At 49.6% G+C, this 121896-nt stretch overlaps 1 protein-coding gene across 4 annotated transcripts; it reads left to right on the top strand.

Moving 5' to 3' along the window:
• The first annotated feature begins 1682 nt into the window (after positions 1-1682).
• On the top strand, positions 1683-104986 carry EPHB2 (EPH receptor B2). Of its 4 annotated transcripts, none has more exons than XM_052691639.1 (16): positions 1683-1863; positions 33459-33523; positions 37173-37857; positions 66708-66863; positions 67751-68086; positions 82969-83093; positions 87100-87262; positions 87893-88001; positions 88348-88412; positions 91078-91200; positions 91495-91742; positions 92617-92832; positions 93891-94040; positions 95648-95841; positions 96117-96272; positions 99376-104986. In XM_052691639.1, exons 1-16 carry the CDS (start codon positions 1779-1781, stop codon positions 99482-99484), a joined length of 2985 nt encoding a protein of 994 aa, XP_052547599.1. In that variant the 5' UTR covers positions 1683-1778; the 3' UTR covers positions 99485-104986. The 4 variants fall into 4 exon arrangements, with proteins under 4 accessions (XP_052547599.1, XP_052547597.1, XP_052547598.1 ...); XM_052691637.1 differs by having other exon boundaries at positions 88348-88460; XM_052691638.1 differs by having other exon boundaries at positions 88345-88412.
• Positions 104987-121896: the final 16910 nt, after the last annotated feature.

Below are 121896 nucleotides of genomic sequence, written 5' to 3'. Positions count from 1 at the left end.
CGATTGAAGTGGTGGCTGCCCCATTTCTGTAACCCCAGTGCTGCTGCTTTTCCCAGGCATGACTTTGTCTCTGCAGCAGCATTTCAGCGTCCCACGGGTGCAGCAATCAGGGTAGAACCAACTGACCTTGCTCCTAAGTTCTCCTCAGTTCCAAGTGATACCCGATGGCAGCAAGGAGGGCGTCAGCTCCTGTGGTCTGTGACCGTCCTTTATGGAGGCATTAAAATAGGTTTGGGGTGGGATGAAAGATCATCATGGGACGTCTGACAACACCATGGGATGGTATTGGATGGCTTTCACTTGTCCAGTCTGGGCTGCTGAGCCCCTGTGGAATGCAGGACAGGGGCTGAGGGCTGGTGGGACACTGATCCATCCAAAGCCCTTCCTAGGGACAGAGCGAGGACACGAGGTGGGAGCAGCGCTCACAGTTCACGAGTGCCTCTGAATAGCATCTTCAGGGACAAACCCATCTCCAAAGGAGAATGTACGAACTTCAGAATTACTGCTGCAGTCAAACAATAAATCTGTGCGGTCTACTCACCAGCAGAAACAGCTTTGGGGATGCTCTGGAGCTGTAGGAGCTCGCAGAGGGGATCGGAGCCTACGGTTGGCCACACTGAGTTAGGAAAGTCGTCTGGTTTTGGCCAGCGTTGTCCGGGAGCCTTGACCTTCCCCCAAACACAAAATGAGTTTACTTGCATGGGGTTGGGGCACTCCAAATGTCCAAGCTGCTGGTGCAGCAGGGTGATGAGGAAGAGCACGGTGAGACAAGCCCGTGCCTTCCATACCTCTTGGTGGGTAGGCTGGGATCCCGGGCTCTACCCGGGGATGGGGAACTACAGGTTAATGGGTGTTATGATGGAGAGAAGGAGCGGGGTCTTAGAGTGGAGAATTCCACTTGACCCCATCCTGTCCGAAGGGGACTTGCAAGTAATTCCTGTAAGTTGGAAATGAAGGGATTCCTGCTCTCAGCTCACCAGGGTCGGTAAGCCCAGAGGGTCCGTGGTTCAGAGCCGAGCTGAGCCTCCTACCATCAACTCTTGTCTCTCTGCGGGCATCGGCCGGACCTCTTTGTGCCCCCCAAGGGATGCTCCACACCAGCCGCGTTTTCTGGGCCCGTGGACGCTTTGGGGCGAGGATCGGGCCGGCACAGCCCCGGCTAGAGGTGATGCCGAGCACGGGGACGCCCCAAGCTCGGGACGGCGCTGAGCTCGGAGGAGCCCAACCGCAGCGGGGCGGAGGCCGACGGGTCCGTGCCGCCCCCGACAGAGCAGCGGGGCGGTGGGAAGGGCGGAGGCGGGGGCATCCCTCCGGCCCTCCGGGAGCTCCCCCTTCTTTTCTCCACCCCCCCTCCGGCTTTCGCGGCGCTCACTCAACCCCGAGAGGAAGATTTGGGCTGAAATCACGGCTTTCTCTGGATGATCGACAGCTCCGGGAGAAACCATCGTTCGGCGCAGGGGGAGCCGCCTCCCTCCTCGCCCCCCTCCGCCGGCCCCGCACCTCCATCGCTCCCCACCGCCCCCCGCGCCGCCGCCGCTCCCCGCTCCTCCGCCCTCCGCCCGCCGCCCCCTCCGGCAGCGCGGCGCCCCCGGGGCGGGGAGGGCGGCGCGGGGCGCTCCCCCGCGCGGCGGCGGCGGTGGCTCGGCCCGGTCGGGGCGGCGGGGCCGGCGGTGCGCTCCGTGCCCGCGGCCGTGCCCGCGCCGGCGGCGGCCCCAGCCCCAGCGAGGGGGCTCGGCTCTGCGCTCGGGCGCCTCCATGGAGCTCCGCCGCCGTTTCTGATGCCCGGCCCGGAGCGCACCATGGGGCCGTTGTGGTTCTGCTGTTTGCCCCTCGCCCTCTTGCCTCTTCTCGCCGCCGTGGAAGGTAAGGAAGGGGCCTTTCCGGGGCAGAACCCCTCTTTATTATGATGATCGTTATTATTTTAGTAATTTTTTTTTTCCTCCCTCTTTCTTCTCTTTCTCTCGTTTATTATTATTTATTTAATTAATCGAGGGGTGGCCCTCGGCCCTCCCCCTCCCTCCACGCCGCACCCCTTCCTGGGGGTGTGGGGTGTGGGGGGGGTGGGGAGGGAGGAAAGAAGGAGGGAAGGCGAAGTTTTGGGGAAGTGCTGCCCCAGGTGGAGCTTTTCCCCCCAACCCCGGCCCTTCCCTTCCCTCCACCATCCCCGTACCGAGATGGGCATCTCCCACCTCGCCTCCCGTAGGGAACCACCGAGCCCCTCTCCAGGGGATGCTGGGGAGAGGCTTTGGGGTCTCCCTGAGCGAGGCCAAATGCCTCCTCCAACCTCTTCCCCGTAGGGTTCCCCCAGGGCTGAGACAAAGCAGAGGCAGCGGCAGGTGGGTGCGTGGCTGAGGGATGGGTGTGCGGCCGAGGGCTGGATTCCCATTAAGGGCTGGCTGCGTGGCTGGGAGCCCCGTGCCAGATTCCCATTTTGGGGTCCCAACGCGTCGCATCCCGGCCACGCCTGCAGTGCTGTGGAGGTTGGGGGGCTCCACGGGGCTGAGCTTTGCTGCTGCGTTGGGTGTGGAGGTGGTGGGAGACGTCCGGACCGTGTTTGTCTGGAGCAGTGGATGAGGCACCATTTATTAAGTTGGAGTTTTGGGAGATGACTCATGGGTTGGCCGGCTATACATCGTGATATTTACAATATGGGAGCTTGGCATAAATAGGACTATTTACGTTGCAGCGGAGAGCGCTAGCCAGCTATGCTATTCAAATGAGCATGGTATGGTTTTAATTAGGGGTTGGGGGGGGATGGGGGGTGATGAGTGTGTTCGTGGGAGCACATGTCCAAGTGGGACGTGTGGCCTAAGCTCCCCGCAGCAGCCACGTTCACAGCTGTGTTCATGCTCAGAGCCCTCAGCCACACTGGGGATGGGGCGACCCATCTTGGGATGGGGGCTGGAAGCCCCCTGTAGGGATGTAGGACCCCATCAGGAGGTGTTGGGTGGTGTGGGGCCGTGCTTTGCTTGGAAACAAGAGGAACGGATTGACCTTCCCATCACCGTGGCTGCAGGGCTGGGTGTGCAGATGCTCGTTCTGAGGGATGGGGAAGGGACGGCTGTGGATGGGGGAGGTCAGCGAGGTGTGGATGTGAGATGTGTTCCCAGCGGTGGGGATGCTGTGGGGTGAGAGCTGAAGGTCTGGTGGCCGTCCCCATCCGGGGTCTGAGTTCCTCACAGGAGGTTCGTTATGCTGCGTCCTTCTCTGGTGTTACGCGCGTCTTGGGGCTGTGCGAGCCGTGCCCCGGCCTTCCTCTCCTCCTGCAGAGCCGACGCGGCAGGGGAGCGTGGGCTGAGCTCTCTGGGTGCCCCTCTGCTCCATCCTTCCCTTTGGGAGCTGCCATTTCGGGCGCAGCGTCCATCTGCTTCTCCCGATGCGCCCCGTCGGTGCGGGCAGTGACTCCAACAGTGGGTGATGACCGAGGGCATGGCGGCTGCAGCCACCTCCTGCGCTGGCAGTGTCGCTGTCGCTGTCTCTGGCACATTCCCCCCCATGTCCATGGCCAACGTGGGGAGAGTAGAGCTCATCCAGCTCCGATCTGGTGATTTGCCCAGGGAACGTTCCTCCTGAGCCCTGTTTTCAGCTCTGCTCCAGAGCTTTGCCGTAATGCTGGTAATTTCACTTGTCTCCTCTGTGCCTCAGTTTGCCTAATTACAAGGCGTAAAATAATACAAGCGTCCCTCCCAAGGGAGCTGCGAGGTTTTGTTAATGAACATGACAAAGTGCTTTGGGATCCGTGGTTGAAAGCACAGTGAGAAGGCAGCCTTAGTCAGTGCGCGTGTGTGCACGGTGTTTATTTATCTACATGCTTTATATTTCTTTGTGCACTATAGATTCTCGTGCATTTAGCAAACCTTAATTAGAAACAAAGCCGATAGGGAAGGAAATATAAACAGGAGTGTGCATGGAAATTGGAAGTTGATTACTCTATGGCCGGCTGAATGCGTGTCCTGGGCTCGGGAGGAGCGGCTGTTGGGGTAAAAACGTCTCTGCTGAAAGGAAATGTGAAAAGAACGTGAGACATAAATCAATATGGAAAACAGGGAGGTGGATGACAACGTACATAAAGCAGAGGGTAAGAGTTGCATGCAGTTGTTCAGGCTGTTGCAAGGTATCTATCTATCTGTGGCTGGGAAAGTTCAGGCTTATGGAAGGGAAGTTTTTGTGCGTGTGTGTGTGTGTTTTTTTTTTTCTTTAAGAAAGAAATTCAAGAACAAAGGAGTGCTGGAAGGGTCTGGATCCCACACCACACCATTGGTAACAGTGCTGCTATCGCTGACGGCCCTCTTTGTGCTGCTGCTTGCATGTGCTGCTTGCGTGGCACAGCGTGTCTGGAGCAGGGATGCTTCCAAGGTATCTGGGGGGGGGAAGATGAGGATGGGAGCTGCGCATTTTAAAATCAACGCCAGGAGAAAAAAATGAAGGCACTCTTCACCCCCTCTTTGGAGTTAACTTTTCGTAAACCTTGCAGTGCTGGCAAGTTTCCCGAGGGCTGGAGGAAAGCCAGCTCCGTGCCAAAAAATGTGGAAGGAGAAATGAGATGGCCCTCCTATCTGTGAGAGCACGGGGCTGTGGGCTCCAAAGCATGGGGTGTGGGGCGGGCAGGGGTCCTGTCGCTGCTGCAAGCTGGAGGCAGGAGCTGCTTGTTCGTGCATAGTTATCAAGGAGTGTAATGTATATAAGACACATGATGCACTTACTGAGCTGCGTGCATGTGCTTGAGATGGGGTATGCTGTGTTCTGTTTGTGTGCTACAGCATATTGTAGTGTTCAAGCGCAGTCTCCCCTCTCGTGCCCATGTGGCCATGGAGTGACCCATGGCAGGGCTCTTCCACCACCTCCTCCAGCCCCAGAGGCCGAGGAGCAGTGCCAATTAGCTCAGCCCTTGATTTATCCGGTGCTGAGACCAGGCAGGAAACAAATATTGTAAAACTGCACTGAGGTGTGGAGTGGAGACCTTGATTTTGGATCTGCGATACCTCTCTGTGTGCTCTGCCTTCCCCCAGGGCTCCGTTCCCTGGGTTAATTTTTGACGAGGTGAATGCTGCATCGCTGGGGCAGTTGGGAGTAGACTGATACACTGGTGCCCAGTTCAGATATCCACATATCCACATATCCACATAGTTGAGGTTGCAGAGACTCTGCTTCTCCCAGTTGCTCCCAGTCCCTGCTGTAATTCCAGATAGGTTCATCCAAGCCCAAGGAGGGGTACTAGAGGGGGATGCCTTGGGGACAGGGCTATAAGAAGCCAGCCATGAGGCCATGACTTGGAGTGGCACAGCTCCAGTGCCACTCGTGTCCTGAGAGCGCTCCAGAGAAGGACTTGGGGTGATGCAGGTACAGCAGTGCCCTGGGGATGTTACTGAGGGGCTTTCTGCCACGGCTGGGAGCAGGGGTCTGCTGTGCTGAAGGATCTGCCTGCACTCGTTGTTTGTGTACACATACCTGCAGCAGATGTAAAGGAGGGTGGACACCGGTGTAACTGCAAAACCTGCTGGAGAAGCTGGGTAAATACTGAGTCCTCTGCTTTCTGCTTTTGTGTGAGCACAGCCGCAGCGGTGATAAATGAGTTTGAGTCCACTGCTCCTGCCCTGACATGCACCCACAGCCCAGCCACGCCACGCTGGGCTGAGAGGTGGGTGCTTGTGTGTGAGCCGGGCTGGGAGCAGGCACAAAGCTCCTGTCTTGGGGAAAATCAGATCTTACTGAAAAGACTCGGTGAGCTCTCATCTTGCTGGAACGCAAGGGTGAAACGCGGCTGCCCATTCCCTGCTGTGTGCAACAGGGAGATCCTCGAAGGCAAAAGTTCAGCAGTGAGATAAGGGGGGAAAGATGGGGCCTCCTGTGATAACAGGCTGACGTGTGCAGGACCTGGCACTCGCAGCAGGGATGTGGCTCTTCTGGGCTTGCAGAGATGCATCAATACCAGGATTTTATATTGCTGTCGTGGGTTTGTGCAGGATGGGAGGTGATTTGTGCCAGGGCGCAGACTCTGGAGCTGAACAGCGTGGAGGTGAGGGAGGACACAAGCAACGCACCGTGCTGTCAGCCCCTCTCTGAATTTCAGTGCTCGTGGATGAGGGAGCGGCGTTTGATCTCTGTTCCCCCTCTGACCTGAGTCGTGGCACTGATTGCCAAATGTTAAGGGAGATTAAACAGGCTGTGAGGGCAGAAAACGCTGCTATAATTGCAGATGGTACTTGCCTCCATCGAAACCGAATAAATGTCACAAAGGGGCGTTATTCAGAAATTACAGTTTTAGTGACTGTGAATAATTGCAGCTCTTCAGAGAGCCCACGAGAGGAGGATCTCTTGATGTAGTCCCGGACCGGCTCCATGGGAGCAGCTGTGCTGCAGCTCAGTGCCGTCTCCAGGTGGGAAGGAGGAAGGGCTGGTGAGCTCCAGAAGTTCATGAAGCTTTATTAATTAGGTCTGATAAATTAAGTTCTTTTCACTTCAAGCCTTACCTTATTCAGGGGCGGACGTCGCGTCCACGAAATCACAGCAGACTGGAGGATAACACTGAAGGCAAAAGGATGTTCTTCAGAATGTGGAAGTGATGTCTAAAAGAGGAAAATAGGAAAACCTATAAACTGTGAAGGGGTGGATGTGAGCCCATATATGGCAGAGTAAGAGGAGTTTTAAGAATAACTTGTGGGAAAGCAAACAAACAAACCCTAAACCAACAGAAAAACAGAGTTGGGAAATCAGAGGGGGCGAAGTTAAAAATAGTCAGAAAAGAGCACTTGGGGACAGCTTAATTTTTCCCCTTCAAAACAGCAGAGTCTTGGGATGGGGGGTTTGCAGAGGGGCTGCCCCAATGCCCCGATGAAGTGTCGACAGAGGAGGTCACATTTTATAGAGTAAATGGGGAAAATGGATATTGGCCGGAGCAGACAGGGTATGCATGCTGTAAGGAGAGCTCCCTGGGTGATCTTGGTAGCTCCAGACTAGTAATTTCAGAGCAAGGGTGCTCTTATGGATTAAAATCTGCTTAAAGAAGTGGAAACAAAGAGTCATTTTTCCCAATAGATGGGGGTCAGCGTGAGGCTTGTGCTTTGCAATGTATTTATAAGCATGCGAGAGAAGGGTGGGAATTGTGTGGCAAGAAAGTTTGCAGATTATACAGAATTATTCAGGGGGGGTGGAACGGGGTGTTCTTTAAGGTCCCTTCCAACCCAAAGCGTTGTGTCGTAAAAACAACAGTTGTCTTTAAAATATTGTAAAAGGATCTCATGACACTGGATAACCGGGCTATAAAGTGGCAGATTATACGTAGTGAGCGATGAATGAAAAGGGATTCACATGGAAAAAATTACCCTAAACCCATGCATGCACAGTGGCAGTCTTTAAATTACTTATTAGCATTTTACGAAAGAGATCTTAAAGTCATTGTGGATGGCTCTTTGAAAGCATGGGCTCAGAAGAGGGAAGGGCTGGGAAAGGACAGAGGTGGCTGTACAGCGGAGGTGGATGGACCTGGGATGGGGTGTGTAGGAGGTGGGGATGGGGTGGTGTGTTTTATTTTGCCTCTGGGCGTTGTGTTCTGAAGCGGCACTGAGAGACGGTGGAGGAGGGCACCGATGAGGGCAAAGCACCCTGCTGAAGGCAAAGCGTGGGATTGTAGAATGGCTTGAGCTGCATGGGACCCAAAAAGCCATCCGGGCCAACCTCCCTGTGATGAACAGGGACCCCACAGCTCCATCAGTGCTCAGAGGGGGCTGTGTTCAGCCTGAGCTGGGCTGTCTGCAGGGATGGGGCATCACCGTGGCTCTGGGTGTGGAGGAATTCACGTTGCTCTGTTTTGCTCACTGCCGCAGCCGTGGACCCTCGTCGTCTCTGTGCGCGGGATCTGAGCCTTACTCAGGGCTGGTGCTGCTGCTTGGGTCTCACCCTTCTTGTTGGGGAACCTCCCAGGGATCTCAGGGCGTTTCTGTGTGGAACTCTCTCCTTGTTAATGAACGTGGTGGAGCGCTGTGGGCTTCTCTAAGAGGGTCTCCCAGCTGAGCCAAACCTTGAGGTCTTGAGCATTGAGGTCTGGATGTTTTTCACACCCCTTGTGCTGCCTGCCCAGCCCGGGGCACAGTGCAGCCTTGCTTTTTTCAGCAGCCTGGGCAAGGCCAAGATCTGTCTGGCAAACACCTCTTAAGCATTTTCGTCCGCCCCGCTCCGTGTGCCAGTTGTGGGCCTGTTGTGGGGTTCAGGCCTGCTTTAGGTGAGCTGAGGGAGCAGCGAGGCCGTGGCAGGGCCTGCTGCTCGAGGAGCCAGGCTGCAGCGAAGCCTCCGCCATCTGCAGGGCCGCTCCTGGGGTCGGCGCCTTCCCAATCCCTGCGGACCCCAACCCCAAGGGCAGGGGGTAGCGAGGGGCGGCCGGGTGTGCGAACGGCCCCGAGGTGTCCAGCAGGGACTGGGAGGTGATTCTCCCCCTCTACTCTGCTCTTGTGAGGCCCCATCTGGAATACTGCGTCCAAGTGTGGAGCCCGCAGTACAAAAAAGACAGGGAGCTGTTGGAGAGGGTCCAGAGGAGGGCCGCTGGGATGATCAGGGGGCTGGAGCAGCTCCCCTATGAAGACAGGCTGATGGAGCTGGGCTTGTTCAGCCTGGAGAAAAGAAGGCTGCAGGGTGACCTCATTGCAGCCTTTCAGTACCTAAAGGGAGCCTACAGAAGGGAGGGGAATCAACTCTTTGAAAGGGTTGATACGTGTAGGAAGAGGGGAAATGGTTTCAAGTTGAGGGAGGGGAGATTTAGGTTGGACATCAGGGGGAAGTTCTTTACCCAGAGAGTGGTGAGGTGCTGGAACAGCTGCCCAGAGAGGCTGTGATGCCCCGTCCTTGGAGGTGTTCAAGGCCAGGTTGGATGGGGCCCTGGGCAGCCTGGTTTAGCATTAAATGTGGAGGTTGGTGGCTCTGCATGTGGCAGGGGGTTGGAGATTCGTGATCCTTGAGGTCCCTTCCAACCCTGGCCATTCTGTGATTCTGTGGAGGGGATGGCATCAGCAGCGCGGGCTCTGAGGGCCAGACAAAGGGAACAATGGGCTCGGCGGCCCCCGTTTCTGGGCTGCCTTGAGGCTGGCTGCCGAGAGCCCGTGGGGTGGGAGAGGAGGGGGTGGCTGTGGGGTGGGCAGCGAAGGGCTTGGCTTTGCTCTGCTCCCAGATGAGCTCTGAGGGTCTCACGGTGCTCTGGTGTGTGCAGTGAGACAGGGGAGGGGAGAGTTGTCTGGACACACTGTGAGTCTGAACAATTTCGGCAGGAGGAGGGAGGCATCTCCATCCTCTGCAGCACTGATGCTTGAGGGTCATAGAAAATGTCTGTGGCTGGGAAGCATCGTGTGCATCATTGTATGGTCTTGAAGGTTCTTGTCGTACAATCATAGAATGGTTTGAGTTGGAGCTCCCCAGCAACGCTCCATCAGTGCTCAGAGCCGTCCAGCTTTATGTGCCCACAGATGGGGCACCACCACCTCTCTGGGCAACCTGTGCAGTTCCTCACCAACCTCACTGTAAAAAAACTTCTTCCTTATATCCAATCTAAATCTCTAAATCTTGGAGGTCCTTTCAAACCTTGTGATTCTATGATTCCATGGTTCTCCCCTCTTTTAGTTGGAAACCACTTCCCTGCGTCCTGTCACAGCAGAACCTGCTGAAGAGTCTGTCCCCTTCTTTCTTACAGCCCCTTTAGATTCTGACAGGCCACTCTCAGCTTCCCCCAGAGCCTTCTCCACTCCTGTCAGAATCATTTCTTCTTGGATCCACTGTTTTCTGCTCCCTTCAGTCATGGGACAGTGGCTGGTGCTCCTAGGAAGGAGATGGCAGCGTCCTTCGTTGGGGCAGCCAACGACAAGTTACTTGTGTTTGTGCCCAGCGTTTGATTTCTGTGGTGGGCTGTATGGGATGGGAGTGATGTGAATCCCCAGTCTGATCGAGGAGGACAGCATGGTCCCAAATGTCTGCAACAGAGGGGTGACTGCAGAATGAGGCATAAAGAAAGAGCAGCTCAGGAGAGGTTTGTGCAGCGGTGTGAGCCTGCAGGCTGTGCACACCACATGCTTGGGTGTGAGATAGGCTGGAACACGTGAGGGGTCACATCTTGCTGTGTCGAGGTTATAGTCGCGTTTTATGATTTGCTTTGCTTGTAATCCTGTTTCCAGGCTCCACAACTGTAACTCGGAAACCTTTACCGCGAGCCTCACTTAATAAATCTTTGCCTTGTTTTACTTTTTAAGCCTGCCCTGGTATCAGGGGACAAAGCAAGCAGGAGAAATGCGTGAACTGGGGGCAGCGTGGATGGAATAAAACAAGGTGTAGGAGGCGGCTGGGTGCACTGCCTGCAGGGAGAGAAGTGCTGGCCAGGCTGCAGAGAGTTAATTGTGGTATGCCAGCTTTGGGGAAAGCATTTCCTGCAGCATGTCTCTCCTGCAGGATCCTGCACCCCACGAGCTGCGTGCTCGCCTCTGCGGAGTGCAGGTGGCGGGTTTTGTGCCTGTTTGCAGCCTCTGTATGCATGCCCCAGCTTGCAAGCTGCATGCATGCACACTGAGACAGCACCTGCGTTCTGAGTGCAGGCAGACACACGACTTGCTGAGCTCCAGGAGGAAATGCAAGATGGTGATTTGTGCCTGCTTGAGGGGGAGCAAAGAGTAGCTGGTGCTCAAGGCACAGGGATGGCTGGCATGGACTTCTCTCCTGGGGACAAAGCCTCACTCCTCTTACCTAGCTTGCAGTGTGCAGGTAACCCCAGTGTAACTGGGATCTTCTGGGCTTCTCCTGTCCTCAGCACATGTTAGCACTGCTGTAGAGGCTTGTAAAGGATAAACACAGAAGTGTGCTTGATGCCGTGTGGAAATCCCCTGACAGCAGACACATAGCAGAACAGCAGGAGCACTGGCATGGGTTGCAAGAGCAGGCGGTGCCAGCTGCTCCGGAGGGGAAGGGGTGCATGTAGGACTGCTGCTGTACCTTTAGAGATGCTCCAAGTCCTGTGGCCGTGTCCTCGGACAGATGCAGAGCAGTCGGGAGCAGGGTAGGCACAGGGAAGGTGCTAATTAGGATGTTGGCAGTGTTAGTAGGGGTTGGTGTCTGGCTAGTGGGAGGTGTTGCACAGGCAGCGCAGGGGCTGCTCTGTGTCACTCTCAGCATAAATCTCTGAGCAGCTAGCAGGTCTGTGGGTGGGACAAAGGCTGGGGCAGCTGGCTGATGTGGCACAGGTGGCCAGGTCTGCTTTGAGCATCACCTCATGGTGGGGAGATGCCAGTTTCAGGTCACTGTGCTGCACTGATGTGCGCTGTCTTCTCTTCCTGGCTCTTCACCTTCCTTCCACCAGGGCTGTAGTAGAAACGGAGAGCAGAGAAATTGCCAGTGATGCTTTTTTATTTTTTCCCCTGATGTCAAACTCTATGCCTTCAGATTGAATAGCTGCCATGAGATTTTGCTGTGACTGACACCTGTTCTGGCTGGAGAGCGACAGCTTTTGATAAACACAGATCCTCTGGAAGCACTGAGCTTGCTGGCAGCTGCTCCCATTTGTCGTCTGGGTCTCCGTGCTTGGGGCTGGCTGGTGTGGCCCAGTGGGTTTGGGGCTGCAGGAGGTTTGGGAGTAGCACAGTGGAGAAATAAGCAATGCCAAAGAGGGACCAGCAGAGCCTGTGCCTCCCAGGTGGGGTCTCATACCAGAGGAAGCAAAGCGGGTCACCCCCAAGCAGAAGTCTTGCCTTGTAATTTGTGTGGCCTAAGTATGACCTGGGCTCCCTTTTGTGGGTGCTGAGCCCTTGGAAAGCTGACCTGGCATTTTCCCATGTGTTTGGGAGGTCCTTGGTGTGTGGGCTATCCAGGGAAAAATTAAAAAGGGGAGTTACTTGGCGGTTGGGGTGTCCTGCTGAGGTCAGCCCTGGGTGTGCCGTCCATTGGCCTTGAATTGCTTGGCGGCCAGAGGTGCTGAGAAGGGCTGGCCCCTTCTGTGGGTCTCCTGGCAGGGATCATCGGGGCTCTGGAGGAGCACAGTCCCCTCCTTTGGGCTCTCAATGTCTGGGTGGTGCTTTGCCTCTTGGCTGCATATGGGCTTGGGCGTGTGGAGCGTGGGCAGCCCCAGATGTTAAAGGGCTCTTCAGCTTTCCCCTCCTGTCTCTCCCCATCAGAGGGCATCCCTGCTTCCTCAGCCTTCCTCTGACAGCACCCAGCTCCTCCCCAGCTCCGCAGCCGGCAGGTTGTCCCTTGTCATCTCTTATCGTCATCCAGTGGGCTGAACACACTGCATGGATTTCATCAGAGCTCCCATCTCCCTGCACAGGGTATGTCGGGGAGTCCAGGCTCAGTGCGTTGCTGGAGGGATAAACCACACAGATGCTAATGATGGCATTGGAAAGCACTCGTGAGCCTCCTCCCGTGAGCTGCAGGAATGTACTGCAGGCTTGTGCTGGACCAAAATTAAACTGCTGGCAAAGTCCCATCCCACATAAAGGGACCGGCTGCGTACTGAGGGACATGGCCCTTTTCTGAGGATGGTCGAGGCAGGGGTTCAGAGGTTGTGAAGTCTTCCATTGGATTATGACTGTGCAGAAAAAGGGTTTGAAATCAGTGTGCTCCAGAGTTTGGACTGTGAAAGGCCACCACAGAATCACAGGGTTGACAAAGACACTCAAGATCATCTAGTCCAACCATCCTCCCATCACTGTTACTACCACAAGCTACTAAACCTTATCTTGTAGCACCATGCATGGCCATAGGTCAGCAGGAGCCTTGGGAGCCCACCTGGAGCAGGTGTGTGCTGGCCCTGAGGGATGACCTTAGCTGGGTAGCATGAGGGCAACCAAACTGACGGGTGAGTCAACAAAGCAAGAATAAAATAAAGTCTTTGTTCTGTAACGGTTGTATAACAATAAAACGAAACAGGCACTGTGTTGGAACTGCCTGAAGATGCTGGCTTGGTGCCTGCTGGTTCTTACATGTTCTGCTCTCTGAAATCCCACCCACCAGCCCGCTGAAATGGTCCTTACTCATCTGGTGTTCTTAACCCTGCTCCCCAAGCCCCCGTGAAAACGTGGAAGGCTGTGCATGTGATGGCAGACGGGTGTGAGCTTAGGGGTTCTTTTCCCCATTTTACTCAAAATGAAGCCGTCCATTTTGCTTTTGGATTTGGTTGGTATGTCAGGATGGAGGCTGTGTGCTGCTTCTAGGGCTGCTGCTGGGAGAGAAGGATGTGGAGCCCCGTGACGCCCGAGTGCGTATTTTTGCAGGAGCCATGGCATCTCCTGTATCCAGCTTCTGGTACCCAGAATGAGTCCTGGGGGAGATCATCCTTTGTACAGTCCTGGATTGTGGCTTGAGATCAGCACAGAGGCTGCCACGCTGCTTTTATTTTGGTCTCTTGAGACAGCAGAAGCTGTCGGAGGTGCGAGCAGTGATGCTTGCAGCGGGAGCAGCCGTGTCACCGATACGGCAGCAGGGCCCAGCGGTCTTTAATGCTTGGAATAGTTTTCTCCCTTGCATTTGCAGGGCTCCGACAGGGATGAGACTTGCTGGTCTCCATGGTTTTATGTGCCATGGGACTGTGCCAACAGTTTAATCACAGCTGAACCCTCATAGAGCAGCATAAAAAATGTTGTAGTTGGGATTAGGTTACCCATCCTTCCTATAAAAGACTCTATAAACAGTCCATCAAGCCCAAGAATTCCTCTGTTGGCTGTGAGGTCCTTTGCTCTTAATGGGTCTGGCATTTGCTTTGACTAAGTCTTTTGGCGGGGGGGAGGAGGCAGCGTGTTAGAGGAGCCCCCAAAGAATGGCTTTTCTGCTTGCATTAGTGGGGGAACCCAACTGGGCTGACTTGGCAGAGGCGGTGTTGGATGTCAGTAGAGCTGGCTGGGGCTGCAGGGGGTAAGAGGCAGTGGTGACAAGCCCAGAAGGCACTGACAGCAGCAGCTGCTCCCTCCCCATTGCTAGGGGATTTTTCAGGATGGATTTGCCATTTGCTGGGGCACTGGGGAGTGCTGCCTACCCGTGGGGTGGGCAAGGGCCTGCGAATGTCCCTTTCCCATCTTCCAGCACACCTCCAACCTTTTTTTTTTTTTTTTTTCCTCTGCCATAGTTTTTCTGGGTAATTCTTTACCCAGAGAGTGGTGAGGGGCTGGAACAGCTGCCCAGAGAGGCTGTGGATGCCCCGTCCATCCCTGGAGGTGTTCAAGGCCAGGTTGGATGGGGCCCTGGGCAGCCTGGTTTGGCATTAAATGTGGAGGTTGCTGGCCCTGCATGTGGCAGGGGGTTGGAGCTTCATGATCCTTGAGGTCCCTTCCAACCCTGGCCATTCTGTGATTCTGTAGTTTGAGCAAGTGCCCCAAAACTTTTGAAAACCCTAAAGCACAGTGTGGGCTCTGAGCAGTGTCTTTGTAGCAATTCCAGCGTCACCCTTGCGGATGATGCCTGCCGTTAAGAGCCCCCATTCAGTAGCACTTGGTGAAATGCACGTGGTGGAATGAACAGGTTGGATGTTAGGAATTCAGGTTGGATGTTAGGAGGGAGTTCATCTCAGAAAGAGAGGTCGGGCACTGGAACAGGCTGCCCTCCTTGGCAGTGGGGTCGCTATCCCTTGGAGGTGTTTAAGGAAAGGGTGGATGTGATTTAGTGGGTAATATTGGCTGTAGGTGGATGGTTGGACTGAATGATCTTAGAGGTCTTTTCCAGTCTGAGTGGTTTTTACAGTGGTCACGTTCCTGCTCCTGGAGCGATGGAAGGGAAGGAAGGGTGGCTGTTTCTTCAGTAATGCCCTTACAGCTGTTTCTCAGCTCTGTGTCCACTTTTCCAGGTGATTGTGCAGGGGGAACTCCTGTTCTGCTGTGCTGGAGCTGGGCAGGAGGTGAGGGATGTGGGAGCTCACCCTGGCTCCCTGTCCCTTTGTCACTTGGGCCACCTGGAGTTTTCCCTGGCTGGTTCTTACTTCTGCTGACCCCCAGCAGCAGTGCCTGTAGGAGTGTTTGCATGACAAGCCGAGCTTTTGGGGCATTTCCCAACATGCTTTATATTATCTATATACTCATGCCCCTGCCCCAGCTTGCCTTAGAGAATGATTTGATCAATTGCAATACTGGCACAAAAATGATAGTGGTAATGTAAGCTGCTGGGAAGACCCCCTCAGACAGAACCCTGCAGAGGGCAATTCAGTCCACCTGTCTAGAATGGCTTTTTTAGATCTTCCTGCTTGTCTTCTGAGGCTCTTCTCTCTCTGTCATTACTATCTGTAGAAAATTAACAACTCCATTAGAGCAGAAGCATTATTTTTCCATATGGCTCACATCAGGGGAGGTGAATCCCACATCCTTTACCTGAGGATGCTCTGCAAGGCTGGGACAGCAGTAGATATTTCAACATCAGTTTCCTTCATCCCTCTCCAGCTGTAAGGTGAAAACGAACCCGGGGCCAGATCCTGCCGAACCCTCTGAGGTTGGTGGAGCTTCAAACAGCTGTATGAATCCTGCCAGTTAATCAGCTCTTAATCCCTTCAGCGTGTTTTTGGGATGGGAGGAGTGCTGCTCTGCGTCCCTGTGCCCCTGTCACGCCTCCTGGTTCAGCTCTCTGAAAGCCTCTTGCTTCTACACGGTTGCCCTCACCAATCAGACTTGTAATCTCAGTGAAGAATGAAATCAGATTTGTTTGACAAGATGCGTTTCCTGTAGAAGTATGTTGACTGGTGCTAATTATACTCCTGTTCTTTAATTCTTTATGATTTGAATTACAGCAGCGTTTTCATTATTTTCCCAGAAGTGATTTCAGCCTGAGCGAGACCTGGAGTGCTCACGATTTCACTGCTTTGTGATCACAGTGCAACTACTAAACGTGGTGATAAAACCAAAGAATCTCAAGGCTGGAAAGGACCTCTGAGGTCATCCAGTCCAGCGTCCACCTCCCACCAGTATTGCCCACTAAACAGAGGCCCTTAGTGCCACATCTAAATGTTTCTTGAACACCTCCCGTGACTCAGCCCCCTCTCTGCACAGCCCATTTCAGTGCCCAACCACTCTTTTGGAGAGGAAATTTTTCCTGATATCCAACCTGATCCTTCTTTTGGACAGAGATGCCCTTATTGTCTTAAGGGCTCACCAGCTTTCCTTAACCCTTCTCCTGTTCATCGTTTCATGGAATGGTTTAGGTCGGAGGGGACCTTAAAGATCATCAAGGAGACACTGGAAGCACGGGACTGGAAATAACTGGGTAGATTTGCTCCACTGCCCACTTTCTCATGCCAGCACTGGAGGAGGTCCGTGGAGCTTTCTTGTGTTTTTTTTCCAATTAGAAGTTAATGACTAATCCCAGAATCTGATTTCTCTACCTATTGTGGAGATGTCTTACAGGAATTTCATGTGGCCATGGTTCCTTGGGCTTGCTTATGAAAGCGTCGCATCTGAAATGTCCAGAAATGAAAATAAATGATTGCTGTTGGCTTCTGATAGCCTTGTCTGTGTAGAAATGAGCTCAGTTGTGGTCTTGATGCATTCATTCAGGTTGTGGCCGAAGGCTTATTTATTTTCTGGGGGCTTCCAAATGGTGTTTGTGATTTTTAGAAGAATCAAGCAATCCTTAGGTTGCTCTGTATGAGCTGAGGAATCCTTCTACTAACAGGAGGCATCAGCCCTGTCGTCCTGACAGGCGATGGAGGTCGCATCCTACCTTCCTAATAAATACACAGACATGGACATTGTTTACAGACTGTTACAAAGGACTGCAGCAAAAGAAGCTCTGATTGTATGCAGAGCCAAAAAGTAGATGTTTCTCTTGCTTCTTGGTTGACTTTGCTTGGAATTTTTCTAAGATCTGGGAAATTATTGCAATTGGAGCATTGGAGGAAGGCATTTCAGGTTTGGCCTGTCCTCCCTTTGGCCAATGCAGACTGTGATCACCAGTGCTGGGCCGGTTACTTGCTTCCAGTCCAGTGATTCAGCCCTCTTTTCACATCATTATGAGGTATGAAATTGTAGACCTCGGGGTCTTTAATGTACTTTGTGCATTAAAATTATGTAACGAGCCTGTCCTCACCGATTGCAGGGCATGGCACAGTGTAATGATGACAGATATTGACAGGTAGCAGAGGCACCAGCGTTTCAAAGCGGTGTGGGAAGCAGAAATCTGGTGGTGGGAGCCGAGTTGTTGGCTCTGTGTCCATCACATACATTTGTTGGTTTCTCACCAGGGAGAATCTCTGGTGGTTTGGGACTGTGAGAGTACAGTTCACTTGATATATTGCAGCTGGTTAAGGAAAAAGAGTCATTTTAGCATCTGCTGAAATCATGCCCCGTCCTTGTATGTGTCCAGTGCCATGGATGGGGCCCTGGGTAGACTGATCTGGTGCTGGGCAACCAGCCCACAGCACAGTGCTGGAACTCAGTGATCTTTCAGGTCCCTTCCAACCTAACCCTCTCTATGATTCTGTATCCACCAGCATGCTGTTAGGACAGGAGACAGGAGCCTTATCCATGCCTTGCTGTCTTTGCACATCTGCTTAATCTTGGCTCCATAACACAATGAAGAGAAAGCAATGCATTTTCTTGTTGTTGGTGGTGGTTTTTTTCCCACCAGCTAAGTTGTAATACTAAACAGATGGGCACTGTGGGGTAGGCAGAAGGGGTTGTGCTGTCAGTGGGATGGGGTTCCTGCTTCCGTGGATGGTTAATGTGGAGGTAGGTCGTAATGACATGGGAGAGCCTTTCCCAGATGGTATTTCCAACCAAGCTTTCTGCGGACAAAATTCAGAACCGTGTGTTGAAGCTCAGCTTGCCAAAAGAGGAGGACAGAATCAGGGTGGCAAACTGGGATTTGGATGAGAGAGTGGCTTGTGTTGTTGTGTAGGTGCCATTGTGCTGGGGAAGTGATTGGAAGCAGTGCTTGCTCAACTAGAAGGCCAAAGTTTTTCATCTCCATCAGTAAAGCGCGACATCTCCATCTTTGATTGGAGCAGGAAATGGTTTCCGTATCTGCTGTCCCTGTCCCTGAGTCTGAGCAGTGATGGGTGGCCGTAGATTTGTCCGGTCAAATCCTAGAAACCTCTAGTGCTGGAGATCCCCCACCTCCCTGGTGTTCCACCTATCTGAGGAAGCAACATCATTAACAATCCTTTAATAACCAACCTGAGCCTCTCAAGCACAGACTGCCCAGGGAAGTGGTGCAGTTCCTGAGCGTGGAGGTGTTCAAGAACTGTGGAGATGTGGCACTGAGGGTTTCTTGGGCACTATTGGTGGTAGGTGGATGGTTGGACTGCATGATCTTAGAGGTCTTCCCAACCTTTGATATTCTATGATTCCGAGTCACGATTTATGTTTTGAGGAGGTCTCCAGTGGGTCAAGATGCCGATGCTGGAATCATCCTACCTGTGCGACCTGCTATAGGGAACCTGCTTTGGCAGGGGGTTGGACTCGATGATCTCTGGAGGTCCCTTCCAACCCCTACCATTCTGTGATTCTGTGATCCGTTGTTCTTGCTTTATGGGATGAAGTAGTCACTGTTCTGACTTTTATGGGACCGTGTGCCTTCTGCGCAGCAGGGCGCTGATGAAAACTGTGTATTCCTCTTATTTCCTTCCAACCTTACCTTTAGGAAGTCGCATATTTCTAAGAACGGTCAGATTCAGGTTTTAAACCACCTCATTGTATTTTCTTCTCTTACTCTGCCCCAAATGTTGGTGGTATGGAAAAAACATTGACCAGTGGCAGCAATTCCATTTGGCCGTGGATCCTCATGGCCTCAGAGACCCTATCCTCGATGCCTGGGGATTGAATGAAGTATCTGGGAGGAGGTGGGAGAGGAGCTAACCCATGAGTTGATTTGAGTAAGGCACGGCGCAGCGCTCCTGCTGTGCATGACACCCAGGATACCTTGCAGAAGTAACGCTGAGCAATGTAAGTGTGTCTTAGTTGCAGCAGGTGGATCTGGACCTGAAGCAATGCTCCCTCCATCCCTTCTCCCAGCCGTGCGCCGATCCCTCGCCATGCTGCAGCAGGGCTTTTTAATAGCCGTTACTCTGTGAAATCGGAAGGATTGCCGGCTGTGAAATACAAATGATATGTACTAAATGCTGTGTAATGGATTCCACTTGAATCATTTTGTGACTGTGTGTTTCTAATAAAAGGCTTTGGGAGCGAGGCGGGCTCTGGCTGGCAGCGGGGCTGAGCAGCGGAGCGGCTGGGTGCCGTGGGCATTGGGGCCAGCTCCGAAATGCTGGGAACAAATGCCAAGGAATAAACACAACACAGCAGTGCCCTTTGCTGAGGGCTCTTGGTGCTCTGTTTTGCCAGGGTAACGTGCGGCCTGGGGGAAAAGGACAGCAGCAGGACTGGCTTTTCATTATCATGGGACATGGAACTGTGTATGGGAACATGCGTTGTCTCCTTTTGCCTAGGCTGGCAGGAATCATCACAGAATGGCTTTAGGATGGGAGGGACCTTAAAGCCCACCCAACCCCAGTGCCATGCTGTGGGCTGGTTGCTGCTCCCTGGATTGCCCAGGGCTCCATCCATGGCCTTGGGCACCTCCAGGAGTGGGGAACCCCCCTGGTTCCCACTGCTCTGGGCAGCAGTGCCCTCTGGTTACAGAGTTCTCTTCCTAACATTCAACCCAGATTTCCCCTCTTTCAGTTTACAGCCATTCCCCCTTGTCCTCTCAATGGATAGGAGATGATGAGAAGAGATTGTGCAGAGTCCTTTAGTGCGTAAGAAGGTATGTGAGTAGCACTTGGTGCTTTCAAACTGAGGGATGGATCTGTCACCCTAAGAGTTTTTACCAAGGTAAATGGGGTTCTCCATTTGTATATAATTCAGCAGCATGCAGGGAGGTTCCTATGGTGGTCCAGGAATGAGATCCCCAGCAGCAAGTTTGGCCAAATCCCACTGTGTGTCTGGGAGCAAACGTCAGCTTTGAGGCAGGGAATGCTACCTGGGAAGTCTTGGGCTTCTGTGGTGCTTTCCCCTGGTTTGAAAGAGTCGATTAGATCATAAAATCCTAGGATCACTGAGATCATCTGGTCCAACCTTTGACCCCTAAGATGTTGCTTATGAAAGCAGGGCAAATCAGTGTTTGATTTTTGGGAGGGAAAGGGAACCTAACCCTGGATGTGGGGTTTGCTTCTGGTGTCTGCATCCAGAGGAGAGTCAAAATGAAGACACCATGGCTCAGTGTATGGAAAACCTGCCTGTTGTTCCTGCAGATGAAGGAGTGTCTTCTGCCTTGTCTGCTGGTTCTGGCCTGGAGGAAAGGTTGTTAATAGTGAAAGTCTGCTTAATTTAGCAGGGCAGGACTCTGTGGCTTGGAAGCTGGACTAATTCAGGCTAGTAGAGGAGCATGTTTTTAATAACGTGTCTAATTAACTGTGCAGCAGCTCACCCAGGATGCAGTCGATACGCTATTGCTGGTAATCTGTAGATCAAAGGTGACTGATTTCTCGTAAACCCATTTTGACCCCCACGGCTCTTCCCTCTGGCTGATGCCGTCCTGTCTCCAGCATCCATGGGCACGTGCTGGGCCGCGGGGCTGGGCAGGCAGTCTCCTTTCTGGCTGTGAAACGTGCGAGCCTGCAGCAGCAAAAGCCCATTCCTTTTGTTAGAGCACTCCTGGAAGAGCTGGATGCCTGTGCCGGGGCGGCGCAGGGCTCCAGCCTGCCACAAAACAGAGCCGGGGAGGGCTTTCCATCCCGGGAAACTTAAAAGCAATATTGGATGCTTCCTTCTGAAAAGCTCATCTTTAAATAAACCCGGGGAAGCCCTTCGGCCCACGCTGGGCAGCATCGGACCAGATGTTCGCGCTTCACCCGACTGACCTTTGGATCGATGGAGCCGTGAGCCGCTCTTTGTTCGCCCGCCGCCGCGCCGGGACACCCGCTGCCATGTGGAAGGACAACAGGCCCAGTCCAGACAGCCAGCAGCCCTGTGGCTCTTCAGGGGCTCCTCGGCCCCCAGAGGCTGATTTGGATGTCAGTCCTTGCTGGGGTGCAGCACCATCCGTGTAGTGAGTGCTGACGGGCTCTGCGTGTTGGAACATCACCAGGTGCTCTGCTGCATCCCAGGTGCTGCGTGTTCGGTGGTGGCTGAGCTGTTCGGTGCTCTCTTCTGTCATCTGTTCTTCTGTGATGCAAAATATGGCTGTTCTCAAGGCCTTTGCTGAGCCAGGAGCACCGGGCAGTCCCCTAAGCAAGGCAGGGATGTCTCAGCGTGGAGCAATTTTAGGACTTTCTCACATGAGTGACCCCGCTGGGTAAATCTGTGATATTTGAAGGGGAAAAAAAAAATATGAGAGGGAGAAGTCACTGAAGATCAGATTTTGTTTTACACTTGGCCAGCGACTCTGTGGTTGAAAACAGATGGATATCAGCAGCTACCACCCCCACGTGGCACAGCATGGCTGTGACCTGCAGGAGTCCCTGTCCCATGCCATCCCATGCCATCCTATGCCATCCCATCCCGTGCCATCCCATGCATCCCATCCCATCCCATGCCATCCCATGCATCCCATCCCATCCTATGCTGTCCCATGCCATGCCATGCCAAACCATCCCATCCATGTATCCAGAAGTGCTGCGCAGGCACTGCTGCTCCCCCACAAGCCCTTTGTGGATACTTTCCTAGTCTCCCCATTCCAGAGATTTGTTCCTTGTGGGTCTCCCAGCCTTTGCTGGGGATGTGTGAGTGGGTGAGGATCTGCATGGGGTCCTTCCTGGGGACGTTGCAATGTGGAGACAAGGGGGGGCCACTGCTTGAGCTTGGGCAGCTTTAAAGGACAGTTTTACCAAGTTCTTCAAATCCATGTACTGTGAATCAGAACTGCAACAAGAGTTAATTATTTCCTCCAAGAGGAGTAAACAAAGGGTCAGCCAACAGATTTTTATTCGTCTATAAATCTCCAGCAGTGTGAGCAGATAGAGGGCCGTGCTGGGGGGTGGCAGCAGCCCCAGGGCCTCTGCTCTGCAGGCAGGATGCAGCAGGAGGTGGTGGAAGAACATGATGTCCTTCTCTGGTGGGAAAGCTGCTTCCTGGAATCAAAGTGTTTTTCACTCAAAAAGCCTTTTTTCACCTCAGCCTGGAGCAGACAGCACCCAGTAGTGGGTCGCAAGGGAGATATCGGGGGGGGTTTCCAGCAGGATGGGTAGATTCCAGCACCGTATCATAGTGCCCAGATGGCAGCCTGTCCTTACAGCTCTGCTGGGCTTGGGGATGGCAGGAGGCTGGTGGTCACCTGGGCTCAGAGTCCTACAAAGGGGGAGAAAATCCATCCACGTGAGCCCTCCACCCTCCTGGTGGCTCCAGAGCAGCACCTAGGAATGGCTGACCGTCAAGTCCTCTTGTTTTTGTGCCTCCAGGGGTTTGGTGCGTCCCTGCATAAAAGATCTTCTCCCATTGCACCTGTGGGATTCGAATCTGGATTGCAGCAGCAGAGAGAGGATGCACTTGCTGCTCCCTCACATGTTTTCCTCCTGCAGGCATTGATTGAAAAGTTGGCTTCATGATGAATAGGGAATTCAGGGGGTGCTGCATTCCCTGCACAAGGCTCTTCCCTCAGTTTCCCATCTCGAGGCTGTCAGGTAACGCCTCGGTCGCTCTGCACACTACATTTTGGGAGCATGTTGCTTTTCCAGCACTCAGACAGCAAGCACTGAGCTCTGCATAGCTGTAGGCACTTGATGCTCTGAGGATGCAGCGTCACTCTCGGTGGCCATCTGTTTCTGTTTGTGGATCCCCCAGTGTCCCCACCGTGTGCCCTATCAGGAGCACTCAAGGGTTGCATGCACGCTGCTTCCTTGCAGGGTTTGCATTGCTCTCAGTCCCAGATCCTCCCTCCCCAATGCTTGCCGTGTTATTCTACCTCCTGGCTGCTCCACTGATGCCTCAGGGTCTCTCATCCACCAGCATGGACATGCATCAGGACTGTGCCTTCTCCACACTTGAGCATCCCTGTGAGCTCGCTCTGATTTTGTTTGCTCTCCACATGTTTAAAAGCTCCGCTATCTCTCCTTTACGTTCGCTGGCGTTTTCATGGCTACGTTAACTTCCTTTAGTCTGCATTTTATAACTGCTAATTTACTGCTGCCAACTTCCCCCTATTTTTAATTTATACAATATGTTTATTTTTACTGCGTTATTTTCTTTTATTCGAAGCCAAGGCAATTTTTAACGAAGGGTGCCTTCTTTTGTGATGGCAGATTTATGAGATTTTTGGCAAAGCCTTTGTAAGCCAGCTCTAATTACTCCTCATTGTTTTTGTTTACATTTTTTCCCTAATCAATTTTTTGCTAATAATTCCTTTCAACTTTCGGAAATTCCCCCCTTTGCACCTCAGAGCCTGTTTCTTATTGGTGGGTGCAGAAATCTGTTCCCCCATATGTGTGATCAGATTCTGTCTGTCTGTACCTAAGCAACTGCTCATCTCCGGTTCATTGATCTGCTCATCTTCAGCTGTCAAAATGAGGTTTGTGCTGTGATTGCCCACATTGATTGTGGTATTTCTGTGTTGGAAACGAGTCTCCTTAAGTGTCAGTGCCTCCAGGAATATCTCCCAGCAGCAGCACGCGCTCTCCACCATCCCCAAGGGAGGTTCCCTGCCTGATGCTGTTCCCTTCTTCTTCAGGCTGATTTGCAGGCTTGTAGAAACATCTCCAGGATGCTTTCACCGCTCTTGCGCTGGTCTGCAGCCCCTTGAATTCTCAGTGCAGCCCTTTCAGGGTATGGCAGCTTCGCAGGCAATCCCACAGCTGATCCATGCCTGCTTTGGGGCTGCTCCTTTCCTCCCTGTTCTCGGGGACGTCTCACTCTGTCAGGTGGTGTCCCTGGGCTGATCCAGCACACAGAGCTCCCGTGGGTTGTCCTGTGTGTGGAGCTTGGCTTCCCACTTGGGAAACCCTTGGGAGTGGGGAGCAAAAACAGGGCCCTTGTAGAGACCTCTGCATGGAAGATGGTCCTCCCCACCCCATCCTCTTGGCTGTCTCTATGCTACGGAGAATAAAACCATAGAACCATGAAGGGTGGACAAGACGGCCAAGATCATCCAGTCCAACCCACCCCACCGTGCCCGCTGACCACATCCCTCAGTGCCACATCTCCATGTTCCTTCAGCACCTCCAGGCCTGGCGATTCCCCCACCTCCTGTGCCAATGCATCACCACTCTTTCGGAGAAGTTTCTCCTAATATCTCCAACCTGGAGGAAGGCTAACCAGATTCTGCACGGTGAGCAGTGCTGATGGATGGAGCTCGTTGCTTGGGCACCAGCACCAGCCTCACGCCATCCTGTGGCGTCTGGGTTCATCCCGCTGACAAGGGCAGTTGAATGAGTGCGTAGTGAAAGAGGAAGCCCCTCTCTGCGGTGAGGTATTGAAGATGGAGTTTTCCCAAGGGAGGAAACATTTGCAGCTCACTAAAAATACCCATTGCTAACAGCTGCCGTCTCTGACATCGCTTTATCTGCGGCGCTGGAGCCTGCGGAGATGCGGGGTTCACATTTCTGGCGTGGCTGCATGCTATCCCCCGAGGACACCAAGGCAGAGAGATGCTGCCTTCAACGCCATCCTTGAGAGCAGCGAGAAACGAGGCAGCCTGGGAGCACTACACCAACTCCCTGCCAGGGATTTCGGGAATTCCTGCGTCAGTCCCATGGGCTGAGAGCCCAGTTTGGAGCCCCCCGCTGCCAGGGCTGCCTGGGGGGCACGGTGCACCCCTCCACAGCTCGGCACAGACGGGCCTACAGCTGGCTCCTCTGAAGCTGTTCCCACTTTGGGCTGCCAACCAGAAGCAAATTTACAGCCTGTCAGTAAAAACAGTGAAAAGAGGGAAGACTTGGCTGGCAGGTGAGCGTGTGGAGCCAAACACGCAGCGGAGAGCATCCACCCAGAGTGAGGGTGCTCTGGCACACGTCAGGTGCTGTTTGGTGCTCTGTGTTTGCTGGAGGACACTCCATCCCTGCTTGTCATGCTGCTTGTCTCAGGGCCAGCAAGGTGAAGATGGGAGCATTGCAGAGCATTGCTCTTAACTCCAAGTTGCTACTGCCAGAACAGAAAGTATCTCCTTTCCTGGCTTGCTTTGTGTCCTCTGAAACAGCCCGTCTGCGACCTGGCTGCCTGCACAGTGCATCCCTGTCACCTCCCTGCAGCACCCTGGAGCTGTGGGTGCTCAGATCCCACCAGCACAGCTCCTCCAGGCTCTATTTTGGGCATCCCCGTGCAGTGGGCAGCTGCCAGCTTGCTTTGCAAGGCTTGGTCATGAAAGGGGCTCACCAGGTTAGTGTGCTGGTGTGCTGTAACACAGCAGGGTCTAATCTTGCTCTTCAGTTCTCCCCTTCTGGGCCCTGGTCTTGCTTCCATGCTCCCCTCACACCCGTTGTGCCTGTTCTCTGTGTGGCCCTGCCTTAACAAGCCAGGCACAGGGCTGTGCAGCACAGCTGCACGTCAGTGCATGGTGGTGGGGCTTTTGCTGGAGCTTTGGCTGTATTTGGAGATAATATCTTTCCCCCGTAAATGTTATTACCCTGTATATGTTCAGGTGGGGGGGAGGAGGGGTCACCATCTGTGTTTTCCAATAAAAGCAAATTAAAATTGAAGCCCATTAAGGACAGCTCGATTGGGATGCTGAGCAGGGCTCCGCAGCCTGCTGGGAATGAGTTGCTTCCAGCCTGTGCCACCACGCAGGGTGACAAAACCTCATTTAGTGCCAGTGGTGCTGGGAGGTGTGATGGGGCTCATTGCACACACCTGAATTCGGGCTGGGGTGGCTGGGGATGCTGCCCCATGGGGAAGAGGATCCAGTGCTGGTCAAATTCAGTGCCCCTCGGGCTCACGCTGCTCCTCTTGGTCCCATCAGTGCTCGTTGCATCAGATGATGAGAGAGCTTAGCAGACAAAAAGGCTGGATGTCATGCAACAGCCCAGCGTGTGCTGCTTAACTGATGCTGCTACTCAGAATCTGGGCTTTTTTGGTCTCCCGAGGTCACCCTGCTGCTGTTCCCAAGGCACAAATACTTGAATGGAATAGAGGATCATGTAGGCCAAGGGTGTTGTGGGGGAGCTGAGCTCTGGGTGCCTGGGTGGTGCAGCCCTGCAACTGCAGCTTGTGCCAGCCAGCCTTGGGGCATGAAGCAGATTATAGTGTTGTAAAGCTGCTCTCTGCCACAGGTGCTGCAGCCAGGAGCCAGCCAGGGCATCCACTGCTGCACAGCAGTGGGAGAAAGCAGGAACCGATGGCCAAGGGCTTGGTCAAGGCCAGGCTGTGTGATGGCTGTGCCACGCCATGAGCAGTACCAGGGCAGTGGGTGATGGAGGTTCCAGCTTCTGAGGGGACAGAACAACTGCACAAAGAGTTAGCAGGCATGGGGCCTCCATCCCCAGAGCTCTGCGGCTCCTGGTGAGGAAGGAAATGCCAGGGGGACACAGCTGCACCCTGCCCTTCTGGGCCAATGTGGCCTACCTGTGTCCTGCCCTTACTGGGCTTGCCCTGTTGGGATGGAACAAGAAGACATGGGCAGAGATGAGTCTTTGCTTACCCCCCTGCAACTTGTCCTGCAGACAGTGGGGCTGGTGCAACTTGCAGAGCCCGAATCATCAGTGCTGACAGTAGCAATGGCTGCTAAACGTCTGCATCTGTGCCTTCTCTGTGTGGCTACTGCATTCCCGGGAGCAGCAGGAGGGCCTCTGCTCGCTGGCATTTAGCATCTGCATTGTCTCTGCTTGCAGCCTGCCCTCGGCTGAACTCAGACCACCTACAAACGGCGGCTCCTCCTGGGGAAGATGCTACCAGCGAGGGCTGCAGTCCCTGGTGCTGCTGGAGCAGCTTTCTGGGGGCTCCAATGTGGTTATCAGGTTTCTGCTGACTGCTGGGCCAAATGGTGGCAGGAAAGCAGGAGCACAGTGTGGGCAGTGATGGCTCTGGGCAGCCTGGCAGCCAGGCTGAGCGTGATTATCACCCACAGCCAACCTAACCTGCATCTTCCACAGAGCCCCGAGCCTGAAAGATCCCAAAATCCGAGTTCCTTGTGCAGCCCAAGCCCTCTCTCAGTCTTCCCAGGTGCCGGAGCCAGGCTGTATTCCTCCTGTAAAGCGAATGAGCTGGGCAGCCCTGTCTGGCAGCGTTACTTTGTATGGATGGGTTAATTGGAAAGCAAGATGTGCTTGGATGACCTGCAGTAATTGGGCTTGTCCCCTCTTTTAGGGGAGTTTCCTACTGACTTCAAGCTTTCTGGCAATGGAGCAGCCAGCACCGTGCATGGCAGTGCCTGCGATCCCTTTGGACGGTGGTGGCTGGAGAGGCCATGGGAATGCCCACACAGCATCAGTCAGTCCTGGGTTTTGTTCCGTGGGGATGAATCCAGTTATGCAGACACACAGAGGGTGTGAGGGAGCAGGGAGTGGGGAGAGAGACTTGTGTGGGAGTGGGGAAAGCACAGTTCAGCCCAAGGCAACCGCTGTTATACTGCAGAAAAATGCAGGGGTGGTGCAGAGCTGTGGTGGTGCAGGCAGGTGCCCTGCAGGTCTCTCCTCATGGGATGCCTGCCCTGCCTGAACATCACAAGGAGATGGGTGTCAGCATCCCAGTGGACACAGCTGAGCCCCATTCTTTCCTGCTGCTGCCTCTGGGGCTGGCTTCTGCTCCACAGGGGCTCCAAAAAGTTGCAACACCTTTCCCTTGCTAGATCTGTGCAATATCTCCAGAGTTCCCCTTCTTGCCTGTTAGCCCCCAGGAGGCTGAATGTGCTCTGATGATGGAGATGCTGGGCATTGCCTCTGTTTATGGACCTCACTATCTATCTGGACCTGATTTCTCAGGGAAAGGCGCTGAAAAACAGAGTACCTGCCTGCTCCTGTGTTCTCACACACTGGGACCGCCAGCACAACTCGCTCCTGCAGCACAGCATGGCTGCCCTTGGGGTTTCCTTTGGGGCTTCAGGCCCAAGGCAGGATGCGGGCAGTCCCCATCCCGGCTCAGTCATTGCTTCGTCTCGCTCCCTATCAATCACTCTCCCTCTTGGAGTTTAAGTGGATCCCTGAGTGAAGTATCCAAAATATCCTGTAGCCGCCGGCTCACAATGCAGCGTGCTGTTACTGCGCCAGCGGGTCGGCCGGGGGGGATTGGGTTTCAGTTTGTTCCGCTGGCCATCGGCCAGGCAAAGCAAAGCTCGGTGCTGCAGGGAAAGGCCACTGGGTTTGCTCAGCCCCTCTTAGCTCTTGCTGGCAAAAATATTATAATAAGGCTCCAGTAAAGCACAGGAGGCAGAGAGGGGCCTTTCAACTTCTGGAAGGATAAATAGATCTGCAGCAAGGGCTCTTTGGGGCGGGGGGACAGACGGGTTTCTCATTAACCGCCCCTCCTGTGTAGGGATGCGGTGGCTGCGCGTGAGGCCAGGCTGGAATGGCTGTTCCAGGAGCACGTGTGCCTGCATGGAGCAGCTCAGCGTTCTGCTGGGCTGTAGCACAGAGCCTCATCCAGCCCCACTTCGGGGTCACTCCAGCATGGGTTCATCTGTTGGGGTGCGTTACTGTGGGAGATGGTGGTGAGGCAGTCTGACCTGTGTGTGCCTCGATTTGGGATTTTGCTCCATCGTTGATACTCAGGCAGCTTGTTGCCTTTGTATGTCCAACACTGAGCACAGAATCACAGAATGGCCTGGGTTGAAAAGGACCACAATGATGATCTCGTTTCAACCCCTATGCTATATTCAGGGTCAGCAGACCAGGCTGCCCAGAGCCACATCCAGCCTGGCCTTGAAAATAGCTAATAGGATCCCAGGCCAACCTCGAAGTTTTGCACCCTGTTTTCAGGAGCTGGCAGCTTTCCTGCTCGGAGGGAGGGACTGATGTGAGAAGTGCGAGGGGAAAGGAAAAAGTTGTGGGTGGAAAAATGAGGGTGGAGGCTTCAGCTATCTGTGGGGCTATTTATTTGTCCAGCTGTTTCTTTATCTGCAACGAGTTTGGAGCCTGCAGATGCAAAGGATTTACCAGGACTTCTGAGAAACTCAGGTCCAGATGGTCTAAATTGGTCGAAATTGGCAAAACTCCATGGACGTTGTTTTTCCGGACACAGAGAAGTGTGTCTGCAGTGTGCACAGATCCTCTGTTAATCCCTTCCAGCCTCTCTGCCACTATCCCTTGCTCCTGTCACTCTCCAGTCTCCTCTCTCTGGTCACAGCCAGCACTTTGTCCTCTGCTCACAAGTCTCAGGTGGAAAAAGTCATAGAATCACAGAATGGCCTGGGTTGAAAAACACCACAATGCTCATCTGGTTCCAACCCCCTGCTGTGTGCAGGTTGCCAACCAGCAGCCCAGGCTGCCCAGAGCCACATCCAGCCTGGCCTTGAATGCCTGCAGGGATGGGGCATCCACAGCCTCCTTGGGCAACCTGTTCCAGTGCCTCACCACCCTCTGGGTGAGAAAATTCCTCCTAATATCCAACCTAAACCTCCCCTGTCTCACTTTAAAACCATTCCCCCTTGTCCTATCACCATCCACCCTCATAAATAGCCGTTTCCCCTCCTGTTTGTTTGCTCCCTTCAAGTTTTGGAAGGCCACAGTGAGGTCTCCCTGCAGCCTTCCCTTCTCCAAGCCAGTGCAGTTGAGACCCCCACGCTCACTTCACTCATGGCTGAGCAGCAGGAAAGGCATCCAGAAGTGCAGGAGCCTCTCTCAGGTCAGTGCCACTGCACACCATCAGCCCACTGGTATCTGAGCATAACCATGAGCATCCCAGAGGCCACGGCGTGGTGACAGTGATGAATCTCTGCATGCAAAGTGCTCGAGCTGGATCCCAGAGCGTGGCAGAGGCTGCAGACCCTGAGATGCTCTCATAGCAGCAGTGCCTCCCCTGGCTGTGCCGGCAGCGGCCCCAGCACTGGCAGAGAGCTGCATATTGAAAGCATCTTCAAAGTGAAAAGGACAGGCACTTATCTCCTAACCATCCCGTGGGGAGCAGTGCGGTTTCTGGTGGGAGGCAGGCCAGAGTTGCGTCTGCTAGTTTCGAGCAGCTGTAGATTTATTTAGAGTGCTGTGGGTAGCATGTGAATCCGCGGATAAACACACGGGAGGGAATAACACAAACAAAGATATTGAGAAAACGCTGCTCTGGCAGGAGCATTTCACTGAGCTGCGACTGTAGGCAGCCACCCCTGCCACCCCTGGGGGCTTAGCAGTGCGTCGTCACCATCACCAAAGGGTTGATGCTCTGTGCGGGGTGAAGGGGTCCCACGTCTGGTGCCAAAACTGGAGGATGGCACCGTGAAGGAGTCAGCTGTGACAGTGAGCAAAGCTGCCAGATTTGCTGTTTGAAGCAGGGAGTTTCTCTCCTCCGTGGTTTGCGGAGCGATGGGTTTTGGGGGCTTGTCACGGCTCGTGTTGGTGATTCACATCATGTACAGCTGATGCCTTGGGACCCAGAGCTCCTGCCTTCAGCTGTGGAGGTCTGAACTGATCAGTGTGGGGAGAGAGGCAGAGGGAAGATTCTGCAGATGAGAAATACAGTGGTTCGTTGGACATCTCACCTGGTTTTATTTGCTGAAGTGTGTGCTCCCTTCGTATGGCAAAAAGCAACTTCACAAGGACGAGATGTGGAGAGTGTGAGATGCTTTCGTCCAGGTACACACGCAAGGTAGCTCTGTGGCATACCATTATTTTTGGGGTTGCCCCATCCCTGCAGATGCCCAAGGCCAGGTTGGATGGAGCTCTGGGCAGCCTGACCCGGTGGGGAGCAGCCAGCCCACAGCAGGGGTTGGGGCTGGGTGGGCTTTAGGGTCCCTTCCATCCCAAACCAGTGTGTGATTCTGTGATTATTTAGGCAGTGAGGCATTGCAGTGTGCTTTGAGGTCAAGCATCAATGAAGGAGCAAATGCACCCCCACCCTTGAAATCCAACCTGGCTTCACGTGCACATTCGCAGACAGTGCTGCTAATGAGGTTTGCTCTGATTCGTGGAGATCGGTTATTCGCGATTTTATGGAATTCAGGCAACTACTGCCAAATGCTAACATGTCAACTGATCTCCACATGCTTTCTGGACATTGGCCAGGATAGCAATTTGCTAGAAAAGATGTGCAAAAAGTCACACAAAGGGATGTTACAGCTGTGTGCTGTGGGGATGCAGTCTTGGGGTCCAACCTATGCAAAGAAAGATAAACAGGAGCCCCAGAGAAGGGGACCTGTTGTAGGATGAAAGACTCTCAGTTACTCTGGTTACCTTGGGGAAGGCTGGGAGGTGATTCATTTGCCACCCTTGAGCAGCGCAAGAGGAAAAGGAGGTTTTGGATAACAGAGTCTGAAAGTAAAAGGAAATCTAATAACTGGCAGCTGAGCAGCATAAATTCAGTTTTAAGGTAGGAGAAGATATATATTTTTATGAGAAGATAATTGACCTTTAGAAAAATCTGCTCGAAACCTGCAGTTTTCTGCTCCTTGTTACCGTGTCAAAATGGGATGTCCTTGAGCCAGCTCGGGTAGATGTGTTGCTCCAATGGACAGTCATAGAACCATTAAGGTTGGAGACGATGTTGAAATCCATCCAGTCCAACCCCAAACCATCCCACCGTGCCCACAGCCCTCAGTGCCACATCTGCACGCTGAACGCCTCCAGGGATGGTGACCCATCACCTCCTGTGCAGCTGTGCCAACACCTCTACACTCTTTCCAACAAGAAATTGTTCCTCATACCCAACGTGATTCTCCCCTACAGCATCTTAAGGCCACGTGCAACTCTTCAGCAGAGGATAAGGGGCGATGGGCAAAGTGTGCTTCAGCACTGAGCTGGAACAAAATGCAAAATGCTTCAAAAATTGTTTTTCTTTGGGGAATTACGGTATTTTAGAGTGCATCTTCTTTTGCATGACAGTCAGTGTCATCAATAGTTAGGATAAATCAACATATTTAGCATTGGTTTTTTTTAAGTAGTGCAGCTCCTAGCTAGCACTGGGTGAAGAATGTTGTTCTCCTTCTAGATCAAAGTGCCACTGGTGTTTTAATGAAAAAGCTGGATACTTTGATAAAATAAACACTGTTATTAAGCTGTGTAAACAAAGGCTCCGTTTAAAAAGAAATTTCATAAATCTGAATGACAACATTTTTGGACGAGCTGTTTTCCAGAACTCTTCGTAGTGGGAAAAAATTTGAAAAGAACTATTTTTGCTTTTTACTTTTGGAATAAAACCAAATTTTGAAATGCTGGTTTCCTGTGAACTGGAAACCGCTGGCTCTAAGCAGGAGTGAGTAACAACCCACAGTCTGAAAATGATTTACTGCCAGAAGTAGGTGCAAGGAGCATATCTATGCCGAGGCACTTTTTGGCTTACTAATGGGAAAAGGGAGTTTACATGGACTGAGTAAAAGTCATTTTGCCATCTCTGCATCTAGCCTTATCTCTTTCAGCGATGGATCTGCACAGTGCTGATCTTTTTTTCCTTCATTTTTGTTCAAAGCAGAAGGTGGAGATGCTTTTTGGGAATTTGTGGCAGGGTGTTTGGGTTTTTAGTGGTCAGGAGCAGGACACAATTATAGCCAGGAGCTCTGCGTCTCCGCTCCGGCCATGGGAAGTGGCACCGTGTTGGGTCTGTAGGCTGGTGGTTGGAGATCTTGACTGTAGTGGGTCTGTTTGCTGGATCTATTTGGTGATTGGAGGTCTTGGCTGCACTGGGGCTCCCTGTTGGGTCTGTAGGCTGGTGGTTGGAGATCTTGACTACATCAGGGCTGTCTGTGGTTCTGTTGGCTGATGACTGGAAATCTTGACTGTATCAGGGTTGTCTTTTGGGCCTGTAGGCTGATGTCTGGAGGCCTTGACTATATCAGGGCTGTCTGTTGGCTGTAGGCTGATGTCTGGAGGCCTTGACTATATCAGGGCTGTCTGTAGGCTGATGATTGGAAATCTTGACTGTATTGGGCCTGTCTGTTGAGCCTGTAGCCTGATTGCTGGAGGCCTTGACTGTATTGTGGCTGTCTATTGGATCTGTGGGCTGGTAATTGGAGATCTTGACTGTATCAGAGCTGTCTGTTGGATCTGTAGGCTGATGACTGGACATCTTGACTATATGGGTGCTCTCCTGGTGAGCAAGCTGAAGGTGGGTGTACACCCTGTACATATGGTGCTTTTTCTTGAGAGCTGCAGAGCTGTAAAAAGGGACTCTTTCCTTGCTTGTGCTGTAGTAATTGGGAGGGCAGGGAAATTGAAGCTGCAAGATGGATTTCATGTTTGTGTCTTGCTTGTGCATGCAGTGTGACCTTCCTAAGCCATCCTCTGCCGCCTTCAGTGCTGATTAGCGATAGCAGCATCTGACCTATTTCTGCCCAAATTGCCTGGAAAATTGGCTTTAATGTTGGTTTAATTTTTAAGTATGGCAAGTCCTTGAAGTGCTTTTCCTTCCTATGTGCTGCTGCATGGCCAAGGATACTGCCTACCATGCAGAAGGCAGAGAAAAAGTGTCCCACTTTTGCAAATGTAACTGGAAGGTGATGGACTGACTCCTTGTTTCCCCTTCCTCCTGCAGAGACACTGATGGACTCCACAACAGCCACGGCAGAGCTGGGCTGGATGGTGCATCCTCCCTCAGGGGTGAGTTATCCTCTTGCTTTATGGCAGCTGGGTGCCCGATCTGGGGTCTCTGACTGCAAGCAAACATAAGTGTGGAAGTCACCTGCTGACACGCTGTGGCTGAATGAAAAGATGAGGTGGAAATAGTATAATAATGGTGTTTCTGCATCCATGGAAAAGGTGCAGCCATCTCTGTGTCTCACCAGGTTTGCTTGGGACATCAGAGTGCTTCAGAGCATCCTTCCTCTCTGCCTGCAGTGGCCAGGAGCAGCTTAGGGCCGCAGTGTCCACACCCCCAGCTTGCTCCCTGTGTTCCACCAGCTGGTGCTGGGGTGGAGGTAGGGCTGGCAGGGTACCCTCGCAGTGCCCTGAGCCAAGCCATGCCTGCTGGTCTGGCGTCACACTTGCCCTCATATTACGTGCCCAAAGCCAGCCTGGCCCAAGCCCAGTGACTCTGCTTTTCCCCTTTCCCTTTCCCATTTCCCCATTTTCTTTTTCTCCTTTTCCCCTTTTCCTTTTCTCCTTCCCCTTCTTCCCTTTTCCACTTTTCTTTTTCCATTTCCCCTTTCTTTTTCCCCTTCCTTTCTTCCTCTTTTCCCTTTTCCTCTTCCCCTTTCTCTTTCCCTTCTCCCTTCCCCTTTTCCCCTTTCCCATTTTCCTTTTCCCCTTTCCTTTCCCTATCCCCTTTTCCCCTTTCCCCATTTCCTTTTCTCCTTTCCCCTTTCCCCATACCCTTTTCTTCACTTTCCCTTTCCTATTTCCTCCTTCCTTTGTTCATTATCCTCTTCCCCGTTTCCTCTTTCCCTTCCCCCTTTCTCTTTCTCTTTCCCTTTTCCCCTTTCCCTTTTCTTCCTTTTCTCTCCTCCTTTCCCTTTCTGCCTTTCCGTTTTCCATTTCCTGCTTCCCTTTTCTCCTTTCCCCTTTCCCTTCTTCCTCTTCCCTTCCCTTCCCTTCCCTTCCCTTCCCTTCCCTTCCCTTCCCTTCCCTTCCCTTCCCTTCCCTTCCCTTCCCTTCCCTTCCCTTCCCTTCCCTTCCCTTCCCTTCCCTTCCCTTCCCTTCCCTTCCCTTTCCCTTCTTTCCTTTCCTTTTTTCCTTTCCCTTCTTTCCCTTCTTTCACTTCTTTCCCTTCTTTCCCTTCTTTCCCTTCTTTCCCTTCTTTCCCTGCACCCAACCCCACCAAGGCACCAGGAGGGCTGGATGAAGACATTCCTCTAGGCCTCACCACAGACCTGACAGCAGGCCCGCTCCCCGGACCAGCCTGGCAGAAGAAAAGAAACATCCAAGCAAAGCCTGTGTTGAGGAGATTAAACCCTCCTCTGCCTGCCCGGAGCTGGGATGCAGGGCTCGGGCTCCAGCCCCATCACCATGATAAAGCCCCGCCAGCCCCGGCCTGGCCGCCGAGGGGGGATGACAGGCCCACAATGGGCCGGAGCAGAGGTCAAGTCTTTTTCTCTCCTCGCCCAGCCTTTCTTGTTTGCAGTTTTTCCATATGTAAAGCACGCCTTGCTCCCGGCTCGCCAGCCCCACAGTAATGAGGCCTGGGCCTGCTGGAAGCCGTCTCTCCGTATTATTGTGCTGCCTTCTTCTTTTGAGTTCCCGGCATGTTAATTAGAGAGCGAGGAGAAAGGGAGAGGCTTCTAATTAAGCGCTGAGGAAGAACAGGGGCTGATGCACGGAGTGACTTTCAGTGCCAGCTGTGAGAAGGAGCGGGGCGATGCAGGGTCTGAGCAGCCCCGGCTCCTGGAGCAGGTAGGGGGGTCCTGGTGGCCAACGCAGCGCTTTGGGTGAGAGCTCCGGGCAAAGCAGAGCCATGCCAGAGGAAGAAACTGATTTCCTTATATTTTGTCTGTCATTCCTCCCTAAAAATGGGGTAAATTCCTGTTTCTCTGTCCCGCTGGCACACCAAATTTATTCATGGAAAAGAAAGCAAATGCTCCCCCTGCATTCTGTGAGGATGCTCTCCTCCCCCTTTCCTTGCAACGGAAGCAGATTTGCAGCCACGGCCGATCAGAAATGGTTGGAGCTGTTTGTGGATCTTCTCTGACAGCCTTCTGTTCGGCGGTTTGTTAGCCTTGGTGTGCAAAGAGCAATCTGTCTCTCATCTCGGGAGCCTCCCTTTGCAGCCCTGAGTGCAGGGATGTGGTGACAGCAGGGCTGCACTGTGGACAAGTCCTGCACCCAGGGCAGGATTATGCTCTGCACATTGGACTTCATGTCCATGGGAAGCTGCTTGGCTTCCACTTGAGCAGGATTACGAACAAGCTCGTGAACAGCCATTCCACCTGGCTGGATAGCTTTGTGGTTCCCTTCATAAGCTTCCCCAGACCTGCCCTCCTCTCTTCTCTCCCCACTGGAGGCTGGAGTGGAGGGAGGCACCAAGGGTGTTGGGGCAGGGGAATCTCATGTGCTTGCTCTCCTCTTGCTCCATTGACAGTTGGCATCACACAAACCTAAGACAGAATGCAACGTTCATAGAATCACAGAATGGTTGGGTTGAAAAGGACATTAAAGCCCACCCAATTCCAGGCCCTGCCATGGGCTGGCTGCTCCCCTCCAGCCCAGGCTGCCCAGGGCCCATCCATGGCTATGGGCATAGAGCATCCACACTTCTCTAGGCAGCAGTGCCAGGACCTCCCTGCCCTCTGAGTAGAGAATTTCCTCCTGACATTTATCTTGAATCTCCTCTCTGTTAGTTTAAACCACAACCCCTTGTCCTATCGCTATCAGACGGTGTAAAAAATTGATCTTCCTCCTGTTTATAGGTTTGCTTTAAGTACTAGAAGGTGATGATGAGGTCTCCCCAGAGTTTTCTCTTCCCTAGGCTGAACACCCCCAGCTCCCTCAACCTTTCTTCATAGGAGATGTGCTCCTGCCCTCTGAGCATCTTCTTGTTCCTTCACCTTCACCTTCCTCCTCCCAAGGTATCCAGCAGCATATTGACCTCAATCACAGACATCCTGAAGGATTCCAGTGGGCATATCCCATCTCTGACCCTCTCTGAAGTGTCTCCCCACCCTACAAAGGGTGGAGACAGCAATGAGAGCTGAGGGATTGGACAAAAGGGCAGAGCTGAACAGGGCCAGAAGGTGCAGAAGGTGCAGGTGTGGGTGTGTTGTAGCTGCCTTGAGCTCTATGGAGACTCCTCCAGAGCTGCAGAGGGGCTTTGCTGTCCCACTGGCACCCTGCACCTTGCGTGGCGCTCAGGCTACAGCCTGGAAGGAGGTTTTACAGTCATGTTATAAAGCGGGGTCTGTCTGCCACGGTTGTAACTGTAGCGGCACCGGTGGGAATACATCTGCTGAAGGCATCGTGTTACTTAGCCACGAGGCTCTGCAGCTATGAGGAGGCCTCTGCAGGACAGTGTAGCTGACGGGCGAGAGCCCCTGCTAAAGACATTACTGTTGCAGATGGAGTGCATGGCCCCACAGTGCCCTGCCGCACTCGGACCACATGCAGGGAGGTTTTGCCATAAAGCCACCGGGGTGCCACATGGGTCAGACCCCTCTGGAGACACGTAGGGTTGGGGTGATGTGGAGGTACGATGCGGCACAGCTTCTGCTGGGACGGCGTGCCTGCGTGGTGCCTGAAAGAGGCAGAGCAGGTGGGGACCCTGTGTTTAATCCTGTGAATGTCAGTTCAGCTCGACTGACTGTTTGTGTCCTGTCTGCAGTGGGAAGAGGTGAGTGGATACGATGAGAACATGAACACCATCCGCACCTACCAGGTGTGCAACGTCTTTGAATCCAGCCAGAACAACTGGCTGCGGACCAAGTACATCCGGAGGCGAGGAGCGCACCGCATCCACGTGGAGATGAAATTCTCCGTTCGGGACTGCAGCAGCATCCCCAACGTCCCGGGTTCCTGTAAGGAGACTTTTAATCTCTATTACTACGAATCAGACTTTGACTCTGCCACCAAGACTTTTCCTAACTGGATGGAAAACCCTTGGATGAAGGTAGATACAATTGCTGCTGATGAGAGCTTCTCACAGGTGGACCTTGGTGGGCGGGTGATGAAGATTAACACCGAGGTGCGCAGTTTTGGGCCTGTCTCCAAAAATGGTTTCTACCTGGCCTTCCAGGACTATGGGGGCTGCATGTCCTTGATTGCAGTCCGTGTCTTTTACCGCAAGTGTCCCCGTGTGATCCAGAACGGGGCGGTCTTCCAGGAAACCCTTTCGGGAGCGGAGAGCACATCTCTGGTGGCAGCTCGGGGGACGTGCATCAGCAATGCAGAGGAGGTGGATGTGCCAATCAAGCTGTACTGCAATGGGGATGGAGAGTGGCTGGTGCCCATCGGCCGCTGCATGTGCAGGCCAGGCTACGAGTCGGTGGAGAATGGGACCGTCTGCAGAGGTAACCCCTTCTCTTTGCTCCTCACATGCTCATCTCGCTGCTGTGCTTGCATTGGTGCTTTTGAGGCTGTGATCTGCAAGCTGGGAGGGACCTCTCAAGGGGCTTGGGTTCCTCTCTCCATTGGAGAGGCTCTGCCTTAGCTCTGGGTCTGCAGAGCCCAGAGGTGCTGCGCAGCAGCTGCTGCCTTTTGTGCTCCCCAGGAGGGGCACTCAGCCACTGAGCTGTGCCTCTGCTCTGCAGCCACCCCCCAGCAGTCTGGGGCTGGGCTGGAACTGTGGAACAAGAGAAAGTGCAGAGAGTCCAGAAGAGAGGGAGTTTTCTTTGGTTGCACCTAAGCAGGTATGCTTGTCTGGGTGTGCGTGTATCTGGTAGTGTGCTGGGTGGATGTGCTCAGAGGTGCTGGGGTTGGGGAGAAAGAAGTGGAAGAGCTGCTGAACAGACAAAAAGAGCAAAGCAAACTGCAGCATTTGGCAAACTAATTCTTCCTCCCATTTGAGCATCAAATCCCATTATGGTTTTGATAGCATCGACACACTGAGCAGGGCTGGAATTTCTCTGAGATCAATTACAGATACGTCAGTTGGCACTGCAGAACTGTGCATGGCAGGAGCTGCTTCTCCTCTCTGCTTACTGCAGGAAGGGGTGGCTGGGCAGCACCAACTAGTATGGGGAAGGTGCTGGTGGTGGAAGTGGACTTTCCAGAGAGGGGAATGTCTGGCCACACTTGGTTGGGTCTGCAGGCCGTGCTGGTTCCTCTTCCATCACACCACCAGCAGCAGCAGAGCCGTGCAATCACAACAACCCAGTATCCATTTTTGAGAAGGCAAAGGTTGACCTGGGGTTCTCCTGCAGGACCAGGAGCAATTCTCCTTGAACCCTTGAACCCCGTGGGTTCAGTGGGGTGCCTTGGTGCTGAGGAATGCCCTGGGCCCATAGCAGGAGAAGCTGGATCAGAGTCTTTCACAGGGGCAAGAAGTGGGGGAGGACTAAAAGGGAGTCTGAGGAGGATGAGAAGAAATGTCAAAATCTGAAAGTGATGTAGGAATTACATGTTGAGGCCAAAGGAACAGAAGTGAAGCCTTCTGTGGAGATCTTCCCTTTACTACATGGCTTCTCCTTGGACTGCTCACTTGGAGGGGCATCCACCTGCAGGTCCTGCTGTGTGTGAGGATGTTTGATATCCTTGCTTGAAGCTGCTGCTTGCTGGGACACCGTGTTGCTCTTCTCTCCCCATGAGTGATGACCAAGAGTCCTTCAGCTGCAGCAGGGCTGGGGCTGCTGAGAGTCCTGCTGCAGCACAGCATGCAAAGGGAGCCTGGCTAATCCCAGATGGATGTTTTACTACGCCCAAGTGGAGCATTCGTAGCAACACAGGGAAGCCAAAATACTTCATGTCAGCTTTTCCATCTCAAGGTGTTTTTTTTTTCACTCCAGCCCTGCACAATGCTTTGCTCTGATACAGCTTCAGTTTCATGACTTGCATCGCTTCCCCAGACCCAGTGCCAGCCCAGCCAAGGGTCGGTCCCTTCGAGTGCCCATTGCAGAACCCATTTTTGTCAGCCAGAAAGGAAAGGGGCCGAGGTGGAGGGAGAGAGCAGAAGGGCTGTCTCTCCTCTTTGTGCAGCAGCAGGATTTTGGGAGGTCCGGTACCTCAGCAGCTGTTTCTGCAGCCGGTGCTGGCGCGCATGCAGCCCCACGCTCCCCACTGTCATCAATCACGCCGTGGCCGGCAGCGCGCCGTCTCCGTGGGGCAGCTCTGGCTGTGGGGCTGGATGGGCCCATGGCTCTGCAGCAGTGGAAGGATTCCTCCGGTTCCTATGGGACACGTGGGGAGCCACCAGGCAGAGATGGCACATCCTCTCTGCTCTCAGAGGGGATGGGAAGGGGCTTCATCTCTCCGACTGGGTTAAAAGCACCCTGGGGAGGGACCTGTGGGTGCAGGCCTGCATGGCTGCCCCGCTGCTGTTGCACCCCTGCCCGCCCTGCTGCATGGGCAGCGCGTGAGCCTCCTGGCTTGGGGGACTTGCTCGTACATATGGCCAGCAGGTTTTTTTTGTGTTTTGAAGGGTGGGAGGAAATCTGGGCCCTTTTCCAGAAGCAAAACAAAAGCAAATCCAAACTGGCTCTTGGAGTGAAGTGCTCTCGCACGACTCAGTAGCCTGAACGGGACGTGGCAAGGATGGCCCATGGGTGCTGCCCTGCCCATGGGCCTCGATGCACCCCAAGCGACGGTCAGCCCGGCCCCTCAGTGCGGCTGCAAGCACTGCAAGGAGTTGCTCATTTTCTCTGCTGGGCTTTTCATCTGGCTAATACAACGCGAGCCTGCTCACGGCACTGCACACAAGGGATATTTATGGAGGAAGTTCATGCATCTAACAGCTTAAGCTCCTTTAAGCTTGCAGCCCCAGCACAAAAGGATTTGGGGGCAGTTAACAATTCTGTGTGGTTAAGAGATTTTCATTTTGCTGGGCCCTGCTCGCCAATCCCGCAGGGCTCTGCACTTCGCATCGCCCCTCGGCCGCACACTGCCTGCCCCGCTCCTTCCCGCTGCGCAGCCGGGGGCCCCGCGCTGCCCAGCCCCGTCCTCCTGCTCCCGTGCTTCACCTTCTCCTGCTTTCTGCCTGCATCTTTTTTTCTCCATCCCCCTGTTCTTTGTCTGGCTGCTTTCCCCCTTCTCCCCCGCCCGTCCCTCCCAAGCAGCATATTAAGCGCATTTCTGTCTCTGCCTCCCTTATTCATTGGCTCTGCTCCGCAACAGAGGAGGCAGAGCCATTGTGCTCCTTGCTCTCTCTCTTTAGCTGGACGGCAGTCGAGCACTGCCTTTGCCTGCTCAGGGATGGCAGCTGCTGGCTGCTGAGCTCTGCTTCCATCTCCAGCTTCTCTTCCAGTTCCTGCAGACTTCTGGTGCAGTGGGCAGCCTCTTCTTTACTGTGTTCCTATAATATTGAGCACGGGGAGCCTTGGTCTCGCTGATGGTTCTATCCTGCAGAAGGTGGTGGTGTAAGAGACCCGTAGCATTGTCTCTTAGGGTCACAGTTGTTTCTGAGCTAGAGCAATAGCAAGGTGCTTTACTCCTGCTCCTTCCCTGGCGTGGAGAGCTGGGATGGAGGATGTTGGTGTCCTCACCCAATCTGTCCATCTCCATCAACCCCACAGCCCATCTCCACTAACCCAGCACTGACTGAGCCTCAGCCCAGCTCTAAAGGCAGAGGCATAGCTGCATTACTGCTGGAGCTGGTGCACGGAGCAGCCATCCCTGTCAGAGGCTGCAGAAGATGGTCTGGATTGGTTCTTGTAGGTATGGGACCTTCATGTGGGCTCTGTGAAGGATGTGTTCCCTCTGTGTTAAGGTCACATCCCATATAGACACGATACTTTGAAGATAAGCAGCTATTTGTGGCTCCATGCCTGCTTTGGTTCTGGGCCTCCACAGATAATGCAGGACCCAGCCAATAAATGGTAAGGCCCTTGGGTTAATTAAGTTCTTACAGGAAGCATTCCTGGTTGAGCTAGAGCAGATACAGCCATTTGTGATATAAGTGTTTCCAGAGGAGAGTTACCTTAAATGCTTCCAGCAGTCTTCCTGCCTCCTTACCTGCCTCCTGCTGCCTGGCACTTGGACCTCAGTGAAATGTGTCCAGCAGGGCCTCTGTTCCCATACCTGTGGTTGTTTAAGGGTAATCCCTGACCCCCTGCCCTCTTTGTGCTGAGAGCTTTTTGGCTCTCCCCAGCCTTCCAGTTGGCAGAGCCTCCATCGCATGGATCAGTGCAGTTGAGTGCTGCAGGGGGTGCTACCTTGCTCCATGACATTTCTCCATACCATTTCTCCGTACCGTCTTCATGTTAACCATTTTGGCGATGGTTTTGGGCTGTATTCTTTTGCACAGCTGTTTGCTGGGGCAGGACCTCGTCCTTTGCAGCAGGACTATGAGCAGAAAACCACTGTGGCCTGCATCCTTTTCCCAGGAGGCATGATCTGACATGTGTTTGTATTAAAATGCACATGGCTTGCTTGTACCCATCCAGATTGCTGGGTGTCAGTGACCACCATCTTCACTGTGTACCATACGACGACTTCCATGTCATCAGTTAACTTTATTAGGAACACTTTGGGCTCTCCTGGGTCACTGATAAAAATGTTAAACAGCCCAGAGCCGTGAATCAAACCTGTTGGCTCGTGTAGAAACAGACCTGCTCTCCGTGCGTTCCCTGCTTACATCTCAGACCATAGCAGCATCAGCCAGCCAAGTTTTAATGCGTTGAATGTGTGCCACAGTGTCTGCGGACCCTCTAATTTCTGAATCAAAATATCATGCGTTCCCAAGGGAAATGCTTTTCAGAAGTTTGGGTGCATTGCATTAACGCTGTTACCTCTCCCAGCCGATCTTGTAATTGCATCAAAAACCATGTGAGGCTAATTTGCCTTAATCTGTTTTCCATAAATACACATAGATTGGCACCGCTGTTACTGCGTTCCCTTAATCCTCCACTGACCGAATCCCATCTCTGGCACATCATTATTTGACTGGTACCCATGTTGCAGTGGCAGTCCTAAAATAGGCCAAACTGCCTCGTTTAACAAATAGCTTTTTCCTACATCTCTTAAACATTGCACTATTTCATGGCATATGGAAAGTGAACATTAACTGTCCGCCGGTTCCTCAGCCAACTCTTCATAAACTCGTAGGTAGATGCTGTCCTGACATACTGATTTAACAATGTTTAACTTTAGTAGCTGCTATTTAACATCTTGAGTTACTGCTGGAATGGAAAGTATTTCACCATCCTCCTCTAAGATGATTACATCACCTGGCTTCTTCCCAAGTACAAAACAGGAATTTGTCTGCCTTTTCTACAAGGTTGTTGACAATTTGAATGCTCCCAGCCCACAGTGGCTCTGTGTCATTGTGGATACCACTCTTTGGGCCATCTCCCTCTGCTGCCTTTCCATCTGCAAAGCAAGAATTCGATGTCTTTCTTTCCACTGCTCTGACTCTTCACCCTACTTGCTGACCCTTCCACACTATGAATCCTATCAGGGCTGTGGTAGGCATTGTAGCTGCTCCATATTAACCACCCCAAGCCTGTTTGGTGCACTGTGCATCAGAGGTGATGCCAACCTGTGCTTTGTACATTCCTGCATCCCATTTGGGCATCTGGAGGTCGGAGTTGAGCTGGGGGAGCCAAAAGGGCAAGGAGTGTCAAACAGGTGGGTGTGAGGCTTTTGTTTCCTGGTGGTCCGAAGCCTCAGGAGGTGATGGCCTGGCAAAGAGGTGCCCAGGTGGCTCAACACAGTGGCATCTCTTAGGCTATAAGGCACCTCTCTCTGTCCTTTGTGCTGAGTGTCCTTTGTGTTGGAAGAAGAGATGGGTATCTGAGGTTCAGTAGTGGAAGAAGGAATGGGTAGTTGTGTCTTGTGTTGGGAGAAGGGATAGGTATCTCAGGTCCACAGTTGGAAGAAGGGATGGGTTGTTGTCAAGTCCAGTGTTGGAAGAAGGGAGGGGTGTCTGAGGTTCAGTGTTGGAAGAAAGGTTGTATAGTATCTCAGGTTCCAGTGTTGGAAGAAGTGAGGGGTAACTCTCAAGCCAGTGTTGAAAGAAGGGATGGATAGTTGTCAAATCCAGTGTTGGATGAGGTTCAGTGTAGGAAGAAGGGATGGGTATCTGAGGTTCAGTGCTGGAAGAAGGGATGGGTATCTGAGATTCAGTGTAGGAAGAAGGGATGGATATCTGAGGTTCAGTGTTGGAAGAAGGGATGGGTATCTGAGATTCAGTGTAGGAAGAAGGGATGGGTATCTGAGATTCAGTGTAGGAAGAAGGGATGGGTATCTGAGATTCAGTGTAGGAAGAAGGGATGGGTATCTGAGGTTCAGTGTTGGAAGAAGGGATGGGTATCTGAGATTCAGTGTTGGAAGAAGGGATGGGTATCTGAGGTTCAGTGTTGGAAGAAGGGATGGGTATCTGAGATTCAGTGTAGGAAGAAGGGATGGGTATCTGAGGTTCAGTGTTGGAAGAAGGGATGGGTATCTGAGATTCAGTGTAGGAAGAAGGGATGGGTACCTGAGGTTCAGTGTTGGAAGAAGGGATGGGTATCTGAGGTTCAGTGTTGGAAGAAGGGATGGGTATCTGAGATTCAGTGTAGGAAGAAGGGATGGGTATCTGAGATTCAGTGTAGGAAGAAGGGATGGGTATCTGAGGTTCAGTGTAGGAAGAAGGGATGGGTATCTGAGGTTCAGTGTTGGAAGAAGGGATGGTTATCTGAGGTTCAGTGTTGGAAGAAGGGATGGGTATCTGAGGTTCAGTGTTGGAAGAAGGGATGGGTATCTGAGATTCAGTGTAGGAAGAAGGGATGGGTATCTGAGATTCAGTGTTGGAAGAAGGGATGGGTATCTGAGGCTCAGTGCTGGAAGAAGGGAGGAGTTTCTCAGCTCCAATGTTGGTAGAGAAGGAGTGGGTATCTCAGGTCCAGCAAAACCTCTGGGAGCCATCCCTAGGGTTCTCAGAGAGACGAGGTGGAGTTGTGCAGTGCACTCATCTCCCTTAGGTTGTAGCTTCCCTCTGCTCCTGCACGACCCATGCCTTTGCTTGTCAGTGATGCAGAAGCGAGGTTCCATTGGACACCTCCATGCGCACAGGCTGTGCCAAGGCCTGGATCCCTGTAGTAACACAGGGATTTTCATGGAGCTCACATCTGTGCAGATGAGAAAATTTCCCCTGACTTATTTTTGCACATGAAGCAGCATTTTGGATCAAACACTGCATTCCTCTTCTTGCTACACCCATGTGAGCTGGGAATAACTGCGCTGACTCCTCAGGAGAGCCGAATCTCTTCCTGCTTTTCCTCACTTGCTCTCATAGGCCTCCTATTTTTATTTTTCTGAGAAAACTGGTAAACATTAATAGGAACTGGAATAAATAGCTGGGATTCTGGCCCAGGCTTCTCACTCACTGTTAAATATAATAAATGGAAGGTGCTTTAACTGGTAGTTTTTAGCTTGAATGGAGGAGCTGAGAGATCTGGGGGGGCCAAGAGGCCTTTCCTATGGGTTCAGAAGTATGGAGAATCTTTGTGGGGAAAGCAGCAGATATTCTTTGTTGTCTGTAACGTAGGGAAGGCTGAGGAAAAAATGCTGGTGTTGAGCATAGTGTTTTTTGTTTGAAAATTGGGCCCAAACCAAGGGATTATTTTTAACTTTTAATTTTGGGAAATACCCTCAGACACACAGAGAGCCACTTATTTAAAGTTGGTGATGTCAGATGAACGCTCTGTAAGGGAGCTGTTATTTTACTTTGGCTGCACAAGGTAGAAAACGTACAGAAAATTTAATCTAGAAGCCATGATTAGCTTAATTAGCTCCAGGGAAACTCTTTATTGTTCCCCATATGCCTTAGCAACATAGTATATCACTGGAAAGTATGCATAAAAGCCCCCATAAAGGTTAGGAAATGGAATCAAAGTGTTTCATAGCTAACACGATTGCTGTGTTTATGTAGACCAAACTTCAAACGACGTGAAATTAGTGTTGGCCGAGCGAAATGCACACTTCTGCATGCTGTGCTGTTGGAAGGAGACCTGGGATTTGGTGACGCTGAGCAGCAGTGCTGCGTCCTTGTGTGAGTGGGAGCTGTGATTGAAGCACCATCGGGACAGAGCGGCGTGAAGGACGTGGTGCAAACAAGGAGAAGGGCTGTGAGTGCAGCACAGTGCGTCTGAGCCGGCCCCGCATCGCCGTCGTGTCTTGACATTTGGGGAACCGGTGTCTAAGAATGGAAAGGAGGAAAATAAGAGCTTGAAGGGTGTTAAAAAGAGAGCAGACAGGAAGGGAGGGATGTGGGATCTGGCCACCAGGTGCTGCGAGGCGGGACTGCAGAGCGGTGCCATATGCTTTGGGTGAGCTGTAAGTGCCTTGGGAGTGCATTTGCCAGCAGAAGAGGCCCTGAGCCAGCACCTCAGACCTCAGCACTGAGAATCTTCAACACAAGTCCTTCCCCAGGTATACAGCAGCCCCAGTGCCTGCCTGGTCCTCAAAGACAGAGCTCTTCCTTTGTGTGGTGGGTTAAAATGACACTAGCATCATCCTGTGGTCCTTGGAGGCAGCCTGGGATTGTGGATTTGGGACAGTTTACCTCCAGTTTACCTTGAAGTAAATGTGCGTTAGCTTTGCTCCCAATAGCAGAACTGGAGACTTTGCAAAAACCCAGTTGTCGTGGTTCCATCTGGCCAAAGCAGCTCTGACTGTTGCAGCCTTTGCAGAACAGAGAGCAGCTCTGAAGCTTTGTGTGCATCCCTGTGGCACCACACCGTGTTGCAATACAAAGCCACACGCCGCTGTGGTGCAGCGTAGCTATTGTTTAGATATTAGGAAAAAAACATCTCAGAAAGAGTGGTTGGAGCAGAAAGATGCGTTGGAGCATTCCGCCCAGGGGGGTGGAGGAATCACCATCCCTGGAGGTATCCAAGAACCACAGAGGTGAGGCACTGAGGGACGTGGTCAGTGGGCATGGTGGGGGTGGGTCGGGGGGTGTTGTCACAAGAGAAAAGGTTGTTTTGCACTTTGAGACTCTGGTCACATTCGGAGATGGTGGAAATCCTGTGGTCAAGAAGACAGTTGTTAAGTCTGAAACCAAAGATAGCAATTTCTGCTCCAAACACAGCGATCCCGGGAGTACCGTGGTTGTTACACCTGCAGCTGTGACAGGAGGCAGGAGTAGTGAACAGTGTGTTGACACAGGATAAAAGCTCTATTCATCTCAAACTATCAAAATGCACAAACCCTCGAGATGGTTGAGAATTAAAGTGCAGCCCATAAGCTGGAGGAACATGGGTGCTTTTCTCCGAATGGCAGTTCTCCCTGTCTGGATGGCTTTTGAAGAGATGGTGGTGACTTCTGAAGCGGCTGCAGCAGCAGATAATATTTGTCAAACAGCAAACAGCACACTCCATTAAATGCACGATATCTGCCTTTTTATGGCATCAGCTCTCCAGGAGGTTTTCTGCAGAGATGTGGAAGTGGTCTGTGCAGCATCACAGGCATGTTTGCTTTCAGACAGCAGCCAGTGGTTTCCATCACGCTGTTGCACCTTTCTCCCTGTCCTTCATGAGAGAACACAGCGTCTGCACCACCCTGGGCTGTGCAGTGTGCGTGGATTCTGGCCTGAACCACTGGAGTGTGGATCACCGAGGGACAGGCTGGGCATAAGGCATTGTTTGGTGTCACGTCCTTAACCGGGGGTCTCAGTGGGCTTCGTGCTGATCTGTCTTGAGGCATTTCGGTGTCGATTCACTCTTTTTGTGAGCGCTGCCACTCTTCCCCTTTTCCATATCCCTCATGCACCAGTGACAATTTTCCAGACACGTATTGCTCTAACCATGATAAAGAGCATTGCTCTGGCAAATTACCTGCCCATTTGTTCTAGTGCTTAAGTGTGCTGTCTTACAGATGGCTCAGGAGCCTACAGCACAGTGCTTGGTTTGCAGGGAGGTGTGACGAGGGAGGAGGCGATGCCTCAGGCTGCAGAGCCAGCGAGGTGCTGGAGCTGCTCTTGTATACCAGCCAGCACCCGGAGGATCCCCAGAGCTGAAGGCATAAATGCACAGGAAGGGTTTGAATTTGCAGACCTTTCCTGGTAACACACTGCAGAGCGAGACAAATTAATTCTGACCCTCTTGGTGTATGTGTGCAACCCTACTTAATAAATCAGGAACGGTAAATGTGGGGAAAAGAGGATTAGTTGAAACATTTGGGGAATGACTCACACCCAGATAGGCTTCTCGTTCACCGTTACCTGCTGTGTACCCCAATTACGGACTAAAAAATGCCTCAATTCACCGCTGCATTGCCTTTGCAGAGCTACCTGCAGTCCACAGTGCGCCTCATGGCATGCAGTGCCTCTCCACCCTTCCTCTCTATGGAGGAGCCTGTAATTTTCAGTCACCTTCACAAGTACAGTGGTTATGCCATTACCATCACTTACGTCAGCTCCATCATTGATCCGTGCTATAATGTCGGTGTTTTACTTCCAATTTACACCCTGGGAGTGGACCTGTGGCACCGACTGAAGAATACGAGAGGTGGTAGCCGTTGGTAGGAAAAACGTCTGCAGACTTTCTCAAACATGATCTTCCAGCTGCTGCTAAGCAAATCCTAGCCTGAGGACCTGCAAAAGGTCTGTGGCACTGCAGAGGGCAGGGCAGCCCTGTTCACCTCTGTTTATTTCTTACACCGGTTGCTCTGATTTCTAAAAGAGGATTAGGAGGCTAGAAGAGGAACTCTATCATGCTACTGCTTAATCGTGTTGTCACCGTGAGTATGGTTAATTTGCAAATAGAATGACAAACTTAAGTGCATGTATCTTCAGGATACCCTATAATTAGAACTGGTCTTTTTCTTGCTTTTGGAAAGGTTTTTTGCTGTCTGGCTCAGATGGAACCGATCCCAGTTTGTTTTTGTTTCTTTTGAATCAGAGCGCTGTTGCTCTTTCCAGGATTTCCCAGGCAGAAATACGTGCATGGGGACCACGTGTGGCACTTCATCTGGGATCCATCAAGCCCTCTGTGCATGCACTTCACTCATGATCCGTGTGCGCTCCAAGGCTTTGATGATATTTGGGTGTATCTGATGCTACATCCCTGAGCAGGGACCTCATCAGGGGTTTGCCCATATGCAAAGCTTGACTTTCTGGAGCTCCTGGCTGCAAGGGCAGCTCCAGCACCTTGCTGGCTCTGCAGCCTGAGGCATCGCCTCCTCCCTCATCACACCTCCCTGCAAACCAAGCACTGTGCTGTAGGCTCCTGAGCCATAGAGGGATAGAAGGATAGCTGTCCCCATGTCTGTTTCTGCAAAGCTGCTTTCCCTCCTAGAATTGTTCCTCTTCTCTTGATCAGCTTCGTGAAATTCCTACCAGCATGTTAATGATTGGACTTGATGATCTTAGAGGTCTTTTCCAATTTCAGTGATTCTATGGGTCTGTTGCTCCAGCAGCTTGGCTCGTCACGTGGGAAGAACGATGCCTGGGAAAGCAACCAGTCACTGGTGGGGTTTGAAGATTAACAACTGCAAGTGCCGGATTCTTCGTCTAGGATGGTGCAACCTCTGTGTACAGGCTGGGGGACGAGAGACTGGAGAGCAGCCCCCGGGAAGGGATGTGGGGGCTTTGCAGGTTGCATGTGAGCCAGCAGTGTGCCCTGGGCTGACGTATGTCGGGTTGTAGAGCCCAGAGCAGAGCAGGTGGAGGAGAGGCAGCCTGCAGCCCCTCATGGCCCACGGCTCCTCACAGGCAGTGCTGAGCTCTCTGGTGACAGCCGTGGAGCCCAAGGGAATGGTGCGGAGCTGTGTAGGGCAGGGCGGCAGCGGAGCTTAGGGGAAGGCCCAGCACTGGGGCCGTGCCAGCAGGACGCGCCTGACCCGCAGCCCAGCCGCGTGCGCACACACTTGTGGGGGAGCAAGATGGGGTTTCCATGGAAACCGGAGCCATGGTTTGCTGCACACCGTGCTGGAAGGCCAAAAGCAAACGTGTGGCGGGGGGAGGAGGCAGAGTGTTGCGGGCAGCGGGCCCTGCCTTGGCACCCTCACCCCAGGTGCTGGGGGCAGAGTCCCTGAGCTAGCACACCAGCCCTGCAGCTTGCTAACAAGGAGGATTAATTAACCTGGGGGCACCTCCAGTCAGCCGCAGGCTCCCAACGTGGACACATGCAGCTCAGCTTACTGCAAAGCACCAGAGTTGTTGTTGTGGGGATACATCATCCTGCTGCATGGTGCTTGGTGGCATTGCTGCCCACGTCTGTGCTGTCAGACAGCGCGTTGCAGCCCGCGGGCCTGGTCGTGGCTGCAGCAGTGCTGGGTGCTGGAGCTGCTAGCAGACTGGGAATGTCTTTTGTCAAAGCTTGAGATGCCTCCAACCTCCTTTAATTAAAGACAATTACTGCTTTCAGCCCCTCTTCACAGCTCGGCTGGGTTGTTTGCAAACACACAGCTGCGGGAGTCTTTGTGCCCCTCTCAGAGTCCCGCTTCCCTGGAGACGCACAGAGGTTTCGTTATTGCCAGCCTTGCTGCTGGCGAGCAGCAGAAGGGAAGGAGGCTCCCAGGCAGCTGAGTGATACTGAGGTGCACATGGGAAGCTCTGCAGGGCAGCCCACAGCAATGCTGCCCATCCATGTCCAGCCTTCCAAGCATTGCGCGGTGCTGGCATTCGCAGCAAGAAGGGCTTCTGTCATAGGAGTGAGGAGAAACAAAGGAAGAGTGGATGACAATGGAGAGGTTTGGGCTGCAGCAAAGGCATCTCTCATCTCTTGCAGATAGGGCTGAGCGGACAGTGTGAGCTCTCTGTGTGTCCTTTTAAGTAGTGCTCTGCTGAGTTAGCCGTGACTTTGCATCCTGGTCTAAAGAGGCTGCTTTGCCTCACTGCAGGAGCTGCACCAGGCAGGCCAAATCTGCACTTTTTTGCCTGAACTGTGCTCAGAGAAAACCTCCTGCAACCAATAACCCCTCTTTCTGTGCTTGAATAACTCTGAGGCAGCCAAGTGAGGGCTGGCGCGAGAACAAGCAGCATCCACTGCAATCCTCTGGGATGCTGTTTCCAAAAATACGAGCCTGAGCACAGTGGCTGTGCGTGAAGCTGTCTCGTAGCCCCGGCTCTCCTATGGATCTTGCATTGTTCTACAGGGAAGCATCCGACCCCAGATGCTGCGGCCAAGGGCATGGCTTCTCTGTTTTCAGGTGCTAATGGTCTCCTCCGGGAGGAATCGGAGCAGGAGTTCCGAGCAGGCAGGGCACTGCATGCCTTTGAAGCGTTTGGTTGTTAAATCCATTGCTGGGGCCTGAATGGTAAGTGCTCAGTATTCAGGCTCAGGGGAGCTAAGATCCTTTTTGAGCTACTAACAGTCTGACACTGCTCTGTCTTCTCAAATTCATTTTGCAGCTCCGATTCCCTGGTGAACACTAATCACTGGGCTGAGCACGAAGGGAAACGTTTGCTACAAATGGGAAGCCCAGAAGCCGTTTCTCCTTAAACAGGCTCTTCGTGGACATCTTTGATCTGTTTTGGGGTGGCTTCTGATTCAACGGAAGACTCCTGAAGGCCAGCAGGAAAAATGGCAGTGAAGAGTTAGAGCAGCTTCCTAGAACAGGTTTATTGCGCATACAGATGCCGTGCTCAGTAGGGGATGCACAGGGCCAGACACCCGTTGCATGCAAGGCCGGGGCTTCAGAGCCAATCTGAAGTTGCTTACGCTCCTGTGGCTGCAGCATTGATGTCTGTGGGATGCTGGACACAATCCATGGTCCTTAGTGCAGACCTTCCTGCTGCTCGTGGTTGACCATGGTTGTTCTTAGCCCATAAACTGTGGCTCAGCAGAGTAAGGTCTGGTAGTTCTGTGCAGACCAAACACATCCAAGAGGTTTCTGCCAGAGAGTTTCCCATGCACGCTGTGTGTTCAGATCTTTCCAGAAGCATCATGGTGTTTTATCAGTTTGCAAACATCTCTACTGTTCAGACAGCAAGGGAAGCAAGGCATGGATGGAGTGTTGCTTCCTCCTGTCTTCTGGCACGCTGTTCATATTCTCAGTGCCCGTTCTGTCTTGTGGCTGTAAGTTATGCAATTTAATGATGTGCTGTGTTAAAAAATACATCCTTTGTTTTATGCATGAGGCTTTTTTTTTAATATATTTTTGACACTGTATTCTTACGCTGTAAAAAATGGAAAGCAATCTTTTCCCATTCGTGCCTGCTATGTTACGGATGGCTTTATATGCCTCCCTGAGTTGTCTCTTTACAAACAGAAGGTCCTCATCTGATAGACTCAGCATATGGAAGCTGCTCTGGATCCCTAATCAGTTTTATCATCTTCCTCATGACCTTGGCTAAGGGTGACCAGCACTGCAAACACTGTTCAAAATGTGGCTCCGTGCAATGGCTTAATAGCATTCTTGTTTTGGATTGGATTCCTTTCTTAATAATTCCTTACATTTTCTCTCTTTTTTTTTTATTTTGTGATGGATGGGCTTTGAAGTGATGTTTTCAGAGAATTATCTCTAGTGCTGCCGAGATCTCCTCCCTGCATGTTAATAGCTAATTTAGTGCCCATCATTGTGTTTGTATAATTAGGGCTCTTTTTCCCCAAGTGCATTAGTTTCCTTTTGTCACCACTGAATTTCATTTGTCATATTATCTCCTGCCCACTCTTTGAGAGTGGCTTTAGCTCTAGTAAACCTGGCTGATGTGGAGAGGTCAGGAGACAGCACAGCCTCACTCTCTGCCCAGTTGGGTGACTCCTTATTCCAGCACCCCAAAGAGCAACGTCCTCAGCATCTGTGCTGCTGTCCTGTGCTGTGAGGTGTGTGTGCCAATGGAGGTGTTACTCGTGCATTATGCACTGGCTGGTGGGTTTGAACTCCAGGTGCTGCTAGGGAATGCATCATGTTGCTGGGATTTTTTTCAGCTGGATGCTGGTTTTTTGCAGTTTGTGAGGCCCTGGCACTGCTGCCCAGGGAAGCTGTGGATGCCCCATCCCTGGAGGTGCTCAAGGCCAGGTTGGATGGGCAGCTTGATCTGGTGCCTGATTTAGTGGTTGGCAACCCTGCCTGCAGCAGGGGGCTTGCAGATGGATGATCTTCGATGATCCATGGATGATCCAGGCCAAGCCATTCTATGATTCTATGCATCTGGGACTAACAGGGCTGCTCAGCTCTTGGCTGGATCTGGGCACAAGAGAGTTCAGTGAGGTGGAGGGAGTGGAGTGAATTCTAATCAAAGCTACAGCTCTGTGCAGGACAGTTAGAGGATCCAGGAGCCCAGACTCCACTGATGATGCTAGATTATATGAGAAGGGACAGCAGCCACAAGCTTGGACTTCAGGAAAAAGCAGTTTCCATTCACTACCCAGCACCATCCACCCAAGACCTCACTGCACACAGCCACAGGTACCTTGCTTCACATTTGAGCATTGCCCTTTGGTGAGCAGGAGAGGCCAAAGAAGTCCCTGATAACCCCCAAAATCCTGTCCTGTGACATATAGCGTGCCAGGATTGCGGAGCCAGCTGCAAGCTGCTGCCCATGACAGCTGGTTTTACTCTCCATGGCTCAAGAGGGATATGAGGAATAGACCTGTAGAGTGCTGCAGAGAAATACAAACGTGGTCCTGAGAGCCCTGAAAAATACCCTTCCATGAAAGGCTGAATGAGCTCAATATGTTTAGCTTCTCAAAAAGAAGATTAAGAGGTGAGATGATTACCGAAAGGAAATACCAGACTCTAAAGAGCTTTTTAATCTAGCGGAGAAAGGCATCGCAAGAACCAGGAGGGTTAAACTGAAGCTAGACAAATTAAAAAATTAGGCATGTGTTTCTGAGTGATTAACCACTAGAGCAAGCTAATGAGAAAAGAGGGACTTCTCCATGTTTTGGAGTATGTCAGACAAGATGGTTCATTTTCTGGGCACTTGGCCTTCTCTGAAGAGCTGGATGGAAGTCAGGAACTCCGCTGAGCGCAGCTTGTGATCCCAGGAGCCTCGCAGGTCATGGAGGGGTCCATTGGCCCCGGGGTAGAGCCTGCAAGAGCCAGGAGTCTCCTTTGGACATTTCATCTGCTGCGATTTGCCCTGAGCCAAGTCTGCAGCACCCACCAAGAGCGCGTAACCTTGCACACCCGAGCTCGCAGCGAGCCTCCAGCCCATGGCTCATTGAGGTTGATGTGCTTTCATTAACCAGATTAGCTGCTTTAATCTGCTGAAAGTGAGAGGCGGTGCTGCTCAAGAAGGCCACGGAGGGGCTCTTTCTGCTGAGAGGTGAGGGCAAGCTGTGGGGCTGCATGGAGGCAGCTGGGAGCCAGCTGGCTGCACAGGGACTGCTTCCCAGCACCCTTGGCTGCCCTTCCTGCATGCCCTTTGTAGGGACAGATTTCTCCCCTCTCCTCCCACCTGTTCTCCAGCCCTTTCCTTTGTATGGATGGAAGAGCGAGCGAGGGATTAAGCTGTTCCTGTGCTGTCCCCTGATCGATCTCCCCATTGCAGAGGCACGTGACCACGCATACACACTTTGCCTGAACGTGTTTGCATACACACACATCCACCCTTCGTTGTTTTGAGGGCTTTTTTTTTTTTGCACTGAACAAAGCAAAGTGGCAGCAAATGAATTTGCAGCCCTGAAAAAGAGGCTGTGGGAACGAGCCTGGCCTCCTGGCCCTCACCAGCAGTGCAATGACCCTTTGGTGGTGCTGGGAGACATCCAGCGTCTGTCCCTGACCCCATAGCTCTGCGGTCTGCCAGGCAGTGTGACTGCTGCTCTCCAGCCCTGCTTAAAGCAGGTCAAGTTGGAGGGATCCCTCCATTGCTGGGTTGATTATTTCCATCCTCCTTCCACCACGTGGGATGGGGAGCAGATTGCTTGAGGACACCAGGATGCAACGTTGGGATGCAGAAGCCAAAATCCCAGCCCTGAGCTCCTCCAGCCGCTCCACCTGCCGTTCCCACTCTGCATTTTATTTCTTGGTGCTCTATAGCTTTTTGCCCAAGGAGAAAAGGATCATGCAAATTATTTGCCCCAAGGGATCTGTGGGAGCTGTTTAAGCCAGCAAATGCTGCCTTCTCCCCAGCTGTGCCATGCAACTCAGTATGCTCATGAATTTCCCCTCCCCTAAGTGCAGGAAGGGGCTGACAGATGTTAACACACAATCAGGGTCTCAAGAGAGAGGAATTAAAGCCACACTGGACCCTTGGAAGACACACATTAGTGTCAGAAATATCTAATCAATCAGCTCAGAGCCTCCTGGGGTCAGAAGCCTCTTTGAAACTCAAACGGGGAATGGCTCCTAATGGGTTTTATTTTGATTGCTATAAATTGATTAGCGCTAAGATAAACAAGTTTTGTTTCCTTCTGAAAGCTCTAAATACGCTCTCCGGGAGGAGAGGCGGTGGAGTCTGATTGCTTCCCATTAGGACATCTTCCCTTCGCTCCTGCCCCACCACCAGTTTGCACCAGGCATTCTTTTTTTTCTGCAGAGGTGATGGATGCATCGTGCAAAGAAGCTTTGGCAGAGCTGGAGGAGGGTGCGGGTTAGAAGAGAAAGTGTGAGCATCCTCTCTGCTTTTCCAGGGTGAGATGTGAGACGCAGCTTGGCCCTGGAGGGAAAGCATGCATGCTTGTGTGTTGGAAGTGTCCCTGTGTTCGGAGCTTGGAGGTTGGGTGCCTGCGTGGTTTTTGAGCTGTTTCAGCCTGGCAGCTGTGATGCAATTGGGAAACACTTTGTGTGGATGAGTGCTCTGCTATCAAGGACCTTTCCCTGCAGGGTAGAGGAGGCTGCCTGCAATTGCACTCAGCTGGGAAAGGATATTGGTGCTGGATTTTACAGGATCTGGGTGCATCCAGCCCCCATGCATCGTGTTGGTGACTGGTGTCGTGCTGCTGAATGGGAGCAGCCCAAGAGGCAACGTTGGGCTCCAGTGTTCTCCTTAAAGCCTGTCTGTGCTGCCTGCATCTGTGTCTGCTCCCTTGCAGCCTCTGTCTTCACCCTGTAGCCCCCCTGTTCTCCCTGTTGCAGTCTGTGGTCCTTGTAATCCAATGTGTGCTTGCTGGAAATTCCTCTGTGCTCCCTCCAGCTTTATGTGCTCCCTGCTGCTCATATAGGCTTCCTACATCTTCTGTAGGTTCCTTACACCCTTCCTTCCATACGTTCCATCTGTGCTCCCTACAAACCATTGTGTGCTCCCTGCAAACCCACGTGTGCTGCGTGCTGTTCGATGAGTGCTTCCTACAGCCTGCACGTGTGCTCTCTGCAGCCTTTTTTTCTCCCTGCAGTCTGGTTGTGCTTCCTACAGCCTGTTTGTATTCCCTACAGCCTGTTTGTGCTCCTTATAGCCTGCATGTGCTTCCTACAGCCCCAGTGTTGCTCCCCACCAGTCCATTAGCATTCCCTGAAGCCTGTGTGTTCACCTTACAATGCTCCTGTGCTCCCTTCTGCCCTGCATGTGTACTCCCTACAGCCCCAAGGTATTCCTTATACCCCGTGTTTTCTCTCTGCAACATTCTTGTGCTACTTACAGACTCAGTTTTGCTGCCTATCCTATTGCATGTGCTCTCTGCTGCCCTGTGTTTTCTCCTTACATCCCATGCGTATCCCCTGCAGTCTGCTCCGTTACACCCCTTTGTCTGCTCCCTGCACCCACATCCAGACCCTGCGTGCTCCTTACATCCATGAGTGTTCTCCATAGACCTGTGTATGCTTGCTTCTGTGCACCTTGCAGCCCTGCGTGCGTTCCCTGCACTCCCATATGTGCTCCTTGGGGAACAGCTCTTTGCTCCTATCCCTCTTATGCTGATGGAAATTCACAGCAAGCAGCTCCATTTATGGACTTGGCTTTGTTCATATGCCTTCAGTCGTGTGTCTGTCCCAACCAGAGGCACACTGCTGAGATGAGGACAGTGCTGTCCCTCTTGTAGTGCCTTTGCACTGTGGTGGCACAGGGGACAGTGTCATGCAGCTGCGCAGTGAAGCCCAGGAGATAACACAGTTCATATTTCTGTGCTGAACAGGGAGCTGACATTAATGAACAGCTAATTAACAACGCAGGGCTTGATGGTTGCAGTGTCAGCGTCCCTAATTAGTCTCACACTAATCTGCTTTAATTAACTGTCCCTGTCGCAGTTTTAATTTAATTTTCAGCTCTAGACCAGAGATAGCAGTCCTGTGACTGGTTTCCAGTACCACAGCACTGTCTGTAGTGGGACAGACTGGCAGGGCAGCGATGGTGGCCCAGCACAGGCACAGGGGAGAAGCACATCAGTAGCTGCCCCATGCTCTTCCATATGCTGCTTTGCCTGCATCTCCCTTGTTTTATGGCATAATGAGCTAATGAGTAATTGGTGCAGCCACGGTGTGGGCCATGAGGCTGTTGTACCATCCTCTGCACGGAGGTGTCTCTAACCAGAGATGCACAGCATTGTGTGAGATCTCCACAAGACATGCATGTTAGCAGGGGCAGCTGGAGGACAGCCCCCCTGGGACCAGCTCAGCTGGCACTGCTCCTTCCTTGGCCAATAGGTTTAGAGCACAAGTATTTCCCATGTGGACCCAATAATAACTCGATTCCTTGGCACCAATTCCAAGCCGTGGCTTGCACCCTGCTAGAATGAAGGGCACAGGTGTGTCAGGATGGGATGTTTGGGGTTTTACACTCCATTAGTGAAGACTGCACCAGGAACCGGCTGGGAAGTACTGCAGCCTGGCTCTGCTTTCCCATCTCTTGCTCCTCCTTCACCAGGCAGGTCAGAAGCCTTTTCAAATTCATCATCTTAGGGGCCGTGCTCATCTGTGAAGAGTTGAAGCTTGGCAGCATCTCCGAGAACTGTGCACTCCTGAGCTTTGGATTAATGGGGCTCTGCCATCTGTCCTGTTTGCAAGCCTGCCTGGAATTGCTCCAGATGCCTTGAGCCTTGAAGAAAAACCTTCTCTGACCACATCCCCTTCCTATCTAGGCAAGCGTGGATGCTTTTCTGTTTGTCCAGCGTGGCACTCAGTACCAAGGATGCATTTGGGAGTATGGTCACCCTCACCAGCAAATGAGTGAATGCCTGTGCTCCCACTCTGCAAAGTAACCAGTAATCCAAGCTCCCTGTGAATGAAATCCCACCACACAAAGAGCATATTTCACGGGAACTTGGTACCATTTCTTCCATTGAATGCCCCTGCCAGTGGTGCCGTCATCTTTATAAAGTCAGCATCAAGCTAAGTATCTCTTACCCATAAAAGTCATGTGCTACCATATTATTGGTTTGTCTGGTCTCCCAAAACAGTCCCTCTGTGGCCGGTTTAATAAACTTCAGCACTTGCATCACGGAGTTTTCCTTGGCTGAGTGCTGAAGCTCTTGGGTACTGTTATCTAATGCTGGCTGGCACTGGGAACTGATGGCAGATATTCTTCCTACTTTCAGGACGAATGGAAAATTGTAAGGAATTGGCAGTTGTGCAGTGATCCTTCTCTCTGCACACGCAGTGGTTTCATTATATACCTCCCTCCTTTCTGTGTCAGAACGGAGAATTTCTTTCCCAGCTCCTTCTGGTTGAGAAGGAAAAGTGGTGGAGAAAAGCTTTCAAGTGTGGAAGGTGCGTTTTGGTGGATACGGATAAAAGCATATAAGGGGAGTGGGAGCTGTTGAAAATTGCCTCCTCCTGACTGTGTTTTCTCCCCAGACTCAGGAGGCTTGGCCTCAGGTTGCCGTACAACACTCCTCCTGATGGATACAGGCAGGTCATTATTTGGGGCTGTTTTTCCTACATCAGAGCATCCATACAGAGAAAGTTATCAGCAAAATAGGAATCAGGAGACCGTGGGTTCAACCTCTCCTTTCTACTCATTGGTGTTGATCCCTTGTACCCATCAGTACTGCACAGAACTCCTGCCCGACTGATGCACTGAGCGTAGAGACAATGCCAGCAGCAGAAACCCTCATTAAAGCCAAGCCATTTGGTTTCTGCTTCACCTCCCCATTGCTGTTCCTATCTGTGACCCAAAGCACCCAGCAGTTTGATATTTTTTTTTTTTTAATACTTATTTTTCAGCTTTTGCACCAAGTGTGCCATAAGTCCCATTGCGTTCTGCGTCTCCAAGCCACTGCCATGGCTTGTTTGGAATGTGAAGATTTTCTCCTTGTTTTCCCTTCAGAAAGTCCTGTTTATTGAAGTTAGCTTCAAAGAGGGAAGAAATAATTCTCCTCTGTGACAGTTTCCTATCCTACTTTCTGGTTGTAATAAGAATTTTGTCTCCTCCTGGGTTTGCTGTGAAAGGAGATTTCTGGGAGAAAACCTGATAAATATTCTCAATTCCACACAATTCAGTTTGGAGTGAAGCAGGATAATAGAGTAGTTGCTTCCCTCAGCAGTAATAGTCTATGGAGATGAGACAGAGTCGAATTGCTTTGGTTCATTTTGGGTTTTTTTATTCCCTGGGCATTCCTCTAGGAAGGCAGGAAGAGGATGGGGAAATATTTGGGAGAGGATATCATTTTGGGGAGGAATCTCTGAATCCTCCAAGTGGTGCAGTTGTTCGTTGGCTTCCAAATCTGCTCTGGCACAGCAGAAGCAGTGATTTGGTGATCTCGGAGGTCTCTTCCACACTTAACGATTCTGCAGTTCTGTGAGTGGGTTGGACATCTGTTGGATGGTTGGACTGGGTGATCTTGGAGGTCTTTAACAGCTTTCATGATTCTGTCATTCTGTGATGTTTTAGTGGGCATAGCGGGGATGAGTTGGTAGTTGGACAGGGTGAACTTGGAGGTCTTCTCCAGCCTTAATGATTCCATGACACAGGTTAGTGGGCATGGTGGGGTTGGGTTGGTGTTTGGACTTAGAGCATCTTGGAAGCCTTTCCCAATTGTCACGATTCTGTGACTGGTTTTTGCAAAACATCTGTCACATGCAGGGAAAGAGCTCTCCTAGCAGCTTCTTTTCTCCCCTTGCTGATCTCTCATGCGCTGATCAGCAATAGCCTACGTGCACACAGCTGCCTGTTACTGCAGAAGCCAGTGTGCTCCCATGCCCTGCCTGTCCTCTGCACGTGGGGAAAAGCTGGCACGTGGTTGTGTGCTGCAGATGCCGTGGTGACGCACAGAGAGGGGAGAGCTTGGGGGCTGGGGGGCTGAGGAGGGGGCGCTCGAGAAGCTTTAATGCTGCCGTTTCCAAACATTCCAGCACTCCACTCAGCACCTTTTTTTAAAAAATCATCTCTCCCCATCGTGAATCTTCCCGATTAGAACACTTCATGTGTTTTATTTCATCTGCAGGACTCAGATAGCAAGCTGACTGCTCCTAAATAATGCTTTGGACAGACAGACAGACTGTATAAACACGAACGGACACAGTGATAGACACTAGAGTTCCATTTATACCCTCTCTCATGACTCACTGTCTCCCTGGCTTTCCAAGCACTCCTCTTCCCTTCTCCAGCCCTGGCTCAGTGCTGATACAACCCATGTAGGGGAGGCTGTGTGTAAATCCTCCTCTCCTTGCAGCAGGGCTTTCAGCTGAGCCACAGCTTTTCTGCAGATCGGGTGACTTGAGGCACAGTGAGTTTGCTTTTTTTGCAGTTCCCTTTGCAGACTCAAAACCTGCAGGTTCAAAGCTTGTTACACCAGAGAAAGGGCAAGCTTGACCACCAGCCTCATTGCTGTTTGGGACCGTTGGTTGTGCAGATCTACCTGGGGTGTGTTTCTCAAGCATCTGGTAAGCTCTGTCCCCATGGTGTCCCCTTCTGTCTGTGTGCAAGGTGAGCCTGTGACACGCTGCCGTTCTGCAGTGGGTCATTGCCAGATGCATCTACTACAGCTCAGGTCACTGGGGAAGCCTTGAAGGCACACAGGGGCCAAAAATGTGCCTGTTTGGATATGTGTGAATCAGAGCTGGCAGGGACAGCTGGACGTTGCAAGGGAGCTGAGGTTCTGTGGTCTGTGAGGTGACAGCACCTGGGGACTCTGCTTTGGAGAAGGGCTCTGCCATTTGAGTTAGCAGGCTGTCGCTTTAAGAAAAGTGAAAACCCAAGTTTGCTCCCTGAGTTGTGCCTACAAATGACTGTTTGACCTCTGTGCTCTTGTTAGAAGTGGCTCTTTTTGCCTCCAGGCCAGCAGCGTGTCTGCGTAATCCCATTCGCTGTGCATGCATCCCTGCAGCCAGGAAACGGTGGTCCATTGAGCAGGGGGCAGGAGGAGCATTCAGGGGCTTGGAATAGGAAAGTGTGGGTGGCAATGGGCTGCTGCATTGACAGGAGGGCATGGCAGCTCCTGGGGAGAAGCACAGCGCTCCAGGTGGGTCTCAAAGTGTCAGACGCTGCATCATTTCGGCTCAGGCTGACAGTGCGCCCACACTGCAGGGTTGGTGCTTCATAAATACACAAGCAGCCTATAAAGTGTTTTGGAAAGCAGAGGTGGATGCTGTGCTGCTGCCCTGGGCGCTCTGACCTCCCTTCCCTGCTTGCTGCAGGCTGGAAAGTTAACTGTGGACCTACACCCTCAGTGATTTCAACCACCATAACTAAGCCTTGTTAATCAGCCCTTATGCCAGCTCCACTCAGCACCGACTGCTGACAAAGAACAATGTTGTCATCTGGAAAGCGGTGCTGGCACTTAACCAGCTGGCTGGGCTGGAAGCCTGTCTAAACTGGGTGCTAAGCTGCGTTAAAACAGAACGATGAAACGTGCCTGCTCTGAGCTTTCCTGCCCAGCTCCACCTGGAAAAGCTTCTTGTGTCCCTCTGGGCTCTGCAGGGTGGGAGGGCACTGCCAGGGTCCAGGCAGATCAGTGGAGAAACGGTGCCATCAGAACTCCTGTATGGTTTTGAATTGGGGAGGGGATGCCCCTCGGAGCCCCTGGTTTGGGGACTCCTGACCCTAAAGCTGCTCCTCCTGGCTCAGCTCTCCATGGGCACCGTGCGTGGAAGGTCCACTTGAAGGGCTCTCATCCAGGAAAAGCTCCCTTTTTGCTTTCATGTTTCCTTTAGGATTAAAGCCATTCTCCTTGGGCTCTAAACATGGAATGTTTGTCAAGTTTACGAGCGCTTTTAGAGAGGCTTTTAGAGAGTGCATCCTCTACCTTCTTTTATAGGGCTGAGATAAGATTATCTTTGTTTTAACACCAATTAAAGCAGGAAGGGTTTATGGGATTAGGGGTTTTCCATCAGTGCAACTTTGATGTCACCACTTGCTTGCTCAGTTTGCTTCTTCCTTGTGTTAAAAGGCTGGGAGCCGTTCCCGTAATGGTTAACATACCACCCTCCGGAGGCAGAGCTCTCCCAGGCAGAAGCTTTGGGAAACATTTAAACAAGACCAAACAAAGTAACAGAATGTGAAAGTCCTAAATTCTTCTGGAGACCACTCGGAGGAAGCGGGCTGACTGCCTGAACAACCGGCCTGTCAGTGCAAAGCACGGCAGTGTTTACAGCTCGTGAGATAGGACGTGCTTTCTGCTTTCTGGAAAGCGTATTTTTCAATACTGAGATAAAATAAATGGCTGTAATGTAAGGAGTCTAAAGCTGAAGCTAAACAACCCTACAGTTTTGCAGGCAGTGGCTGGAGCGTGTGTCGGTCCATACTCTGCACTGTGTGAAAGCATGAGGGTGAATGAGGAGAACATGACATTCAGTACATCTGCTCGCACGTAACTGCTCAGAAACAATATTGTGGTTTGGCACCTTGTCTGGCTTTGGCTGGCATCACTCCATGCAGATCACCCCATGACTCCCAGAGCAATGCTGTTTTCCAGCACCTCAATCTCTGGGTTCTTAGATGCATGACAGGCTGCTGAGATAAGGTTTGGGGGTTAAAACTGCTCACTACGGGGCAGCATGCTACATTACCCACTGTGCTGGGGATGGGAGCTCTCCTAGACCATCAGGGTCCAACCTGGTGGACTTTCAAGAGGCATTTGGATATGAATCCGAATGGTTTGAGTTGGAAGGGACCCTTAAAGGCCATCTGGTCCAACTCCCCTGCGGTGAACAGGGATGCCCACAGCTCCTTCGGTGCTCAGAGCAATAAAATGCTTGAACTTCTGGTTAGCCCTCAAGTGATCAGGCAGTTGGATTGATATCTTTGTAGGTCCCTTCCACCTGAACTGTTGTAATTACTCTGCTGGAGTACCATTCAGGAGAGCACTGCTGACTGCTGTTCTTCAGGCATCTGCAGGAGCAAAGAGATCCAAAGCGCTTCTGACCTGTGAACTCAGCTTAATGTCGGCTTCGTGCAGGAAAGCTTGCTTCTGGAAGTGCACTGTGAATGTCTTTGGGACTGGCAGCTGCCCTTGGTGAACGTACAGCTCCTGAAAGGTTTGGGGCTCAAGCTTGCCCTTTGGATCAAATCATGGAATTGCTTAGCTTTGAGTAGACCTTGAAGAGCATGCATTCCAATCCCTGCTGTGGGTTGGTGCCACAGCTCATGCTGCTCAGAGCCCCATCCGTAGCCTTGGGCACCTTGAGGGATGAGGCACTGACAACTCTGGGCAGCAGTGCCAGGGCCTCACTGCCCTTTAAGTAGAGAAGATTGTCTGCTCTAGCAGCCTTGGTTGTCTGCTCTAGCAGCCTTGCCATCCATAATCTGAAGCTACTGGGAATACTCCGTTCCCCTGGGCTCAGGCAGGGATGGAGAGCTTTCCATTTCTCTTTAAGAGCCCCCCTGACAGGTCAGGGATGCTGAACCATGAGCAGCAGGTAAGAAATTCCAAGCATTTCTCACTGACAGCTAAATTCCCATCACAACTGATGGATGTGCCTCCCAGAGCAGGGGGGCTTGCAGGTGTGCGTGCCCACAGGTGTGGTGGTCTAGCCAGATGCTTGAACTCCTCACAGTGCTTGCAGGGAGATGACCTTGTGAACTCCACTGCAGGGATTTACTGGCAATCTCCTGGCATGAAGGCTGTGAGATACAAGGGTTTGGCACTGGGACAGAGCTGCAGGGGTTTGGATGAAGGTGCTCCCTCCCTGAGGTCATCCTGGGGAGTGTGCTGGTGCCCTTGCAGGAGAGCAGGGAGATAGAAGTGCCCAGGCTCTGCAGGATAACCAGCAGCAGTGGTGTCCAAAAGCCTGAACTCCTTGGCCATCCCTTCTCTTGCTCTTTGGAGCTTGTTTTAGAGTATCCTGGCTGAAAGGCTGGGGGCATTTTTTTCCCTTGCAGGGCCTTCCAGTGGTGCTTCCCAAAGAGGGTATCGCTCTACCCTGCCTTGGACTCTCTTTACCTTTGTGACATCCCAGCCCTAAGGTCCCAATGCACTCCCATGCTGATGTAGTAGTGCCTCTGCACCAGCCCACAGAGCTGGTGCATCCCACTTGCAGGCTGTGCACACTCAGTACCATCCCAGTACATCTGATGTGGCCTCAGGCTGTCATGAAGTGTCTGCAACGAGGGATAAGAAACTAGAGGTGTTGAGTTGATTCACGTTCCTCTTAAACCAAGAAGCCAGTGGCGAGCTGCAAGTATGCAGAGTGCAATGGGGAAGTCCATGCTGGAAACACTTCTAAGGTAGTCGTGTCTGGAGGTGCTCTGGGCACCTTGTCCCTGGGCTGGGACAAGGATGAGGTGACTTGGGGAGTGATGCTGGGGATTAGTACTGCAGGGTGTGTTTCAGAGCCTTGGCATCTTCTCCAGGGAGGCAGGAGCAGCAGTGCTGTGTGCTGGACAAAGTGATGTGGTCCATTCTGATACCTTTCTAGGAGCTGTTAGCAATGGGAAGATGCTTTTCCAGACCTGTGCTGTCAGCTTCTCTTCCTGTCTTATGGAGAATGAGTGGGTTTATCAGGAACATTTGCATTGTGCATTCTTACTTTATTGACAACTCTTTAATTCGCATCGCAGAGGTCGGCTGAGCTCTGCATTCCTCTTCAGTTAATCTCATTTAACCCCGTTTTCCCTCCTGCATTTCTATTCTCTTGCTCTCCAAACGCTGTCACTGTCATTGGCAGTGACAGCACCTGGCAATGGGATTAATTGCTTATCTCAAGTATGAGGTAACACTGTGGGCTGCTAATTACATTTATCAGGAGGGAAACTGGAGGAATTGCCCAGGGGAAGGCTGTCCCACGAAGGATGAGCGCTGAGAGCTGGTCCTACAGGTCCAGGATCCTGTCTTTTCAGAGCTAGCAGCCAACTCTCCTGCCAAGTGCAGGAGTTATTTTTGTCTGTTTTGGAAGAAGGAGGCACGGTTCATGAAAGGAATAAGAGGTAAAACTCCAAACTGGTTGGACAAAGTCATAAATACCCCACAGGCACTGCGAGCAGCAGACTCGAAGTGCTGGTAGAGGGGACTCTTTTCATGCCTTGTCCTTTAGGGCTGAGTCTCCTGTTTTTTCCCAATTGCCCTCATGCTGGTTGACCCAAAAGCACCACGCAGGAGAAAGGAGATGGCAGAGACCCAACAGCTCGGGACTGTGGAGTCATCCTGGCCTCCACCCCACAACGAGATGGGAGGCAGCTGGAAGATAAGGCTGGGGATGTAAGACTCAGAGCCTTGCTTGAGTGGAGGAGGGCTGCCGAGAGATAATGGTGGACAAAGAGAGCTGAGGAAGGGTGTTCCTCAGAACCAACAGCGTGGATTTGAAGTGCTGCCATTCAGTGATCTGCTGTCTCTTGATGTGATTTCGGAACCCTGCAGAGGAGTCACACTAAAATGTTCTCATTTTGCAGGGTTATTTGTTGCCTTATCTGTATGGGGATGAAGAAAGTTGCCAAAAATGCTGGTAATGTTTTAAGGGCATGTGAAAAGAGTTCTAGCAGCCCAGCTTGGTCAGAGTGGAGTAATTATGTATGTTGCTTGTATTGCATGTCAGTATTGGTATTAGTACAGCAACCCTGCTATCATTTTGGGTGCAGAGCCACCTTCATCTCTCTGTAACAGAGATACTCACAACACCTTTCCCAGCAGTGTAACACCCTCTGAGATGGGTTAATACTGAGAGACACTGGGAACAGGATCAGAAAAGGAGTCAAAAGCCTTAGAGGATGGGGGACCATGGGGATGAAAAGATTCATGAACATGAGATGGGGGAGAAGCCAGCTTTCCAGCAGATTCCCAGCAGATCCTTTGACTTCAGGAGTCCAAAGGGACTCCTGAAGCATGCAGTGTAGGGTATTTTTCTGTTTTCTTGTTGGAAACCCAAGATAATATTGAAGGTAAGGGTTGAAAACAGAGAAAATTCCTATTTGTGTGTTTGTTTTTAAATTAAAAATAAGCACTTCTAGTAGCTCTTGCTTACAGCAATCCTGGGAACCTGGACGACCTGATCTAGTGGTTGGCAACCCTTCCCATGTCGAGGGATCATCTTTAAGGTCCCCCCCTCCAACCTAAGCCATTCTATGGTTCTACGATACGATTCACTCCTGACCATATGTTTTTCCTGGGCTGTTTTTTTGTTTTGCTTCATTCCTGAAAGCCTTGATGGTGAAGTGAAGTAGAAGTTTGTTGAACTCAGTGCAGAAACCACCTGCCACCCCCCAGGCTCTTCATGCTGTATGAGAGATTAACAGTGGCAAAAGTCACAATGGAGTGTAGTCACCGAGGGCCGTGCTGATAAATGGTTATAGCCAAGCTTTTGCATTGGCACTGGTGACCCACCGGGTTGGAAAGGGCCTTCTAGTGCTGTAGGCTTTGCAACAATATTTTTAGCCTTATGCACCATATCTGTTAATGCTATATTTCAAGTTGTGTCCCATCCTTTACCACCCATCTGCTGCAAGGCAGCACGTGAGCCACTCTGGCACCCATCATGCCTGGCTGAACATGCATTTTTTGAGTGGCTGTTGCTAACGATGTGGCTTCATCTGTGAGTGGCTAGACCCCAGCAAACTGCTGCTTGCGTGTGATGGCATGATTAGCAATGGCATTAACGAGAGGAAACTCATGGAGACTCTTACATGAATGTGGGATTCTTAGGAAGAGTCAGCATTGCTTTGTGCAGGTCAGCTCCACCTCCAGCAGGAGGGAAGATCTCCACCCTAAAAGGTTTTACTAGAAAATAAGCAGCCCAGCTCATGCCATCCTCTTTGAGAGACTTTGGTCTGATTTGGTGCAGCCACTCCAAACTTCTTGCATGATAGCAGATAAAAATCCCCTTTGCTATCCTAAGACTTGGTCGGTGGACCTTGTTTTTGCATTTATGGTTAGGAATGCAACAGGGGAGACCTACATAGAGACCCCATCTCAGCCTGCCTTTTCAGGGTCTTCACACCAGCTGCTGTTTCTCCACTCTGTTCATTTCAACTTGTCGGGTTTTGGCTTTGGATGCTGCAACGCCCCGAAGAGCGTTTTCCAGCAGCACTGCCAAGCTCTGGGCATCCTCGCCAGCCCTCCTTCCTCACAACTCACCATTGCTCTTGGTTCTTTTCCAGGCTGCCCATCAGGGACCTTCAAGGCCAGCCAAGGAGATGAAGGATGCGTCCATTGTCCAATTAACAGCCGGACGACTTCGGAAGGGGCCACGAACTGCGTGTGCCGGAACGGATATTATCGGGCAGATGCTGACCCTGTCGACATGCCCTGCACCAGTATGTGGGCTCCAGGCAACTGGGGAGGGGAGGCACAGAGCTGGGGAAGGAGGCGTGCATCAGCCAAAGCATTTAGGGTGACTCAGTGCTCTAAGCCGTGGGATGACTTCACTCTGGGGCTGCTCCTGAATGCTGAGTCCTGGCTGTAGGCGCTCAGGAGTTTAGGGCAAGGGCAAGGAATCAGAAAAAATACCAAAAATGTCAGGTGCATTTTGTCGTGGGTACTGTGCGGTCAGTTTAGCAGGGATGGGCCTGAGTTAAAAAGGTAAGTTTGGTTCCCACTCCTGCTTTTGGCTGTTCAGCTTCCTGCACACATCCCTGTGACACCATGAGAGTCACAGAATCATGGAATGGCTCGGCTCGGATGGAACCATAAAGCCATCTAGTTCCCTTGCCAAGAGCTGGTTGCCCCCCACCACACTGGGCTGCTCAGGGCCCCATCCAACCTGGCCTTGGGCACCTCCAGGAATTGGGCACCTACAGCTCCCTGGGCAGTTTGGACTCCATAATTAGCAGCCTATTCTTCCTAATATCTAATCTAAATCTCCCCTCGTTTAGTTTAAAACCACTCCCCAAAATATTGTCTCCCTCCTGTTAATAAGCTCCTTTAAGGGCTAGAATGGCACAGTGAAGTCTCCCAGGAGTCTTCTCCAGCCTTAACAAGCCAAGCTCCCTTAAACCTTCTTCATAGGAAAGGTGCTGCAACCCTCTGAGCTTCTTTGTTGTTGAACCCCACTCCTTTCACATAGACCCACATCTCAAGGTTGTCAAGATCCAGCAAGAGAAGCAGCTGGGCTCAACACAGGACAAGTCCTTGCTGGGGATGGGTTCCGATAGCATAGAGCAGAGCCCTTGTTCTTACACTTTTCTCTCTATTCCCGTCATAGCCATCCCATCTGCCCCCCAGTCCGTGATCTCCAGCGTGAACGAAACCTCCCTGATGCTGGAATGGACCCCACCACGAGACTCAGGGGGCCGGGAGGATCTGGTGTACAACATCATCTGCAAGAGCTGCGGGTCGGGCCGGGGGGCGTGCACACGCTGTGGGGACAACGTGCAGTTTGCCCCACGCCAGCTGGGTCTGACAGAGCCTCGCATCTACATCAGCGACCTGCTGGCCCACACGCAGTACACCTTCGAAATCCAGGCTGTGAATGGCGTCACCGACCAAAGCCCCTTCTCCCCGCAGTTTGCATCAGTGAATATCACCACCAACCAGGCTGGTAAGAGGCCCTGTCTCCTGTCAGACCCCCGTGGGAAGGGGAGGTGGGGGTTTGGGGACTGAACGCACGTGCTGGATGAAGCTCTGTGGTATGAGCAGGGCCTGAAGGGGAGGTGGAGTGGGGTGAGATGTGGTGTGATGTCTCTTGCTCTGTGGTAAGCAGATGCAGTGGCCTGGCAATTCCTGGACAAAACATAGAATCATATAATGGTTGACTTGGAAATGATCTTAAAGGGCCCCCAACTCCAGTCATTACCAATGGCCTTGAGCACCTCCAGGGATGGGGCGCCTTCAGCTCTCCGGATGGGTTCTGAGTACCAAGAATTTCCTCCTAACATCTAACCTAAATCTCCTCTCTTTTAGTTGAAAACCATTCCCCCTTGTCCTATCACTATCTGCCCATGTAAAAAGTCAGTTTCGCTCCTATGTATAAACTCAACCAGAGGGAATCCCTTGAATATGAAAAATATCCCCTATTTCTGTGTGCCCCAAGACAGAGCTGCCATGCCAGCCACTGCAGCAGTCTAGCTCGTGTCATTGTCCTCTGGTGTCTCAGCATTTCCCTCTGGCATTGGACCCATAATCATTTATTTGGTGCCAGCAGGCACACACGCTGTAGGTGCCTTTAATCCTCATTGCTGGCAGCGTTGCAGACACAGCAGCAGCTCACACTGCTGCTGGCAGCCCCTGTTGGTGCTCCTGGTTCCTGAGGAGAGAAGGTAATATCAGCTCGAGTGTTTTGACACAAGCTGTCATCTCTGCTCCAACTGCAGAGAAAGCGTAGCCTCTGGCCCAAGCACCAGAACAGGCCATGAAAACAGAGGAAAGCTGTAGAGATGGGAGGCTGTGAGCCAGCTGTAGAGGATTGCTGCCTGGAAAACTGCTCCAGATCCTGTGCTGCTGCAAGCCACCTGCCATGCTCACCAGCCCCTCTCTGCTGTGCTTGGTGAAGAAGACAACATAGCAAAACTGTAATGGTTTCTCTTTGGGTTGCCAGCTTCTGTGCTGGCTCAGGGGGCTGGGGAAAGGGATGTGCTGGGGTTGCTGGCAGTGCTGTTTCCTAGGAGAGCTGCAGGTGGCAGCTGTGCTGGTGGCTGGGTGGCCTGCAGACCTGCTCTCCCTGTCCTGCCTGGAAGCCATCTGGACCTGGAGCACCTCTTGGGGCCAGGCCTGAGCTTAATCCTATTGCACGGTGGAAGCACATCGATATGGTGTGAGGAAGCAAGCAAGTGGTTGATCTGAACGCTGCAGACTGTGTGCAGGGAGTGTGAACGTTCCCCAGGGATCCTGGACACTACGAGAACTTCAGCACCAAATTGGATGAGTGTGGACTGTTGCATTGGCACAGAGCTGCCTGGAGGCTGTGGTGTGTGCTTGCTGCAGGGTGCAGATGCTGGTGTGGGGTGTTGGTAAGGCAGTGGTGGTGCAGATGGGCATGGGTTGGTTGGGCGCACACAGTGCTGAGAGAGGTAACGTGCAAAAATGTTTCGGTCACCCATGAACCGTCTTGGTGAAAAGCAGAAAGCTGAGCTGAAGGTGAATCCTCTTTCAGTCCCCTGATCATCATCCTCCTTGTTTGATACTCCTTCATTATCAGGACTCACACCTCTCAGCCTGTGTGATATCTCCCTTAATGTATCTATTCATTAGCACTAAACAGTAACTGTCTGCTTGCTGATTCCTCTGTAATTAGAGGTTCTGAATTCTTCAGCTTACACTGCCTGGCAGCCTTGGTGTAGATCATTAGCAGCTGGTAACAGAAGCTGCACACACAAAGGCAGAGCTGGGACAGGAGAATGGAGGGTGTTGTACCAGGAGGAGAGTGCATGGAGAGAGTGGGGCATTGAGCCTGGGAGTTGGTGGCTGCAGCATGGAGCTGCATCAGAGGAGGCTCAGGTGGGTGACAGGGAAAGGATCCTCACCAGAGGGCAGAGGGCATGGCACAGATCCCTGGTGCACAGGGAGCACTGGGACACTCAGCCATAGGGTTTGGTTTTGGGTGGTGCTGTGCACAGCCAGGTGTTGTGCTCGGGGACCTCGGGTTGGCCCCTTCCAACTCGGGATGTTCTGTGATTATATTGAAATCCAGCAGCATCTTTAACCTTCAGATATCATAAATTCCTCAGCATTCTGGAGAAAAGATGCTATGAGACAGTGGGAAAACAATCCCTGTAGAATGGCCAGAGTGCAAATACTGAGTTTGAATGGAGGAGTGCAACTGGTGGCTTTGATGGCATCATGACAGTTGACACTAAATAGCAGCTTGAAATCAAAGAAGATAACACACCATTCACCTTCTTATTCTCCTAGAATTCACAGCATGCTAGAGTAGCCTAGGTTGGAGGAGACCTTAAAGCCCATCCAGTTCCAACCCCTGCATTAGGCTGGGTGCCCCCCACCAGCTCAGGTTGCCCAGGGCCCATCCATGGCCTCAGGCACCTCCAGGGACATCCACAACTTCTCTGGGCAGACCGTGCCCGAGCCTCACCACCCTGTGAAAGACAGTTCATCACTGCCACATCCCTCTCCAATGATTACTGCCATCATTTGAAATACGCACCTTCTTTCTGGTCTGGATTTCACTAACATTCAGTCTGTGTCAACCAAACGCATTTTGCTGTTGTCCTGTGTTGGTAGGATGTTTGTACTCATGTAGAGACACAGTGGGTAGCTTCTCTCAAGGGAAAATAAGAGACAATTAGACCAAGATGGATCATTCTTTTTTCGCTATGAGGTGGTTTTGCAGAATGTGGCTCTCCCTTTAGCTCTTTGTGGACGCTTTCATATTCTTCGTCATAATTCTGTGTTAATTAGATACTGCAGCCAGTAGAAGCACTACTGCAAATAAACTGCTTTCCTTTCTGTGCTGTTTGCTCACTGTTTGCTCTATACATCCAAGGACTCTGCAGCCTCACTCAGCTGTGCAGGGAGCTCTTACCTCCTTGGTGGTCTCTCTGACAATGTCTTGGTCCCTTCACATTCTGCTTCCCTGGTGCAATATGCCTCTCTGCAAGGCCTGCATTTGAGTTTCCAGACTTAAGCATAACCTCACTGTTGTATTCATGGGCTCAGCCATCAAGCTATGTTCACTGCTGTGCAGAGAGGTTGTTTCTGTGTCTGTGGCTTTTCTTGAGTCCTGGAAAATGCCACCTCTCTGGTAACCTCTCCCAGGACTATGTCACCCTCCTGAGGAGATGCCTTTCTTAATTTCTAGTCTGTATCTGTGGCTCATTCCTCTTGTCATGTCATCCATCCCCAATGAGCAGAGCTTGCTTTCACCCTTCTTTAACTGCTCTTTAGGCAGTGATGACTAAGATTAGATTCACCCTTACCGTCTTCATTAGCAGGTTAGACCAGAAAGTTATAAAGGACCAGCATCAGAACAAAAGAAATTAAAAGAGCTTGAAAGAGATCTTCCCTTTCTACCACCTCCCTGCTCCCCAGCCAACTCAATGGATTTACCCATTCTGGAATTTACTCATTCCATCAAACTCTGTGTGATCCCATTTCCTGTCACCTTTAAGACCAGGCTGTATTTTCTCTTTGCTCTTCTCAGTAGACTTCTCCGTGACTCCCTAAGCTGCATTTTATCAATGGCTCATCCTCTGCTTTCCTGCCATATGGTACTGCTCCCCTACAGCTCTGGTGGACTTTCCATCCACCCCTTAGAAAACCTTGATGCCTAAAAGAAAACAAACATGCCATGCAGATATAGGGTGCCACAAAAAACCTTTTCTCAGCCATTCCAGAACCAGAGATCTGTGCCAAGAGGGGTGGATGAGAGGAGAGCTGAGAGGCGTGCCAGCATCCCAGGAGGGAAGGAGCAGGAGGGAAGCCAGGGGTCAAGGAGCTGAGCATGGCCCAACGCTTGGGATAATGACACTTGACTAATTGAGAACCATGCCGTGTGTCAACCCTCTCACTTGTGACAACACACTGCTCCTGCTTGCTAATTTGTGGCATTCTGTGGGGAGGGTTGGGGAGGGGGATAATCTTGGTGCTGGGAGGATTTTCAGTCTCTGTTCATGCTGTGGATGAGCTGAGTGCCTGGGAAACTTGGGGAAGGAAAGGGCTTCTTGGGCAGGGAAGTTGTAAATAGCAAGTGGGAAGAGCAGCTCTTGGTATCGGGCTGTGGCTGCTGCTCACCTGGAAGGGAGGAGGAAGAACTGCTCTGCAGATTACACCAATTCAAGACCTCCCAGTGTCTGGGGAAACAAGAACATCCAGATTTTTTTGGGGACGTGTTCCTTATGAGGGATTCTTGTGTCACACAGAGTCAGAAGGGAGGATTCATTCCAGTATCAGAGGCTCTTGGCTGCAAACAGAGCCCAAATAAACAGACTATGGGACAGGTAATACAGTGTGAACACCAGCTAGTGTGTGGCACAGGGAACAGATATTCATTCCCAATAAACTGATCGGGAGAAGCATCCTCTGCAGCAGAACTGAATGGCCCATCTTCTGTGTTTCTGTGGATTCAGATAACTTACTTTGATGATATATGTCATAGCATGACTCCTTTGGCTTGGGAGATGCACAGCTCACACCTGTGCTCTAGGTTTGTGCCAGACATCATTAAGGTTTAAAATTCCCTTGTAGCCATGGTCCATGAGCTTCTGCTCCTGGCTTTGCCCAGAGCAGGCTGCAGCTTTGAAAAGATTTCCCTGTCTGTGAAACAAAAACCTGGGGAAGTGCATGCAGAAGTCACTTTAGAGAGCTGGAATGAGCTTTCCAGCTCTTAAAATGAGTCCATTTCTTGTTGTCTTCCAGTATAAATGTAAAAGCCAGGAGACTGTAGCATCCCAGCATCTTGCATCTCTCATCCAACCACCCAGTTATGGCAGGACAGGTACAGTTTTGGCTGGATAATTCTTGGTAATCACCAAAGGCAGAGTTCTCCTCACATCTCCAACCTGCCCTAGGGCTGCACAACCTCCTGGGGAGGAAGCTTTTCCTCATACCCAACCTGAACCTCCTAAGCTATGCTCTGTGGACGTTGTCCTATGTTACCCTGAGATGTTCAGGCCCAGGGATGTTATAGATTACCCTGCCTATCTATGAACCTCACATTCAGCCCTGTGTGTGAATGAAACATCTTTAAGAAAAGCATCTAGACTTTAGACATCAAGATGCTGTTTTAGTGCCAAATGTTGGAGGCAGCTGAGTAGGACCCAAGGGCAAACCATAAAAAGGAGACAGCTCTTCTCCATATAACACCTCATGAAAAAAGAATCACATGCAAGACTGGACTGTATTCTGCAAGGTAGGTACAGCAGCTGTACTGAAGTCTCACTGCCACTTGGAAAAGCTGAGTGAAACTTAGTTGGACTGGATGACCTTAGGTGTCTTTTCCACCCTTAAGGATTCTGTGACTCACATGGTCACTGCACGTACATCTGGCTGCCCACATTCAAGAGAGCTGAACTGTGCTGGTATTAGGTACATAGAAAGGCTGATAAAGAGATCAGAACCCAGGAGAAGCCATATTCCAGAGTGGAGACCGAAATGATATTGTGTGTTTAGTCTTGGTGAGGGGGTTGGAATCGCTGACTGCATGGGTGTAGTAGCATGGAGGGTCACCACAAAGAGAAAAGTGCTATTAAAGCAAGACCAGAGCAGATGGTACAGAATGGTTAGCGATGGGCTGTGGGTGAAGAAGCCAGAGCAGAAGCCTGGATGCCTAAGTGAGGCAGGAACGTATCTGCTGAGCTGCTGTAGGGTTACTTCTAAGGTCCTCCTCTTCTTTGGAAGACTCCATGTCCCAGCCTATTGCCTTGGGCTGGCTGAGGGCATGGCAGCAGCTGGCCATGAGCACCTGGGAGAGCCCCAGCCATGCCCAAATCCTCTCTGCTCTGCCCATTGGAGACTGCCGGGAGCCAGGGCTCCCAGATGGCAGGAGGTTTGCCAGCTGCTGGCTCTTCAGGACTCCTCTTTCTGCTTCTGTGGTGGGCAACTGGGGGGATGCTGGCAAGGCAGGGTATAATCTGCATGGCTCAAGCTTTCCTAGCAGATGCTCTTCTCCCACTACCAGCTCTGTGGGCTCCTCCACCTGCTGACTTCCAGATTTCCCTGTTGCATAAATTACTTTGTGAATTTGAGGATCATTTTTCCCACACCTGCCCGGGGCTTCAGAAACCTGTTCCAGAGCATCTGGAGCTGGCTCTGTGTGGAAGACAAAAAACCACCCATGATGGATGCGGGTGGAAAGTCCCCTTTGGTGAATCAACCCCTCCCTCCCTCCCTGCAGTGTGCTGCCGTCCTTGCTGCGTGTGAGCCAACAGAGTGGCTCAGGTGCTCACCTTTTGCTTATGTGTTCAGGAGGGGTGATTTATCTTTTCTGCTGCACTTGGCAAACGATCTGCAGTGCTAATCGCCTTGCTTGCGCACGAGGCACCGAGTGCCAGCATTTGGGCAGGTGGAGCTGCCAGAAGCAGGTACATGAAGCCACAGAGACACGGGAGAGATGCAGAGAGAGGTGCTACGAACAAAAATGTCAGGGTCACAGTGTTGGAACAGAGATAAAATAATCCTGATAGCTGCAGAATTTCCCAGCACACAGCGGAAGGCAGCCTGGCAGAGCCTCAAATTAGCCAGACCCAGTGGGTGGGAGGGGATGCACTGCAGCAGGAATCCTTCTTCCAAGCTTTTATCAGGAAAAATTTCTCTGGTCCATTTTTCATGTTTGCAGTTTCCAAAATGGGGATGTTTCTAAGAACATTTTAGTTGGGCACTTTCTAAGAAAACACCTCGTTATTGAAAATCTGGGGAACAAGTTGGGGAGATGGCTTCTGCCAGCTTTGTTGCTTCTCGCCAGCCCTGCACTGATGCTTCTGCCTTGATCTGGAGCAGATGAGATTTCCATGTGGAGGTGGGGATGCGCCTGGCTCTGAGTGACCCCAAACCCACTCCCATATCTGTGTCTGGATGCTGAGGTTCTCCAGAGTGCCAGCGGAGCATCTCCTCTCTGTGCTGAGAACAAAGTCCAGCCCTTCTCCGTGGGCAGGCTGGCAGCGTGCAAATGAAGGCTGCAAACTCAGTTAAACAAAGGGCATAAAGACAGCCAACAGCCTTCTTCTGCCTGAGCCAAGAGACTGGGCTTGTGGCATTAGGAGCTGCTTTAAAGGGCTGTAATCTACACCAAACCTTTGTTGATTTAGATGAGGCCTGAGCCAGGAGCCAGTTTTGCATTGCCTGTATTTTTAAGATTTTCCAGCGTGTGGAGTTACAGACTTGAGAGGCTTGCTGGGAAATTTTGCAGTCACTCCACACAAACAACATGGGTATCAGCTGGCAGGGCTACCTAGAATCACAGAACCACAGAATCCTTAAAGTTGGAAAGACCACTAAGACCATCAAGCCTGACCATCAACCCATGGCCACCATGCCCACTAAACCATGTCACTTGCCAGCTGAACCACATCCCTTCTCTCACACTTTTGGATACCACCTTTTTCATATCGGCCTTCTCAGGCACTTGAATTTCTTCACAGAAAAATGAAAGAAAGTCTGTTTTTAGTTAAACACCCAGATCCACTTGCTCACAGCTGGAAACCCTGTGGATCTGGGACATCTCAGGGCAAGCAGGGAAAGCCAGTCTGGGTTATACTCCCCTTGGCTGGGATGCTGGTGCAAGACATTCAGGTCTGTGGAGGTGCACAGTGAGTTGTCCTGGCTTCTCACCCTGTCCTGTTTAGAACCGTGGAATCAGTAGGGTTGGAAAAGACGTCTAAGAACATCCAGTCCAACCCCAGCCCACCCTCACCATACCACTGACCACATCCCTCTGTGCCACATCTCCACGTCCCTTGCACCCCTCCAGGGACAGTGACCCCCACCTCCCTGGGCAGCTGTGCCAGTGCCCAACCACTCTTCCAGAGAAGCTTTTCCTGATATCCAACCCACCTGACCTCCTGGAAGTTTTTTATTGCACTCCCAAAGGGGATCATCCCTCAGACATCATCTCTGCCCCACAGGGAGGCAGGCACGTGTCTGAGCTGCCCATAACCCTGCACGGAGGCACTGTGCCTTTCTTTCATTTCCAACTTTTCTTTCATGCACTGTGAAGCCTGGATCCCAGCCTAGATGTCACCAGGCCCTGTGACTTCGGGCTCAGGGAAACCTGTGCTCCATGACTGATCACAGCACATCCTCCTTGCTGCACAGCATCAGCCTTTGGTCTCACCAGAGAGAGCAGCTTTCTCCCTGTCCCCCCGTTTTCTGCCCTGTCCCTTGGCCTCTGGACTAGCTGGTGCCTTGCAGCATCATGCTGCATTTCCCTACCACTCCGTCTTCAGCTGGAGGTCACACAGTTAATCCTGACCCTGGATCACAGCCGCTCCTGCGAGCGGGTAATTGAAAATGCCAGAATTCCCCACTGACCCTCTTATAATAAAAGCAGTTCCCCGTCCAGTAACCTGACACTTCAGGGACTGAGATCTGTCAGAAGGGCTCCAAGGAGATGCTGGAAAACTCCCAGCTGTTCACCTCTTTTTTCCCCAGGGTAATTTCAAAGTGTTGCTGGGGAGAGGCTGTGGGTCGGGTTGGCTTTGCTCTTTCTCTGTCGTGTTTTCCAGAGCAAATGTTGACTCTGTCTGACATGACATGGGTTAGTGGTATTAAAGTGATCAGAGATAGTGGTTTTGCTGCCTGTAACCTGACTCTTCCAGCTAATCCAGAGGAGGAATGGAGGCCCTTTGATTATAGGGATCTCAATAGCCCTGACCCACGGACAGGCAAGGAGTGAAAGGCTGAGCTTGCAGCGCTGGCAGGTGAAGGAGACAAGGGGCTAGGTGTGAAATGGGAGGCAGATTGCAATTGGCAGCGTTTCAAATGGATAGACAGATCATGAACAAGAAGCTGTGCAAAGAGCCTGATGTCTCATAGCATTCCAAAGCCTGGAGCTGCATGGTCCTAACCAACTCCCCATCAAACAACCAGGGAGCACTGCAGAAGGTGCTGCCTGGGGGCATCCAAGGCCCTGGTTCCCTGCTTGACACTGATGTAGTGTCTAGCCCAGTTTTACTGCCTTTACAGCAGCAACCTCTCAGTCTTCGCAGGGACCAGCCTGTGTCATAGGGCAAGGGCTTGTGCTACTCAGTGCCTGCAAGGAAGATGCTTGGCTGTTTTCCCATAGTAAGACCTGATTCACTCTCCTACCTTTATTCCTGCTCTCTCTGTGATGTAAATTTGGGATAAAGAGGTGGGATAGAGAAGGAGTTCACATTTGGGTGTTTAAAAAGCACGAGTGGGAGAGTCCAGGAGAAAGATGACTTCAGCTCTGGCTGAATAGGAGGAGCAAGGTACCCAGCAGCTGTTCCTGTGACTCCTAACCAGACTGACAAAACTCAGTGCTGTGGAGATAGGTGTGTGGGGAGGTGTATGAGCTTCCTAAGAATGCCTGTAAACTGCGTCTCACAGGCGTAAAGCCAAGGAGGAAAACAGGCCCATTTATTTCTCATTCGCCCAATGCAGTTCTTCACTGTGTGACACCCTCCTGCTGCTTTTTGTCAGTTTTATCATAATGAATTGCCCTAAGGTTGACACAGCAGTTTCAGCAATTGCACTAATTTTGATGCATCTGGGGTCTCTCACCCTGCTCCCAGCAGGACAGAAGGGTTTGTAGGGAATGCCAAGACAGTCCAAGTCCTGAGGTGCCTGGTTTAAAGTCAAGGTGATCTTTTTTTAAGGCACCCAGAGCTCCAGAAGTCATGGTCTTATGTCCAATTAGACCTGAGATTGTGCTCCCTTCATTGGGGTTGCCACTGAGAAAGGCAATAGATAAAAAATCCTATTGCAGAGCACATGGTGGAGAGCAGATCTCAGTCTTACGGCTGTGCCCTCCTTTCCCTCAGCATAATATAAAGAACAAGAAGAAAACTGAAGGTGCACAACACAAAGGGAGCACAGCCCTGCCAAAGCCTGGTAGGAACTTGGGCTGAGTTGGAGAAGTGTTGACTTGGTCACACTCTGAGGAATATCAGACCTCGGGGAGGAGGTGCTGCTGACTGCTGGTGGCTGGGAGATCCGTTTTGAGGTTTAGATGTGAAAACAAGGTTAACAAAAGACTGGAAAGGTTTCAGAGGAGGGCTATCAGATTGATACATGGGCTGATAAATCTCTGAAACACACAAGAAACTCAGTCTACTCAGATTATAGAAGATGAAAAGAAAATGTTTTTGTGTTTTTTCTACTTAATTTCATGTGGATAAAACTCACTTTCTTGACTCCTCCTTAGTTTTGGTAGGAAAAGCAGAAAGCATCCAGCAATTGGAAGCTGAAGTCCATAAATTTCAACCTGAAAGTAAAATGTGCATTTTATAACGTGGCAAGTAACCACAAGGAAAGCCTCCCAAGAGGCTTGATGGGCTCGTCCTAATTTGCAGACTTCAAAGGAAACTGGATGTCTGTCTGTAATATACACACACAGTCAACCACAGATGTTGCAGCTGTGCTGAATCACAGAATCATTAGGGTTGGAAAAGACCTTTAAGATCACCAAGTCCAACTGGCAGCCCACCCCCACTGTGTCACCAGCCACATCCCTCAGTGCCACATCTCCACGTTCCTTGAACACCTCCGGGGATGGTGACCCCACCGCCTCCTGGGCAGCTGTGCCAATGCATCACCACTCTTTTGGAGAAGTTTTTCCTTGTTTCCAACCTGAGCTGAGAGCTTGGCCTCTATCACAAGTCTTGTGTGAATGCTCAGACCTGGGTGTTAGAGTGTCTTTTTCCAGTTTTTCTGTGAATTGGCATATTCCTCTGCGATCTCATCAGACTGCCCTGGGTTTTGTGGTCAGCATGATGTTCTTCTAGGAGTTGCTACACTTAGAAAGTGCTTCAGTCTTCTGCAAAAGTACGCATTTCTTTCATTCTTGTCTTCTCCCCTTTCCTTCTCTATTAGAAACTGTTTAAGTTGCCCTTTGAGGCTGATGGGTCTGGAGCTCTCTGGTTCCTTGCCCATGGAGGTATTAGGCTGCATGTCAGCTCCACCAGGATACCTGGAATGTGCTTTCAAGCAAGCATATAAACCTTTAAAAAGATATTGATGGTCACCTTAAAGTAGGATCTATTTCCAGAGCAAATAATAATTTATTTATTGTTTGGAAATACATGCTGAGCTCCAGAGGCAGCACATGGCACAGCTGTGCCTCTCTTGTAATCGTTGGAGACCTCATCAGCAACAACCAGGAGCTCAGATGTAGACATCCCCACAGCAGGAGGGAGACTCAGCTGTTTGAGTTTAGGCATCATTATTTGAACCTCTCAGCAGGAATCAAGAGTGAGTGATAGTGCTGGCTCCTATGGAGAAATCCAGAGCTGTCTGAGATCATGGAATCGTTTGAGTAGGAAGGGACCCTTAAAGGCCATCTAGCCCATCTCCCCCCCAGTGAACATCAGTTTGCTCAGAGTCTGGTCCAGCCCCACCTTTTGTCTCATGGTCACGGACAGGGTGTTCATCCTACTTTGCCCAGGGAATGCTAGCCCAGCACCTGGGGTAGGTGCACTGCATGCCCAAGAGTTGTGTGTTTCTTTAACAGAAACAAGCTCATCAATGAAGTCCAAGATTCAATCAAGGTCCAAGGTCCATCAGCAAACAAACGTCCTTCAGCTTTCACAGATGAGGAGGCAGATGAGCCTCCTGCTTCATCTCTTTCCCCAGTATGGTCCCTTGAGCTTCAACTGAACACAAGTAAGGCACCTAAGCTGATTATCTGGGCCAGAAACGCTGCCTTGGGAGACACCAAAGCACTTCCCAGTGGTAGGTTTAGTCTGCAGCACAGCTGTGGTGAAACAGAGGAGAGAAGGAGGCCTTTCTTTGCCCATTCCCCTTTTGCTAATGAGTAGTCATGCAGAATGTCTTTTAGACCGACCTTGACAGTGGCAAGACTCTTCATGTGCATGAAGCATTGTCTTCTGCCCTGAGAAGTAATGGGAGCCCATCTTGGATGTGCCCAAGGCCAGGCTGGATGGAGCCTTGGGCAGCCTGATCTGGAGGGGCAAACAGCCCATGGCAGGGGTTGGAAATAAATCATATCTGAGGGCTCTTCCAACCTGAGCCATGCTGTGATTCTCTGCTGCTGAAGATCCTCCCGTTTGTACAGAAGTTAAATACTCTGAGCTGAGCATCGCTGTATCTGTGGTGCTTCTCTTGCCAGAGCTGGTGATGACTTTACGTTTCCTCCTCAGCAGGTGTTTGACTTGGCATGGGAAACGGTCAGTCAGGGCTCTGGCTGTGCTCAGTGCTGTGTGGTAGAATGGACCCTTGTGGTGACAACCATGGAAGCATCCCTTGCATTCCTCTTGCGCTTCTGCACAACGTGAGAGATTTTGCTGCCTCTCCTCCCCATGTGCTGCAGGTTTTGTTACAGCAGGACAGGTCATCTGCCTTTTTACATCAGGGGATTTTCATTAAGCATGTTTTACACTCCAGCAGTAGTTTTGGCATGGTTTATTTCTCCAGCCACGGGGCTCCTCCAAGAGGAATCCAAAGAATCTGAGGCCGTACCAGATAATAAGGATGTAGAAAAGTGTCTTTCAAGGACTCAAATCATTCATTTTACCTTGAAATGGTGTGGGGCTCAAACGTTTCAGTGAAGAAAAAGCATCCCCCATCCACATCAACAGTAATTCAGACCTCTTCCATGAGCAAGGGAGAACCAATAGCAAAGGGAGTGTCCTTGGTGCTGGGCACTGACCTGGAAATGGTCACCAAAGCTGTCTTTCTTTTGTCCCGAGGCAACAAAGAGGAAACACTGCTCATGGAACGAGGTGACCGGTCCCACGGTGCCAGGTTAAGTGCTGCCATCGAATCTTTGGCATTCACAGCCCAGCCGTGCTCCGCATAGTCCTGGAAAGAGCTGTGCACAAAGCAAGCTGAAAGAACAAAGGCTTCATTTTTTTTCCTCTCTTCTTCACAGTTTGTTATGTGTTTGCTTTGAAATACTCAACCTAACGGAAGCGTGTATCTGACTCAGAAACGACGGTTCAGGAAAGTCAGCTTGGAGGTTTTGCAGTTTTTGCCGTCTTTGCCCAGCGGTGTTCATCCTGTGTCACAAAGTGTCTGTGTCTCACGGGTGTTTTCTGTTGTTTGTCACTTCATCATGTCCCGTATCAGCAAAGCTCTCTGCACGGCGTGGTTGAGGCTGGTCACAAAGGTGCTTGATGCTTGTGTTAGAGCTGCATCACACCTTGTGATGAGGTTATCACTGGGTAGCACTATCCCAGATTGTGCTTTTTTCTTCTCTTTCCTTTTTAGCTATTACTCTGCATGCCTTAAATACTTCTGGAAAGGTGCTCAGAGAGCCTGTGGGATCTCCATGCTTGGATGTATTTGGATGTCAGCTGGGCATGGGCCTTAAACAGAATGATGTGACTTTGAAAGTACTCAGCACTGAGCAGCTAGTTGGACTGCAACCCTCCAGAGGTCACTTCTGACCTAAATCTTTCTGTGATTTCATTATTGAGCTTTTCCCTGATGTCTTTGACAATAAGAGCAGTTACTGAGAGTCATAGAACGGATTGAGTTGGAAGGGACCCTTAAAGGCCATCTGGTCCAACCTCCCTGCAGTGAACAGGGACGCCCACAGCTCCATCAGGTGCTCAGAGCCCCTGGAGAAATGTTTAGGACTGTGGGGTCAGGTTGCCCAGAGAAATGGTGGATGCCCCATCCCTGGAGACACCCGATCAGGCTGGGTGGAGCTCTGATCACTGATGGAGCCCCATCTGATGGTGAGTTGGGGTTGGACCTGATGGCCGTTAAGGGTCCCTTGCAACTCAGTCCATTCTGTGATTCCGAGAGCACCCACAGGCTGTGTGCTCATCTCAGTCCAAAGCCAATCCCTACTGCAGGGCAACGTGTAGCTTGGTCTCATCTTCCTTCCAAGGCCTTTCTCTGCAGAGAGAAATGTTCTTTCTTGGAGACGGCGTGAGATCTATGTTGATGAAGAAGCAGCAAGTTCTGGCAAGAGCTAACAGGCTCCAGAAATGTTACCCATGTCTCATCTTAGCAGCACCAACATGAGATACTGATCCCAGAAGTGTGTAAATATGGGCCCCGAATGTGGGAGACCGGGGCAGTAAGGAGGGATCGAGGTTGCTGAGCACTGCCCAGTAGGGGGGCAGATCCACACGGTGGCCCCGTCCCACCTGCTGTTAGAACAGCTCCGACTGCAGCGTTCCTACCTGGCCACAGGCAATAGGCAGGGCAGGGCAGAGCAAAGGGTGGGCAGCTGCCTGGAGTGTGTGAAGAGCTGCTGGAAGGTCCCATTGTGCTCAGTGGGACAAGAGGCGTCTGTGGGTGTGCTATTTCCAGGGCATTCTGACTCGGCAGAAGACTCACCATTGTCAGCATGTCAGGTCAGGTTTGTGTTGCATGCTCATGCTGCTGTACACACCTCCCTTGATTGGCGTGTGCAACTTGCAGACCCAGCACACCAAGCAGGAGAGAAGCTGCTTGCTTCCTGCGTCTGCCTGTTCCATATAAAGCCTCTCTATGCAAATGTCAAAGTACAAAACCCCCTACTTCCCCATGGCAAGCAAGGAGGATTATATATTGCTGGGCTGGTAGCACTTTTCCAGGAGAACAAGGCTGTGTTTGCTCCAACCCTGGGCTCATTTTGCTTGGGAATGAATGATCTCTTTCCAGTTTTCTTGCCAAAGATGCTTCCCTACGTGGTTTCTAATTATGTGAGCTGTGAAAACCTTAACTAATGTCTTCAAAAAGCAAAAACCAGGATCTCCAGACCCCTGGAGAGTCCTGCCTCTGCTGAAAGCAATTTCAGTAGCTCCAAATAGCAAAAACTCACAGCTGCCTGCCTCCAGCCAGGGGATGTGGTCGTGTCCATGCAAGCACCCAACTGAGGCCTCTCTCCTTCTCTTCCAGCTCCTTCAGCTGTGTCCATCATGCACCAGGTCAGCCGCACTGTGGACAGCATTACCCTCTCGTGGTCTCAACCTGACCAGCCCAACGGAGTCATCCTGGATTATGAGCTACAATATTATGAGAAGGTACTGCGGGATTGGCTGCAAGATTTGGGGAGAGGAGGTGATGCAAAGGGCGTGCACAGGCTGCTGCTTTTGGCTCGTCAGCGTGGGTGGCACTGGCTGTCAACATTTTGGAGCACAGTGATGGTTACAGCTCAGTGCTTAGGCAGCATAACTGTGTTGGTCTTTCAGGAGGAGCTTCTCCTTTCTTCACCTCTCCTGCTGGTGTCAAGTGGATCCATTGCAGGGAGAGCAGGGCAGCCAGCAGCCAGTTCAGGGTTTAATTTTTCCCTTTTCATTGGTGGGGAATGGGAACTGGGGGGTTGTCACATAGTATATTGTGCCAGGATGGATCATGTTAGCCAACTGTCCAATCTTTGAGATTGTGTGTCAGTGCATTTGCACAGAAGATGAGTTTGCACCTGTGTGCAGCAGCCTCAACCCCTTTACCTGGGTGTTATACCAGGGGAAAGCTGTTCCAGATCCCCATGGAAGGAACACGTTGCACTACCAACTTAAGGTGAGGATCCCATAGCTCTGGCTCTTCCATCCCCTCTTCTACCTCCTCCCAGGAGAGGAGTGGTGTCCTATGGGTCTGCCAAGGGATGTGAAGACTGCACTGATAATGGTCCCAGGACATGCCAAGCTCTGCATGACTGCTGAACTTCATCCATGCCATTCAGTGGAGATGGGGATTGGAGAGCAGGAGATTTCTCCTTCCAGGAATCTGCCTCTTTGCCTAAAAGCTTATAAACTATATGTTAAAAAAAAAATGCAAACTAACTAATTAAAAAGCTTTATGATTAAATGGAACTGAAAATATTTTCCCAGCAGTTGCCGGAAGAAATGATTAATCCCCCCCACTGCCTGTGACCTATTTTCTCATCACCAAGAGCCAGAGGGAGAACAGGGAGGCGGGAGGAGCTTCTTTGTAGACTGTTAAATAGGTCCTGACCTATATTGCATAAATCACAGCCTTTTATTTGACCCTTGGAGATGATCCCAGAGTACATGGCAAGATGGATGAGAAGGTAACAAGATGCATCTGGAAAGCAAGAAGGGTCCTTTCCCCAGGGACACTCAGAATGATCTCAGGCAGTTCATTCTACCAATCTTGTTTTCTCTTAGTCTCATCCTCTTTCTTTTTTCCCTCAGTTTTCTGGGGGAGGCTTGGCTAAAGGGGAAGCTGCTCTTCGTGGCAACCAACAAGGTGTTCATCTACTTTCCTCTGTTGTCAAATATTTGGACACAGTCCCTCCCTGATCCCAAGGACAAACGGTCCAAGCCACACGTGGGCTATGCTTTTTATGGCAAAAGGCTTTCAGGAGGCACCAGCACAGGCAGAGAGGACAACCCAAGCTGCCCAAGTGCTGTCACTACAGCTCTCTCTTCCTGGGCTTTGAACCTCTTGGTACATTTTTTTGGTATCTTCTTTACTTCCAAGTTGCACACTTGATCAGGTACCTGACTGGGATTGGAAATGTAATGGCTGGACTGGATGATCTCAGTGCTCTTTTCCAACCTTAATGATCCTTTGATTCTATGCTTTTGAGATACCCCCAGACCCAGTTGCTCAGTGATGATACCCAGAAGAGTATGAAGTTGTGGGCCCCAAGGATCCATCTCAGGAGTAACCAGAATGACCCTCCTACCACATCTGAGCATCCCTCCTAATGCATTTGATCCCAAGGGGGCTGAAATTCACATTTGTGTTATTATTTGGCATCCAGCCTTGGACTTGCTTTGTACGTGTGACTCTGTTTGCTTCAGGAACCACAACAGATTGCTGCTGTGCAGATGCAGAGAGGAACTGCCTGCCAAATTAAGTTGGTTGACATTTTTCTTTGCTTTTTTTTTGGCTGATAAAACATGACTTTTTAGAAACCATTTCTGCAAATCCTTCGGGCGTTTCACAGACTATGCATGTTTCAAGAAACTCTTTGTTGATCAGACTTCAGTTTCAGAATAGATTTGGCTCAGAGGGAGAAGAACCAGATGAGGACACTAAATGAAGTCTATCGGGAAGTTAGAAGTATGTTAGAGAAACAGCAAAGGAACATAGGCTTTAAACCACCTGGACATGCTGGAGAAGCTCAGAAGGGTGAAAGGAGAGCAATGTTTGAAGGGAACAAGCAAGCTGCTGAAGGGATGATGTCTGAGCAATATGCCAAAGGCAAAGAGTAGATTTATGAAGAGATTTACCAAGCCATTTTTAAGTCTTAGCCCTGTTAGGCTTGAGGGAAAGTGCTCCAGAGTGATTAAACTGCTGGTTCCAGCCATATGGGTTTGTCTCCACAAACCCATAAATGCTCTGTCCTTGCATGAGGGGAGTTAGAGAGCATAGGTATGAGAATACCTTGCTCAGACATTTGTTTCCTAGCCTATAAACCATCTTGTAAGCATATCTGTGGCATTCGACTTAAAATCCTCCAGGATGACGGTGGGGATGAGGTACTCGCCAACAGTTGGACAGATGATTTTAAAACAACTGTGGTGTTAATGCCATCCAAGGGCCTGGGAGGTTTCATCCAAGCCCTTGGGCAGTAAAAATGAAAACGCTTCCTGACCTACTTCTCTCCTTGCCTTCCTGAGAAAAATCCATGGGAGTTCTGAGGCCTTTTCACACAAACGAGGCAATCAGTTTTCTGTGAGCTCATTTTTTCTCGATCTTTGTTGTCTTTGTATCTGTAATTGAGCTTCTTGAGCACAGAACCCCTAAGTCTCTCTCCACAAGGCTGCCCTCGATGAGTTCTTCTCCCACTCTGTACACATACCTGGGATCGCCCCACTCAGTTGCAACACCTTGCACTCAGCCTTGTTGAACCTCATAGGTTCTTATGGGACCACTTCTTGAGCCTGTCCACATCCATTTGGATGGCATTCCTTCCTTCTGCTGTATCTACTGCACTGCTCAGCTTGGTGCCATCAACAAACTGCTGAGGGTGCTCTTGATCCTGCTGCTTATGTCACTGATAAAGGTGTTAAAGAGTACCACTGCCCTGGGGGACACCACTCATCACTGGCTTCCACCTGGGTGTAGAGCCACTGACTACAACCCTCTGGCTGCAACCATCCAACCAATTCCTTGTCCAGTGAATAGTCAGGTTGAAATGCCCTAGAAGGATGAGAGTGAGTGTGGTGCTTCTTGTAGCTGAAGCTGAAGGCCTCATCCGTAGGTTGCCCTTGATCTGATGGCCTGTAGACCCCTGTAGACCCCAACCACCAGATGTCTTTTTTTAGTCCAGTCCTTAATTTTTGCCCACGAACTCACCCCATCTGTGGCAATTTCTGAGGCAGCTCTTAGCAATCTATCCATTTCTTAACATAGAGAGCAATTTGCCCATTTCTGCTTCCATTCTAAAAAGCCCTCGATTGTCGTGGTCCCGTTTTGTGAATGGTCCCACCAATGTTTCCATGGTAGCAATTAGGTCATAGTTCCCTAATTGCACCGTGGATTCCAGCTACCTGTTAATTTCCCATACTGCATGCATTGGTGTAGACAGAAATCTTTCTGTTAATACAGCCCAGCGTGCATTTGGCCTTCTGGGCTGGATCATGCTAACGTGAAACAAGAAGAAATTCCTCCCTGCCACCCAATGGAGTTTCACAACTCAAGCTCCTCAACCCCAGGTCCATTTGATGGGGTTATGCAAACTGTATCTTTGTGACTTCTTTCTGCCAGTCTAAAATCTCGTGAGAAGTGAGGTTCTTCTCCTGACTGGTGATCTGTGCTTGGTGGGCTTGCCAAGCCCCTTGCAGTGACTTGAAGGCAGCAGTTCTCAGTGACTCACTTGCAAATTTGCCAGGATTTTTAGCTGATCTGTTCCAACCAGTGACCCCGCCAAAGCAACCTCACCTGCCAGATAGGAGGTGCTACTGAAAAGGATAAATGGGGTGAATAACCACACGAAAGGGTGTGGGATAGAAATTTGGAATTTCTGTACTTCTGAGCATTGCAGTGCCTGATTCTGGTGCTGTGTCCAGAACCTTGACTCTCTTTTTTGATGACAGATGTATATTTTCTTGGCAGAACCTGAGTGAGTTAAATTCAACAGCAGTGAAGAGCCCCACCAACACTGTGACAGTGCAAAACCTCAAGGCTGGCACAATCTACGTCTTCCAAGTGCGAGCACGCACCGTGGCTGGGTACGGCCGGTATAGTGGCAAGATGTACTTCCAGACCATGACTGAAGGTGAGTCTTCACCTGCCTCTGCATAAACAAGTCTACAACAAGTCTAGAGAGCCTTGAACAAGATGGAGGTGCACTGGTTGCAATGCTAGTCCCCTTCTTGATAATCCCATCAGAAGTGCATTGATAAGTCACCTGGGTTTATTCAACCTGGCAAGCACTGGAGAAAGATTGGGTACTTGGTATTCCATGCAGGGAATCACTTTGTCTAGGCCAACTTCTGCCAAGCTTTTCTGGCATGGGCACCTGCCTGTTCAGTTGGATTTAAAGGAAATGGAATTTATGATGTTCATCTGCAGAGCTGTTGATGACAAATGTGTTTTGGGTCTCTACTTTTTACATTTGTGCAGCTAAATAAAACAAGCCAAGCCAGTTTTCTAGCCTTGAGGCCAAGTAACAAGGCACAGCATGCATCCACAGGACTAAACATTCCCACCCAAAAAGGATAGCTCCATCCAACCTTCCTGCTTGAGAACATCCTCTGTCAGAGCCAACATGAGACATGCTCTGGACATAGCCCAGACAAAAACCACACCAAGAAGCACCACAGCAGTAGCCATGCAAATAAATGTAGGCCATCCTTGATGAACGTATTGTCAGTCCGTGCAGTAACTCATTCCCTCTTCCTTTCAGCCGAGTACCAGACCAGTGTCCAGGAGAAGCTGCCACTCATCATTGGCTCCTCTGCAGCAGGACTGGTGTTTCTCATTGCTGTTGTTGTCATCATTATTGTGTGCAACAGGTAGGTCAGTCTGAGAGCATCACTTGGGGCCCTCTGTACTGGGGCTGTGCAGCGGGATGGCAGCTAGAGGTGGAGAGTGGTGGGGATAGAAATTGGAGAGGATGGAGATGGGCATGTTAAGTGTTCAGGAGTTGAGTGTCAATGAGCAGCCACTGGCACTGGCTGGTGGTTGAACTATGTGATCTTAACAGTCTTTCCTGCCTTAGCAATTCTATGGTCCTTGTGACCCCTCCTAATTTGGGATAGTCTGTTATTCCACAAAAGTGGGGGAAGAGTGCATTTCAGTGCATTTCTCAGCCTCAGCTGAGCTGTGCACATTGCTCAGGACTCCCTTTCTTTCCAGAAGACGGGGCTTTGAACGTGCTGACTCTGAGTACACCGACAAGCTGCAGCACTATACCAGTGGCCACAGTACGTACCGTGGTCCCCCGCCAGCCCTGGGGGTCCGCTCTCTCTTCGGTTTGTGTTCCTGTTCACTCATTCCTTGCGTTGTACGGGGAGGGCTCAGGGTCCTTAGCCAGGCAGATCTGTGCATGTGAACACAAGAGGATCCTTGTGCTAGTCAGGGCTCCCAGAAGCATGGCCAGATCCTTCTTTAGAAAGCTTCTGTCTAACAAGGCTAAGCTTTTGCAGAAAACTACTGGAGAGATCTGGGCTGTGTGTTTGGCTTATGTCTGCTTGCCCTCCACTTCTTCCCTCCATCCCTGTTCATTGCAGAGGAGTTGGACTAGATGGCCTTCAGAGATCCCTTCCAACTCTAAGGATTCTATGATTCTGTGATCTCAGTGTGCACTGCTGAAACATGCCTCTGGTTCCCCACACCCTTCCTAGACTCTGGCTGTAGCAGCCTCGCGCTTTCTGAACCAGCATATTGCATCCCCTAGAACCAGAGTTTGGCATTTGTTGCCTGGATCACCCACTTGCATCATCTAGATTCCCTACCTGCCCTCTATGGTCCCTGCCACACTTAGCAGAGTTTGTGCTCTCCAAACCTGCATGGTTTTGGATACCAACAACAAAGTGGGCCCCCATGCATGGCCAACAAACTTCTGCAACATCAAACAGAAACTCTTCCACGTGCCCCCAAAACTCCCTCTCCTGCTGTGAAGCCCCTACCACCACACCTTGTCTTGCTGCTCAGATTCTGAGCTTTTCCCAACTTGCCTGCTTCCTATGGAGCACTGTCCTCCTGCAGGAGCTCACATGGTGCCTTTGCCATTGACCGTCCCACTGCTTCCAGAATCCTAGTAAATATGATCCATCTATCTTACGTTTTTTTTTACAAATGTGTGGCATGCTATGCATTGTATCTATATGTATTGTAGGTATTTTGAGATCTGTAGAGTTCTGTATCTATATATGGAGGTTTAGATTGGATATAAGGAAGAAGTTTGTTACAGTGAGGGTGGTGAGGCACTGGCACAGGTTGCCCAGAGAGGTGGTGGTGCCCCATCCCTGGAGACACCCAAGGAGGGGCTCAGAGCACTGATGGGGCTGTGGTTGTTCCTGTTCATTGCAAGGGTGACAGACTAGACTTAGGGTCCCTTCCAACTCAAACTATTCTACGTAATAGATACAGTACATAACATGCCCTCTCTTGCAGCCTGTCTCTTTGACATCCTCATGCACTACAAGGCACTCCCTCACATCCAGCATTCCTGCTTCCAACCTCCCTACGCACCCTGCCTCACCCTCATTCTCCTCACCAGCCCTTGGCTGCATGCCCTCCAAAATGCCTTTTTCCTTCCTAGCTAGAGATCTGTCACTAAACTTCTGCTTTGTTCCAATCTCAGTTGTTATGTACATCATGTTATTTTTGCAACTTCGGGGTGTTTGCACTTTGTTCTTTTACAGACATTGGGCTTTGTTCTGAAAACAGTCGTGCCTGGAGAATATCAGCAGTATTCTGGCACAGGGCTCACTGGTGTTTCTGTTCTTACCTTGGAAACATTTTCCATAAGGCAGAGCACTGAACGGTGACTCCATGCCAGAACAGCATTGTGCTGGCTGCATTGCTATAACTTACCACTAAAAATGACACTCTTCAAGAAAGATTATGTAAATGCAGCTCTCAGTTGTTTGTCAGTCCTTGCTGCATGTGTAAACATACATTCTCACTTTCTGCTGGGGTCTGGTGTGCAACATGACAGCTTCAGGCTGGGAAGGCATTAATAGCTGTGCCTTCACAACTGTCGCAATAGGAGAGGTGCCACCAGATACAGACGGACTGATAACAGGCCTGGGGTGCCTTTTAGCCACATCACTCAAGACACCAATCCAAGGCATAGTCTCTACTCTGTTTCCCAGCAGTGATTGCTGTAGAGAGGCTACACTTATGCTTAACAGATTGCTAAGGCATAGGCCTTAAAGTCCTTAGCATTGCAGCAGCTTGCCTGTATAGGTCTGACCATCATCCTATATCTGGACCTGGGAGTAGTGCCTCTATTTCTGTGGTCTCTGCTCTACAAATACTTCCAATCTGGAGACTGGCCGGAGCCTAGGATTGTGGTATAAAGCTGTCCTCAGCTATAGGTAGCAGTGGGGAGAGCAGGGGACAGACTGGGCTCTCTGTCCTGATTGCATTGCCCATGGAAGGATCACAGAATCTCTAATAGAGGGCTCAGTCTTATGGCTGTACATTAGTACCAGGCACCTTGGAGCCACCTCTATGTACTAGAGAATCAGCATGTGCCTGCATTAATGTCTCAAGGCAACCCTCACCATCTCCTGGACTAGGTCCTGGACTGCTTGAGCCCAGGTCTTCTCCTCTGCTTTCCCATGTGTCTGATGTTTACTGAGGAGGAAGATGATGCAGGGAAGGCCAGCGGGGCCTTTCAGCTCCCTGCTGTGTGCTAACCCTCTGCATACACGTGCATTACTGTGCACAGAAACACGAACACACACAAATGTACTCACACACATGTATGCATACATGGATATACATGCAGTCATGGGCACACAGTCCCATGTAGGTACACACAACCCCACATGCACATGCAAATAGATTTCTCTTGATGTCAATTTTTGGTCACTCCAGTTGTGCCTGTATGTCTGACTCTCCCTCTACTTTACACAGTGACTCCAGGGATGAAGATTTATATTGATCCATTTACCTATGAGGATCCCAATGAGGCTGTCAGGGAATTTGCAAAAGAAATTGATATCTCCTGTGTGAAAATCGAGCAGGTGATTGGGGCAGGTAGGTGAACTGGGAATGTTGGCTGGGTCCCACAGTCTTCATGAGGATTCAACCTTGTATGTACGAGGAAAACTAATGTGAATAAGGTTTTATGCTTAACTACAGCGTTCCTGGACTGGCAAGAACATGGTGGTCTCTGGACCACATCCAGTCTGTCCATAGTGCCCAGTGCTTCTCACCAAAGGATGAATTCTTCTGGAGCTCACTGCTGGAGCCCCAAGGAGTGGGGTCTCTCAGGGGTTAGGCAGAGCTCTGGAAGGCCAATGAGTTCAACCTGTTTCTCTCTGTTCACAGGGGAATTTGGTGAGGTGTGCAGTGGGCATCTCAAGCTTCCTGGCAAAAGAGAGATCTTCGTGGCCATCAAGACCCTGAAGTCTGGTTACACAGAGAAGCAGAGACGGGACTTCCTGAGTGAAGCCAGCATCATGGGGCAGTTTGACCACCCCAATGTCATCCACCTGGAGGGAGTGGTGACCAAGAGTTCCCCAGTCATGATCATTACAGAGTTCATGGAGAATGGCTCTTTGGACTCCTTCTTGAGGGTATGAAATCCCAGGGTCAGAGGAGGACTGGGAGGGGATGGGGGGAGATTCCTTCTTTGTGCCAGTATAGCTTGTCCTTCACTGCCCACCGGGGAGGTCTGTGGCCTCAGGAGAAGTGGTGGCATCAGGGCTGTCATGTTATGTGTCCTCAAGATTGAACCAAGCCTTACTTTTTTAGTACAATTACATAAATCAAAGTTACCGGCTTAAAGAAAAAGGAAGTTTTCCCAATGCCTTAGAAGTAATCTGTTACTCTTTCACTCCTATGTGTGGCATCTAGGTCAGGTCATCCTGTCCTGGTCATAATGGTATTGGGTGGCGTTGGGCTCCATAAATGGAGCCAGGAGTTGGACTCAGTGATCCTTGTAGTCTCTTCCATCTCGGAGTATTCTGTGATTCTGTGTGTTTCTACACTTGTACTAGAGGAGTGTTGTTCATTTCAGAGCAACTCCTTTACAGACATGGAGGTGAGTTCTGCCAGATCTTTTACACAGCAGGGCTCCAGCTCCAGCTGCTGTGTCTAAACATTTACAGGCCTGAGTCTGATGTGAATAATTCACTGTGTGGAATGAATGCCGAATTCACTTGCTTATTAGGAATAGATTACCCCTTCCAAACCCTCGCATGCAAGATGTGGCAGATCTGTCACCTTTGAATGTCAGCAGCCATTGGTATTGGTGCCTGTAGGGCGTGTGAGGGTGACTTCCAGCCCTTGTGAGCTCTCCCTTCTCTTTCTTTGAGAGGGAACTTGTGGTGCTGGTGGCATAGCTGTGTCTTGACACGTGATGTAAACAAAGACTACTGGCTGTTTGCCCGCTCACGACCGGCTGTGGGTTTGCACCTCTCATGTCTATTCTTTCCTTTTTTCCCCAAGCAAAATGATGGGCAGTTCACGGTGATCCAGCTGGTGGGCATGTTGCGTGGCATTGCAGCAGGCATGAAGTACCTGGCTGATATGAACTACGTGCACCGGGACCTGGCTGCCCGCAACATCCTGGTCAACAGCAACCTGGTCTGCAAAGTGTCCGACTTCGGCCTCTCCCGTTTCCTGGAGGATGACACCTCTGATCCCACTTACACCAGTGCACTGGTAAAGCTGCTTTTGCATAGCAGGAGGGGTGGGTGGGGAGGAAGGAGTGAGAGAGAAGTTTCCTGTTGATGTTAAGAATGCTTTTCTCAGGATACCAGCAATGGGAATAATGTGTCACCTGGGAAATATCAATTGAATGAATGAAGGAAGGTCTTTTCTTGCAAGTTTGTGTCCAGTTATTATTCCAGCAACTGTTAATAGGCCTTATAGTCATACCTACGGAGAAGACTTTCTTGATCAGTACGACTGCAGCCAGTAGTTTTCCTAGATCCCATCTTTTGCAGGGGCAGACAGCACCACCCCACTGCAGTGCCTGTGAGACGCGTTCTTGGAAATAACTGTTGATAGAGCTGGGCCTGATCTGTAGGAAATGATCCCTCCCAGATCTTTTGGAGCTGCCAGTGAGAAGATGTCAAGCACAGCTCTTCATGAATTCTTTTAATTTAATTTAATTCTTAAAAAAGAATTTAATCCTTTTTTATTCTGCTTCTGAGATAGATGACAGCAAAAGGATGGGAGGGGGATTGAAGAGGAATTTGTTTGATTTTTTCCAATTTCACAGTCATTCATTGCCAGCACAATGGACATTTTGACATGCCAGGGATTGCTGTAACTGTAGGCAGGTGGAAAGAGCTGAGCTTGTTTAATATGGTGAAACGAAGGCTGAGTGCCTTCCTAGAAGTGACCTGCAGTACTTGAAGAGCAGGAAGAAGTCAGAGCCAAACAGTTTTCATTGGTACCATATGGTGTAACAAGGAGCAGTAGACAAAATCATAGCGTGGGACACTCAGGTTGAATAATAGGAAAAACTTCTTCCCCAGGGGCTTGGTGCAACCCTGAACAAGTCACCAGACAGATGAGGGGGATCATCAACCCTGAAGGTTGCCAGGAGGTGGCTGGACAAAGCCATTCCCAAGCTGTCGATAGGGATAGTTGAGAGATCCCTTCCTCTGGGATTTGATTGGTATATCAGACAAAAGTGTTTTGGACACATCTCTTTCAATTGCTCTTTCTTTTTCTGCTGCTATCCTCTCTTAGTTGTTTGTTTTTCCCTGCAGGGTGGGAAGATCCCAATACGGTGGACAGCCCCTGAGGCAATTCAATACCGAAAATTCACATCAGCCAGTGATGTGTGGAGCTATGGAATAGTCATGTGGGAGGTGATGTCCTACGGCGAGCGGCCTTACTGGGATATGACCAATCAAGATGTGAGTTGTTAAGAAACCAGGAGCAGGAACCCTGAAATCAAGAGCAGATTGCAAGGCGAAGGCATGGTTATATCTAGACGTGGCCTGTGGCATGTCCAGAACACTCTCTGTCATGGGAGAGGTGTCCACAGTCAAAATCTTTCAGGATTCTTGTTGTATTGTCTCTCTGATGAGCTGTCCTTCATGCTCTCTAGGCCTCAGGATAAAACATCAAGGTCTTGGGTAGACCCTTTGGTGTGCAGAAGGCTTGTCTACCTCTCTTCTGCAAGCCTGGGTATGAAAACCTTAATATAACAGCATCTTCCTGACCTCAAGTTTGTTTCAGAACTGCCTCTGGGAAGTAAATGGGTCCTCTACTGCCACCTCTATTCTACCATTCTGCATGCTCTTCAGTCTTTGGGCTTCCCACCTGGCCCTCTCAAATCCTCCCACCCCAATGGCAAATTAGACATTTTTCAGGTCAATACAGCTCCATCCGTACCATGTCAGGTTCAGAGAAGAGCAAATTCCTCCTCATTACCTAGTGGGGAATTTGTTGAAACGAGTCCCTAGTGGCTGAAGCATGACTTCCTTGTCCCAGCATGCCAGTAAAATCTTTACATTAGTTCTGTGTGACAAAGAGAAGGATGTTAAGTGTTAGGTCCTTCTCAGAAAGGCCTCATTCACATTTGGGTTTCATTATCACTTTCAGTTTCAAGCATGTACTGCAGACGTGTCTCTGCCCTCTCCCTGCCTTGGCATCCCTCCGTGCACTCGGCATTCTGCTGTCCCCCACTCGTGTCATTGTTCTCTCCCTTCTGTTCTGCACCTCTTCCCTTACAGTTTCCTACTTCCATCACGCAGCTGGTGAGGATGTCAGAGCCCATGCCCATCTCCTCAGTGCAGCTTGCTGCATGCTGGCTGCTCCCCTGCCTCCCCAGCCTCTTCTCCCCCTTCTTGTGCCGCAGGACATCATGCCCCAGAAGCTGTCACCACTTAATTGCAGCTGATGCTCCCTGCGAATTAACACATGGCAGATATTCGCTGCAGTTTAGCCTCCTGACCCTTGGGTGTGAGAGTCTGGGGAGGCAGGGGAAGGAAAAAGGGATGGAGAGTGCAGGCTGTGCCCCCTCGCGGGGTGGATCTGCTGGCTGCAAGGCGGGTGGCTCCTTAGGAAATCATTCAGTCATTGCCAGAGCCAAATGCTTGATGGTTGCGTGGACTCTCTCCAGTTCTTCCCCAGGAGAGTCTTAGGCAGCTCACCAGAGGAGTCCTTAGAAGTGTGCAAGACAAATCTATAGTGGCCGTAATCAAGGAGTGAGAACAGACAGAGATGCTGAGATCCTTCTACCAGAGTGACAGAGAGCTGAGGTTTCCTGTTGAAGAAGATCCCTTTTGCGTCTGCTGTTTCCATTATATGTGACAAGGCCGTGTATTTTCCCAGGTCCCTTGGTGTTGCAGGGAGACACCAAAGAAGCATCAGGCAAAACCTTCTCACCATTACAGTCACCCTTAGGAGCTAAGAAAAGGAACATTAAGAGTTAAACGAGTGCCACTTTGGCCTACTCCTCCATTCAGGGATAGAGATGTTATTGCCACTCTGTTGATTTCTCTTCCTCTCGTTGCAGGTGATAAATGCTATTGAGCAGGACTATCGGCTGCCACCCCCTATGGATTGTCCAAATGCCCTGCACCAGCTAATGCTTGACTGTTGGCAGAAGGATCGAAACCACAGACCCAAATTTGGACAGATTGTCAACACGTTAGACAAAATGATCCGAAATCCTAATAGTCTGAAAGCCATGGCACCTCTCTCCTCTGGGTATGCATGCTGCCTTACTGTCTTTTGGTTTCTGTTGTTTGTGGCCTGACGGGCACCATCCTTGCATCTCTCCTGGGTAGCTGTTGTAAAGGCCGCTTGACCCATGTTGTTTCCTCCTCTATAGAGGATCAGTAAAAGATGTCAAAGTCACTCTTGTCCCTCTGCTTTGGACTGAGTAATGCTGGTCCAAGTCATTCCAGCCGATGGAGGGTGCAGAAATGCATGTGCTTGCTTGCCGTTGCTCGCTGTGATCATGCTCTATTTCTGTGTTTCAGGGTTAACCTCCCTCTACTTGACCGCACAATCCCAGATTATACCAGCTTCAACACTGTGGATGAATGGCTGGATGCCATCAAGATGAGCCAGTACAAGGAGAGCTTTGCCAGTGCTGGCTTCACCACCTTTGATATAGTATCTCAGATGACTGTAGAGTAAGTGCCCAGGCTTCTGGTCCCAAAGAGCAAAGAAAGATCTCAGTTGTTTAACAGCTGATCACTAATTGAGTTTATTTTCTTTTCACATTGTTTTACAGAATTTGTTACCTTGTAGACCCTCTTCTGGTCTGTTCAATTTCTGCAGAACTGTCTCTATTCTGCAGGCAGTCTTTTATCCAGATTTTGTCCATCTATTGCTCTAGATCTGCAGAATTCAGTCCCGTGTTCTCACACTGCATGTGAAAATGAAAACTGCCGTTAGTGTCTCCAAAACCCCTCCATGGAACAAATAGAGATTTTACAGTGGCATCAGGCACTTCTCCAACCACTGGAGAACACTTCAGGACTCCGCAGTCCTTGTGCATGTCTGGCTTACAGGCAGAGGAGACATACATGCTACAAAAAAATTCTGGTTAAGAAAAGCCTCTGGAAGTCCACATGGTTTCACTTTGTTTTGAATTGTCCTGTATGCACTAAAAACTTTCCTCAGTGGCAAGATTTTAGCAAGTTCTTCAGAGAAAGCAGGCAGCTGAAATCCATTTGTGGTAGTTTTTGAAATCCCTTGGGGCCAACTGGGGCTTTGATGCCTCTCGGGAAAGATTTGTAGTTGGTTGCAGTTAGCTTTAGAAACCCTTGCCAGGAAAGCACCAAGCATTAAAGCCATGTGTAAGTGCTGTGATGTCTCTGTGCCTGGTAACTAGGAAGGTTTCTTGGAATTGATGCCTAATTTCACACTTAAAAACTATCACTCAATCAGAATGCGTCCACACAAACAGCCAAACTGATTTTTGGGGGCTTTTTTTGCTCTTACTTGCTGCCAGGAAATTCACGTGGCAATTCTGACTGTTTCAGTGTATCCATGGTACAGCCCCAGAGCTTTGGGGGTGATTTTGGGACTGTGTAGGCTGTGTTCACACTACAGGAAGAAAACCCTTAAAATCTGAAAGATAACGAAGAACTTTAACCAAACTGGGCCCACACCACAACCCAACCCTGCTAGATTTGGTGGATTTTACGCAGTGTATCTGTTGGATACATTGCAGCCAGGCTAATGAAGTCAGTGTTTTCCTTGGATGTGCTCAGTGTCCTTTAAATGCTACTCTTCCCAGTACCTTCCCACATCCCTCACAGTATCTTCCAAGTCCTCTCTGTGTGCCTTCAGTGTTGTCACAGGGGTTCCCTCAGCTCATCCTCGTGTCCCCTGTCTCTTCTGACAAACCTTTCCACATTTCTCACCTGGTTGGGTGGACAGAATTATAGAGGTGATAGATCAAATCCTTTGTCCTTGGAAAATCATGATACAACATTACTTGAGACCACCTTCTAAGGATTGTATCAGTGGAACTGAACTGCCATAATGCTCTCTTTTCTTGAAACCGGGGTAGCCAGCAAAGTTTAAATGTTTACTGAAAACAGCTTCAGTGTACCAAATGCAGGTGATTTCAATGCTGATCTACCTGAGTGTGAGCCTAACAAGGTTGAACAAGGCCAAGGTCAAGGTGTTGTGTTTGGGTCAGGGGAGTCCCAGATATGAGTACAGGCTGGGAGTAGAACTAATTGAAAGCATCCCTGTGCAGAAGGACCTGGGGGTCCTGATGGATGAAAAGCTGGACATGAGCCAGAGTAAAGACTGGTTTTTATTCCTAATCAGAGTAAAAGCAGAAATCAAATCGCCAGACTCTTCCAACAGGAAATGTTCCCTTTTCTTAGCTCAGCATATTTGGCAGCACAGAGGAGGGAGTGGAAAGCAGCAAGGCAAGTAGTCACTGTAAGGACACCACCCTGGTGCCGGGGTTGTGTAGTGCTCAAACAGGTTTCCAGTTGCTTTGCTGTGCAGAAATTTGAATGGCAGCAAAGCTGTGGCTTGGGTGCTCACTCTCCCACCATTCTTAGAGACTGAAGGGTGCTTTGACAGCGGTCTGCAGCCAGAACATACGATCTGTTGCACAGATCCATCCTCAGCTTTCCTTCTTCATTCCTTCTTCCTCCTTGTGTTTGACCGGAGAGACAAGGTGTAGAGCAAGCACTAAAGCAAACACCAGCCCATTTGCTACTTGTTCTAAAGGATTTTCTTCCACATTTCCTTGGAGCTTCCATTTGCCCTGCTTTGCCCATTGGTGCCCACTCTTAAAATTCTGTTCCTAACACTGAAGGAAAGAGAAAAGGCAATTGAAAATCCTTGAAGTAAGGCACGGATGGCATCTTACGAATGCCATCCATTCTCTGATCAGAAGATTCATGACTGAAATTTATTCACCAGCAGGGAGGTGAGTAGCAAACTCAGCTGGAGTGATCACATATAGCACTAATGCAGAGTAACACTCATGCTCTTGGTGTGAGCTTTATCTTCCCCAGATGCCTAATATCCATCAGAAACAGCAGCAGTGCAAAAATTAGATTGCCACGCTTCAGAAAAGAGGATAAGTAGCAGAAGTTTTTCACTTCATGGCCTCATCAGAACAGTGTGGTGGATGTGGTACTTAGGGACATGGTTTAGTGGGCAGTATTGGTGATAGGTGGATGTTGGACTGGATGATCTTAGAGGCCGTTTCCAACCTGAATGGTTGGAAATTATCTGTGACTCTGTGATAATTCAAGAGTAACAAAAGCACTCATCATCTTCACACAGGGAGTAACATCCGTGTATCACCTCCTATTCATCCATCTCCAAGGATGGAAAAGTAGGTTTCTAATTCCTATCTGACACAGCAGGAGAGAGAATCCAGACTTTCAGTAATCCAAACAATTCAAGGGTAGAAAACGTAAAAGCTTTTCAAAGACCAGTTCACTTAGAAGCAGTGAGCAAAGCACTGCATTGGCGCTCAGTACTGAGGCTTTCTGTGCTTGGGGGGTGCTGCAGTTATGCTGAAAATGCAAAGACTGAGAGGTTCATCCAGGAGAAGAAAAGGCAGAGGAGTGAAGGTTCCACCTAGCTCTCATTCACCCATTGCATTTGTGGAATAAGTGCTGCAGATACAGTGTGGAGACTACATCTCCCAGCATAGCACGCTCCAAGGGGATGCTCATGCATAGCCTTGTTCTGATGCACTTTTTGATCTTTGCTGATGTTTATGTGGTGTTTGTTTCTTTCCTCCCAAAGGGACATTCTACGAGTTGGGGTCACTTTAGCAGGACACCAGAAGAAAATTCTGAACAGTATCCAGGTGATGAGAGCACAGATGAACCAAATTCAGTCTGTGGAGGTTTGATAGCGACGTGCCCTCGTGCTCCACTTCCTTGAGGCCCTGCTCCCCTCTGCCCCTGTGTGTCTGAGCTCCAGTTCTTGAGTGTTCTGCGTGGATCAGAGACAGGCAGCTGCTCTGAGGATCATGGCAACAGGAAGAAATGCCCTATCGTCACCAAGAGGTGAAACAATAGAAAACAATGGAAAAAGGGAACAAGAAAAGACAGCTATTTTGAAAACAAACAAACAGTGAATTATTTTTAAATAATAATAAAAAGCAATTGCAGTCTTGAAAAGGGCTCCAAGACCAATGGGAGTCTTCAAAGGAAGAGAATAGAGCAGCTTCATCTATTTCCTCTTGCACAAGGGTTGCTGCAGCTGGGCCCAGACACCTCTGGAGTTATGAGACTTTTCAAGAAGACGAATGCAAAGAATGGTCACAAGAAGCACTTCTCTTTCTCACCTGGGATGGCAGCTCTGGGAATGCCCAGCAGTCCTTCCTGAAAGCCCTGTTGGCAAATCGAAGAGGAGAGCTGAAGCTCTTTGGTGCTGTGGAACCAAGTGCATCTCAGAAATTGTTGGACTTCTACAAAAGCTGAAGACATTTTCTTTTTTTTAAAACAAGTAAACTGATACTAGAAGAGGCTGTTTCCGTCAAATGAGAAGGAATCTGTAACACTGGGGGGGGGTTGGGGAACGGGGGAAATCAGTCCTTTTTACATCTCTTTATTTTCTCTTGTCATGGAACAGTTTTGTGAGTGACAGTTTCCTAAGGGTCCGTCCATCCACCCTCCAATGGCATCATTGTTTCATACATATCATATGCACAAGACTTATAGTGATGTCCTCACTCGATGCCAATGATCTTTCCCCAGAAGACTTCCCAAGTACAGTATGTAGTAGATTTTGATTACAGATGCTGATGTGTACCTTTATTTTTCGGTTGTCATTGTTGGGAGATTCGTCCTTTTACCTTGCTTTGTTAACACCAATATGTGAGTTTGGGGTTGGAATTTTTTTGGTCGATTGGGGTGGTGTTTTTTTTTTTAACGAAAAGGAAACGACATTTCCAAGCATCATATCATTCAAGAACTTAAATCCTTTCCTTGCGGAAGGAAAAATTGCTTATTGACAATATGCCAGGAGAAAAAGTTTTTTATATGCACATTTCCTCATGTTTGCTTGTTTGTTATTTTGCAATTCGTTCCGACCTGACAGGTGTTCCCAACTGTTGGGTTTCCTGTTGTCTGATGAGACGAAATGATCACCTGCTCAATTCAGGGTTGTTGGTGCAGCGATGAGCAGTATTATGGAAGGGTTATTGCTTTTGTTTTATGGAGGGGAGGGAAAGATGGGAGGGTGGTTGTGTTCTGAGTGGGAATGATGGCTGTTAGAGCCCCTTGGAGATGTCTGCTTAGAAAGATGTCGAGGTTGATTGGTGCACATGGTTTCTAGCTGCAAGGTTCTGGGTGCTTTGTACCATAACCAAGCTCTGTGGCAGTGCTTTGTGCCCTTTGGACACACAGTCCCTTTGTTAGGCAATGCCCAGTTGGCTCAGAGCATCATCTCAGCCCTTTGCCTCTAGGATAACACAGGGGAGCAAACGATGAGTCCAGGTCTCTGTAGGAAAATGCCATGGTTGAAGCTCAATGACCAGATGGTGGGTTTATAAATAACAGAAATAAATACTTTAGTTACTGAACAGCTCCCTGATATGTATAAATACCACCAAGCAAGTGCAGGGCAAATAGAAATTATAGCAGTGGGATTGTTGTCCCTGTTCAGCAGCACCTCATGTCTCCTGGAACGTGCCTCCATGGTAGGGTTCAGCTGCCCACACGTGGCAAATTTGCACACATCTGAACATGTGTTGATAAACCCTCCTCTGCCATTGCCATGTCATTCGTAGAGCCCTGCACTCACGTTCAGCAGCGTGGGCTGCAGGAAGGCAGGCACTGGGAGCTGGTTTGCTGTGTTGTCCAGGAGCTGAATCCAAGAGGAAAGCTGTAGATGGAACTCCCTGTTCAGACCTCAGTGCCCAGACATCACTTTTCTAGATAAGGGGCCATTTATAAAGTACTCAGCATTTTCTGCTTTCAGATCAGATGGGAAAGCACATATAAGTGGCAGCAGAGCATTTCCTGCAACTGAGTTACTTCTCTGCCCTACTGCCTCCTTCAGGGCACAATCTGATGTAGAGAGAGTTTGGAGTGAGCAGACAACAGGCATTTCAGCTGGACATTTCAGCTGCCCTATATGCAGTGTGTGTAGTGTGTCTGTCTAGCTGAAAGGATGTTTTGAATGCCCTTGAGGTCAGAAAGCACTGCTCCAGATCACGAAATGAACTCAGTTTAAAGAGGAAGATGCAAAACCTGACGGTGTCAACTAAACAGAGTGCTTTCAGAGGGCACACGAGGAAAGAAGAGTCTTCTCCAAGGCACCTGTCCCATAGGACTGCTCACGTGGGTGTCTGTCTCGCAGTGTAGTGGCTGTGCTTTAACAAGGGGCTGTTGTCAGCTCCCAGAGGCATGGCTTTCCCAAAGGTCTCAGAATCTTTTTGGTGACAGTTGGGGCCGAGGGAAGCAGGGTGCCATGCCAACCCTTCTAGCCACAGCCAACCACCTACTTTATGTGCAAGGGAGCTTTGCAGCACAAGGAGAGCTGTCTGACTAGAAAACTCACCAGCAAATTCCTATGGGGCAACCATGTGGAAGGAGCACGTGATGCCCTTCAGTTGTCTTTTCTCAGACAGCTCTGGGCTGTTCTGTGCCATCAGTGCATGCGTGCTTATGCCACGGAGGAGCAGTGGCCAAGCAGTGTCCTTTCAGCCAGTAGGGCTCGGAAGGACACTTCAGGTTATTTGTCTCAGTGCACTGAATCTCCTCACTGCATTAAACACATCTACCTACCAGACCCAACCCACTGTGAAAGAAGGGACTACGCAGAGCTCAGAGCCACGGCAGCTGTCTGCAGGGTAGGGAAAGCACATCCTTCTCTCTTCCTCTGACCAAAAAAATCACGTGATGGCAGTCAGTCCTACAATAATACACTCCCATCTATTTATATCAGGCATTGCTGCGACATCTGTCTGTGTTTGTACAGGACTAATGGAGAATGAGACCTAAAATGGAAATGATCCATAAAACACTGCAATTTTCTGCATCCCTACAGCTTTCCAGGGAGGATGAGGAACCGAGTTCCTGTTAAGTACTTTGGTTGTAAATTATTCTGGTGCATGCTCCAGTGGACAGCATAGTCACTGCAGTGACTTTAATGTTTATACTTCATGGGTATCAAATGTACTGCTATGAAATATGAGTGTAATGGCAAAATTCAACAAATAACAAGGGGAAAATGGGGAAAAGTCACTTGCAAACATTTACACTGTGAAATAGTTGTGCATATGCATGTGTGCATGTGTGAATACTTAACGAAACTCATCACCATGTTATTTTTCAGGCAGCTTGTTGCAATTTTCACATTTTCCCTCCATCTTTCAAGCTACCTCCAAGACCTCTTCTCCTCCACTGTTGCCCACTGCCATCTGCTGCCGAGGCCACGTTTGTCTTGTGATGGCATCCAGTAGAAGAGCTGAGCAGGACGCTAAGTTGCAAATATGTTAGTTGGCCAAGTTCAAATCACACAGAGTATCATGAATATGTGGGTAGTAGGAAGGTAAAGGATTCACCCACAATACTGCATTTTATGGGTCTCTTTCAGCCCTCTAATTAACAGCAAAGGAGAAAAAAAAATGAAAAATGAACTTAAAAGGCACAGCACTGCCATGAACTACTCACCAGCTGTGACACAGGGCACTACGGACTGCACTCCCCCTCCACAAATTATCTCCCTTTCTCCCCTAAGACCCCAGAATTTCATGAACTTGTAGACTTGCAGCTTGCAGCAGATGAGGATCTGTTTGTTATCATCTGGCTTCTTCTCTCCATTGCATCCTCACTACCACACAGTAGATTTCAATCTCTCCATGGGGTCCGAGTCAATTTTGCTGTCCCAGGGTCTGGCAGTTTTGCAGCATTACTTTAATATTATAATTCAAAGGCAGAACATTTTATCCCCCGGCTCCATGGCAGCCATGGTACAGCAGAGCCATCAAGTTGGTGTTGGTGGACTGGTTGGCATCAGAACTTGCACTCTGCTGCATCATTAACAGTTACGTCCTCTAATAATGCAATAAATCTGTGTCTGTCTTGGATTCATGAATCCAAAATGTGTGAAGTAAGACAAAATATGTTTTAGTCTGTTTTTTTTTCATCTCCCTTTCTGTGTGTCTGACTTGAGGCTGATTTACTGGAGGTCTTTTCCATCTTAACTTTTAACAAGCTCTTCACATACAGGTTCAGCATTTTGCCCTTTTAGAGTTGTAAGAACAACTGATGTAGCATCAGCATGTTGTTGCACTCTGTGGCAGTTATCCAGTGCAGTTCAAAACACCCTAAAGTTTACCTGCTTTGCTGTGTTCCACTCCGATCTCTTAGTGAAACTGGTGTTAGGAGTGCTTTCAGCTCGAGGATCAACAGTCCTTTATTCCCAACAGTTAAACTTTATTTTGGGTGGTCCTCGGTGTCCGAAGAGTTGGACTCGATGATCCTTATGGCTCCCTTCCCACCTGGGATATTCTGTGATTCTGGTTTGTCCTCAGAATGGCAGCCCTCTTCCCTGGCGTTGTCTGCTTTACAGCCACGTTCTGGGTTGTGTCTCCAGTCCAGGAGTTGAGCAGCAGTGCCATCTGCTTACAGTGATGGTTCCACCGTGTTCACAATTCAGTGCACTTCTGCCACTGGCTTTTCATGAGCACTGACCACAAAAATTATCTTCTGTGCTGCTGATTTCATTTTGTTACTGCTGAGAGCTACTGGAGTTCTCCCGCTATGCAAAAAAACTAAACCTCTATATTTCTTTTTTGCTTCAGACACATTTTGGCCTCATCTTTAGACTTCTTCAGGATGAGTCGTCCATCTCTGGGATGATTTTGCTTCCTGTAACCATTGAACCCTTCTCAGAAAGAGGACCTCACTTCTGTCCACGTTTACTTCTGTGTGTGAGGCATTCCACAGTCCTCCATGAAAACTCCCTGCATCGTGCAGATATTTCCTGGAATCTGAGTTATTGTTGTTCCTCTGTGTTATTTCTACGCTGTCAAATGTGAGCTGCAGAGATTTGGGACTAAAAGTGAGACATCATCTCTGCCCTCAAATCTGTGCTTGTCTTAATTTGTATTCTCCACTGCCCTACAAATGACTCAGCAGCTTCTCATCCTTTCTCTCAGTTCTGTAGGAGATTTGCACTCCTCTGCAGCCCTGTGCTTTGTGGGATAGCAGCCACACACACGCAGTGTGGTCTGATCCCTGACTCATTTCTCCTCTGGCAGTTGGATGTTCGTAGTTCCCTGATTGCCATTCAGAGTACCACAGGATTTAACTGTGTGCCTCATCTTTTCCAGGAAATCCATTCTACCTTTGTGAAAAAAAAAAAAAAAAAAAAAAAAAAAAAAAAAAAAAAAAGGAAACACTTGTTTGATCCTTTTCCAGTTGCCAATTTCAGGATTTTCTCAGTTACTTTAACTGTAGCTTCTACCTCTATCTCCAAGGTCAGTCTTCAGCGCTTGCACAGACAGCACTGTGCCCCTTGGAATCCTACTAAAGAGGAAAGGAATACACTTTTGGGAGACATCAGCAGCCAAACAGCTGTGTTAGCAAAGCTAATGGAAGGAGATCAAGAGGGACTAAGAGGAGGCAGGACAGGCAGATCCCTCTTCTGCCCCAGATATCTTTCTTCTGTGCTGCTTGCTCATTGATTGCGGTCTGTGTCGTCAAGTTGGCTTAAGAGGCTGGGGGTCAACATTGCACCCCCACTGAACAGTTCCTTGGGTATGGTGGACACCAGCCTGGGGCTGATGGTCTGGCAAATCTGCACTCTTACTTGGCCTTTGCTTTTGGAGAGTGAATGCAAAGACTGATTGCTAACAAATGCTAGCACTCAGCCTTCACATGAGAGTGTTGTTATGAGACCTCTTGTGTGCTGAATTCCCAAAGGGAAGAAACTAAGAGATGCAGAAGAAGGCTGCAGGAGCAGCCAAAAGTCTTTGGAGGTATTAGATTTTGAAATTAGGTCTGACAGAGGTAAACGATGATGATAAGAAGTTTCACACCATTAAATAAGGTGTAGCGAAGGTGAGTAAGAGGGAGCCACCATTTCTCACAATAAACAAATGCAGATGAAGTGAAATATTTTATGGCACAAAGCACAGTGACTGAATGCTGGAGCTCACTGCTGCAGGATGTTGACGGTAAGAACTAGATTCAAGGGATGACAGATCTGTGTAAGTGAAACCTGTGTTAGCTTCCTCAACACAAAAATACCTTTTCTGTGCTTTCTGGGTCACAGATGCCACTGGCTGCCCAGGGAGCTGTGGGTGCCCAGTGCCAGGCTGGAAGGGGCAGCCTGATCTGCTGGGGACAACCAGCACACAGCAGTGTTGGAACCTCTGCATTGGATACTGGCTCAACTTGCATGAGCAGTCTCCGTTGGTTGCATGCGTATCCAATCATGAGTCCAAATGGACCCATGCACATTGCCTCGAGGATGAAAATTCAGGAAAGGAGCCAGGCACAGGCTTCTAAAACAGGTGAAGAGGTTTCAATGTAATGTTGTCATTCAGGGCTGGGCTCCGTGCATGCAGTGAAATCCCAGAGGCATCCAAGAGCAGACACTGAGTGCTGGGGCGTCCAGGACAAGGTGCAAACAGGTTCAGTTATTGAGTACTGACCCAGTTCTGAAGCTGATTTTGTTCTCTTGTGTCCTGAGGACAACTTAGCTGCCAACAAAACTCGTGCCGCTTAGGATACCTTTATAGCATAAATAAAAGCTACTTGGCAATGATTTATTTCCCTCTTCAGTATGGCCTACAGATCCCTGGAAGCCATGGGAGGCTTACAGGAGCTAAGCAAAGGCACACAGTGCTTGGTGCCCTTGTATTGCCTTCAGATCTGTCTTGCTTCACCCCCACTGAGACTCATTTCCAGTGCAACTCTGATCTTTCTGCTCCTCTGAGAGGGGAGAACCAGGCTTTTTCTAGCTGATGGTTTTATGAATTCTCTTATAAATGACTTGCCATAAAGATCTGGTGTTTTCTTTTAAGCTGTTCAGTGGTGAAAGGAAATAAGCCACCCAGCTCACCCTTCCCTGGATCAACCACATGCAGAATGGACAGACACTGGGACAAACCAGGGACTGGAGGTTTGCATCTCTTCCTTCACTTGTAGATTCACAGACACTTCATCAGAAGGTGCTCTGCTGAATGCCCTCCTCTTCTGACTTCATCCATCTTCCACACTGTGATCCTTACATCCCTTTTCTTTCCCATTGCTTGTCCCCTGGCATCAGCTATCTGTGCTCTGCATTTTTCCTTGTCCTCTGTCCCTTTCCCAGTACAGGAAAGCTGGATGGATTGCTTAAGTTTGGGTCATCTCCAAGGATTCTCCTCCTTGGGCCTGGCTCATCACATCTCTGCAGTAAACCCGTATCCAACTGCATTTCTTCTGATGAAAACATCCCACTCTGCTTGTCCTCCTTGGAAACATCATCTTCTTCTCATCCCAGATCTTCCTGGAGAAAGGAGGAGAAATTTATATGAAACTGAGGCGAGAGTGCCAGGCTCATTGGTCATCATTTCCATGGAACAGTTAAAGGCAAAGGGCCCAGCCCTACCTCTTACAGCAGGTAAATGAACACACCCAGCAGTCTGAACCTGAGAATTTCCCACCAGTCTTTAAAAAAATGGTCATGCCCTCCATGGGCAATTGTCTAGGACTGACAGCCACCCCTAAGGTCTCTGACAGGAGAGTATTTACCTGGTGCCTCATGTCAAAGGGAACCTTCAAGTGGTACGGAGCCAGGCACAGCTCAGCTGTAGGCTTGTTTTTCTTCAGGTTGGTTGTCCAGAATAAGCTCAGCAGGGAAATCTTTCTTAATTTTTGTGAGAGTGTCCAATTGATTGATGCCAGGGCAAAAACATAACAGATCTTGCTGGAGAAATGATCAGGGTATCCCACGTAATGTGATGGCTTGACTTGATGATCTTAAGAGTCTTCTCCAACCTAATTGATCCTGCAGTTCTGTTAGGGGCATGGTTCAGTTGGTAGTGTTAGGTTAATGATTGGACTTGATGATCTTCAGGGTCTTTTCCTAAATGATCGTATTCTATTCCGTGATCCCCACTCACTTTGCCAAGCCACGCTCTGGGCAGGACACAGGTGAGTTGTAACTGGGACATGAGACCTCTATTCAAGTTGAGGTGGGCTCAGATGGTCAAACTACCTTCTGGAGCCCCAGATATCTCATATCTGTGGGCTGCTGAGGAGATGACGAGCTAACATAGATGCCTGTGTTTCTGTTTTTTTAGGGAGGACCTGTCCTAGCTCAACAGTCAAACCTCAGGTTAGCAATGCAGAGGAGAAAGTAAGAGGGTCTCGGAGGGAAGCCTTGTGCTGAAGTCTGAGAGGTGAGATTTGTGGGGAAATACAACTGTGATGTAGGGAACTTTGTAGGCAGATTTTGCCAGGCTCCAAATTCCTCGTGGCTTTGGAAGGATCTGGCAGTATAGGATGGGGGAATTATGTTTACCCTTCAACTACCCCAAACCAAGCTCGTCTAGTCAACATCACATCTTACCATTCCCCCAAGTCCAAGGATCCATCAGCTGGGCTCCAGGGGCATCCCCAAGCCTGGTTTCCTACTGTTCATCATCCTGTGTGTTGGCCACAGCCCTGCGGACAACGTAACACTTTTCATGACAGTATTTGTATTTTTTTAATTGTGAATGGGGAGATAGTGTGCAGGTCCTTGTTACACAGGGATGTGTCTTCCATTCAGATCAGGGCTTCCCCTGGCTTCGTCAGATGTCTATCGATGTTACTGAGAAAAATAAAGAAAGAAATAAATCAGATGTATTTATAAAGGAAACAGAAACCGGCTGCTCCAATGCCTTTGTAGGAGTATTTTTAACAAAACATTTTTTCAAAATAAATGTGAATTGTAAAGTTTGAAGCATTTGCTTGTGGCTTTCTTTTCTAGGTGCTTTGTCAAACTTTCAGCCTTCCCAAGAACGCTACTTTGGTGTAAATAAGAGTATTAGATAAACATAAGGGTTATTGATCTCTTAGGAGAGAAACACACCCAGAATGAGATGCTCAAAGCTGTGGGTGCCCCATCCCTGGAGGTGCCCAAGGCCATGGATGGGGTCCTGGGCAGCCTGAGCTGGTGGGGGCACCCGGCCCATGGCAGGGGATGGGACTGGGTGGGTTTTAGAGTCCCTTCCAACCCAACCATTCTGTGATTCTATGGTAGGATTGATACAGCAACAGGCAAAATAGCAGTACAATAGAGCTCTATAGAGGGGAGTAATACTGTCCAAACACAAAACTGGTCTTACCTGTTCTTCTCCCAGACGGCTTACATGCTTTCAGAGCAAACCATTAACAAGAAACCTCTGTTGGATAGGTCTCGCGTATAAACTTGATCTTCCTAGGCTGTAAGCTTTTACTTTCCTGACCCAAAAAGGGAACTCTCCAGGAAAACGCTGTTTCTGCCTTCTGTCATCCATTCTCCAAATAACTGGTTGCTATTTGAAAGCCAGCTGCTAAGAAATGAGCAGTGAAATGCACAGCTCAGGTTCCCCTCTCCTCTCAACAAACAGCAGCCCAAAATCTCCCCCAAAGCTTCTCTGCTGCATTCCCCAGTGACTGAGTGGTTCGGATTTCCCTCCCATCACATTGATGCAAGCCATGCATAACTCAGTGAGCATTAGTGGGGAAAGGCTTGATGGGAAACTGCTGTGTAATCAGAATCTACCATGGGTGTCTGGGGTTGCAACTTCCAGAAGGGATAGTTACCAAAAGAATGACATTATAGGGAGATCTGTCACTACATCGCAGCTCTCCCTGCAGATGTGGCCTAATTAGGGACAGTTTCTCCTCAGAAGGAGCAGTGATGTGCTGGCACAGCTGCACGGGGTGGTGAGGTTCACCGTCCATGGAGGTGTTCAGTGTGGAGATGTGGCTCTGAGGGACGTGGGCTCGGTGGGGTGGGTTGGGTTGGGCTGGGTGATCTTAGAGGTCCTTCCATCCTGAATGATTCTGTGATCCTGTTATTCGAGTGAACTCTCAATACATGATAGTCTTAAGCACAGCTCCCTGATCAGATCGCATGCAGTTGTTTAAAAGCTTTCCGGGTTTCTTAAGATCCTCCACACGTCTGCATTAAACTGCTGTGGTTGATGCTCTCTGCAACAGCAGTTTGTCAGGTCAAGGTCTTCACGGCCTCATTCAGGATCGCACCTTCTTTGTGCAGAAGCATTGTGCAGGAGGCTTGTTGTTAGCTTAGAGGCTGCAAAAATGCCTGGTAGGAATCCCCAGACTGAGTTACCATACGGGATTTCTCTTCAGCTCACAGATATATCATATCTGCTCTGAATATTTTATGTCTGTTTGCCTGTTTCGCTCCTGTGAATTTTTTATGGATTGTTTCTTTACGTTTTTGTATCAGGATCCCTTTAATTTACTGCTGACAGCAGTGATTCCTGTGCTGTTTGGCTGATGAATATCCTTTCTGATATAATATTTGTGTCTGACACTGCTTTACAGCATGCATGAAATTTTAATTTCTCTTCGCTCAGCTCCAGGTTTGCTTTCTCCCTTGGCACAATGCAGTGGAGCCTTTGTAGTTCTGCTCACTCACAGATGCATTCATTTCTCTTTCCCATTTAATTTCCCGTTTGTTTGTGTGCCTCTGCCAGGTTCTCCCCTTATCTGGTGCTTTCAGACCAGAGCTCTGAAAAAAATATTTCTGCCATTTTTGAATGTGCTGGTGCCACAAATGTATAAAATATGATATTTTGAGCTTGTATCCCAGGTGTGCTGCTTTCTTTCCTTGACTTTTCCCATAGAATCATTAAGATTGGAGAAGACCTCTAAGATCAGCCAGTCCAACCCCAACCCACCCCCACCACATCCGGTAACCACATCCCTCAGTGCCACATCTCCAATGGTTGATTGTCCTCCAAGAATTAGATACAACCCTGATTATTTGATTCACGGTGAGGTATTTATCTTAAGGTATTTTTCCCGTTGTCTGCACAGCTCCTTTGCATATTCATCTCCCTCTTCTTTATGTCTTCATTTTCGTTTCACAGTTTTGGGACAATTTTGCCTCATAGCTTTATGTTTCCTCTGCTTTCCTCTAGATCACCTCCACTTTGTTCATCCTGTGCTTACCAGCTTCATACCTCTGCCACCAATACAAATGCGTGAGCCTTGGTTGTTCTCAACAAGTAGAACTTTAAGACTTTATGTAGAAGAACGTGAGAAAAACTTTGACTTTTCAGTTTATTTCAGGGACGTCTGCAGCACAGATTCCCATATGTTCCCAACAGCACCACAGCACTGTGTGATGTTCTAGGACAGAGTGAGGGGGAATGAGGACACGGTGGTCTCCAAGGAGTGGCAGCCCATCAGGTACGCTATCAAGCAGCTCAGTTTCACCATGGAGCCATAGAACCACAGAGTGGTTGGGTTACAAGGGGCCTTGAAGCCCATCCAGCCCCAACCCCTTCCCACCCCCTTCCTGGGTGCCCCCCACCAGCTCAGGCTGCCCAGGGCGCATTTGTGGCTTTGGGCACTTCCAGGGACGGGGAATCCACAGCTCCTGGACAGCAGTGCCAGGGCCTCACCTCGCTGGGGTGTATTTCTGTGGGAAGAATAGAAGGACCCTGGAAGTTGTGCCTTCGAGACCTCAACTCACAGCTCTTGCCACAGGTCTTGAGGAGATGCATATATAAAGAGACATCATGTTCTCCTCTCAGCTGTTATCTGACTAGACAGAATGATCTCCTTTAACCCTCTTCTGTCCAAACCATCACTAACAATTAGTGCTGAATTTAGGCTTTTTAAATTTTTTTTCCGTACTTCTTATTTTGTTCATATTTTTCCTTTTTGTTCATGTTATTCTTATTTTTGACTTCTTATCCAAGCTATCTCCCATTTCTCTACTTCTTGTTCAGTTCGTTCGTTGTTTTGTTTTTTTTCCCCATGTCTCAAACCTCTCGTTGCTGATTTGTATCTGTTTAAATAAGTGTGGTTTTGCATTTCATTCTTTTTCCTCGATGCCATGTTTTGTTAAACACTGGAACATATACAGAAGGAGCTTTGTTGTGACTGTGATGGAGAAATTCATCAAAGTAGAAAATGCAGTGCTGCTTATGTGAAGACCCAGGCTGACTGCTAGCACAATGAAAAATAATGCTGCAGTTATTTGGGTTCGTGCATACAAACAAATTAAAAGGGTATTCCAGGTCAATTGTCTAAATAAATGACCAGAAAATGAAATAACATCCCAACTAAACAGAGTGGGACATGTACAGAAGTGCCACATCCGTGCCAGCGAGGGCATTATTCACAAGAAGTTCTGGAGTTCTAACTGCTCGGGGAAGATTTTCAGAGAGATTGATATATTCTCTTAATTTCTCTATTAATTTGTAATTAATAACATGTGTACACGTATATGTTTACACGTATCATGGCTACATAATTGCTCAGGCCCATTGGCAGTTAATTCTCCACGAAAGTAAACCCAACAGCCCAGCAATTCTGATCAGCTGCAATATGTAAGAAAAAAGGGGTGAATAATTTATAGAGAGTAAATAACAGCATAAATCCAGGTATTGAGGAAATTACATTGGACTGTTACAGATAAAACATGCTCTGCACCGTGGTAACAATCAGCAGATCTCAGCGAGCTGTAATAAATACATATGGACAGCAGAGCCCAGTATAATGAAAATGGGAAGATGAACCAAGATGGAAAAACTCCTCGGCATAGGTTGTAACACCCTTTTTCAGTGTTTATCAGGAGGGGGAGGAAGACTCATCAATAAATAGTTAATTTCACTGGAAAGGTATAGCATTTATTCATTTGTTTTGTTGATGTATGGAAAGGAAGTGCATTTGCACTTTTTTTCAATAAACAAAAGTTGTCCAAAAGACCCAAAGATAGAAAACAATTATTTATCTACTTTCTACATCGAGCTTTGGTTCTCTTTCTCCTGCATATACATCTTCCTGTTATCCTCTCTTTTTCATTATCTATCGTTTTTATGACTCTCTGAATGTCAGCTGGGTATCACACCCAACTTCACAGCTGTGCTGTTTGCCCTTCTTCGGTAGCATTAATTGTTTATTGACTGTTAATTGAAATAGATGTTAGTTGCACGATCCAGTACTATCAACACAATGCTCAGGCTAAATATGGTCTCTTGATCACTCAACATGATTTCTGATCTCATGCCACTTCCTCAAATCAACACACTGATAGTCCTACAGAGAACTGTGCTGGCAGCCACTCCTCTGCCTCCTCTACAGATATTCTCCCTCTGAAAGTCACTGAATTACTTTTTGACTCATTGAGAAGCGATCAGAAATTGTGGAAGTCTCATACCTTGTGAGCAGCATTTTCAGAGTTGTTTTGCCTTTATTATTCCCCTGCCAACCAGTCAGATTTTGGCTGTTTTTAGACCTTGTTCCAACAACAAGGAATATATTAGCATCAATGGGAGAATACAGTGCTTTTACCAACTGTGGTAGATTCTTTGGCCTTGATGCTCTTGAAGGTCTATTCCAACCCAAATGGTTCCATGATCCTGAGAACACGAAGACATTTAATGCACAAACAGGAAATGTGCATCATCACTCTTTGCAGTGCAAAACCAGCCCATGGCATGCAACCCCAGCCTCGGTGTCATTACTATTATCTCTACCTGTCTGAGATGCCTATGTTGTTGTGTTTCTCTTCTCTGAGCCTTCAGCGTCTCTCCCACCAGAACACAACTTTGTGACTTTTTAGACAGATCTTCTTCATAGAAGCATAGAAACTTTAATGTTGGAAAAGACCTCTATGATCATCCCATCCAAACATCCACCTACCACCAATACTGCCCGATAAGCCATGTCCCTAAGCACTACATCTACCCTTCCCTTGAACACCTCCATGGACGGTGACTCCCCCACCTCTCTGGGCAGCTTTTTCCACTGTATCACTGCTCTTTAGGAGCAGTTTTTCCCAGTATCCAACCTGAACGTACTTGCTTTTCTACTTACAGAGATGCTCCAGATACATACATTTCCATAAGCATTGGTAATGGCAATTACTTGACAGCCATAGGTTCCCAATAGACGGGTTGTCTGAGCAAGTGGGTTATCTGCCTTCATCAGCATTTGCCTGACACAAAGTATACACCCCCAATGCTCTGCATAAAGGGAAAGCTTGGTAATTTCAATGGAGATCTTTCCATCCAACTTCCATTGGGAAAAACATATCAGGGAAAAAAAAAAAAATCAAGGTCACTGGAGAGCTTGCCAATTCAAACTGCTCAGTGGCCTGGATTTGTGATTTTTTTTTTCTTTTCCAATTAAACTCACGTTCTCTAAGTGGGGATTTCACACCCCTTGTGTTAAGTAAATTGGTGTCTGGATTTTTATGAGCTTTGGCAGGAAAAAGTAGCCAGTGAACCAAGAAAAATACAGAGCTTTTGGATGGAAGCACCCAGGATTTCAGTCTCACATCTGAACCAAAGGAATGATTGTGAGAAGTCCTTTGATGAGCGAAGGCAATCATTTTGATGCAGTTTATAATTAAATATTGTTGTGTATCTCCGTTCTTCCAGAACCTCCTCCTGCCACCGCAGTTTCATTTGCTTTATTTATGCATCGGTGATGTATTCTGAATGCCTCTCTCACGTTGATGGATATTACACTTGATGTTTTTCCTTATGTCCCTTTGGTGGTGCAAATGTGAGAAAGGGCAATGAACTTTCAGTGACTCTCTTGTATAACTAAAAAAAAAGATTTCTCCGTCGGGTTCAAAAGTTCAGCGCGTCAAGAGAAATCAACCTCTTGGCACCATTGCACAAGGGAGGGAGAATTTTGGGGAGGATTTCATCTTATAGCCAAAGATAATTACTCTGGGATGCAAATTTGGTACTTCGCACCAACAGCGGCTTTCAGACGCCCATGTTGATAAATAATTCGTTGTGTTTTTATTAACCTCCGTGACCCAGCGGGGTGGGTTTGCCATGCAGCAAGATGCTTACATGAAGGACAAAAAGCTCTTGGTGCCATTTGTTGTGGTAGCAGCGCCTCGGGGTCCCTCAGTCTCCGCTTCGCTGAGGTTGGTAGAGTTGAAAAAACAAGATCTTTCTCTTGACAGCTGGGAGAATGATGGGAAGAAAACATGGAGAAAGAGCAAAGCAAAAAATCCCAACAATTTCAATCCTCTTCACAAATTCTTGCTGAACTTGGCGCTTGGGTCTATCCAAATGCAAACTTTCTCTGGTGCACGCTCATCTGGAGGGCTTTGAAAGCCAAAATCAAATGTGTTGGCAGCAAAAATCTGTTCCGTAAAACAACCGTGCTTGGGAAACACAAAACAGAACAATCAGCTGCCAAAGAAACAAAACAAAACAATAAAAACCCTAAACCCACCACAAATATAACCGTCAACATCCAAACCCAACAACTTCAATGCAGTTAGGGAGAACAGCTTTTTGTAGCAAATGGCTTCTCTGGATCATCAAGGATGCAGATTAAAATGTAGAACCAAGCCACTCAGCTACTGGACAAAGAATCACTAATGGCCACACCAATGATCACACGGCATTTCCTTGGCACGGTTATAGGCTTGGAGGTGGACAAGCCCAAAAAACATGAGCAGGCTCTTTGAAACAGTATGGTATTTTCTCTATGAAAATTTATCCTTCTGAAACCAGGCTCTGATCACCTGATGGAGCTGTGGGTGTCCCTGTTTGCTGCGGGAAAGTCAAACCAGATGGCCTTTAGGCGTCCCTTCCAACTCAAACAATTCTATGACTCTATGATTCTGTGGAGTCTCAACTTTTAGAGACAACCGTCTGCCTCTGCAGCAAGATGCTGAAAGCGAGACTTAGAGAGCTCCCACATCATCCCACATACTCATATGTATGTTTGCAGACATGCATATGTCCATATACACATACATATATATTAAAGATAACATTTTAGCACGACACTTAAGTAGTGTTCTCATCTTGTTCAGGCCAAAACATGCACCATAACAACCCAGGATCATTATGAACCAGCTTAGATCCCTTGTTTGACATCAGTGGATGCCTTCAGCCTTCTTGAAAATTTATAGACGGAATTTTCTGGAGGAAACCGTAGATTTGAGTTTGAATGTTTGTGAAGAGTTTGTTCCTCTTGAGGACAAGGCAAACCACGTCCTGAGCAACATAACAGGACCTTGTCAAGCAAATAAAGGGAAATTAATTTACTCTCTGGTCATTGTTGGTGTGGACAAAAATTACTTTTTGTGGTTGTTTTAGATCTTGTGAATGGGTTTGTTGCCATTTCAAGACAGATAGGCAGAAGACAGAGAGAAGACAGTTCACAGTGAAGAAGACAGACCTGGGTTACATGGCTCACAAGGAAAGGTGAAGAAAGTTGTGCTGGGTGATCCAGGTGAAGATGAAGAGAGTTGTGTTGGGTCATCCAGCTGAAAGTGAAGAGTTTTGAGTCGGATTATCTGGGTGAAGAAGGACTTGAAGGAAGATCTAATTGCAGAATCACAGAATTGCAGGAGTTGCAAAGGATCTCTGACAAGGGGCAACAGACAAAAGCTGCTGATTGGGAGGTTCAGTCTGGACATCAACAAAAATTCAGCTTTGTGACAGTACTACAGGAATGGAGTCATGCTACCTCCATGACATTCATAGCCTTGTGTTTGATCATAACAAGCCTCCCTTGACTGCTCATGAATAGGCCTGGTTGGAGAACCTGTGCTCCTTGGGGGTCATCATAGCATCCCTTAATTAATGTTAATCTTCTTGCAACAATATCCAGTGAACTGTCTGTAGCTGCCAGTATCCAACATTTCAGGAGAAAAATGATGACATGTTGCTTCTCTGCTTCGTGCTGTGGCTTTTCTTGAAGAAGAGCAGGAAAATCTGACTGCCACAGTGAGCATCAAATCATTTTGACCATCATCTTCTGAATTAAATTCAGCAGACATTAGCTGAAGCTCACTCTGCTGGAGGCGGAGGTGCTTTTTTCTCTGCAAGGTAAGGCAGCTTTTAGGCATCATTATTTTTTGCAGTATTTTTCCTACGCTGCTGAGTATAGCACTTTATGGAGGCTGTTGAATCATAGAATCATTAAGGTTGGAAAAGACCTCTCGGATCTTCTAATCCAACCATCCACCTGCCACCACTATTGTCTACTAAACCACATCTCTAAGTGCTACCTCTCCATGTGTTTTGATCACCTCCAACACCTCCTCGGGTAGCCCATTCCAGAGCCCAACTGCTCTTTCAGGGTTCTTCTTAATATCCAAGCTGAATCTCCCCTGGTGCAACTTGAGGCCATTCCCACTCAATACACGACGAGAAAAAGTTCAGGAAAGTACAAAGACATGATTGCCCTTGCCACAGTTAGCCATAAAAATTCAGATGAATTAATGTCTTTGGGACACATACTCTACTGGACTGCTCCCCTAGGACTGACCTGGGAGAGGAATTATTTCCATCTGAGCACAAAGCTGTGTTTCTTCTGCAGTGAGATCCATCCCATTTGCACCCTCCTTCCACGTAAGACAGAATGCCCAGGGAGGTGGTGGAGTCACTGTTCCTGGAGGTGTTCAAGAAACGTGGAGATGCCTCACTGAGGGATGTGGTCCAGAGTGCTCACAGGCATGGGCTGGTGGTCGGACTTGATGATCTTAGTGGCCTTTCCAAACTTAATGATTCTGTGGTTCTGTCAGATGGCTCCTGTCCGCAAACCCTCACACACTCTTCTGAGATTACCACTGGTACCAATTCTGTGCTGTGTAGGAAAAAATCTTGATAGTCTCCATGAAAACATCATGAACATATTAGATGAGAAAGAACAAAACTTTGGATGCCAGGAGACTATTTATCCAGGGTGGTCCGTGCTAAAGTTGAGACATTTCATGAGTGTTTGTGTAACAACAAGCAATAGGTGGAGACAGCTGCTTGCCTGCATCTCTGGCACATACAGAAAAGTTATTTCTTGGGAAATATCTTTAGCTGCTGACAGCAATGCACTGGTTCAGTAGAGCAGCAGATTGTCTCTGTTTGGAAAGCAGGAACATCACTCCCAGCACTTGCTAAGACATTTGCAAAACGAGCCTGCTCATCTCTATAAACTGAGCTTTGAAGTGTGTTTTGGCTACAGTATGAATCAGATGCATGGGATGCGAGTGCCAGCTTACATTTTCTAAAGAGTGACTGTGGCAACTGACTTACTGTTGAAAAAGGGGAAAAGAAGAAAAAAATAAGATGATGCAAGCTATTTTTGCTGTCTCCAGCATGGAAGGTCAGCAGGCAGTTTCAGAGCAATCTTTGTTATTTGTTGTTTGGGGCCCAGCTCTGTTTCTGGTCATTTTTTTTCTTCTTGGTTAGTGCTCCGTGACTGATGAGGATCTCAGTAAAACACAAATTGATTTGCTTGGTTTTCATGGTCACCTCTGGACTGTAATTATTCAGGCAGGAAAAATTAATTAGTCCAGTGTGGGCCGACCGCTGCTCTCCAAGCACTGCTGAATCTTAATTGGAGAACTCCAGAGAAAGGTGCTGATTCACAGCATTGCATGATAGGGTGGGGATTTTCCTAGAGAAAGAGGGTGGAGGGGCAAAGGGGGCTGAAGGTCGAGATGAGGTGTGTTCTGTACTCCAACATGAAGTGCTGTGCCTGCTTAGCTGCGATAATGAGCCATTAAATCTGCTTGCCTCTTTCTAACAACAACTAAAATTGAAAGGGAATGTCTTACATCATGTAAGTATATCCACAGATCTTAGACTTGTAGAACCATGGAATCACTGAGGTTGGGAAAGACCTCTAAGATCATCCAGTCCAATCCTAACCCATTTCCACTACGCCCACTGACCACCTCAGTGCCCATCTCTACAGCTCCTGAACACCTCCAGGGACAGTGACACCCTCATCTCCCTGGGTAGCCCATTCCAGTGCATTGCCACTATTTTGGAGAAGAAATCTTCCCTAATATCCAACTTGAATCTTCTGTGCTGCAAGTTGAGGCCATTCCCTCCCACCTTTTGAGGGTATGCAGTATTCACTAGGGAAAACTGAGAGCATTGAACAGGTTTTTCTCAGCAGATCAGCCCTATTCACAGATACAGACATAAGTAAATGAAGTTAGTTTTCTTTGCACTCTAACACTATTTGCCAGATAGAAGGAAGGGATTAGTTGTAGTTAGTCATCCACAACACATCTGAACTACAAACATACCGTATTAGAACGAAGGCCAAGACTACATTTGGATGCCAGTTCCAATGACTGCAGTTCAAAACTCCACCAAAGCCTCAGAGATTATGAGTTCTAGCTGCTGCTATTTTCATCTAACAAATGTCACCACGTCTTCTTCCTTTGTCCACTCCATTTGAGAGTGGACAGTCAGGAGGATACTTATAATGCAGAATAATCCTGACAACACAGGGAAATGCACTGAGAAACTCAGCACAGTCTGATAGACACTGATGCAAGGTATTGTGCCTCCTAGGTAAGGATAAATATTCCAGCAAGTATTGGGCAGGAAAAGTCTAACTTGGCAATAATACTGTAGAAATGACTGGGAGACAATAATGGATCATGAGGCAAATATGAGTCAGGCATAACGCATTACTGTTGAAAGAGAAAAGAGGAATACATTTGTATACATGTTTATATATATGTATAACTACCATTCTTTAAACATGTGCAGTAAATTTTTTATTGTACTCAGAACTGGTAGGGTCACCGTGGGAGTACTGCTGCCACTGTAGAAAATCATGGTTTCAAGAAAGTGGTAGATGGATTGGACAGGAGAAACAGGTTTGAGACATTAGTCTGAGAGAGGATTTGGGGGCATACGAAAAGAACGAGGGAACAAATTTGTTTCTATCTCTCTTGAGATAGAAACGTGAGTTCTCGTGAATAAGGTAGGAACTACTGGCTTTAATTTTCTTGACAAGATTTAGGTCACAGTCACCAGGGAGACAATGGACAACTTTGAAGAGCGCATATGACAAAATTCTATCAGTTGTAATAACTGTGTGGTTCCCCATGTATAGAGGTGGAGCAATGGACTAGGGGACTCCACAAGTTCCTTTCCAGGTTGATTTCGCATGCTTTCAGGATGGGTTTCTAGCTTGCAGGTTCAAATGATGAACCCCAGGGCCTGCTTGGTTCTTTGTAAGTATTTATTGGATTGGAGCTAGCTTTTGCCAATGACCTTCAACTTTATTTCTGTTCTACAGGACAATTTTCCAAGCAGACTGGAGCTCCAGGGGCATCATCCCCATATTCAAACCATTTTCTTGTGGAGGTGGGTGCCTCAGTATTCCATCTGACAGAGATGTGCCCCTTTTCTGTCATCATGACGCATTTCAGTCACCATGTTGACCTCAGTTCTGCATAGCCTTGTGTGAGTACCTGGAACTTTTATATTTTTATATAAATATATAAATATATATATAATTTTTATATTAAAAGTTCTTTTCATTTCATATCGTTTGTGCCAAACTTTACTGGAAAAAAAAAAAAAGTCATAATCATTTCAATACCCAGGATTTCAGAAACTTACTAGTACCTAAAATTGATATTTTAATCAAACAGTTACTAAGCATCTATCAACTCATTTAACTAATAACTTCTGTGTTTGTTGAGCATCTCAGCCCTTTGTTGAGACTCTCTAAGAATATGCCTCTGCCTTCTATTACCAAATATCACTTCCTCCTGAACCATTGCAATCAACAGAGTAATCCCATTCTTCTGTCAGCCTTGGTAATACCTCCTAACTTTATGTCAGCAAATCTCAAAGCTCGTTCCCAATTTTTAGTCTTAGTCACCATGACCATACTGAACCCATGCGACTTTCAAGTCAGATGTTTGAGTAGAAGGTTGGGTCTCCATACGCCCCTTCCAGCCTACATTTCTCCATGAGTCTGTTCTTCTTCAGCAGCTGTGGTTTCAGAACTGTTTCTGAGCATCACCACAGGTAACGTTTCCTTTTCCAGTAATTCTCTCTTCAGCATGAACCGTAGCAAACTCTGTTCGTTTTCATCTTCAGAACCCAAATCCATGGCTAACATCTCAGAAGTCCACAGAAAGTTGGACTGATTCAGTTCATGCACATCTCTTGTGTAAGGGAGCACTGATTTTACAAAATAAAGCTAATGTCATTCTGAAACAACTCAGATTTGATAAATTATCTTGTAAATTATATGTTATCCCTATTTTCTAGTCTTACCTCTTCTTGCCAAAAACCTCTGCGTAGTGTTGATGTCAAACTAACAGGCCTGCACTTGTCTGGATCACTCTTTATCCTCTTCCGGACAGATGAATTATGTTTGTTACGCTCTCTTTCTGAGCACTAACCATGATTTGCATAATTATACATTACACTTTATACATTATCCCTACTTGACTTTTTGTTCTGTTCCCCCTGGTTTCTGTGGCTTAAGTACTATTTACTTTTGTTGTTTGATTTCCTATGTGAAACAGGTTCCCAGTTCTTCTTACTTTATTTTTAGACTTTGCAATCTCTGAAATAAACCTCTTTTCACTGCTCTCTCCCTTTTGAATTTTGAATTTTAAGTAACTGTGCCTTCTCTGCACTCAAATCCCAGAGCTGCTTAGTCAGACTCAATAATTCATATCTTTAGATTTTAAAGTTTGATTTTCTAAGCCTCCAAGCCTTTATTCCAGACCTGGTTTTGTCCATCTTGAAATGTGAAACGAGAAAAGACAGCTCATATCACTTTATTCAAATTTTACTACATTCAAACCCATACGGGAGCTGGGGCTAAAACGGTTTTATACTTTCCCACTTTTGTGAAGAAATCCATCATCTCAAACATCCGAGCTAACGTGAGTGGTAATTATCTTTCAATCCATTGCTGAAAGTTAAAGTCTCCCATAATTCCCATTACTGTTTAGAAGTCTAATGGCTGTAGAGAGACTAATCACTACTGGGAGGGAGTCAGGGCCACAGGGCAGGCTGGCAAGACAGCTTTTCTCTCAATCAACCCACTTTGATTTGTATCAACCCACTCTTTCACCGTGCCACGGCATTTCATTCTCGATCCTCTGGTAGATGAAAGATGGTGCTAGCATGAAGCACCATCCTATTCTGCACTGGTTTCCAGCCGTCCTAAGGTTCATCAGCACCTGCATGACATTCATGCCTTTGTTTCAACCTTCCTATCTTAACACAGATCAGAACTGTTTTGGTTCCGACACATCATCGTCTCAAAGTTTGCCCAGCAGTTGGGTCTTCTTCTCATTGCTGTCCAGCACTTTAAACATGCATTGTCTCTG

The sequence above is a fragment of the Tympanuchus pallidicinctus genome, unplaced genomic scaffold, assembly GCF_026119805.1.
Source record: "Tympanuchus pallidicinctus isolate F22 unplaced genomic scaffold, pur_lepc_1.0 scaffold29, whole genome shotgun sequence".
NCBI classification, from domain to species: Eukaryota; Metazoa; Chordata; class Aves; order Galliformes; family Phasianidae; genus Tympanuchus; species Tympanuchus pallidicinctus.
This window is presented reverse-complemented; position numbering and strand designations above follow the sequence as displayed.

Excerpts from the sequence above, each read along its gene's own strand:
- EPHB2 (XM_052691636.1), top strand. The coding sequence starts at position 1,779 with ATGCCCGGCCCGGAGCGCACCATGGGGCCGTTGTGGTTCTGCTGTTTG. Across the intron at positions 88,002-88,344 it reads ATCATTATTGTGTGCAACAG|AAGACGGGGCTTTGAACGTG; the intron begins GTAGGTCAGTCT and ends CTTTCTTTCCAG. Across the intron at positions 91,743-92,616 it reads CTTTGGACTCCTTCTTGAGG|CAAAATGATGGGCAGTTCAC; the intron begins GTATGAAATCCC and ends TTTTTCCCCAAG.